Source organism: Mytilus californianus, unplaced genomic scaffold, assembly GCF_021869535.1.
Source record: "Mytilus californianus isolate M0D057914Y unplaced genomic scaffold, xbMytCali1.0.p SCAF_10, whole genome shotgun sequence".
NCBI classification, from domain to species: Eukaryota; Metazoa; Mollusca; class Bivalvia; order Mytilida; family Mytilidae; genus Mytilus; species Mytilus californianus.
Window position 1 is genome coordinate 61208567 of NW_026262582.1, and position 144179 is coordinate 61352745.

The 144179-nt window shown below is 31.4% G+C and overlaps 1 protein-coding gene across 2 annotated transcripts; it reads left to right on the plus strand.

Annotated features, from left to right (window-relative positions):
• Nucleotides 1-17407: 17407 nt before the first annotated feature.
• LOC127718327 (uncharacterized) lies at nt 17408-84879 on the plus strand. 2 transcript variants are annotated; one of them, XM_052224316.1, is made up of 3 exons: nt 17408-17746; nt 45807-45898; nt 75972-84879. In XM_052224316.1, exon 3 carries the CDS (start codon nt 76042-76044, stop codon nt 78793-78795), a length of 2754 nt encoding a protein of 917 aa, XP_052080276.1. In that variant the 5' UTR covers nt 17408-17746; nt 45807-45898; nt 75972-76041; the 3' UTR covers nt 78796-84879. The 2 variants fall into 2 exon arrangements, with proteins under 2 accessions (XP_052080276.1, XP_052080278.1); XM_052224318.1 differs by lacking the exon at nt 17408-17746 and adding an exon at nt 39333-39448.
• The last annotated feature ends 59300 nt before the right edge of the window (nt 84880-144179 follow it).

The following is a 144179-nucleotide window of genomic DNA, read 5'->3' on the forward strand; positions in this document are numbered from 1 at the left end:
ACCTCACATCATTGTTCATTCAATTACGATTTTGTTTCACTCCCATGACTAGCATGTCGTTTTTTCAACCCTAGTGATTTATTTAACTGACATGGTTTACTACCTCAACTTTTACAGATCCGTCAGTTGTCTGTAGTTTATATATATATCCCTGTGTTACGATTTGTACTAAAACTTCATACCAATTATGATTGTTGCATCAGAAGGAACAGTATAGCAGAATACAAATTCAGTTTGGCAACACAGGCAAAAACAACTCAACGATTAGTGATGCTAATCAAAAACGTTGAACGGCCAAATCAAATACGAATTTAAAGAGCATTAAAAACCGAAACACACAATCCACATCCGGGGGTAGAAAAGTAAAATACAGAAAATGAACAATCAATGACACCTCATGTCAACACATCAATGATGACTCCTGGACTAGTGGAAACAGAAGAGACTGTGCGAATGTACTCTAATCTTTATAGCCGGAAGCAATAATGTTGTTGTATCCAAAGTAGACAGCTGGATAAGGCTTGTGTATTTGATATACCTAAATGTATAAATGACCAAGTAATCAGTTAAAGCAGTAAATCCTGAATATCAGATTGACTTCTGGTAGTTCTCTTTCGTCATCAGTACTTACTAAACGCAGAGTTGACCATAACATGATCATAATCTAACATTGTTATTATTAATTCCATTCATTTACACACTCTGTCACACTATTAGCTACACTTTTGTTTTTACTTCATCACAAGACGCCTTCTACCTTTTATCGTATTAGCTTCCGCTATTGATCTTTAGCTAAGCAGACGATGATTCTCTTTCCCGCCAGCGCGAACAATGACGTCAAACATTTTGTATGAAGAAGGGAAATCGCTTTGAAATTTAATGGACTCTGCGTAAATCATCAACTGTTTACCAAATTGAGTGGTAATATCCTAAATCGTTTAACATGAAATGACGAATGACTTTTTTATTCTACCCAAAATTGTCTTATATAGATAAAATAATCCTTTTGAATTCTGTTTTACAAATTGTCAGCATCAACCCAAAGGATTATATGACTGCTTAGGTGAGTTCTTTAACAATCATTATCTTAAACACACACTTTTAAAACCATTTCTTTATCTAAGGGAACGACCATTTAAATCTAAAAGGGTTTATGGTTTTTCTCTGAAAAATAGTCTGATTCCGAATTTTGAAGAAATAATTTGATAAGCAAAAAGAAAAAAAATATCTGATTGAGAGTTTTGGCAGTTAAATTTAATGTTAAGTTCTTACAAAAATAATAATTTGATGCTAGCGTGGTACGAAAAATAAATCAGAATGAAAAAAAAAAACCCTCAAAGTTAAATGGTTGTTCCCATAAAAAAAATGAATTTAAAATTAACACGATGGTATAATCTGATTCTAATCTGAATATGAATGCCGGAGTTAAACCACTGAAGCGTGACGAATTTTTTCCAACATGTTGGTTACTCAAAAGAAAAACCGACACATTTTCTATCACTCTAACAATAACAAAATGTTCTTGAAAGTTTTTGACTCTTGTCATTCCCGTTTAATAATCGCTTGATAAATTTGAAAAAGAAACCAATAAATGGTTAATTGGATATTGAGAGTGAACAGTTGGATCCGCAGGAGTTAAATTGAAATTCAATTCGGACATTTTGACCTTATATGTTTTCGAGGATTACTGATTGTATATCATCGACAAAATTAAATTTTCATAGACAAATCATCTTCAAATACATGTAACATAATTGTGTGAAACAATTAAAATTATGTGGAAATAGGTTTGTTCGTATTCAACTTCTTTAATTTACTAAAAGTACTAAAACTGCCTTTATCTATTATTTCAGATTTTTCATTGTTTCTGTTTTTATATCAATTTAAGTTCTACGGGTTTTACCATGGATTTAACTTCATTAAAAGATGTGCAATAAGTTCAATCATTGTGTTTTGTAAAAATGTATTTTACTTAAGAGTGGAATGGACAAATGATAAATAAGTCTTTTTGTTAACAATTCTCCGTCAAAATTAATTTGCTGTTATATAATTTTGCTCCAAGTTGAGCAATGTGGTTTTTTTTAATTTGAATATCACTCAACCAGTCGAATTTCGAAAAGGTAAAAGGCACAATTATTATTAATTAATTATTATCTCCTGAACTTGTCTTACCATAACTAGCAAACCAATTTTAAGTAAAAAATCTTAAAACAACAAAGAATTTTTAAGTCATGCACAGTCTTTCAATTAATTTTCAGACTTGCATCCCAACTCCTTTGTTCTAACAGGAGTGATCTGAGTCGTATCGCCCCTACCAGATCACCCTACCTTGAGTTTCTTTGTTCTGCATGCTTTCTTTTGTTCTTTAACATTTTGGCGGGAATGTCGAACACACAATAAAATTTTGAAATATTAAGCGGAATAAAGACTAACTTTCAAAACTTCTGAAGAATAAATCCACTAACTTTCCAGTGTCTATGCGGGGAATCGAACTCAAGCCTTTAAGCCTATGAAGCCACGATTCATACCCCTACACCAGGCCGATTGGATACAAACTAGCTGTTACTTTAACATATTTAAAAATTGTATCCGGGGCTCATAAAGGGTATATACTATATAGTAATATATAAAGTATATTATAATTATTGTATGGCATTCTGAACTAGATATTATGAAGCGTAAATGTTTTCTCATATAGTCTAGAAGAGCTGGGATGTAAAATAGTTATCCCACTCGGACTTGGTGTGTCAGTGTAAGATCACCCTCCAGCCTCCGGCCGTCGGGGAAATTACTGAAACTCTTATCAAGACTTAATGTTTTGAGTTTCACACATTCTGGTTGATGTTAAGATCAAAATAACCGTTTTAGATAAAATTCATTTACTAGCGAATAATTGTCGAAATCATAAAATTGGAATTCTGGACCTTTCTTGGTCATCATTACTCCTTCCTTCATTTCTTGTTTCAACTATCTAGTATTAAAAAAAAAAACACTTCATGAATTTGCTGTGTCCGAAGCGCTTTTCTTGGTGTACATTTTTTTCAGGAACGATAAAAACTAAGCAAGTGAATTGATTCTACGTATTTATTAGACTTCAGGAGTTGTATGATAAAAATTCGTAAGGGTTCCGCGGAACCCAGTGACTCGCCTACTTTTTCTGTTAATCGCAGGCTCAACAAAAATGAGGAAGTAAATCAATAAAAATATTCCTCTTGATACTATCTTTTGATTGTAAGAAGCTTCTGTCCAAGTTTGGTAAAAATCCAGGATAGTTTATGAATCTAATAAATGTTTATTGGTGGGGAGCAAGAAGGTGAACTGTGGTTTATTTTTATCAATAGTACCGCTCAAGTCGACGCTAAGGGCCGTCTTGACCTTGTTGTGGGGTATGAATGATTCGTTCATTGTTGAAGACCCTACATCAACTGTCAAGATGAAGAACAGGAATAAAAGCCCTGTTCATTGATAATTTTCTATGTTTTCTATGTATTGTGTGCAATTTTGTCCCATGTACATTTACTCCATATCCTTTCATTTTCTATTAAAAACTTTAACTGCAGACTGAATGCAATGTTAACTGGAAGACAACAAAATTTCCTTCTAGATACTAGCATTTGATCATAAACAAGCTTCTGTCCAAGTTTGGTACAAATCCAAAATAGTATAAGAAAGTTATTAATTTAAAAATTTTAACCACAGAGTGAATGTGTTGTTTCCTGGCAGAAAATCTAAGTCCATTTAAAAGTAAAATACGGAAAAAATTGATTTATTTTTTTTACAAAATTTCCTTCTAGATACTAGCTTTTGATCATAAACAAGCTTCTGTCCAAGTTTGGTACAAATCCAAAATAGTATAAGAAAGTTATTAAAATTTTAAAAACTTTAACCACAGAGTGAATGTAATATTTCCCGGCAGAAAAACTAAGTCCATTTATAAATAAAATACGGAAAAATTGGAATATTATTTTTACAAAATTTACTTCTGGATACTATCTTATGATCATAAACAAGCTTCTGTCCAAGTTTGGTAGAAATCAGGGATAGTTTAAGAAAGTTATTAAAATTTTAAAAACTTTAACCACAGAGTGAATGTAATATTTCCCGGCAGAAAAACTAAGTCCATTTATATGTAAAATACGGAAAAAATGGAATTTTATTTTTACAAAATTTACTTCTGGATACTATCTTATGATCATAAACAAGCTTTTGTCCAAGTTTGGTAGAAATCCAGGATAGTTTAAGAAAGTTATTAAAATTTCAAAAACTTTAACCACAGAGTGAATATTTGTGGACGCCGCCGACGACGACGCCGACGGAATGTAGGATCGCTATGTCTCGCTTTTTCGACTTAAGTCGAAGGCTCGACAAAAAGGGATAAAAAAGAATAGCATAAACCACCTAAAAGTCAATTTGGCCTGAGGGAGTTAAAATCCTACTTTATTAAGGATTTCTGTTATCAACTGAAAATGGAAAAAAGAGAAAAAAAAAACAAACAAAAGTTATGAAACAAGAGGCGGACGATACTCAGGTGATAATCAAAACTCAAAAAAAAAAAAAAAAAATGACTATGGTTTCTATTTATGGGCCGAATAAAAAAATCGTTATTTTGAACTCCTATTCCGTATAATGTTAAATTCCCTTATTGTTATACATTCTGTCAGTTATGTCACCCTATTCGTTTTATTGTTATACATTCTGTCAGTTATGTCACCCTATTCGTTTATTTGTTTTATTGTTATAAAGAAAACAATCTTATTAAAATATAGATCTCTGATCCTCATACGAGACACAAGTTACGATAGATCTGAATTTTTATTAGATTATAAAAAAAAGTTCATTACAATGTGTGTACAAAGATGTAATTGTATCTGATCGAAAAAAGTCTGATTTGTATTGAGAGCCTTCTGAGTCCAAACTCTTGTAATTTTTGTTGAGCATTTTCTTTCTCTTTTTGTTGTTTCTTTGCATGTGTAGAAGTTAAATAATATGTATGAATTTGATTTTTTGAATTTTTGCCTACAGGTTCAAATTATCGAACCTAAGACGAAAAATCGCTAAAATGTTGACTTTTTGCATTAATTCTTATGTTAAGGTCTAAACTGTTGAATAAATATCCTTATCGTTTGTACATTTGAATTCATTCCCCTAAAAGATAAATGTATCCATCGCAAATTAAGTCAATTTGTGCTGCATATCTTTTATTATAGATGGTATTATTTGGTATTATAACATTGGGTTGTAAGCTCAATTTCTTAAAGTTACTTTCGGGTAACGGTAATGCAGTGCTTAATATTCAAACTTTATTTTCTTTTCTTTTTTCCTTTTTTTGATGCATTTCTTTTGTTTTATTTGTTTACATTATCATAACTCTGACGGTGTCTACTGTAGTACAACACGTTTAAATTTACTAGAGCTCATTTTATGATCACCAATCAGCACGTAAAGTTTGTGTTTTTCTTTTTCCATTGTTTCCAAAATTAGGGAAAACAATTTATATCGAGCCAAATTTCACGCTTACCTTAACACAATAAAAACACACCCAAACCGTTGATGAGTTTTTTTTTCTTCAAATTATATCTTGAGATACGTAACAAAGTATAAAATATATCTATGCTGATCAGATAATGAACATGCAATGTTATTTTTAAACGCAGAGTAAAATTTCGTATTCTGCTTCATATATACTATTGGGCCTAAAATGTAAACTTGGAATTACGAATCGACTTCTTTTTTTCATGTTCAATTGCAAGTACTTTATTATTATTTAGTTTTGTTCCTTAATACTAAAAATGTAAAATTGACTGTTTGGTCAAATCTAGAGTGTAACCTGAGAGCGTTGACGTACATAGGATACGGATGTACGTAATTGTAGGTTTTATAATTTTTATGATGACGAAAATAAAACAAAGCATCATGTAAATACACTTCATGAAATCGTCGAAATTACAAATTATACACAATTCACTCAAAAAAAATATAAGGAGAGTAGTGATAACGCCATAATTCTCGATAAAATTGATGTGTGAACTTTATTTTTGTAGATTACCACACATGCACATGCAATTTTCTATATTATAACATACTATTTATAAATTGTAGCATGGATCAGTTAAATATCTATGGCTTAATTGTTAGGGTGTGTCCCATATTGTGATAATTTTCTGATTCTTATAGGTAAACAGGCCTAAAAGGAGATTAATAATATAATATTTTGGCTTAAAAAATTTTCAATACTAAAATAGCAATTTAATATAAGGACGTATTTTATTTTTTTTTAATTTTTAATTTTTTGCATATATTTTCTTTTTTTTTCTAATAACAATTAGTCATTAAGCAAGAAAAGGTACCGTCCATTACCATCACCACCCTTTTCAGAAAACAAAATCTTCTACAAGATATGATATGATTTAGTGAGGGTTTCAAAGAAGGAATCATAAAAGGGTTCATGTGTGGTATTAAACGACCAGCATTCTTGCAATCAGTTGTTATACACCGAAGAGTAAGGCGTGCATGCAGAGAAATGGCGTGAACCGTGTAGAACCGAGGAGCGGCAAGCTTGTAGTATGGAGAAACAGAAATAGGACAGTAGACCCCTTGGGAATAAGAATATGATTGAAACGAGATTATTATGAGAATAGAGATATATGCATGTATGATGTAGATCGGTTGTGTAATTTGTACCATGTTACATCTCCCACCCACCTGTCATAACATTGTTTCGCAGGTTTTCGGACGGCATCACAGCCTCAATATTGTTCCTACTTTTAAACATCGGCATTAATGATCCAAAAAAACTAAAATTCCATCTTTTTTAATGTTCTCTAACATCCTAAAAAATAATCCTTCAAACTTTACCTTCGAAAAATTGAAAATATGGTCCTTCATTCATAAAATGTCGTCCATCACCTCGTTTTCATTCATGATATAATATATTTACACCCACCCACGACATGTATTTTATGAATGGGTGTTTTCATTGATAATAATCTGAGGCCTGCATATATTCATTCATGACCCATAATCATGAACCGTTTTTTTAAAACGATATTTTAAAAAGATGGGACACAGTTTACTGACATTTTGGACAACATTTAGCCTATTTTACTTCAATGTGAAATTTTTGTCCTGTTCGCAACATTGCAGATGAGTAAAGCGATAATGTGACAACTATAAATATTTCACACGCCCCCGCTCAAATAATACTACGATCATTGTGGAAAGGTAAAATATGGAATCATTTCTACATATGGTTGTTAAATTGTAGGTTTAATTTCAAATCCTAAAATGGTGAAAAAAGGCTTTTGAAAAAATATTCTCTGGGAATCTTTAATCATTTCTATTTTTTTAAATAAAGCAATCCAGAGAGACAAAAACCTGACAAACAATTTAGGATTATTTTATTTCATAGTGACTATTTTCTTCTTCCAAACAGATTGCCTGCATGCATATGTTCAGAGAAAAACACGGACATTTCTATAATTTCATTGACTGGCGTAGGTGCAGAAATTTTGATAACTGGGGTCAATAACTATCGCCTTATATGCAACTAAATCGAAAATGCCTAGAGTTCTCATTTACTTGTCATAGTGTTGTCTAGTCCAAATAATTATGACGTCGTGCAAGGCTGTTTTAATTTTTTTCTGTGACGCCTTCCTATCTACGTCGTAGGAAGGCGTCACAGAAAAAAATTAAAATAGCCTTGCAAGACGTCATAATTATTTGGTCTAATTGTTGTCATGTTTGCTTATTTTTTGTTTGACGGTTGAGAAATAAATAAAACAAGTAGAAAATCAACAGCAAGTTTGTTTTTGATTTATTTTTGTCGAAGGTTAAGGAATCCAAACGTAAGTTGGGTTCTAATTTTTTAAGGACTTGTGTCTGTTATTAAAAGCCATTGCTTTGTTTTGCATGTTTCTAACATGTAGTAAAGATCAGCAGCCGGTTGTACGAACGTGTCATTAGTCTAATGAGTCATTAAGTCTTCATTAGCCTAATGCATCATAAAGGCTTAATGAAGACTTAATGACCCATTAGACTAATGCCACGTTCGTACAACCGGCTGCTGTGCCTTGTAATCATCCAGATACAATAAGCTAATAACCCTGACAATTATTTGAACGAGGTCAATAACCGAGGTCAATGTAGATATTCAGCGTCAATAAACTTTACGTTCATTGAATATTGTCTTAATTGTTTTAACAGCAAATGTATATATCTTTGGTATATCCATACAATGTAAAATGTTACCAAAATTTTATTATTGTAGATTAACATGCCACACATATATTGACCATACCACCAAACCCCTCGCCAATTCCTTGCCCCTCCCAACTTTCCCGTCTTCTTTACTTTTTGTCCTAGCAGTTTTCGTTCAGCTGTATTATTTTTGTTGATATCGTTAATTTTCAACAGCAGTAAGTTTATATTGACAGCTCACATATTGTGTTTTCAATACAGCAGAAAATATTTGAAGGTTTTACTAATATAGCAACTCGAATAATTATGCGCCCTTTGGCGGCATATATCCTTTCGAGGAAATAGAGAGAATGAAGCAATCGGAGGAATATAAAGACTGACATTATTCGGGTTAATGATCTTTTAACGATTTTCAGAAAAAAATGAAAAAAAGGAAATGTACGTCAAATGCACACAATCTTTCTATCCATGGGACCAAGGAAAGGGCGTAGCGAGTCGATTTTTATAACAATTTGAAACAAAAAAAAATATATTATTTCCGATAAAAGGGATCGTACAGGTGGAATGCCCCTTCCCCCGTGAATCCACCACTGAACTCTACACTCGTATCTTTATTTTCTATTTTCAACTATGGTAGCTAAATTTAAGTTCTTAGATAAGTTTTCTGGTGATAAATGCCGCGAAATCAGTTATGATACAGAAATAACTACGTAAACACTGAAATCATAAACCCCCCGGGTTATTTAAAGGAAAGGACGGAGTAAATCGTACGCCTATTATTTATTGAAGAGCAGCAAAATATATATCATATACTATAAGCTATCAATAGTTTTGACTAATATGTGTGTAGTATTTCGACCACTTCCGCTGTCAAATGTTATATAAGTTATTTATTTGTTTTTGTATTTTTATATAGTATGATGCACTAGTAAACGCTATTACAATTGAAAGAGTCACGAATTCTGTCTCATTGACGTATATATCCCACATCTTTTAGATATATAATTGATGAAATATTACAACAACAAATCTAACGATAAATGATTGTTCTTTTTATATATGTTTGTTCTTGTCTTTATATTTTTGCTGTTGTCATGTTTTATAATTGCATTGTATTGGTACCAATAAAGAGGCCCCTCATGGGGGTGTCCAAGTAATCACATAATCACAATTTATTTGCCAATATAATCACATAATCATTAATTATTTTTTTAAACACGATAATCAAATAATCAAAAATACAGTCCTCGATTATCAAGTAATTAAATAATCATGAAATATTTGGTCTGGTAATCAAATAATCACTATAAAAATGGCCAAGTAATCACATAATCAAAAACCCCACGAGGAGGCTCTATAATTGCATTGTATTGGTACCAATAAAAGTTCCGATGATTTTTAGCAAGTTCCTGTTTGTTTTATTGTAAAATAATTGTTTACAAAACTTTGAATTTTTCGAAATACTGAGGATCTTCTATTCCAGGAATATATTACCTTACCTGTACTTGGAAGAACCTTTCGGAATTTTGAATCTTCAACAGTGGCGCAGCACCAGTGTAGCATTGTAAGCATGTGCTTAGAAATGATTTTAAAAAACTTTTTTTTTCAATAAGAATTTTATCATAATCGTTCAGCTTCTGGGGGGCTACCGCTCCCTGTCCCCGATCCCCTGCTTACAGTATATTTTCCAGCGGCTACGCCACTGCTCAATGCTCTCTAACTTCGTACTTTATTTAGCCTTCTTACTTTTTTATTCGAGCGTCATTGATGAGTCTTTTGAAGACGAAACACGCGTTTGGAGTACAAAATGTAAAGCCTGGTATCTATGTTTATTTGAATTATGTCCCTTGAACTACGAAAATATAAGTTCAAACGAATATAATCATATAATTGTATGTGAAGAATATAGGAACATAAGGAAGGCTTAATATGATCCTCGGGTCATGATATTTTCAGACGCTTTTCCCTTTATAGCCCATATAAGCACCCCCCCCCCCTCCCTTCCTCAGTGTAAAAAAAACTGAAATATACCGTAACAGTTAGCAACAGTGGTTTACGACTTTTTATTGTTATGTTTTCTTACAAGAGGCAACTATATAGATAAACAGCAATATGGCGTGTACGCCAAAGAGACAGCAACCCATTACATACACAAATATATCCAATTACAACATTTACAGGAACAGCACTTAACTCTATAAAGTAAAAGATACCAAACACAAGTACAACACAAAGTTAAAAAACAATAAATAATAAAACCAAACAAATAATAAACAATATTGTATCGTATAAAAGAATGCTCGCAATTAATTAAAGCTTTATCAAAGTACTGGAGCTGCTGATATAAAAGCATGATGTCTTGCATTGTAATATCAGCTGCTGTACTTCCTAGAAGACTCCTTACTGTAATGTCATCTAAAATATTGGATAACAAGATCTGGAATAATGCCCAGGATCTAGCCGTTATTGACCAACAGTATAACTATAACTTTATTTATACGTATTTTAAGCTAAAGAGATCAAATTTAAGGACAATTCTTTGAATTGTTAGGTTTGTAAATAGTAAAAACGTTATATCAATAGCAGGATGCGCCAGAATTATCACTTTTATTAATTAACGGCAGGTCGAACCATATTTCTATTTTTTATGTTAGACCAAATTACTGTATTCCCGCCATATGTTTATGTGGCTGTCGAAGATCAGGAACTTTACCTGTGGTTATCTTTGTTATGTGGACCTAAATATGCACGAACTATTTGCCACTGGACGTTAGTCAACCAACAATCAATATTTTGTTATATCATGTTTTGTCATAAGATTTTTTTGTATTGAATAACTAGTATTCATAATCTTTTATATTTGTTTTCAAAACTTCCGAACTCGGACGATTTAGACCATGATTGTACGCATGATTACTGGCGAATAGCCTATACGTATAAAAACATAAGAAGATGTGGTATGATTGCCAATGAGACAACTCTCTACAAGAGACCAAAATGACACAGACAATAACAACTATAGATCACCGTACAGCCTTCAATAATGAGTAAAGCCCATACCGCATAGTCAGCTATAAAAGTCCAGAAATAGAATAGAAATGACAAATGTAAAACAATTCAAACGAGAAAACTAACGGCCTAATTTATATACAAAATAATGAACGAAAAACAAATAGGATATAGTCTTGTATATATACTTGGGGGGGGGGGGGGGGGGGGGGGGGGGGGGGGCTGTCTCATTCGCCCATATGTTCTTTTTAGTTTGTATCAATAAAAATTGTACTGCGTCTTTCATTAATAAAGATAAAACGCAGTTCTTCTCAAAAGATATAAAAAAAAGTAAAAGAACAAAATGGAATTCTGCAAAAATGTATGTCCAATTTCCCCTGTATACACATTAAGTCAAAACAGAAAACATTGAAAAATTACTGGAATTTGTATTAAGAAGTCAAGATAATATAACATAATGAATAAAGGCATTTTAGTTTTCTTATGAAAGAAAATAAATGCTAGCATTACCTACATAATATAAGTTCCAAACCGAAGTAATATTCTGTAATACTGTTTCCTCTGTAATAAATATTACAGTATTTGTTCCTGATCGAATAAAGATTATAGAATATGTGTTCCAACAGGAACAGATATTATGAAATTGTTCATGACAAAGTTTCCAGTGGAACTTCTAATGTGCCGAGATTTGGAGTCATCTTTGTTACAACCCGAAAATACACAACAAAGCTGCGATACAGAAAAGTTATTAAATATATTTTAGTAAATATTGAAAGTCAGTAAATTTTTGTAAAGATTGAAAGTCTTTTATTTAATTAACATTTTAATAAAATAAAGCATAGGCCGTATATTGACCCTGTCTCGTTTTATGTTTAATGTGTGCGCTTGCGTTTCCTCATTGGTTGGTAAGTTTTTCAGTCATGACTACACGACACGAATAAAAAATTGACCTTCCCATCCCTTTACTTATATAGATCTAGAGTTATGCAGATCAATAGGTATATTTAAACACAAACAAGGTAAATACATTTTAATAGACCATACAGACATTTGATCGTGGTTAACCAAATGGTCTACCCGGATATCGTTAATCTAAAGATCACTTGAGCGTGACGGTTTGATTTACGATAACGACTCCACCCACACTTTTGTTTAATCAGACGAATATTGAATACACAAGAGCAGACCCATTATATAAAACAAACACTGTATAATGTTCACAGACCAAACAAGTGGAATAACCGGATACGGGGCGGACCAAATTAGTCTGAGATCCGTGTAATAGTAGAACACGCACTAGAATGACTTTATTAAAACGTGCTTCCGTTTATAACATTCCGACATAGCTCATATTTTGTGTTAACAAGACCCATGTACATTCAAAATTTGAATCCGGGACGTTACCTGGAAAAAGAAGAAGAAGAAACGTTACTTGACTAGAAGTAGCTTTAATGGCTTCGCATGTATAGCCGTTCTGGGGGAGAGGGCGGAGGGCGCCATTTTTTTTTTCAAAGTATTTTGACTCTTTGCATTTCCAACTTTTTCTCAATAGCTTGCGACACCGTTTCACTAGGACATGCATATACAATTTTCAAACGTAGTTATATTTGACTAACCGGTGCATTTTCAAGCTTTGTCGTCCCCTCGACCCGACTGTCATTACATGCATTTATGTCATTTGGCCCTGAATTTTTTTTATGACAATGCGAGATTACAGCTTCCTTAATAACCATTGTGTTGCGACAATAGCAATAATTTTATCAACATGTAATTACAAATTTTATATACTGGTTGGTCTTGTTGATCTTTTTGACTTGATAATTCGACACTCCAATTCAAAGCAGACATAGATAAGTTTTTATATCTGATTGAGCAATGTATAGGTTTGAATCCTAACGTGTGCTATTTTTTCATTTCTTTATATCTTTACTTTTGATATTTATTTTTTATTTTTTTTTCTTTGGGGGGGGGGGGGGTCAGAGATTTCATAGAACACAAGTTTCATACCTTATTTCAAGAGAAATCAAAGGTTTCATACTACTATTAATTTAGCGTTAAATATTTTTTCATCAGTATTGTTAGGTAAATGCTAACTCAAGGCAAGTCATGACAGTGTTTGTGCAAGAAATCGAGCTACAAATAGCAAAAATTATCAACCACAAATCGAAGACATAACAGACAAAACCATGCATAGCGAAAAGAAACACAACAAAAAGACACACTACACAGCAGACTTAAGATTGAGCAACGTAAACCCAATAAAAGACCAAAAATGTGTGATCGAAACATTAAATCCAATATTTTGATTTATTGAATTTTGAGTCTGAGTACCTGAGTACGATAATCGTACTCAAAGTTTTTATGACCGCAGTCCTGGGGCCTGATACATGCTTTAAAGGTCATAGATAGATAAAGATGACTGATTGGAAAAAAAAAGAATGGAAAATAAATTGCAATATCATAATAAAGATCAACAAAATAAATTTCAATATCAACATAACTTTATAGTCCATACTGGCGCAGCGGCGGATCCAAAAGGGGGGGGGGAGGGGTTGGAACCCTACTTTATTTTGACGATCAATGCTTTTGAATGGGTACATATGGTTGCAAAGGTTTACCTTTAAACATGTTAAAGAATATATTTTTGTTCATACTTTTAAAATTTTGGATATTACAACTTAATTGTACAAAGAGTGTAAAATTAAGATAAAACCACATTATAGGGTAATGATATATCATTTAATCCCTCAGTTCTAGGAAATGACCATGGAAGATATTAATTATGACCCTTGGTATGACTGAGGCTGATATGTATTCTCAGATTATAAGTATGTCGGCGGCTTATGAAAATTACAAAGAATTCGAGGAACTTAGGGAAACCGATTCAGTGCTGTATTAAACAAAAATAATCTTACAGGATAAAAGGTGTTGTTATTCTTTTTGACCATCTTATTGCGTTTGGAGATTATTTGCAGAAGATTGTATGCGAAAAAGATCGTTTCCGGACTTTCTGTATTGTCCGTACCGTATTGTATCCAACGGGAAGGTCTAAAAAACCAGGACAATTTTCGATACGTTTTCATCTGTAACTTTCGTTTTACTCAAATATTGTTAAAATTTAAACTGTTTGATAAAGAACAGGATAGTTACTTACATTTTTGTGAAGTTTTTGAAAATAAAAAATTTATAAGTAAAAAAAAATATGTCAGGACAAAAATGTTAAGAAAAATATGGCTGAAAATGCCGAGAAAAGTTTACAATTGAAATAATTTCTCCAAAACAACTTTCTGGCATAAAAATTTTGTACTGTTATAAAGTTTAGGGAATAATCATTTCAAAAGTTTATAATTTAATTTTTTTTTTCGTCTTTTAAAGGTAAAAAATCTGCCATGACAGTAGCCTTTTACATAAAAAATTTTGTTGAAATTCGCTCATAAATCCAAATATAAAGTTGAATATCTTCTTCAAAATGAATGTCTGGTAAGCAAATTTTTGTTCATTGGAAAGTTTAAAATATAAGCTTTATGAAAATTTACAATTTTATGGACTTTTATTTCGTTAACACAAAAACAAATCTGCTAGGACAGTAGCCTATTACGTTAAATTTCTGTATAAATTGCGGAAATAAACAACGCAACTTTTAACTATAAATGAAATAATTTCTTTAATACGATTGTCTGGTATATACTATTTTGATATTATTATAAAATTACAGACACAATCATAAAAAGAATCAAGAAATTGAATACTTTTCACTTTTAAAGTAAAAACAAATCTGCCAGGACAGTAGATTATTATGTCTTAAATTGTGAAGAAATTTGTTTCAAATCGAAATACAAAGTTCAATATCTTCTCAGAAATAATTGTCAGGAATGAAATTGTTATTTCTTTTTAACGTTTTCAGTTCTACATTCGGAAATATGAAAATCAATCTATGTATGTATATATAAATCTGTAAGTACAGTAGATTATTACTATTATTACTATTGGTGGGGTTCGTGTTGCTTAGTCTTTAGTTTTCTATGTTGTGTCACCTGTACTATTATTTGTCTGTTTGTCTTTTTATTTTTGGCCATGACGTTGTCAGTTTGTTTTCGATCTGTGAGTTTGACTGTCCCTCTGGTATCATTCGTCCCTCTTTTATTACGTGTAGATTTTAAAATTATCTTTATTTTCTATTGGTGTTAATTGTAAAGTTTGAACAATAAATTATAAGAAAATATAAAAATTTTCATTTGATAATAGGTTGATAGCTCAAAAAATCTGCCCGAACTGTCGATCTATAGCTAAATATTTGTTTGGCACGTTCCAAACTTTATGGCAAGTTTTTTCATCTGTGTATTTGTGTATTCTGTTATGTCATCCGTAAACCGAGCGTTTAGAAAATTTTATTTTCTAAATTGAATTGTTAATATCTCGAAAACGTAAGAAATAATCAAAATAAAATATTCTAAACTTTATCAACAAATTATCAGATTTTAAAGTTTTTAAAACCAGAAAGTTGTGCTCACAGAAATAAAAACTTGATGAGTTTCAAAAGCAAACAAGTTCGTAGTTTTTAAACTTTCAATATTTTCATGTCAAGTCTCCATTTTCCCCCTGATATCTTTTTTGTTTTTTCAATTTTTTAAACTATATCAGGAAAAAGTTAAGAAAAATAATTCACTCATTGGTTAAGAAATATGTTAAATAAATAAAAAGAAGTTTAAAAGGTAAGGAGGGGATCGTACCTTGTTTATTGTGAAAAAACAAGCCGTATAGTGGACTTTCCAATTTTGAGCTTATCCAGTGTGCACCTTGATCTATATTGACATCGCAACTCCATTGACAGGGTATTTTCGATACACATGAAAATTAGTAGATTTTTTCGATAGAATGACCCGGTCCACCGAGTTTTCCCAAAGTTATAACCCTTAAACTTAGATTTTTTTTTATACCTGTGCATCTTGTCATTGTCACTCCTCCGATATGGTATGCTAGATACTCGTGTGCATGTGACGATAGGATCGAGACCAACCCCTTCACCAGCAAGTAATGGTTGGAGAAACGGAGGTATGTTGACAGTTCTAGATTTTCTTGTGCCGGTGAAGTGGCAAAAGAGGCATATCTGGACGAAATGATAAGTTAAAGGGGGGAGCAGGAGTTGAGGGGAGCAAGGAAGCGGGAGTGGAGAGGAGGGAAGCGGGAATGGAGGGGAAGGGAAGCGGGAATCAAGAGGGAGGGAAGCGGAAATTGAATACCCCCTGTCCACCCCCTCTTTATTATGTAACATCAATCTGTGACTATTATACTAACGTCATTATGTCCCAGCATCAATCATGCATAACACAATGAATAAAAAGGTGTGATAAAAAGTGTGGAAATTCCTTTATAAGGGAGCTACCATTTGGTTTTTATGGGGGGCTAGGATGAAAAATTTTGTCCTACCTTTTTATTTTTCCCTCTATTCGGTCCTGCCTTTTTATTTTTCACTCTATTCGGTCCTGCCTTTTTTGTTAGTTTATCCTGACTTTTTTATTTAACTAAATTATCCTGCCTTTTTTTTGGAAATAATCTCATCCTGCCTTTTTTTTTACTAAAATCCCCTGTCCTGTCTATTTTTTTCAAATTTCATCCTAGCCCCCCCCCCATAAAAATCAAATGGTAGCTCCCTAATAGTTCAAGGATTTGTATAGATTTACTTTTACCATCTATCTTTGGATAAGATACATAAAACTTGGATTGAGCTCAGATATAAATATAATGCACCGAGAAACGTTGTCCAAGTCGACCCAACGGGTTTACACAGTTGTAAGGAGCATGTGTCGATAAAATATAATGTATCTATGATTTGGTTTAATATAAATAATAAAAATATATTCATTGATATTTATGTCACCAAAATTCAGAATCCCGACCAAGGTCGAACTTAAATTAAGTAGAAAAGCCAAATGCTGAAATAATTGATGGAACAACACTTTAAAAGACGTCATGCTATTATTATTTTTTTCGGATATATGTTTTTTAAGAATATTTACAAAGTCCCGTAGTATGTTTGACGTCAGAAAATACGCAAGTCTATCTCCTAGTTACCAGTTTTTCAATAATCAATAAAGGGAAAAACGATACAGTTCAATCTATTATGAGAAAAAATGTTACAAGAGTGTCAAACTCAGCAGAATCGTTTTTGCACGAAAGATTTAAGAAAGAAGTAATCATAAAATATGAACAGATATTTTTGTCTTATTTTTTTTACCGCTAAAATTAATCGAGTACGAAACTGTGGCTATTTACAAACTCATGTATAGAGGTTAGGAAGACCTTATTTTGCGTGGGTGGGGAACGAAATTCAAAAGTGTTGCTGTTATTTCTGTGACTTTGTTTATTATTTGAGTTTGCAATCACTTTTTCTTTGGAATTATTGGCTGACATAGGACACAATATTGAGTACGGATGATATGCGCATTACATTTGGAAAGCGACAACTCCCTACGGAATCTTTTCTCATCCTAAAAACAAGACCAGGGGGAAAGGATAGTTAGAAACAGACTAAATCTAATCAGTACGTATTTGTTTATTATTTTCCTTTGCATTTATGTATTTAATCAGTGTTGTGATGTTTTATTTTCGTATTTTTAATTGACCCATATTCTGTCGAAGCAGGTGCACGTGACCTGAAGAAAAATGCAGACGCAAAAGGTCAAGGTTAGATTGAATACACAAACTATCTGGTAAAGGGGTCATCTGAGGTCATGATCTTATGGCCAATTTTATAGGGTTTTGTAAAATGATAATAAAAAAGTAATAATATTTAAAAAAAAAATTCTATTAATAGTTTTTTTAACATATATACATTGTATTTAATTGATTAATTAATACTTTTAATGTTACATGTATATAAACATAATTAGTTTGTGACAAAAAAAATAAAAATAAGCATAATAGAGCAAAAAAATGACAATTCTATAATAAACACACGGTAAAAAAAAAATTAGACTTCTGCCCTCAGTTCTAAATGTCTAATACATAATAATAAAATTATCCAAAAAGTAAAATTGAGAAAGTGAAATTTCATTATACAGTGCCATATATACATGTACTGTAAAAATTAAATAAATTAAAAATGAAACTTTACAGTGTACGTGGTACTATGTATTTTATGTCTTTTGTATTTATGTAAGTTGTTTTTTGTTTTGTGCCAATCTGATGAGTCAAGCCATTTCCAACCGATTTATACAGTTTGTCAACTGTCCAAGCTACAGTGAAGTTTTACCATGTTTAACACTCCCAAATATGTTTAACCCTGCCACTTTCTCTTTGTTCCTGTCCAAAAAAAGTTAAGAGCCTTCAATTCAGTAGTTGTTGGTTGTCTCATTGGCAATCATAGCACATCTTCTTACTTTCATATATAATTATATTGTATTATAGTCAAGAATTTTTCTGATTCTGATGCCCTCTGAATCCAAAACCCTGTTTGTTGAACACAAAACAAGAAGTTACATTAGACTTTAACACACAGCATTGAGTATGAAACCACTCTTATACATGTAACATAAAAAAAGAAAAAGCATGTACATACATGTCACGTCACAGTGGCGGATCCAGAACTTTTTGTAAGGGGGGGGGGGGGGGGGGGTTTGCTCCAGTCGCGCTTCAGTGATTCCCTATATAATCAACCAAATTTTTCCCCCCAGGGCCCCCCCCCTGGATCCGCCTATGCGTCAGTACACATACATCATACATGTATTTTCCTTTCATGCAAGTGATATAAATATAAATACATTTAAAGAGATCAAAATGATTGATATGTATGTTAAAAATATTTACATTGTCTGTGAAACCACTCTTATACATGTTACATACATGTAAAAAAAAGAAAAAAATGTATGCATACATTTTTATACACAATGACATGGTGACTATGTACATTGTACATATACATGTACAAAAAAATGTATGTACACGTCAGTACACATGCATGTATTTTCCTTTCATGCAAGAGACATAAATATACATTTAAAGAGTTGAAATGATTGATAGGTTAAAAATATTTGCTGTATGTACATGTATTATACTGGACTACATGTTAACTTTTTCACCAATTTGATGTTATTTTCTAAGCAACGTACAGGGCACTATTCTTTCAGAATGAGATATTTTAAAGGGAAAAAAATAGAATATATACTGTACATGTACATGTATGTATGAGTTTTTTATTTTTGACATGTTAAAAGTTTGAAATAGTTTATATCACAATATAGATCAAAATAAAATGACAAACATGTTTTTTTTCAAGAAGTTCCTGTAAGGGGTTTAAGAAAAAGTTCTGTAGACATGGTAGAGCGAAACTGAATGTGCCTGATGAGGCTAAATAAAAAAAATTCTAGCGTACTGACCCATTAAATTTACGAACAACATATATAGACAATAGGAACGTGCATAGAAAATATTTATCATTTGGCAGTCTTTAATGAGAATTGATGTGGGGGAATTTAGCAGAGTTCTCAAAAAAGAGTTGGGGGGGGGGGGGGGGGGGGGGGGGGGGGTCTGAAGGTTTTGACCACCAAATGTTCAGAGGACAGACACAATTTTGTTATTTTGCAATAGAAATAATAGTAAGGACCAGCAGATTTTCTTCAAGGACCTCAATAGAAGTAAAGGTTTTCAAGAACTCTGCTTTTGTCAATAAGACAGACACCCAACAACAAAGGACCAAAATATATGTGATATTCAACATTATAGTCAACACAAGACAGGTTTCTACACAATATATGAACTGCGTCGGATAGAAATCGACCTTATGCAAATGAATATCAATACATCTGTTAACCTATTTCGGGATGAAAAATATCTACGGAAAGTCTATAACTGTTTGAAAATTGAGTTGTTGTAAGAACCCTATAAAGACCAACATTCATCTTTTATTTCATATTTGAATGTTCCAAAAGCAATCAGAGTCTTATACATGTATATGTGCACTTGCATAAGGGCAATTTCTATCCGAGGCAGCTCAGATGTTACATGTAAGTCTGAGATTATGTTGACCATTGGAACTTGTATAATGGGGTTGTGGGATTTTTAGCGTTTACCATCTAGAAAAAGCGTAAATTGCCCTTTATAACTTGTGATAAAATAAAGGAAAGGTGAAAAAGAATTGAAAAGTGACTTCAATATTTTTTCATTAAATACTATGTGATATCTTGTGAATAAAATGTTTTAACTCAAAAGAACAATACATCATTGTATTCATTTGAACCAGTTGTATAGACATGACACATGTAGATGTAGTCTGGATTAGAAAATGTAAATCTTACTTTTCATAGGAGCAAATTAAATTCTTCAGGCAATTGTTTCATGTGATTTTTGTGTACCTTTGTAGGTTTTTCAGTGTATTTTTACAATTTTACATTACTGATAAGTAGTACTGCCTATTTTGTGGAATTTGTATAAAAGATGTTCATAGATGATAATTTGAAAAGTACTGAACCTTCAAATGTGAAAAGTTCCAGTCTATATGAACTTCAGAAGGACAATGATCAAGGTTGTGACCTGTCACCATGCAGGTAGTTAAAACACAAGAATATACTGGTACATAATTAATGATCAATTGAAATTTGGAGTTGGCATTGATATAAAAACCCACCCTTACCTGTTCAATAACTGTTATCAATGAAAAAATGAAAGTGTTAAAGTCAATTACTTAGTGGTAAATACCAGTAAATACCAGCAGTATTCGGATGAATAAAGGGGGTGGTATTTGCCACCAAACCATGATAATAATACATGTAATTATCACATTGATTTGTACTTTCGTTTTGCTTAGAAATGCGAAAACCAGCTTAAAGCCAAAGAACAATATGTACATCATGTACATATATTAAAATCTATATAGGAGTGTTTGCAGTCACATCTGTTTTAAAAAATTATGGTTGACTGGCGAAATTTTTTCAAATTTATTTTCATAAGTATATGTATGTCTTCTTATAACAAATTTTCACAAGTATGTCAACAACAGATGTACAATGTACCTTTTTGTTATAAACATGCATGTACATGTACTGTTGTCCATCTGTTCCCCTTTCTCCATTTTGTAACTGATACATTTAAGTATGACATGTCTGAAGGAGATTTTAACATGTTTTTTTATTCCATTCTGTTTCAACCATTTTTTAAAATAAATTGTTTGACATTTATATTTGAGTGTTGCAAAGGTGTGCAATATGTTGCCTTTTTCATATGTCTAATATTTCTGAGACAAGGATTATTCTGGTTGGCTGTTTCTGACTAGGTGACTTTTTTTTACCGAAAAATTCCCAAATCAAGTAAGAATACACCTACATGAACTTTGTTTATAAAGGACAGAAAAAATACCACCCTCCCCCCACAATTTTCAGAGACAAACATGTTACAAATGACAATGTAGCCTTTGCTGCAAGTGACCCTATAGACCATTTTTAAGATTGTTGCTATTCTGTCAAAAATTTTGGTTTCATCAAACTTTATTCATGCTAGGGGCATTGTCATTTCAAAATCCATGTTGAAAAAAATTGATTCTATATTGCACGAAATATTCAAACAAATATTCGTAAGTTCTTATAAATTTAATAATCAACACTGCAGTCGTTAGGAAATCATGTGATTCTGTACCATTGGAATAAAAATTATTTTAAAATTATCCTACAGAATGATTATCCTAAAGACTCTTGATGAACTTTAATATATATAATGGTGCAGGGATACAGGCATGTCCCTCTTTCTGGCGAATGATGGTATGGCATAATTGAGGAACTTTTCAGGTGAAGGTTTAAACTGAAACATCCCTATTGTAGACAGTTGTTATCAAAATTACAAGAATTAAATCTCAAACATTATTTTATACTGTAAATTCAGCAATTATTGTGTGCATTTATTAATGCGATTTTTTAGGAATAGACAAAAAGGTGAGACTTAAATTATTGCGATTTCAGGAAAATCTGCATACAGATATACAAGTATATGTATTGAATTCAGAATGCGAATACTTGTTATTGTGATACTCAACCAGTCACATTATTCACATTAATAAAAACCTCGCAATAATTTTGAATTTACAGTGATTTATTCAGCATAATTCATCACATGGACAATGAAAATAGATGAATAAAACCCAGTGTAAACTAAAAGTTCTGACTTTCTGTACTACAGAATAAAACCCAGTGTAAACTAAAAGTTCTGACTTTCTGTACTACAGAATAAAACCCAGTGTAAACTAAAAGTTCTGACTTAGTTCTGACTTTCTGTACTACAGAATAAAACCCAGTGTTAACTAAAAGTTCTGACTTTCTGTACTACAGAATAAAACCCAGTGTTAACTAAAAGTTCTGACTTTCTGTACTACAGAATAAAACCCAGTGTTAACTAAAAGTTCTGACTTTCTGTACTACAGAATAAAACCCAGTGTTAACTAAAAGTTCTGACTTTCTGTACTACAGAATAAAACCCAGTGTAAACTAAAAGTTCTGACTTTCTGTACTACAGAATAAAACCCAGTGTAAACTAAAAGTTCTGACTTTCTGTACTACAGAATAAAACCCAGTGTAAACTAAAAGTTCTGACTTTCTGTACTACAGAATAAAACCCAGTGTTAACTAAAAGTTCTGACTTTCTGTACTACAGAATAAAACCCAGTGTTAACTAAAAGTTCTGACTTTCTGTACTACAGAATAAAACCCAGTGTTAACTAAAAGTTCTGACTTTCTGTACTACAGAATAAAACCCAGTGTTAACTAAAAGTTCTGACTTTCTGTACTACAGAATAAAACCCAGTGTTAACTAAAAGTTCTGACTTTCTGTACTACAGAATAAAACCCAGTGTAAACTAAAAGTTCTGACTTTCTGTACTACAGAATAAAACCCAGTGTTAACTAAAAGTTCTGACTTTCAGTACTACACGTTCATTTTTTTTTGTCGCTCACTCAGGTTGTTTTTTCTTTTACTTTACCTTGGCCCTTCTTAAAAATATAACCTACCTGCAAAGCAGACACTACTAAAAAACCCACAACTTTGGCCTTATTCAGTAATTGGTAATTAGATAGTTATCTTAAAAGGCTATTTTTAAACTGTGTATACATGAACAATGAATTACATGTACTTGGAAATTATATAATTACTAGTCCAAACAGTAAATTGATGACCAGGCCTACATATTGAAAGTGCTACCTTTTGTAGTTCTTCAATATACTGAGTAAAATGTGTCCCAAATTAAAGACAAGTTTATTTGCTCAATCAATGCTTTGCTAATTGTTTAAATATTTGCATTGATTTTTTTCTTGCTGTCAGGTCTTTCAAAAGAAGGCTGTCATACATATATATTGAACTAACCAGAAATAAATAGCCATCATTTAGGTTTGATTAAATATATAGTTCAGTATATATGACTCTGACACCTTCAGGGGGAGATGAAAAGTTCTGTAAACATGGTAAAGGTGAAAATTTTCCCGACCCGTTTATTTCCTCTAATCACAGCTAAAATAACATCACCAAAAAAAAAAGGCCTTAATTTACTTTAGGGTTTGGGTTAAGTTTACTGTAAATGTTTGGCTAGAGTTTAGTTTACTGTAAAGGTAAGTTTAGAGTTTAGTTTATTGTTACAGTAAGGTCAGAGTTCAGTATATTTTATTAAGGTTTAGGTTGGAGTTCAGCTTATTGTTAAGGCTATGTTATTGTTCTGTTTTATTTTAGCATGTTTAGGGTTAAAGGTTAGGGTTCAGTGTACTGTTAAGGTTAGGTTAGAGTTCAGTATACTGTTAAGGTTATGGTTCAGTGTACTGTTAAGGTTAAGTTAGAGTTCAGTATACTGTTATGGTTAGGGTTTAGTACAAGCAGGGGCGGATCCAGCCATTTATAAAAGGGGGGTAACCCTAACCCAGGATAAAGGGGGGTCCAACTATATGTCCCCATTCAAATACATTGATCGTCAAAAAAAAAGGGGGGGGGGGGGTTCCAACCCCGGGAACCCCAACCCTGGATCCGCCACTGACTAGTATACTGTTAAGGTTAGGTTAGAGGTCAGTATACTGTTAAGGTTAGGGTTCATTTTTACTGTTAAGGTTAAAAGGTCAGAGTCAAGGTTAGGGTTTGTTTTAAAATGGTTAGGTGTGTGGTGTTCAGGTTAGGGCTAGTTTAATGTTAGGTTAGTTATATATACATGTTGCTCTAGATTTGTTACATGAATGATAGGTTTGGACCCCTACAGCATGTACAGTAATGAGGGCTGAAAAGTGGACTCGACATTTATTGAAGTTCAGAATCAAGTAGCTTAGCTCGTCAGTGTTTGCACCTTAAATATCAGATTCCGATTGTCAGTTGAGTACAAAACAGGATTTTTTCAAATATGTCACCATTTCTATATTTTGTATATGCATGTAACATTTGCCACTGTGGACATAAAGCACCCATCAATTACCAGTAAATGATCAGTGATTTTTCTCTTTTGCCAAAAGGTCATTCACCAAAAAAAAAACCAGGCTTGTTCTTAATTTGTAATATTTGATATTTGTGAAAATTGTGATAAGTTGGAATTGTAACTGCACTTTTGCATTAAGATGAGCATACAAAAAAGAAATGAAAAAAAATAGCACAAATAAATTTATTATTTAAAGGTTATATTATTCATTCTTATGAAAACTCTTTAGAATTGGGAGGTGGCATTTAAGCTTCAGAAACTTTTTTCTATAAATACAACATTAGAATTCCGAACTGAAAGAACAATTCACCGGAGACCTATTAACAGAATAACTAAAGGCGGACAAAAAGAAATCATTACACTTGGAACCAGGATAATTAACGATCAGTCAATACATTTTGTGAAATGAGGGGTATTTCTCCCTCAAATTGACGTCAATTGTAGTCAAAGGATGAACAATAACAGATTCGTAATTATTCAAATAAATTTTACGATCAGCGTCGTTGAAACAATAGGGAAATCATTTGAAATAGTCACCTCCAACAGAAGAATGATTCCAAAAATAAACTGTTTGTCTCTGAATTTAGAAATGTTACAACTATTATTAGTTTTATGAGGTTTTGACGTAGGTTCAAAAATAGCCCAGCACATTTATGGAAGATAGATATATATTTATATATACATACGATATGTATCTTATATTGAGCTTTGTTAAACCTTAACCAGTTATTATGATATAACGACAGAAAATAATCAATTTTCTTCTAATGGCTTTTGAAACAATAAGAAGATTTCATATATAGAACGTATTAACAATTTAAGGTATGTTTATTTTCATCGCTATAACGTAAATACATACACATATCAATTTCTTGGAAGTAATAAAGTTTATATAATAGATATGACAACCATTATAATGCATTACAAGTAATTATTGGGAAGGTAAGATAAAAAAAGAGGCATATAATTTTTTTTATAATCTAATTCACTATGAGATAATTATAAGAAATATTTATAAATTCTTGCAGTGGAGGGGGTTCATTATGTGTTACTTGTATGTGTTATCATCAATTAATTTTTGATTTTAACATTGGGTGTGCCTTAAGTCAACTATTATATTTATTTGTTTTGCATCAAGTCAAATTTTTAGAACCTAACAGCCATTCTGGAAGAGAAACATTATCTGTAAACTAATCATCACACACATTATTTTACACAAAAATTATTCTTGTTCAATAGGAGGCCTAGGTTACCAGTGGTTTTAGTGGTTCATCTGAGTTTGTGAGTTCCAACCTGGCATGTTGCAGGTGTGTTCGACTCCGATCTTAATTGACTAGGATTGTCAGTTTTCCTTCCTTCACCAATAAAAACTGACCACAACAATTATAGTCCATAGTGCTGAAAGTGTCCTTAAACACCAACAATCAATCAATTCATTTTGTTCAATCTCCTGAACATGCAAGAAATATTTGCCACTGGACGTTAAGGAACCAACAATCAATCATTTTGTTCAATAGGTTTTGTTATCAGGCAGATGACACATTGCTATTTTTCCTTTTTCGTTTATTGTAATTTGTTTAGTGATAAATCAGGCCATTGGTTTTCTTGTTTGAATTGTTTCACATTTTCTTATTTCTTGGCCTTTTATAGCTGACTATATGGTATGTTTTTTTAATCATCAATGAAATTTATGGCCATACAGTGACCTATAATTGCTTGCATGTATATCTATGTCATTTGAACTTGGGTGGATAGTTGTCTCTTTCATTCAGACATTCATGGGAGGTTGGCACCTTCAAACTAGTTTAACCCAGCCACATTCTGTATGTGCCTGTCCCAAGTCCCATAAATTAGGCTGTTAGTTTTCTCGTTTGAATTGTTTTACATTTGTCATTTAAAGCCTTTTATAGCTGACTATGCGGTATGGGCTTTGCTCATTGTTGAAGGCCGTACGGTAACCTATAGTTGTTAATTTCTGTGTCATTTGGTCTTTTGTGGAGAGTTGACTCTCATTGGCAATCATACCACATCTTCTTAATTTTTATGCTTGACATGTTCAAATCTTCTCTTAAGGATGTTCGCTCCTCTTGTTTTTGAATTTTAGCCAGATATTCGGAATCCTCTGGTTTTATATCCATGAAGTGCCATTAAAAATTTTGACGGCAAACCCCTACTTTTCTTTTCATAATTTTATTACATATATAGTTTAAAAAGCCATATTTGAAAATCTTATAAAGTCCTTGTTATTTTTTCATAGTTTTATAAAGAAAAAAGGTGCCAATGTTAAATGTATGAAAAATCTAGAGAGAATCACTTTCCGCCAAATTTTCAATGGCATATATCTCGAAAACAATCACATGAACCCTTCATTTTTCTCCCTGCCTTTTTAGTTCCTTCATTCTTATACTTTCAATTTATAACAGTCTTTAAAAAGTTTGTTATTTTGAAACAGAATAGCGAACATCCTTAAGCTTACTTCCAATCTCCTGCTTTTCAAAAATTATTTTTTGATATAATAATTATTTTTTTGGTTTGTTTTTGAAATGATACTTCAAAAACATGATTATAGCAAACAGAACCAAAACCAAGAAAAAGACAACTTTGGCCTTGAGTATATATTAATTCTATACATGATATATAAAGAGTAAGTACATGTAACTTACTGTATGTATGTATAATGTTGCTCCACCCTTATTTAAGGATGTTCTCTCCTCTTGTTTTTGAATTTTTGCCAGATATTCGAAATTCTCTGGTTTTATCCATCTAGTACCCATTAAAAATTTTGACCATTAAGCCCTACTTTTCTTTTCATAATTTTATTACATATAGTTTCAAAAGCCATATTAGAAAATCTTATAAAATCCTTATATTTTTTCATAGCTTTTGAAAGAAAAAAGCTGCCAATGTTAACTGTATGAAAAATCTAGAGAGAATCATTTCCCGCCAAATCTTCAATGGCTTATAATCTCAAAAACAATCACATGGACCCATAATTTTTTTCTTCTTTTTTACTTCCATTATTTATATTTATATACCATCAATTTATAACATTATTCTAAAAAGCTTGTTATTTTTAATTAGAGTAGCAAACATCCTTAAGTCATACTCAGTGCATATATTGTAACATTGAAATTAAAATTGTTCAAGTATGAAGATGTTTAAAAGAAGATATTATGATGCACTTTTTGCACTATAATTTCTGAAAATTTCTCTTCCATCAGGAAGAAAGCTTGAACACCTTTATATCAATGTCCAAACTTCAAAGTAAATTTATGGGTCAATGATGACAGTACAGACTGACTAGTACTGTTATTTGTCAAAGACTTATGTCATTGTTGAAAGTAGTTCTTATGGTAAGTTGATTAATGAGGAAAATTAGGAAAATGTGCCGGATTTTCAATTTACAGATTTTTTTAGTGTTTTTATCATGCATGTAATGAATGCTTGATCCTTGACCATATAAATAGTCTAACCTGAGATAAAGGTCAGCTCTATTACTTTTTCCTATCCCTTTTTAGTAATACATATATATACATGTAACATACTATTTTGAACCTCAATTTAAAGACCTTGTAAGGTCAGTTTTCTCTGTCTCATTGGTCATCATGCTTTGCCACAGTCACACCAGCACTCAGGGCTTGTAAAATTACTATCAGACCTGTAAGAATTTCTACTACAGACCAATAGAATTTATACCAAATTTTTCAAAATGTTAGCATTGCATTATATTGGGCCTGTTACAAAATGTACCTACAAAAGTTTACCTTGATTTTTACTGACTAAAATTTTATACTTTAAAATACAGGTTGACTGTCTGATGACTGTATGTTTAATTTTACATTTGTTTTAGAGAATTTAGTGTTGATGGTCAGATCTTGAATACTGGGTTAAATTTCTTCAGATAAATTCTATACTTGGAGTGACCTAGACCATGACATTTTGTATCAATAGGCATTTGCAATTATCTGTTATTGAAAGTTTAGTTAGACTGTATGTTGACCTCTTCATGTTGACCTCTACATGTAGATGTGACCATGTCTTTTGGTTTTTTGAGTAATTGGGTTGCTGTCCATATCCATTTGATTCATACACACATTATCTTAATCTTCTGTTCAGAGCAGAAAAACATACATGTTAATGTTAGAATTTAAAGGCATCTTTGGAATCTTAGAAGCTAAAAGAATCTTATTTTATTATTTGCGAATAAGCACTATACACCCACATGTGGGCAGAGGGTGGACTTGGATGAGTAGTTTCTTTCAAAACAAATTTCCTACACTTAGCAACATTCCATTATTTTTCTGTAAACATCCCTCACTTTATTTTATGTCTTACTTCTACTGCAGAAATAGTTATGCTGGAAAACATAATTAAATTGCCACAAGAAAAACCACGAAATGGGACTCGTCAATAATGATGTGATGTATGTTTATATGTTACCGTTATTGTAACAATCCTGTAGCGGGAAAAAGTTCGCTTCAATCTTAAAACCACATCGTATTGTGGTCTGTTGTATTGATTCCTTATTCCATTGACGTAATAACGTAACTAGATTATAGATATTCGATTAAATTGTATGTAGTAATATTCATTGTGCGATAAAAGTACATACTGTGTTTATTATTTCTAGTAGGTTAATGTTGATTCGCATTGGATTTTTCAATTGGGAAAAATCAGTGCAAGGAAAATATTGTGGTTGAAAGTCCTTATCAATTATTGTACTAGCTGGTTAAGCAAGCGGTATGCGATTAAGGCTTAGCTTTGACACCAGTGGGTCATTGAACTCCTTTCTTGTACTATCTAGAGAGAAATATGGTATAAAAGCTTGACTTTTGACCCAAGGAAGTCATGAACCTTATTTCAAATTAGTGAGAGATACAGAAATTAAGGTTTCACATAGGGATAAAAGTGAAATATATAGAAAAATGAAAGACTTCTACCTTTTTTGGTTTTTAGATCAGCTTTTCAACATTTTTAATTAAATATTGGCTTTTCAAATATTTAGGCCTGGAGCATCACTGAAGAGACAAAAACTTCTACCTTTTTTTGTTTTTTCGATCAGCTTTTCCACATTTTTAATTAAATATTGGCCTTTCAAATATTTAGGCCTGGAGCGTCACTGAATCACTGAAGAGACAATTGAATCCATATTCATGCACCTTTAATTTGACCCTTAGCTGTAGATGGGTTGCATCTGGTTATCAGTTATTAAAAAGAAAAGAATGTCAAGATTGAAAAGTTAAACAAAGGAGCCACCAGAAAAAAACCAATGTTGTCTGGTTTGGCCCACAGAAATCATTCTTATGTCGGTAAAATGATGATGATGTTTTTTAAATATATGACATGAAATCAAACAGACCTAGAAAATTTTTAGTGATGAGATTGCACATACAAACAATTACATGTAGCTGTAGCTAAACATTTCCATTCATCTAATAATGGTCAATAAACTCTGGGTTGAAACTGTTAATAACCTAGGAATTAATATGGGGAAAAAATGTGATTGTGGCGAGCAAATAATTGATGTCTTTGGGGTCACACAGTATATAATTACAAAGCTGAAATAATATATGTATATCAGAATGTAGAAGTTAAATTACAAGGATTGCTTGGAAAGTATAGTTTTTCCACATTTGATTATTGTTTATTGGACTATAACATCTTTATTATAATTTAGAATTTCATTTACTTACCTTTAAGGGTTTACTCCAGATGACATATATACAATTGAAACCATGCATTGAACAAACAATAAAACAAGACTTATAAAAAATATAAGCAACATCTCTGCAGAATGATTAGGTATATATTACAAAATAAATCACAGCATAGATAATTTTTTTTATCAGAAACATTACTTCTAAAAATAGAAGTTTTCTCTGTAAAATGCAAAGTGAATAATTTAAAAGGAAATTACAAGGGGTCAATATAAAAAGAGAAAAAAGAATTTTCCAATATTTGTTTTAAATGAAATAGAAGATGACTCCAAATTCTTTTTCACCTGTACCAAAAATGAAACACTACATCTAGAATTTGTAAAACATAATTTGATATCAGTTTTCAGAATTAGATAGTTAAGATAAAAAAAAACCATCAAAATATCAATTTGTCTAAAGTTATGCAGTTTGTTGCTCCATTTATTTAATAAAGACCAAAGTACTGTGAAAAGAGGACTCAATAGACTATTTCTGTAAAGTTTACATTTACAAATCTAAGTAATTACATAGATTTGTTGTGAACTATACACATGATACAGTTAAGGTCTAAATAAAAGCTTGTATATTTCATTCTATTTGTATTTAATTCTCTTAATTAATCATTGTATGCCAATCTAAACTTAAGCATGTTAAGGTTAGGTATTTGAAAGTAACCAAACCCTTCAAACAAATGTGTTGATGCCAAGTACCTTAGAAAGTAGTGGTTCATATGTTTTCCAGGCTGTGTGTCTGTTTGTCCATTCATCTGTCCCATTTCTGGTTAAAGGTATAGTTTACTTGATGAAGTTCTGGTCACATCATTTTGATACATAAAGAGTAAACATGTTCTTTATTATGTAAAAGTTATACAACATGAATTGGGTTTTTACCAAGAATTCAGAGTAAACTGACCCCCAAGGGTGACTGGGGATTAGAAGTATTCAGGTCACCATTGGTCTTCCTCCGACTGGCAGTAAAACCCTTGCTAAAGTGGGGCATCCGTTTGGCTGTGCGGGATGTACAAATTTGCAGCCACGTTTGGTCAGAATGGGGATGTTAAATCCGATGCCTCGTGTAAAGAGAGTGCCACGCTCTTTGCACGTTAAGAACCCTTGCAACAACTCTTTGAGGGGTCCGTAGGTGACTTGTTGCAAGGCTAAATTTCTGTCCCTATCCAATATACCCTCATTTCCCGTGGATGTCTAAATTTCTCCGGCCTTAATTCCTGACGCCTCTAACCTACCTATTGTATTTATTGTTAATTTGTTCTCGTCCTGAATATGCATGAAATATTTGCCACTGGACGGTAAGCAACCAACAATCAATCAATCAATCAATCAGAGTAAACTGAACATGGAAATGGGATAGTGATGTATCAGGTTTTAAGTTTTTAGGGTCACATCAACTTGAAAAACTTAATACACATGTTCATTATGATATGAACTGTTAAAAATAAATGCAAAATTACAGTTGTGTCCCATATTTAGGGTTGACTGAACATGGGCATATGATAATGCCAACAGGGGCTCTAAGGGCATGACGTCAACTATAGACACACATTCAGATTCCTCTTCCAGTATTTGCCTTATAATTACAGAGTGCTTGCAAATTTTTTTTCCACTGGTGGTCCTTGAAGAAAATCTGCTGGTCCTTGCTGTTAAATTGCTATTGTAAAATACCAATACTTTGTAGTCCTTTGCAAAATTTTGGTGGTAAGAACCTTCAGCCACCCTTTTGCAGGAACTCTGCAGTTAATATTGTTTTTCTGACTTTTTTGTACTACAAAGAATGTTTACCTGTTGTGTGATATTGATTCACAGATGTTCTGTTTAAGCTGCTGAGAAATCATTTTATTTTGAGGCCACAACAGTTAATTAACATCTCTTATTCTATTTATACAACAATAGTGTAGTTTGTTTTTCTTTGTCTTACAATTTTTCCCTTGGTATTTTCTACCGCTTATTTACCTGAATGTTGATATCTTTTAAATCCATTTTGAATTAACAAACCAAGATAGAAGTTTGAGGGAATCCCTTGAACTCCAAAATAAGCAAGGCCTTGTAGATGTCTGACCTTCTATGCATGCACTAAACAGTGTATATAATCTGACGTACTTTGTCCAGACTTTGTTTTATATGTCACAATAGGGAATGGGACACAGTCGGTACATTTACAAATCAGATGACTTTTTTCCCCCCGCGTCACCGGAGGGGGTATTAAGTGTAACCCTTGTCAGTCTTTACGTCCCAAAATTGGTTTTTGTTCTTGCCTCAATCAAATGTTATGAAACATGCTTATTACCATATCACGCAGATCAAATTTGAATTAGGATGGCGTCACTTTTACCGTTCTGGAGGTATGCCCCTTAATTATATATGGAAAAATTGCTGAAATTTTCGTTTCCGTTCTCTAACTTTAGTTTGCTTCAACCAAATATTTTGAAACTTATACACAATGCTTCTCACCACAAAACTCAGATCAAGTTCGAAGTTCGGTGGTGTCACTTTCACTGTTCTTGAGTTATGCCTCTTTATAACTTTATATGCAAGCTGGACACATTCTTCATTTATTTTGTATCTTATTATATTATCTTTAATAGACAGCTAAAAGATGTCTTTTCTGAGTTGAAATACAGACAAATTGTATCGGTCAACCAATTGCTGATGGTGTTTGAACAAATTGAAAAAGGCTGAACAAACACTTTTTCCATTTTAGAGTTGTGTCCCTTTCTATTATACATAATGTAACTAAATAAATCAATAAAAATGAAATAGCTATACATGCAGCTTGACAGATTCAAAAGTCTGTCATAACTCCTCACAATTTCAAGATATTATAGTTATTTTTGGCAGTTTGTGTCTAGCCTCACCACATTGCCAATACAGTATTTTTTATCAAAATTTTGGGTGTATAAATTGCCTCATCATTTGTGAAACATCAATATATTTTCAAGTAAGATGTAAACCACCTCATCGCAAAATCTTACAAAAAATAAAGTTTTTTCTCATATGTATATGAAAATTTGGAATAAAAAGAAATATTTAATATAAATATTTATTCCTGCTGTTTTGCCATGCCAAGTCCTCTACTTTTTCTGATCTAAATGGACAAACTTTTAATACATGGTTTACAAATAGTAAATGTTACATGCATTTTTACAAGGTTGCACTGAGTTATATAAAAATGAACAAAATTGTACTGAATCACTTAAAAAAAATTGACAATTTTGCACTCAGTAACTAAGAAAATTGACAGAAACTTGCACAAAGTTCTGTGACATAAAAATATGACATGTTGGTCATTTTTTAGTTAGTTTTCAGGTACCTGCAAATAAAGAATACCTTATAACAACTGAATAATTTACCTCATGGTTTTTCCATGGATACGAATGACACTTTTCATGTAAATATTTTTGTGGTACTTGCATGCGCTCAATATTTAAACAAATATGTGAGAAAATTTTCAATTTTTTTCATTTTTTGTAAAAAAATTGGAATTTTGCTATCTTTCGACCATTAAATCTCCAAGAATGTTAATAATATAACTAAGACCTTATAGTTTAAACTTTGCACATACATTTATTCACTATACAATCTTATCTTGAGTGATGATCAACTGGTCTTGTTTTACTTTATTTTCTTAGGTAGAGGAATTTGTAAAGGCCCCTTACTGCACCTCCATCTTTGAAGAAGCTGACACTGATCCTAAAAATATGAGGATTAATTGGCAGGGTCTTTGATGTAAGTCTGTTTTTTGTGGGTTACTCTGTATTTTAAAATAGTGGGTGACTGTATTTTAAGATTGTGGGTGACTGTATTTTAAGATTGTGGGTGACTGTATTTTTAGATTGTGGGTGACTGTATTTTGAAATAGTGGGTGACTGTATTATAAGATTGTGGGTGTCCGTATTTTAAAATAGTGGGTGACTGTACAGTATTTTAAAATAGTGGGTGTCTGTATTTTAAGATTGTGGGTGACTGTATTTTAAGATTGTGGGTGACTGTATTTTAAGATTGTTGGTGACTGTATTTTAAAATAGTGGGTGACTGTATTTTAAGATTGTAGGTGACTGTATTTTAAAATAGTGGGTGACTGTATTTTAAGATTGTGGGTGTCTGTATTTTAAAATAGTGGGTGACTGTATTTTAAGATTGTGGGTGACTGTTTTTTTTTAGATTGTTGGTGACTGTAGTATAGTATATCAGTCGATGGATATTAAAACAACCTTATGAGTAATTGAAATTTGTGATACATGTACCTGATGCTACATATTGGTATCTAAGGTCATACATGTATTATTTTACATAAAAATCAATATACATGTCATGTATGTACAAATTGAAGTTTATCCTCAACTACAAATGTAGTCAGAAAAGAAAAATTCAAGCGTCATTTCACCTTGACATCACTTTTAATGTCCCTCCTACAAAATAAAGGATGTAATATTGTTGTTTACATCTTGGTCTCAATTGTTCTCTGGTGGTCATTATTATAGTTGTCTCATTGGCAATCATACCACATCTCCTTATTTTTATATTCTTTAGGACTTTGATTATTTTTCTATGAGGAAGGTACAAAAATACTCACTGAAAAAAGATTCTCTTAGTTTTAAAATGATAAGCATCTGATATAGAGCTATTATAATAAGTTGCTTAAAGTTGTGGGTGGTTTAAACCACTGATCCCCTATTAAGGTTAATACTTGTGAAAATAGATTTAAGGACGTTTGCCCTTCTTGTTTTTGAATTTCTGCCAGATTTTCGGAATCCTCTGGTTTTATCCATAAAGTGCCATTACAAAATTTACCCGCAAACCCCTACTTTTCTTTTCATAATTTTATTACATATAGTTTCAAAAGCCATGTTTGAAAATCTTATAAAATTCTTGTTATTTTTTCATAGTTTTTGAAAGAAAAAAGGTGCCAATGTTAAATGTATGAAAAATCTGGAGAGAATCACTTCCCATCAAATTTTCAATGGCTTATATCTCGAAAGAGAGCTCATGGACCCTTCATTTTTTTCTGCTTTTTTAGTTCCTTTATTTATGTACTATCAATTTATAACAGTGTTTTAAAAAGCTTGTTATTTTGAAACAGAGAAGCGAACATCCTTAAGAATTTGATACTCTCTGTCTTTTGCAGAACTTTATTAAATACAAAAAGAAGGTAATATTTATAAAATAATCCTTCATACATGTAATCTTATCATAGTTCCTATGCACTTGAATGAAATATGAGATTTTATAATTTAAAAAAATGGGTATGAAAATATTGTCTTACAAATGTTAATGTTAGTGGTTATATTTAATTAAACTAGGGTTGTTTTAAAGTTTAAAATCAATAGGTCAGATTACAGTGATGTTATGTAGTATAAGTTTTTAAGGCATTAAAAAGACATAGTTTAGTTCAACAGTACTGATGTTTTAAAATCTTTTTAAGTCATATTATAGTACTTGAATGTCAAGGAGACTGTAACATTGTGACTGTAATGGTCAGAGTTAAGTAACCATATGATCATAAATCCCAATGAACCGAAGCTGTAATGGTGATTATTAAAGAATTGTTTTATGTTTATTATCAAGTTACCAAGTTCTTATTTTTTTAATGTTAGTCATGATTTTATTTAAAATGAATAAAATTTGAAATCCACAACATATATTTGTAAATAAAAAAACTTTGGCTTAATAGACATTATATAATAGATATTATAGATATCGCATAATGATATCTCATTTTATTTTTCATGTGTATTTTTGTGTCTAAAGGATGTACTAAAAATGAGTAAAAAAAAAATTTTCAATTTGATATTTCTATATGTAGCTAATAGAATACTTTTTTTTTTACACATCTTTCTTTCCTTGTTTATAAAATTTCTGCTATGACGTAGTAACACAAAATATTTTGAGCTTACAATTAAATTTGTCTTGGCCCCTTTTTATCCGTAAAAGCCCTCATCTATTTTTCGCTCAATATATAATAGAGGAGTTAAAATTAATCAATTCCACCTCCCCCTACTCCCACCCCTCCTTTCTCATATTTGTTTTTTCAAACTAAGCCACTACAGAGAGTCATCAATCTCTTTACATACAATGTCTAATTAATCTGGATCACACACGGTATTACGTAGGTGTTAGAATTAATTAGAAAGTATACCTTATTACACCTGTCACAAAACAAGGTTAATTTCAGGTAAGTCAGTGGACAGGTGTGTGTTAAATCTGCATTGATGTGAAGGTAAGGATCGCTAAACATTTTTGTTTGATAAGCAAATCTCTATTTTCCCAATTTTTGTTTGAAAGTATTCATGTTTAGGCTTCTATGAGAGTTATCTCCCCCTAAAAAGATCTTCTTTGTTTGGTCATATACAGTCAACTCTAGTCTTCTCAAAGTTGAGTTGATCGTACTGACATGAATAATTTGAGATAACAAGAATATTGAGATATCAGGGGCATTTAATACAATGAAATCTCTCAATTGGGACAGACAATTAATACTTTGAGATACTTTTTTTGTGTAATAGCAATTTATAAATGCAAGAGTAAGAAATAACAAGATCGAGTCAGCTGTTCATATACATTATTTTTAAAATTTGCATAAAATTTATCTGAATGAATTTCTGTTATTTGATCATGAGAATACTATAACACAGCTTTTATGGAAAAATAAACAATATTGTTGGTCACTGACAAAACATTTCCCCGTTAAAAGGGCTTATGATGTCCATGATGGTTTAAAAATATAGTTTCATCCTCTCTCAGAACTGGCTAAATTGAAGGAGTATATATGTTACATGAATAAAAGGAGATGTTGGATATTTTTCAATGAGACAACAACCCAATAACAAGAAGAAAACTCATTAAGAGGTCAAGTTCAGAGGTTTCAAAGGTTTTTGGACCACAGTGGTCTTTTGGTCCAGTAATTGTCTAAGCATTACTGACCATTAAGCATTTTAGCAATCTTTATATAATGAGTTTTACAAAATTCTTACATCTACACAGCAGGTTAATTGGTCCAGTAATGGAGGATATTTTACTGGACCAAACCATTTATTACTGGACATTGCCACATATCTGATGGACCTTTAAAATGACTGCAAGTTGATATAATAAACTTAATTTACTATAAGATGTACTTTTTGGTCTTGTTTTCAACCATCAATGTCTGCATGTTACAGCTGCATTTTTGATCTTGCACTGATTTATATCTTCCCTTTACTAATTGTATTGCTTGTGTTGAGTGATTTAATGTGAAGAAGTCTGATTGCTGGTAATTTGAGGTGATAAATACTTCAAATTAAAGCATCATTTAAACATGGGGTTCATCTGCACTGGGTTTAAGGTGTACATCAACTAAAATTGTTATGATCCGAAAAACCGTTATATAATTTATTTGGTCCTATGTCAGAAAATAGAATTCAGAGGGCACTGATCCAGGGTTTTCTAAGATGAGGGGTCACATACTTCATTGAATGATCAGTGACCACAGTTTATTTTCCTTCAAAAATTTTAAAATGACAAGCAAAAGAAAAATACTTACCTGATTTATTGCATTATAAGGGGACCTTTAAATATGGCTAACAAAGTCATATTTTGTGTTCATTTTAACAATATAATGTAAATAGAAATCAGTTCGCCCTTCTGATCAGCAGCAAATATTTCAAGCAGATTGTCTGGATGAATTTTATAACAGAGAATACTTTAATTATTATATTGATGCAATAGGAAGTGAAAATCTAATTAGCTAAGCTATTTTCTAGTTTCGTGCATGATACCAACACGCAAATCTTTTGTTTACATCCTTGTTGGCAACGTACTCTATGCATGATAAAAAAACAAACAACTTCATCTTTTATTAAAAGATTCCTTATCAGTGTCCTGATTGATGTAGTGTAAACAGCCACCCACGAAAACAATATTTCCACTATTCAATAAGAGGTCAATATCTAGTCCATAAGATAATTAACTATTTGCCTCTTCAGCAGTGTACTGTTACATGTGTAAACATCAGAATAATTGAATTCTATACTCTGTATCCAAAATTGTGTATCAGAGATTAGTATGCATTACAAAGCACTTAGAATGCTAAGGCCTCATTGCAGACAAGTTTGTTTTTTTTTTTAAATATTTTTATCAAATGGCACTTGAAATAAATTACTTATGGAAAAACAACTGTTATTAATAGGAGTAATATCTATCTAGGATTTTACTGATTTGTTAAAAATATAGGATCACATTGATTTTTTTGTGATTTTTTTTTTACCATACCAACAGTTTTCTACGAAAAGTAAAAAAAAACTACACTAAGCAACAGAAGCTGCAGATGAGCAAATGAAACTCAGAGTTATTAAAAAAAATTGAAGTCATTCAATATGTCAATATTTCTTATATTTAACTGTACTACACATTGTTACGTATAGCCTTTAAAACTTTTGGTAAAACATCTTCGGAAATTTGTCCGAGGTTATCATTGCCTCTGCATACAATTTCTGTTGTTCAGTATATCAAAACACAATTTTGGTGTTCAGTATATCAAAACACAAATTTGGTGTTCAGTATATCAAAACACAATTTTGGTGGCAGTGGTGCAGATGTAATGTTGTTCAGTATATGTTCATCTGTGGCAGATGTATAAGTGTTTAGCAGTTCAGAATATTTAGTACAATTTTGGTGTTTGTAGTTTTATTATTTTTGCTGTTCATGCATTGTTGTTCATTTTATCAAAAAATATATCAAAACAACATTTGGTGGCAGATGTGGTGTTGTTCAATACATGTTCAGCTGTGGCAGATATATAAGTGTTTTGCTTTTCAGTATATTTAATACAATTTTGGTAAATATGGTGTATGTTTTCTGTTGTTCAGTATATATAGTATAATTGTGGGCGGCAATGTTGTAGGTTATGCTCCGTTAATCAACATAATCTTGGCCAACTATCAAAATATGTATACTTTAAATAAACAATACCAATGACCAGGTAAACCGCAGGTAACTCTGAAGGTTTTTTTAAATCATTAAAAAACTTAAGTGGTTTTTCCGAGTAGGTCATATTTCTGTTTAAAACTTTCTGATCAGGAAGACATGTGATTTGATGATCAGTTATCTGATTGCTATTTTTTTAACTTGTTGAGGTAAGAAGCCAATTACTTATATTACAGTTTTGAGGTCATTAAGGATGTAAATACATAGGAGTGGTAAATCATTGAGGTTTTCAAGGCCTCTGTTTTATTGAAAAAGAAGGAACTTTTTATATTGAGTTTCTATTTTTGCCATGTCTGTCATTCTTTAGTTCCTGGAAGACATTGGGGTCATGAAGGGTTATCTTATCCTTTTAGTGCCAAAAAACTTTTGGAACATACACAATTTTCATAGGAATTGAGTGAATATGTTCAGATATTTGCATATCAAGCAATCCCACTCTTTCTTTAAGTGATGTGCTTTTTGTAATCTTAATTGTCAGTCATGGTAGGGGTCACTAGGCTTAGCAAGTGTATGTGGGTGGAACCAACAGACGGTTTGTTTGTGAAAGCTCAGAGTCAGTCTCAGGTCAATTATGAAATTGATATTACAATGTCATTTCTATTAATAAATTCTTGATTTATCTGATTTTAAGGACTGAATAAAAGTGTACTTATAATTTTGTGGTATTCTATCATTTTCTCAACAGTTACACTTTGAAGTGATCACTTGACTTAGAAATTATAACTCCATTTTGTTTGGACTCTTGAGATCACATTCATGTTGTAATGAATTTGCTGTGTCATTATAGGCCAATGTAACCTTATTGATTTCCTCATTTCTTTGATTTTCTTATATACACTAAGTTTTATTATATATAAAGTCTGTAATAAGAAAAATTATTTCATTCCACATCCTGTAGAAAACTTTTTGCCTACTTTCTTATTAAGATTTCATGTTAATATCTCATATCTAATAGTTTAAGGGGCCTCATTGACAGAGTGGTCTAAGTAGTTAAACTACTGTATCACTAGGTGCATTCGATTCCAATCTTTTTTATTGACTAAGAATGTCAGTTTTTTGATGAGGGTCAGTAGTTCTCCCTGGGAACTCCGACTTCCTCCACAATAAAAACTAACTGCTACGAAATAGCCAATAGTGCTGAATGTAGAATTAAACACCAATCAATCAATCAATCAATCTAATAGTTTAAAATTGGAACTTTAGTAACCCACACAGAAAGTGTCTGATGTACTCCAGTTTCAGATTTTTCATGTTTCTAAAGATGATGTTTTGTGTGGCTTTTGGAAATACTGAAGAACCTTAGGTTTTCTATATGAATTTATCAATACTAAGGCCATCAATAATATTCTATATTTTCATCTTAAGACTTCATTTTAAAGTGGTTTTTTTTGTCCTTTCAAAAAACTTCATTTTCCCTTATAGATAATCAATGTAATTTAAATGTCCCTGATTTATCAATTGTTATATATCTCAAAAAAAGATGATCAGTACCTGATTTTGTGTCTCACAGAAAGGAACACTTTTTTTTTAAAAATCATTGAAAAAGAACTGCCATTTTTAGCCCCTCTTTTATAAATTTATAATTTTAACCTTCTGAGGTTCAAGCAAAATCTAGTTAAGATCCATGTTAGATTTCTTCACAATTAACTGTCGAAAGATTCATGATTATTTACAGAGCTTGCTGTCCATTTTGGAGAGTGTATAATAATGACCTTGATATCAATTTTTTTGAACTTTTGCCTTTGAATTATATTCTAACAGTTTCCCAGCATGTCAGTTTATTCATGAAGAAATTTTACGTACGTAATATGCCGGAAGATGAACCACAAAAAGTCAGAAGAAGACAAAATACGAATGATGTTTAGTTGACATTAATAAGAAAATAGCAAAAGGCTAAGAAAACATCCCCTGTCACATGACCTTTAAGATTTGACCTTAGCCTTAAAGGCCATAATGTTTTCATTTGAAGATATTCATGTATGATGCTGGGCCTGGCATTATACCTTTATTATTTTGTCATTTTCTTTAATGGTTTCACTCTTACATTCCAAAACAATGGCCTTTTATGATTATTTAGTCCTTGAATATTGTTGACTGTCTTTTCACTTTATAACTGCATAGTCAGCAAGGTTAAGGACCATTAGGCATGTTGTATACAGTCTTATTTGAAAGGCAAATAGGATGAATTAATCATACCATTATTAATTAAACCCTTTTGACCCAATGTTTGTTATTGTAGCTGTTATAACAATATGCCTTAGACACTACTACAACTAGAGGATATATATAGATATAACAAGGAGATGTGGTATGATTGCTAATGAGACAACTATATTTCCACCAAAGTTCAAATGAAGTGGATGTAAGCAATTATATGCAACTGTACGGCCTTCAACAATGAGAAAAACCCATACTGTATAGTAATTTTAGCTATATAAGGACCTGAAATGAAAAACATGAAACAATTCAATTTAGAAAGAAAACTAACGACGTTAGTTTATAACAACACAATTTACGAAAAAACAAATATGACAGACATGAACCAATGCCAACTATTGAACTACAGTCTCCTGACTTGGGACAAGCACTTAAGGAATGTGGAAAGATATAGATATAAATATAGTTCAGGGAATTTTAGGTAAAGAGTCTTTTTTTATTACCTACATACATTTGAATTTGGTAGATATAGATAATTTTTCTTTTAAATTAAATTCATCAATAGGGCTCTTTGATGTTTAAAATTATTGAAAAATTTTGATCATTTCAATAAGACTGGCATTTCAATTAAGTTTTGTGAACTTTCAGAATTTGACCCTCCGACTAAAACAAATACAAAGGGAAAATTGGTAAAATTATCTTTCTGAATTTGCAGCCATAATCTTAAAATTTACCATCAAATGAATCTGCCTCTATGATTATCATACAATGATTAAATGATAATCTTTGTTATCATATAATTAAATTAAACTGTTTGCCACAAAAACATGTATATATATATATATATATATGTCAATGCAATATAGATTAAACATGAATCATGTTAATGTAATCAAAAAATATATATTTATAAAAACATTAAAAATTACTAAGCTGCTTCTTTCCTCAGGTCTCAATGTCACTGTTTAAAAAAAAATAGCAGATTTATGAGTTTCACATGTTGATGAAGGGTTTAATAATTTAATCACTTTTAGGTCTTTTGAAATGACATAAGTTCATCTTCTAATTCTAACTTTTTAAATTTTAGATAGATCTAAGGCCACTCTTAACAAATTCTTTGTTTGATGGTTCGGTAGGTAGGAAGGTAGGGATTTTATTATTTTTTTTGCCAACAACATTAGCTCATTATTTTTTAGACAAAAAACCAAGTAAAGGCATAAAAAAAAAAACTAAAAATATTTTTTTCGGGTAAACTGCTTTTGAGGTGGATAGGTAGGCTACATAAAACAATTTTATTTTTATTTTTGGCCTACTCTTAAGTGTTAGTTCACATTGTACAATGCTGTTTAGTAACATTCTTACAAGGCAAATGATTAGTACAACTTTATTAATTGTACAACATTATATTTCATGTTGACACATTGTTTTTTGTCAGTATTACAATGATAGATGACAGGTTATTTTTATACCTATCGTAAAGACACTTGACAAGGCGTAAAAAAAAAAAACGACAGTGACTGTATGTGTAAAGTACGACCAGTCTCGTTAAATTGACAATATGGCGTTCTAGTATCATGGTGTTTTGTTTTACATAGTTTAATTTTGGCTGGATTATTTTCTTGGAAAAAGTCTGGAATAATTTTTTCTTGGTAATCATGATTGATGCGTCAAATGGTAAATTAATTTTTTTCTTTTGAATTTTAATCATTTTCTTTAAAAGAAGCATATTAGCAACTATAGATATATGTTGTAATAGCTATTATTTAGGTAAGAAATTAATCTTTGAATTGCTTTATGATTTTTTGGGAAAAAAATAGATGCATAAATTAAACTCATTTTTGTATTCAGCATTTTAGTTATAAAAGTATTGTATTTGAAATTTTTTTTGTAAGCAGCTATTTCTTAAAAGGATCAAGCAAAAATGTAGCGGTATTGCTGAGTTTACTATTTCCAAAGTGAATGAAAGATCTTTAAACTTTGAAAATGAATTAAAACCAAAGACAATTTGTAAAGCATTGGTCCTATTTTGGATTATTTCCCTTTGCTGCTTATGTAAAGAGTTGTCTTTCTTTGTGATCTTGGGATGAATCATCAAAAAAAATAATGAAGAGTTGTTTATTTTATGAAACAAAACTTTTCACATGGAAACAAAAAAGGAGCTCTGAAAATTTATTATACCATTTATACTTGATTGAAATTATATTTAACTACATAAGAGAAAAATAACTATAATTTCTTTAATTAAAAAGGGGGACTTGAAGTGCTTAGGGAGCTACCATTTGATTTTTATGGGGGGGGGGGGGGGGGGGCTAGGATGAAAAATTGTGTCTTTCATTTTTTTTTAGTTGTAATCTCGGTCCTGTCTTTTTATTTTTCACTTTATTCGGTCCTGCCTTTTTTTTTATTAGTTTATCCTGACTTTTTATACATAATTTGTCATCCTGCCTTTTTTTTTTTGCCTAGTTGCTCATCCTGCCTTTTTTTTACTCAAAACTTCTGTCCTGCCTTTTTTTTTTCAAATTTCATCCTAGCCCCCATAAAAATCAAATTGTAGCTCCCTTAGTAACAAAACATAATGTCATTATTAAGTTTTCTTGTTTAAGGCTCTCAATTTTAGGAGCAAATTGGATTCATTTATAATTTATTACTGATGCAACAATTTAGTATCATTTTGATTATTTTTAGAGGAACTTCCATCATGCAAAAAAAAATTGGAAGTGATTTCTTTGTAATATAGAGCTGAATAATTGAAAAAAAACCTGAATTTATGAAATACATTATTAATGAAAATTGCTATAATTAGATAAGTTCATGAATATATCTTTTTTTAATATATGACCTCAAGGCAATTGTGTTGTATCTATAATTTTTATATTGTATTAAATTTTACTTCACTAGACATTGGTAGCATATTTCTTTATCATTAATATCTATTGTACACCAAAAACATGTTTATTAGGTATTTTTAATCGTTTAAATTAACAACAGTACTTAAAACATATATATTCTTGTTGAAGCCATTTTCATAATGTAAAAGAGAGGTGAAGGAAAATGAAGGGACATTGAAACTCATTGGTAAAAAAAAACTGACAATGCGATGGCAAAAATCGAAAAAGATCAAGAGATAAAGAACGGTTTACACAACACAACATAGAAAACCAAAGACTGAGCAACACCCACCCCATCATAAAAACCAGGTGATATCAGGTGCTCTGGAAGGGTAAATAGATCCTGCTTCACAAGTGGTCATTTCTATATTATATTGATTGTTATGGTAACTTTTGAAAAAAAATGATCCCAGACTTTTTTCTTGAAATTTTTGGAGATCAATTGTTCAACTAAGGCAGTTTGGATTTCAATGTATATAGCTAATCATTGTTTTAATAAAAAAAAATGGCTCTTCTAATAACCTGTAGAATTTCTCAACTTGTTAGAGCATTGTTTTACAGATGAATGGTTATATGGTATGATAATATAATGCATTAATGACAGTAGCTAGCTATCAGTGATGTGTACTATTATAGTGCTCTGAAAGTCATTTTCCACATTTTCCCCAAGGTCAATGTTTCTCTTAATCATCTTGCTTTGGTAGTAAACACATAGTTCAAAAATACTGTTAATTCCCCTGTTTGACTTCAATCTTGTTTGTTTGAAAATTTTATAGTAAGATTTTCCAAGTAATTTATCATGGTACTTGACTTTTATGGACACCCAGTTAAGCCTCTGAAAGTTATTTCATAAGAAATTTGAATCTGATTTATTTCAAATGTATTATAATTTTTAGCAACTTACATGTTAAAAGGGGGAGGGTTGGATACCAATCAGACCATAATTCATGTAATTCAAAGTATGGAAAGACAAATAGGGATGATGCTATTAAACACAATATCGTCTTGAATTTGCATGAAATATTTGCCACTGGAGTGACTGGACGTTAAGCAACCAACAATCAAACAATCAATTAAACACAATACAGAAAACTAAAGCTTACTTTCCTAATCTACTTGGGTTTCTGAGACGTGAACTCCTCGAAAAATCAGGATGAAGTCATGTGCTCCGGAAGGATCAGCAGTTTCTGACTGATGACAAAGGTAACAGGTGTAAAAGGCTCTGCACGCTTCAGGCCAATGGTCTGATCTCAATTTCAAACACTGTTCTTCTGAAGGAACACTCATCTATCAAGTACATTACCACACTCCCCTTTACATATTATATATCCTTGCCAGAAGTTATCTATCAAGTACATTACCCCACTCTTACTTATATAGTATATTATCATTGCCAGAAGTTAAGCATGTTCAGTTCATACTGAAAATGTCACTAATTGTTTTTTTGTACTTTTTTTTGTAGAAAATGCATTGTGCCAAAGTTAACTGTAATATGAAGATGTATTTTATGGTAGTTTTGGATAGGATATAAATCTGGATCAATAAAATTATATGGTGAGTTGTTGATTACTAATTTGTATATATATATGCCCCCCCACCCCCCCTTGCAAACTTGTTTAGGGGGGATGGGGGTGATGGTGGAAGGAAGGAGAAAACCATCTGTTTGTCTGTCCATGTGTCTAGTAAGTACAACTTCACCTTAACTGCTAGAAAAAATATAGGTGAAACTTTATGCAGTCGCAATTCTGTATAAACTGACAAATTAAAAATTTTGGCGTTACCAACAATGTACTTTTAAAAAAGATTGTCCTTCTCAATTAACAGCTTATTTTCATCAAGATGACACAAGTGTATCTGTCACATGTAAAATAAAGATTGTTTACAACACTCATTCCTGATGGAAATTAAGTAAAGCTTACCTTCCTAATCTACTTGGGTTTCTGACCATAAAAAACAGTTGTAATTTATTACCTTGTAAAAAAATGGTATAAATGAAATATACAAGATATGGAGGTGGCAATCAAAAACAATTAGTCAAAGAAGAGGGGAGCGACACTGAGGTGTTTATTTCCCAAATCCCGCTTTTTTTGTCATTTTTTTCCAGGTTCCACTGTTTTTTTTTTTCCCCTATATCCCACATCCCATAAGCATGTCACCCCCCTCAGGGAACATCAGACGACACTATGGCCCAAATGAAAAAAGACAAAAATAATCACAACTGAGTCCACAAAATAGTCCACAGAGAAAAACAAAAGATTGAGCAACAAAAACCTTACCATAAAACACTGGCAGCCCTTTTGAATTAAGTTGAATTTTCAGTCCAATTGTAGAATCCAAGACACAGAAGGATTACTATCGCAAAAGAATTTTGGTCCAATTTCCTTAAAAAGGTCAGACACAGGAATTTATAATAGATTATTAATGACATCAAAACCTATTACATGGAATCCATAAAGAATGAATATGCCATGTGGAAAGTGCATGAGAACCCAATTATTCAAAGAACATGAACAAAACAAATTTTACAAGTACATAAGTCTCATATTTTATCAAGCTCTATAAACCATTAAAAATCTCCCTGCTCGAATAAGCTGTCGTGAATTTACATACGGACTGCCTTGTCTAACTATTCATCCGAAAAAATAGAATTAATTAATCAAGACATAACCATTAATTGATAATAGAGATCAAAGCTGGTAAAGAGTTGATTTCCTCTGCTGTGAAATAGATTCTGTTAATTGGTGGCAAAATGGAAAATCATGGCAATAATCATTTCTAAGATAGGAAATATATTAAACTTTATGTATCTGACTATTTGTTTATTAATTTTTCATCATGATGGTATTGAATGTGATTGGATATTATGTTGCATATTTTGTATCATATTTTGCCATGAAATAAGGTTAAATTGCTGAAAGACCTCCCTCATTAATTAATGAAAGCTCGCTAATATCAGTGTGTAAATCAGAAATTATATGCCCCTATTGGTGTATTAAATACATTGTTATGGACTGGCTTTTGTTTAAAGTGGATCTCATTATTATGCCCCCGCCATCAGCGGAGGGGACATTGAATGTTAGTTACCCATGTACGTCTGTCCGTCCATTCATCCGTCTATCTGTATGTACGTCCCAAAATTGGTTTCTGTTCTCTAACTTTAGTTTGTCTCAACCTAATGTTATGAAACTTGCACAATGCTTATTACCACAAAATACAGATCGAATTCGAATTTGGGTGGCGTCACTTTTACCGTTCTCTAGTTATGCCCCTTTATAACATTATATGCAAGCGTGGGCATCATCTGTGTCCCATGGACACATTCTCCATTTATTGTAGATTTCATTGGTATTGATAGATTTACAAATTTAGATACTTTTAATTTTTAAGAAAATGTAAATCTCTGTCAAAACATCAACAAAAAGACAACATTTCCTCAATCCTCTAAAATTCTCTAGTTATGCCCCTTTATAACACTATATGCAAGCGGGGGCATCATTAAATTATTTATTGGTACATAACGTTAGACTCCACCTAATCGGATATCGGCTAAATGAATATAATATAGCTATATTATATAGCTATTGTAATATTATTTCAAAACGCCAAACCCTTTCCTATATAATGTTACATTTTATTGTGTATACAAAATCGGATATAAGAATATATCTGCAAATCAGATAGGAATATTTCTTGTAAATTCTGTCAAAACCATGCACAATCGGTTATTTACAATGTTTTTCTGACAGGAAATGTGCCTGGAAGTTACACAATTACAACCTCTAAATAAATAATTCAATAGTACAGGAACAATATGGTGTGGACATTATTCTCTTGGGCTATTATCATGATTCAAGAAGGGTCATGAGGAATATAGATCCAAAATGAAATTCGAGAAGGGTCAAGAGAAACATAGATCCAAAATGAGGGGAAGGGTTATGCCTGGAATACTGCTAGAAGTGATAAGCATACTGTGACCATATAAGGCCTCAATTTATAAATACCTCACTCGAGGATTATTCTAAATAAGTCTTTCATTCTTTACTAAAGTTTACAGGTATAAGAGACTCAAGTAATTATTATTGGACCTTGAGGTAAAAATCTGATGATATTTTGCTTAATTCTTAACATTTGACCAAACTTAACACCTTTAATAAATTTTGACATATTTTTAGTTTTAGCTAATATTTATATATTAGATTCATTTAGAAATACTTACATTTATTGTGTTTAATATACAAATTTATTTGTTTTGGATATATTGTAGATTACCTTTGATGATGATTTTTTCAAAACATGTAAAATTTGCAATTTTTCATTGATTTCTAGGAAATATGTAATAAAACTGACTGAAAAAGTGAAAGACTTTAAAAATAATTGTGGTGTGAAATATATCCGGGAACTTAAGTTCTTCCTCTTATTTTTGTATGTTTAACAATTTGAATAACGATCTTGACAGTTCTTTTATCTTAATATAAAAATAATTTGGTAAACTTTATTTGTTGTTTTTTTTTTTTATTTGTTCCTTTAAAGTACAAATGTTTGTGTGGTTTATGAATTTATTAATGTCTATACATTACATTTTGATTAATATCTTTCATAGAATTAAAATAAAACATGAAAAAAGAGAATGTATTTCAAGTAACAAATAACATGTATGAATGAGTCAAATTATATGTAGGCTATTTATTATTCGTCACATTTGCATGAGTATGCAAATTTTGACTAAGGGGTCTAAGATGACAAAAGATCTACAAGAAATTTTTGTGTATTAAAAATATGCAGTGCATGCCCCCTGGGGGTAGACATTACAAAATTAAGGTAGGAGAACTTGTCATTTTTTTTAGGCCGCGTAGGTGTTTTTTCATTATATTCATGTCATCTTGTACGTATGTGGTTTATGACTTGTCCAAAAATGATATATTTCCGAAATACATAAATTGACGATTATTTCAGGACAATAAACTGAGAGGAAATTATAGCAATCACCTGCGATTCTACTCTATATGTTTGTAAGGACATTAACTAACTGTAAAACTTTATTGTTAAATGTTTGGCAAACATTCTGATCAGGTGTATGATCTAATTATTACCTACAATATATATAGTTATACACCCACATTCTGAACTTCCAGTTTTTACTTTTATGTCAAGGGTAAATTAGGCCACCCTTCAAAAATTCTTTGTTTGATGTTACCTACCCATGCATTGTAGTGTTGGATAGGTAGATAGGGATTTTTAAAAAAAAATAGGGGGGGGCCAACAACATAAATTATATGTTTTAGACAAGAAAATGACATTAGAGCAGGAAAAAAATCTTTAAAAAAAAAAAATGGAAACGATTTGTATCATAAAATTTTTGGGGTAGGCTGCTTTTTAGGTGGGTAGGTCACAGGCAACATTAAACAATTTAAATTTTATTTTTGGCCTTAGGTATTATAAGTATAATACACTGATTGCAAAATTTTCTGTCTTTTTTAAAGTATTTAAAAAAAAAAAACCAACACATTGAAATTGTACAAATTTTTTTAATATTATAATACATTCAATTTACCTGCATTTAAAAAGTTCTAAAAAACATAGTCCTACTTTTTTATAGTTTTTTATTAAAGTTAATGAGTTCAGAAAAATATTGAAATGTTTTTGAAGTTTGTTAAGTACGTGTAAGATTTAAATATCAAAACTTTCTTTAGTCTATATTTTCCTTTTAAACCACCCACTTAATATCAACTATTACTAGAAATTACAAATTTTGTGAAAATTGATATTATTTTTGAAAACAAAAACTGAAATTTGTTAAATGTTTTGCATGAAAAAATGCAAGCTTCAGTGTGTACAGATGTTTACTTCAGTGCATGAAGGGCACATTATGGATTTGAAATATTATGTTAAACCTCACAAATCTATAAACATTATGTATATTACATTTATGCAAAATTGCAATATATATTAGTTCTGAGATTAATACCTCCCGTAACCAATAGTTCATCATATTTGACACCCAAAACTGTCAGTTTTTGTAGATAGATATTACAACAAAGGGGACAAAGTACTTTTTAGTGGGGGAAGAATGTAATAGTAGTGGGTGCATGTCTATTTTAGTAGGGAATCTTGGCAGACAGTCACTGGCACTCATAATGTATCTGTGGGTGTTTAATTAGTGGGGTAAATATAGGATATAGGTTGATTGAATTGTGAGGTTCAATTGGGTTGTTTATGTTTTAAAAAGTATGCATTTTCAGTATATGATTCCTCATCATTGTGAATGAATTATGGGACATTATTTATACCTGTTGTTGTATCAGTTTGGATAAGTGGTTTTGCTTGTAGGGGGTGTGTATTCAGGTAACAACTGTATATATATATTATGAAGAGTTGGTGGGATTAACTAAGGCAAACTGCAGGGGTTGAAAATAAAGTTGTTCTATGTTGAATATAAAATATATTAAAACAAACTCACCTCACCACCATTTCAGGTTTTGCCCTAAAGATCCTGACCTTTTTTCTCAGATATCAAATGAAAATTCAAAATATGTAACCGCATGTATTGTTTTGTAATATTTTCTTTAGTGAAATTAATTCTCATATTTTAAAATATTAGAATAATCTAAAAATATCATTGTCAATGATATTAATAGTAGTTAAATGAGCAAATTTAAAATAATGAAATAAATGATTTACTTGTATATATATTACAGTGAGTAATTTTTTTTATATGTTTCCTTGTACTGTGAATAATTCTAATTAATATTCCGGTCAAAGACCCTGTAGGAATGACAAAACAAATCAGTTAAGATTTGACACCAAGTGTGAATTCTTTGGTGATCTGCAACAGATGATTCAGAAAATACAAATGCAAATTCAGAAATGGTGACGTGGGAAAGACTTTTTGAATGAGACAGCAAACACACAATACAATTTGAAGAAAGAAAGAATCTTGACTGTTATTGAAGACATAATGATGGGCACTTCCAGTTTTTTTTTTTTTAATTCAATTTGGTTTCGGGTGAATTTCTCGAAAAAACTAGAACATGTAGCAACTTTGGAATTAAGAAGGGATTTATTGGAGCTCAATGTTTACTTATCCTTGTATAAACTTAATTACTCATAATAACCTATTGATTTTTATGCCCTGGTTTGATACAGAAGAAGGCATTGTTTTCCTGTCTGTACGACTGTCCGTTTGTCTGTCCCATATCAGGTTAATATTTTGGTTAAGATACATCATTATTTATCAGATAACAATTATTGTATATTTCATGGGTATAGGAAAACCACAAAAATAATTGTTCAACAAAATACTAGCTTCCTTTAGTATTGTTGTTTTAAACCAGAAACTCAAGTATCCACAAAATTAAATTTTCCTTCAATCCACAAAAATTCATGCCCTCAAAAAGTAAAAGAATAAATGGCTAACTACATGTAACATTATTTACACCAAGATGTTGTTAAATGAAAATGGATACCTTACATTTATCATGCTTTTCAATAACATATGGTCAAATTGCTGAAAGTTCCCCCTCCTTAATTATTGAAAACTATCATTCTAAATTGACAATAATATCTTGGTGTAAATTAGATACACCCATTCGGGCTAACGCCCTCAAGGTGTATCTTATACTTAATTTTCAGTCATATGTATGGGTGGGTGCTGCTTGACATGACTTCACAGTGGATTAATTGTTATTGAAACCAAAAAAATTGACACTCAACTTAAACTGTTTTCGTGAGGGATTTTTTTTGGCTAATTCCCTGATTAAGACAAAATTAAGATAAGATCATGAAAATATCCCTTGAACTGAAAGATTAGAATTGCAGATAAGAAAAAGACAAAAATAAAACCTTATGAACATGTTTTGCACTATAAATCATGAAACTTAAATTCTGCAAAAATGATAATGCTTAACTGAGTATCAAATTGTGTGAATCAAACAGTCATTTTAAGGATTACTTTTATTTGAGAATTGCTTATCTTGTAAGATCATGATCAAAATGAGGAAGACTTAAGCAAAAAGTGTTAAAACATGGAGCTGTTTGAAGCTTATATTACACTGACTGCTATTGTGGATTTTGTCATTTGACTAGCACACCAAAGTCCATTGTCCAATCAAATTAAATCTCATATTTTGTAAAAAGAGTGAATACGGAAGCTCAACATTTTTCCAGGGTTTCGTATTTTGAGCTCACCTGGCCTGAAAGACCAGTGTGATCGAGCTTTTGCCATCACTTGGTGTCTGTCGTCTGTTGCTGTCATCATTTAACCTTTAAAAAGACCATCACCTCTGAAACTGCTGGGCCAAATTTAACAAGACTTTGCCACAATCATCAATGGGGTATCTAGTTTAAATAATGTGTCCAATGACCTCACCTGTTGACAAACATGTCAGACATGGCTAAAAATAGAACATATAGGAGTAAAGTGCATTTTTTGTCCATTATCTTGAAAACCACTAAACTGATAGAGAATATCTGACAGTGAAAAAATTATCAGAATAATGAGATCTACCCAGTGTTTATTGACGTAAAAACTGTCAGGAGTTATTGCCCTTATACAACAAATTTTATTTGTCTTTTCCTAAACTTCTTCAATTAAATTTGATTTCTGCCATAATTGACTCTCCTCCAGTGAGTGACAGATCCCGCATCCTGTCCTTGTCCTGTGGAGATACCAGCCATATGTCCACACTGGGCTTGCATGGATCTCACAGTGTTTTTTCTACTATCTGTTCTGATAATTCTTACGATAACCAAGGACTTTTCTGCCTCCAAATTCTTGAAAGTGCGTATCATTACAAAAAACTTTAGGGACCCCAAAAAACCTTGAAAACAGAAAGTAAAACAGAGGAGTTTCAGATCCTTTTAAGTCAAGCATATATATGGCCCCTAGATCTGTGTTATAATCAGATTATATCCTGCTAGTTCTCAAATTCTTTGCTTTTTAATTCATTTTCAAATCAGAGTCTTGAATCAGTTTCCATTTCCCTCTCCTAAACTTATCTTCTTTTCACTCATATTTCATATTCTGTCTAATATACATTCATCTGATATTAGGAGAGTTCAGGTCTGACATTGTGAATTATTAATGTCTCTTCCCTTTCCTTATCAGCTCTTCATTAAATTTCCCTTCCTGGTAGATCTTCCAGACATCACATCTTGTCTAGTACACCTTTTAATCATGCAGAAGTTTTGACAGAGCGGATTTAAGTCCCTCTCTATCCTTGAATTAGTTTTCCAATCCCTTTTCCCTTCCCTATCAGTCTTCTTCCTGCCCTGTAATTAATACTTTATGCAGAAGTTTTGACAAAGGGGATTTATTTAAAAAGTCCTTTTGTTATCCTTACAAGGTCTTCCATTCCTTTTCCATTCCATACCACTCTTATCTTCCACTTAAATTCAACTTCCTGTCAATAAATTTCTTAATGCAAATTTTAAGTTATTGACAAAATAGATTTAAATCATAATTCATTTCACTTTCCTAGAAAAGTTTTTTGTTCCCTTTTTCATACTTATTAGTTATCCAATCGGATCATACTTCCTGTCCAGTAATTTTTCATGTAGAAGTTTTTATATAGTTGATTGTCCTTAAATGGCTGTTCTTACAAGTGCCCCATGCCCTTTCCCCCTTCTTATTAAGTTCTCTAATCAGTTTACATTTCCTGGCTAGAAATTTTTTTCATGCAAAAGATTTTGAAATTAGTGCAATAGTCCTGTCGCTGTAAGCTTACAAGTGCCCCATGCCATTTTCCCCTTCTGATAAAGTCCTTAAATCAGATCTCATTTCCTGGCCAGTAATTTTTTCATGCAAAAGTTCTGAAATAGTGGATTATAGTCCTTTCGCTGTAAGCTTACAAGTGCCCCATGATGCCCTTTCCCCTTTTCTTATTTAAAGTCTGCAAATCAGGTTACATTTCCTGGCCAGTAACTTCCATGCACTGAACCTCATCAATAAGTTGTTGACATAGTGGGGCTATGTAGATCTAATTAAGTATTAAAGAAGATTGATTTTTCCATTTACTGACTGCCTTAAAAATAGAAAGTAGGCCATGCAAAGATCAATACATGTGTTATGTCTTTTGTGTTGGTGACTCACACCTTTATACATTTGTAAAAACATAAATGCATTTATGCAAACATATCCTTACTAATTACAACGTACCTGTCTTTTATATAGAACACATAAATAGTATCCAGATTTTGAATTGAGAAAAGTACACATATTATTTATATACATATATATATATATATATATATATATCTATCTTTTATATAACGAACAGAGAAAATTATTATGGGATAAAGTAAACAGTTTTTGTAATAATTTTAAAGAATTACCCAAGGATAAAAAATATTTCTGGCTGTTCACAAATGAGCATTTACCAACTCTTATGTGCCTAGGCAATTATATAATTAAGTGTTTAGAAATAAGATCCAGGTGGATACAAAATATATAAAATAATATTTAATTATTATGAAATTATTGTTATAGTTATGTAAGACACATGATGTGTTAGGCTCTGATCCTGTCCATAATATGATAGTATTATATTAGGATCTAGTTTTTCTTTTTTCCAATCATATTGTGCTTAATATTGTTGTAAATGATGCCCTTTATGGGTTCTTGATTAGATTAATAAAATTCTTATCTTAAAAAAATTCTTATCTTATCTATCATGTCTATCATGTATATTCACAGCTGAGTTAGTTTTTCAGAAATTAATTTGATTTCAGTTTCCTTAAGCTGCTTGAAGTTATTAGACTTTGTTAAACTAGAGGAAAATTAACTTCAGTTTAAGCTGTTTTTTCAGCTATTTTTTTTATTCTAAAGCATTACCTTTTGTAATGGTCATTTTGATTGGATAATGCCAAAACTTTCAGGACATCAATTCCCAGATTGGTATTCTGAAATTGTGTGGCCATGAGCAGACTTTGTGGAACTAATTTTAAATTTTCAATCAGTTGCATTATAATGTTTGAGATTACAGTATTAAATTTGAAGTTTTGCATGCTTGCATCAATTTTGATTTGGAGGTCCCACATATTTGTTTAGAATTTCAAAATTATCACTTATTGGCAGGAAAGACTTCTCTTAATAAATGTTTACCACAAGCTAGAGTATGAAACATGCTTTTGTTTTAAAGTTTTGGCCTTTTTTGCCTTTGTGCTTAGTAAGCGTATAATGTTTCTTATTTTAAGCTGCTTTTAGAGTAATTAAATGAAACATGCTTTTGTTTTAAAGTTTTGGCCTTTTTTGCCTTTGTGCTGTAAGTTAGCGTAATGTTTCTAATTTTAAGGTACTTTTAGAGTAATTACATGTATTTAATTAGAACTCGTACAAGCTTCTTATTCTGATAGATTGGGAATCAATGAGATTCAAATATGCTTAGGATTACTAAGCTAGAGTTAGTGTTCTGGAAAGTAAATTTGGAGCAGTTTTAGTATTACTAGTCTAGACTACATGTTTTATAACTGAAACAGATTTTGGACAAGGTCAAGTTTCTCTGTAAATTGAATTGTATGGTGTCATCAAACATTTTTTCAAGTTAATTATTCGTTTGTCAACGTGGGTTGGTATGATTTATTTATGTAGTTGTAACAAGTTTGATACAGGACCTTTCTAAGAATAGAGATTACAAGATATCAAAATTTGTCCTGAAAAATTAAAATATTAGAACATAAGACACACTGAAAACAAGCTGTGAACTCAATTTAGGGCTACATAATATTAATTAAGATTCCTGCTCCATTAATGGTAATCTTTAAGTTGCTTACGTCAAGTAATTTAACTAGTAATATTTCATATTTGCTGCTTTATATATATATCAATTAATTGATCTAACTAAGTGCTTAAATGAGGAAGTTCAGCTGTTGCAGCACCATTTTATCTTACCTTTTATGTACCAGACGAGTTGAAGATAAAAAGTCTCCTTCTGGCCAGTGACATACATATTTTATTCAGGGGAAAGCTTGCTGGCCTTATTGGTCAGTTAATTTTAATCATCTATGTTATTGAAACTCTGGGCAAGTGTAATTTCATTGAGAGCATTAGCCAGTTTAAGGATGTTCGCTCCTCTTGTTTTTGAATTTTTGCCAGATATTCGGAATCCTTTGGTTTTATCCATGTAGTGCCATTAAAAAATTTTCCCCACTAACCCCTACTTTTCTTTTCATAATTTTATTACATATAGTTTAAAAATCCATATTTGAAAATCCTATTAAAATCCTTGTTATTTTTTCGTATTTTTTAAAAGAAAAAGGGTGCCAATGTTAAATGTTATGTATGAAAAATCTAGAGAAAATTATTTCCCGCCAAATTTTCAATGGCTTATATCTCGAAAACTAGCACACTTCATTTTTTTCTGCTTTTTTAGTTCCTTTATTTATATACTATCCATCTATAACAGTCTATTAAACAGCTTGTTATTTTAAAACAGAATAGCGAACATCCTTAAGAAAGATTTATTGATTGATTGTTGGTGTTTAAAGCCACTTTCAGCACTCTTGGCTATATTGTTGTGACCAGGTTCAATTGTCGGAAGAAGCCAGAGTGGCAAGAGAAAACCAGGAACTTCACAGGAAAACGGGCAATCTTAGTCAATCAGGATCAGTGTTGAAAACACCTGCCAATTGAACGGGGTTCAAACTCACAACCTTGAGCATGTGGAGTGTTAAACTACTGAAATAGCTTCCCCCCCTTGTCCTGTTGTGCATACCAACTTATTTATACCTCTGCATTCAGAAAGTATTAAACAGTCTTCTTTTCCATATAGCCATAATGTTTTATGTTTTTAATGTTTGTTGCTGTAACTGAAGAAGCAAGACTAATGCTTTTATGTTTGTAAATCCCTTATTAAGTTTTCAGCCTACTATTGATTTTAATTCTTATAAAGGTTCAGCACTAAATTGCCTTTGGATCCTTGCTCTGATTCTCCAAGTGAGCTCAATTTATATAATTTGCTGTGATTGCGATAAGGAAGTAATAACCACATGGAGGTGACGGACGATTTGAAAGATGTATGTCAACTTTCTTGTTTATTATCACCTCACCAATATGGCAATAGATATTAAATACAGCTTATGTACAATTTACAAATATCATTAAGTTCATCTTAGGGTAATAAATCGGAAATATGACATATAAATTGATTTGGTGTCCTTATATAATGACTGAACATTATATGTCTTCTGGTTTTATTGGTGTTTTATTGGTTAACTTAGAATTTGTTGTAGAAGGGGGAGACTATAATAAGGATTTTATTTTGTGGACATAAATTTTATTCAACAAAATTGAAACCATCACATTAACATTATGTTATAACCTCTTAAATTCTTGAAAGACAAAAACAAAAAGAGTTTTAATTTTTTTTAAATTTAAAAAAAAAAAAAAGAAGAGAAACAAAAATGTTTAAGAATAGTACGAATATAGGGAGTAACCATTTAACTTCAAGGTGGGTGAGGTGGGGGGGGGGGGGGGGGGTGTATGGTTTTTTGTCCTGAGTCATAAATTTTTTTTCGTACAAAGCGCGAACATTTTTAAAAAAAATTTTCAATGCTATCAATGAAATTATTTTTTTCAAAATTTAACACTATAAGTTATGGGGAAAATCTGGATTCAGAATACTTTTGTCATCTGCTTGACCACACTATTTTTTTTCATCAAATTGAGGATCAGAATATTTTTTTAGGAAATAACCATAACCTTGAAGTTAAATGGTTGTTCCCTTACTGGAAAGGGTTCTGCTGTTGGTGAAAATTTCATACAACATCGACCAGAATTAAGGTTTTTAAGGCAAGTAAAATGATTTTATGTATAGAATTATGATAAATTGTAAATATTGTCTAATGAATTCAATTGGCATGTAGTTTTAAAGTGATTTACATAAAATGATTTTTTTTTTTTTTTTTTTAACTATGATACATGAAGTTTCTTGTAACTGTTTAACCTTTGTACATTATGTAGTCCACATGAATATACATGTAGTGAATGATTTATTAGAAACTAATGCGTTATTTACAAGATTTTTCTTTTATTTGATACACGTAATTACCCCCACACCTATCATTCATCATGTGACTGTATACGCCTACTTTTTATGACTTATCTAAGTACCAAATTTTTATGAATGCATGCAGATAAAAGGGCATATAAATGCAAATTAAAAAAAAATGAAAATTTTTATTATTCAGGATGTTTGGTAAATCATTATGTAAATCCAACATGATTTTTATAGACTTTTACACTATTAACAACGAAACAGTCATGAATTTTTTAATTCATCTTCCCTTGAATGATTTTGTAAACCCAAAAAAAAAGAAAAGAAAAAAAGATTATAGTGTTTATAATGGTTTCTTTTTTTGAGCATCTAAATGTTAGAACTGTCAGTGCCTGACGAAAGCAAATTTGATTTGATCACTCAGTAAATATGAATAAGGCAGATATTGTGTTTAACACTACAATTCAATGTAATGAGACAGCAAACCAACAAAAATAACCAATACCTCTAGAGGGCAACATACAGTCTTCCACCTTAAACAGGGGTCCATACTATATTTTAAACTCTTAGTTGTCCTACGTCTATACAAGTTGCTAGACAAAGTGACAGATTCCCCCATCAAAACTAAGTTCTCCAAATAACCAAAAAAACATGAAGATATCACGAGACAAGTTACCTTAGAGTATTGAGATTCAGGGCATTTTACATGCACATGAATTTCTAGCAACAGTGAGGTTAAACTTGACTCAATTTATGCATTGAAAGGAATTGAAGTTTGATAATGACCTTGACATATGACCTTGTATCTTTTCTGATGACCATATGGCATATTGTTGTTGAGCATTCAATTGTAACAACACAAAACAAAACCTTGAAAACCAACCTTGAACACTTTAAGTATGTCAAAATTCCTTTTTTTTTGGTCCACATAGGATTACCAATTACATAATACAAGTTGACATCAGACAGACATTTTGGATCACATTGTTTACCATAAATTTGACAGAGTCAGTCTGCATGCATAAATTAATTAATTGCATATTAGAAAAATGCTGAAAGATTTTTACCTTCAATCCAAATCATTTTATTACATGCAGCAAACATTTATAAGACTACAATGTGAATCGGAGAAAATTTCTAGTGTGAGCCTATTGTTATTGTTTAAGATACATGCAGTCAAACAACAGGATAAGACCTTGTCCATTTGGGTGTTGACCTCAGCTTTAGGGCACAGTAATGGACATAAAGCAAGAGACTTTAACTGTGTCCATTTAATGTTCATACCCCATGCAGGCAGTGATATTCATTCAGGGCATCTTCTAATCCTGGTCAAACTTTGTTGGAATGAAATTTTCTTTAAATTATGAATGAAAGGAGATTTGGGAACTAACCTTCAATATGACAACCCAAAAAACCTGAATTCTCCTCTTTTTTAATGAATGAACTACACACTGAACACATTTTGTAACTAAAAGACGCCTAGAGGCCTTGAACATTCATTCCGTAGCAACAAACAGACGTTCACAACAACAAGTCAGAAAGATGATATTGCTGTCAGTATTGCTGAAACCTAGCTCATATCGTCATGGATGATTATTACATGTATGATATTATCTGTCACATCAGCAAAAATGTCCATTCTAATATGACGTTCTTCAAACGCTTTGAGTACACACCCGTGGTAAAATATGAATATATTTATATGTCAGCTGATCTTTAACGTCATTGATTGTTTGGGCTGTTTCAATCTTACTCCCATGTCATTTAATTGCTTTCTATGAAAGAGTTACTCGAGGTCAGACGGTGTAAATGACGTAAGAAAATAAGCATTCTACGGGAAAATGCACGAAATGTGAAACTGGAAGTCGTGAAAACATGAAAACATAAACTAATGATGATAAGAATTTGTTGATATCCAATTGTCCTAAATAAAAGTAAGATAATCAATTTATTTCATCCAAATCTGTTTTAGAATGTTATTGTAAATCGTTAAAGCATGTCACCACGTCAGTTTTCTTCGTCTTTTAAGTCAATATATATAGTTTGTTCAATTACGGGAACATTTCCTTTCACCTAGAGTGCTTCCATCCAAAAGAATTGCTGGGTTTGTCCTATTAAAATAGAAATAATTCATGGGGGCTTGAATTTATATTGATTTTACCATGGGTTGGCCCTTTATGGTGATATTTTACTCCTTGCTATCGCTCGTCGTAAAATATTTAGCAAAAAGGGCCAACCCATGGTAAAATCACGATAAATTCAAGCCCCCATGCATGAATTATTTCTTAAATATAAAATAATTTTATCAGACCATTTATGCTTTATTTGTATTTTATTCCATATATACCCTCAACTTATTGAAGGGTTTCATTTAAATATTAATCGTTAACCAATGGAAAATCAAAAGAACAAATAGATTTCACTACTAGGTGACCTTGACCTTATTGGCAACCTTCTTCCTGGTTGAGAAAAATCAATAGACTTATCTCCCCTTGAGTTTTCAGTGTAATGGTACGTACCTTTGGGGATTTGTCATGAAATTGATTATTTGGTAAATGTGATAAAGATAATATACTTTTCTCAAGAATTAATTAAAAGAAAGTCTGAAAATTTTTAATTTTTTGTGGTTTTTTGCATACTAGCTTTAGGTTTGTGTAGTTCATATTAGTAGTGATCATTAATACAATTTTATATATAATCTGAATTTATTATCAGTTATTGCAATCGGTTAAGTACAATTGTCCTTATTTAGCATACATCTATAAATTTACATCTTGTTTAAGGCCAAAATTCAAAGAGAAATAGTTGTGTTTACATTAGGGAGTCCTTGTAAACCTTCCTATTTCTATTTCTCAAAATGTCTAGAAATTCTCAGAGCAGAGTGAAAGATCTTATTTTAATTAGATTGCCTTTTGTTCTCGTTCATTCTGAAGTGGTGTTAAAAAACCATAAAATAATCAGTCAATATTTTTTTGGGAACAATCAACTTCTGATAGAGTTATCTCCCATTGGTATTTCAGTGCTAAAGCTCTTAAATATGAAATATTATTAAACAGAAAATGGTATCTATTACCTACATGCATAATAACACTTACTAAATCTTCTGGAATTGTGCTAGTTGTCTCCCCTGCTTAACATTTATTTGAGGTTTTAAAGGGAAGAAAGAATTTTAGTGGTGCAATGAACAGCAAACAAGTTATCATTTCTTCTGATGTAACAGAATTTTTTAATTTTTGCAATTTTTTGTATGAATGGTAATTTTACTATGAACTTCTGACCTTCCAGAGCACCTGAGGTCAAACCCCATTTTTCATGGTGCTCAATAGTGTTTTTGTATGGACTGCAGCAATGTCTGCTGTTTGTGTCTTCTTCAACTTTTCTCATTGTAACTTCTCTAGATCTGTTTTTCTCTCTGAATTTCAATTTCTTGATTTTCCCTTATTTTATCTTCTCTCACAGTTGATATTTATTCACTAATGACTTCTTATGATTATTCATGATTCCAACCCCACTCGGAACCCCAAAAACATAAATTGTCCTATTTTCAACTTTCACTTTGAAGTCTTTCACCTGTATAGAGCCCCACCACAATAAATTTCTGTGAGTAGGTGGGGAGCTTCCACAAAGTAATATATAATGTTGTGATTCTATTTTTGTGTTGTCTGATATGTAGTAGTAATAGAGTAAACAAAAACTGTAAAGAAATCAATAAGTTGTAGTGTATTGCACTGGAGAAATGTACATCATGTAAACAATGAAACATACAATTTCTTACATGACACAGGTAAGGCTTTAACATGTTGATTGTTAATTAATAATTAAGAAGAGGTGTCTGATAAGAATTAATATAGTTGTTGTTTTGCATACTAAGGTCATTTTTTGGGGTGGGTGAAAACTATGATTACTTTCTGTTTTGAAATGGGGTCAGTCAGGTCATTGGGGATGTTATAATTGTGTCAAATGAAAAACAAATTGATTTCCGCTTTTTGAGAGGCTAAAAAGTGGATATTTACTTAAAAGCACATGTCAACTACTAATTTAACAGAATCAACAATACTTACTTTTTCAGAGTGTGTATAATGATTTAAACTAATTAGATTAAAAAAAGTTGAGAAAACACAAGGGGCCAACAGAAAAAGTCCAGTTAAAACAGACAATAGCACAGCCACAAAAAAAAAACTACCAAAAGACCACCACATAAAACTAAAGATTGAGCAACACATTTAACCCAACCAACAACTGGAGGTGAACCTGTGTGCTCGGGAGCGGTCAGTATAGTTTCTGCTTCACTAATATGTTGCTGTCTTTAAATCAGGTTTAACACATCTCTTTTGTATAAATATTTGAGAATAATTTGTTATAATTGGTTTAAATTGGGGACAGTTTCCTAGAGGTATACATGGGTATCATAAAATAAGATATAATAGGTATTTAGTAAAATGAATTCAGATAATTAATACTGCTCTGAGACAGAAAGAAGGTAATCATGATCTTATACTTAACGGTATTTAATTTTTTTGTCCTTTGGTAAACTGAATTTAAGATCCCTAAAATTGATGCTTTTTGGAATGGCTAATAATAGTCACTGAGTTCTTTTTATGAAGGGCCTTGGTGGCCCAGTGGTCTTGAAGTAGTCCAACTACTGTATTATTAGCTGTCAACACTCAAGGTTGTGAGATCAAACCTGCATGTGGCAGAGATCCGCTAGACTCCAATCTTAATTGAGTAGGATTGTCAGTTTTCCTACTGAAGGTCTATGGTTCTATCCGGTCTTCTGTCTTCCTCCACTAATTAAAACTGAGTGCCACGAAAGTGGCATTAAACACCAATCAATCAATCAATCTATTTATGAAATTGAAATGATTTTTGGAGACAAATTGGTATTGAAAAGAAAAATCACCATTAAATTTCCATTTTTGCACTTAAATATTTCTGTATGTAATCCACATGAGATTTCTGTATGTAATCCACATGAGATTTCTGTTTGTAATCCACATGAGATTTCTGTATGTAACCCACATGAGATTTCTGTATGTAACCCACATGAAATTTCTGTATGTAACCAACATGAGATTTCAAGCAGCATTTGAATTGTGGTAATATATACCTAGTTATATTTTTCTGAGACATAAAAAAGGTTACTTTTTTTTTAAAACTTGTTAGACTAAAATGATAAAGACTTGAAGGTGTCACAAATTCTATTTTTTTTTATACATGTCAGTTATGTTTTTCGTTCTTTTATGACAAAATATTTTCAGTCTCTGAAGGCCTAAATTTTGTTCTTAACAGATATACTCATTTCTTTGATTTCTTTATGTGATAGTATTATTCTAGTCATAAGTATTGATCTTTAAGATGTTTTATCGTTCACATTTACCATGAAATGAAATTTTAATCCAATGAAATTCTGAAAGGATCGAGATTCAGTTAAGAATTGCTCTTTACGATGTTGAGGGATCAATGTACAGTGAATCGTCAGTGAATGCTGGTGATTAAATGAAGGTGATGATTATAATTGTAACAATCTTCTTTACATAATAATGTGGATTCATTTATTTTGGCGGGTACCAATTTTCGTTAATTGAGGAAAAATTGTATTTTCGTGGATATTTTGATTTCTTGGTTTTGCTGAAGTCTGCATACATAATGCCTACAGAAAATTTGTACTTTTTCAAATATTGAAATTCGTGGTTCACCTACACCCACAAAATGCACGAAAATTGGTATCCCACTTATAATGATTAATCCAGTATATTTTACCTTTGGAATACACATTAAGAGAGATTTCAGGGTGAATCACTATGAGTCTATCACCCGCATTCACTATGAAAAATTTACACCAAGGGTTTGACTGATCACACTAGACAATACGTTTTAGTTGAAGACCTCAGATTTAAGAGATCACAAATAAAAGTATATTGACTTAATGATAAGTTTTAAAATGTATTTAAAAAATAAATATTGGATTCCTGCAGAAGCTTATGTATTTCTTATTCTCTGCTTTTGAGTCACTGATAATATTGTTAATAAACATTTAAAATGGACTTTTAAAGAAGGTCTAATTAAATAGGCCAATTTTTATTATTTTAACTACTTTTAACAAGGACAATCTCAATTTTCAGAAAATCCATCATTTTGGCATAGATCTGTCGTGGTCCTTAAGGGAAGGAATGCTAACTGAAAGAGTTACTCCCCTACTTCATGTTATATAAATTAAGGAGATTTGGTATGAAATTGCTAATATGTGACAACTATCCATCAGACACCAAATGACTGTAGATATAAGCAACTTTTTATTGGTTGCAGTATGGCCTCAGACAATATTCAAAACCCAAATCGCATAGCAAGCGTAACAAAAGGCGCCAACATTACAAAATTATTCAAATGAGAAATCTGGAGAGTGTTACTCAGTTCTCATGCCTAAGTTGACTATTGCAAATTCAGAAATTTGTTGATGTTTTAATTGTGACAATATAAGTCTTTGTCAAAAAAACACTTGTATTTTAGATTTTGTGTATGTAGTATTTTCTGAAATTAAATGATTCAAATCTAAGCATTTTGTCCTTGTTTAACAATTACTATATAATAAATGCACATAAACATTTCATGATTTACAATATTTATCTTTTATGAGAAGCGTATAAAATCAGTTTGACATTTAAGATTAATTAAATGAAACAAATCTGCAGAACTTTTTTTCCACCAGTTAAAACAACTTTAAAATAAATGATGCCAGAGGGAATAAACAGATTATCTTTTGCGACTGTGTAATAGTTAATTTGTTGTTTGTGCCATGACAGTGGTGTGGGAGGGAGATCGTTGACTTTATGACTGAACTGTCATTAGTATTATTAAAATTTGTAATATACATTCATCAGATAGATCGTGCTCCACTTTTGAAAGAAATCCATTCTGAAGTCCATTATCTGATATTGTGTAATACAGACCAAGGAGTGTGTTTGTACTTTTAGGAATTGACATTCTTCAAGGTTAGATTGAATAAGTTTCTTTCCTGGCATTTTTTTTTTACAAATGTTTTTTTTTTTTTTTTTTTTCAATTAAGTTCAATCTTATTTGGAGCATCTGATAAAAAATTCAGGATAATTCTTAAATCATTTGATTTTAACATGAAAATAAGTTGTCAAGTGTATAGTTTTCTTTTGTAAATCATAAATTGAATAATTAAATGTCAGTGGTATTTTAGAAAAGTGTAAGACACTTAAGCTGCGAAACCGTAACTCTTAGTGGTCCTAAGTTATGTTTTCTGATTTGTGGGGACCAATTATTAGAGCTACAGATTATTTTATATATTTATGGTCCACAAATTGTCAAAAAATATCATAAGGACCTAAGAGCTACGGTGCAGCAGCTAGTAAGACACGTGCATGATCTCGGTAAAAAAAATTTCTTCAGTTTTACGTTTTATTTAATCAACATAATTTTGAAATTGCTTAAGTAATGAGTATTTTTTGGGATGTTTTTTTTTTTTTTTTTCAAATATATATACTGGTATATGTCTTCTTGATTTTATGTCTCTCTTATGAATGATTATATTTTTTACCCCCTGATCATTAGTTGGTTTTGAGTTTTTATGCCCCACCTACCATAGTAGAGGGGCATTATGTTTTTCGGTCTGTTTGTTCGTTCGTCCGTTCGTTCATCCATCCGTCTGTCCCGCTTCAGGTTAAGTTTTTGGTGAAGGTGATTTTTGATAAAGTTGAAGTCCAATCAACTTGAAACTAATAGTACACATGTTCCCTATGATATGATCTTTATAATTTTAATGCCAAATTAGAGTTTTGACCCCAATTTCATTGTCCACTGAACATAAAAAATGATAGTGTGAGTGGGGCATCCGTGTACTATGGACACATTCTTGTTATATTTTTTTTTAGGTATTGTTTTGTGGACTGTCATTAAAAGGTTTACGTGTTTTTCCCTTCCTTACCTTATGAATCCCCTGAAGTTACATTATTGTCAAGTACAGTGTGATATTAATGTCTTGAGGGGGACGACACACTTTTGGGAGGTGGGATATAGGGGTAAAAAAAGTGGGGATGTGGGATCTGGGAAAAAAGTGGGAAGTGGGTAAAAATTATAAAAAAAAAAAACAGTAAAAAATGTGTCACCATGGTCTCTCTCTGTCTTCATTGAGGCTTGTAGAAAAAAATTGTTTCTTACCTTTAAAATGCAATATTGGGAAAAGGGAGATAACTCAATGTCAATTCGCCATTCTACATATTAAAATTATTTATCATTTGAAGGCTATTTTATAAAAGTCATGGAAAAAGTTTTTGACCACAGACCATGATGAGATATGTCATTTCCACTCACCATTTAAAGTACATTAAACCTTTAATTCTCTGATGGCACAGTTTTGTGTGCACTTTTGAGATTTGAGTAGAATATTTTAACAATAAATATTGAATGCCTATTGATTCAGACAAGACTTAAGTGGAAATTCAATTTCTACATTCTAATCCTTGAAGTGTTTTAAGACATGATTAAATGAAGCATATAATCAAGTTTAAAACTGTCAGAGATTGTTATTAAATTCTATGTCAAACTAAAAGTAAAGTCAGACAAACAGTAGATTTTATGATTGAGCAATTTGTAGTGATTTTCCTATTGGGAATGTTCCATCGAGGCCAGACATAAAATGAATAAATTGATCTCAATTCTAAGCTCTATAATGACAAAGAACAAACAGACATTTTTCGTTATTTGCAGAATTGGGTACCCATTGAAATATTTTTGTATCACCTAAAAGAGTGAACAGTTCTTAAGTTCTTTAACATGTTTATAATCAAATTGCTGGAAAGTGTAACCTTCTAAACAAGTTTGTGCTTCAGACACTCAAATGTCAGTTTGGATCACCTGGTTTCACATGCCAGTAACACATGGATATCATATGATCAACATATTTTTGCTAGAAAAAAAAATGTATTAAATATGGGATTTTAACACAAAAATTGTATGTCGAATCTTTACCAAAAGAAATAAGAAGATGTGGTATGAGTGCCAATGAGACAACTCTCCATCCAAGTCACAATGTGTAAAAAGTAAACAAGTATAGGTCAATTACTAAGGCCTTCAACACGGAGCCTTGGCTCACCGAACAGCAAGCTATAAAAGGCCCCAAAATGACTAGTGTTAAACAATTCAAACAGGAAAATGCAGCAGTTTAAATGTTTTAACAGGCGCCAACCTTCACCCTAACCTGAAACAGTAGTGTAACATTACAACAAAGAAAGACACATATAAAATATCAACTGAAATGGTTTAACTCGATCAAAAAGACATATTAACAAAAACAAAAAACAAAAACAAGTCAGGAATGTAATAACAGTATTGGTTGTATATGGCAGTATCTTAATGTATTTATATTTCTTCATGTGTTCTTTGAGAATTTGGTTAAAATGGCAGATCTTTTATTTATTCACAAATTTTATAGACTTGTGACAATTTAGAGCTTGACCTATTGTTTAGAATGTTGACACATCTATTGTTGGAAAGCTTTTCTCCTCTAACATGTCTGTTGGTTATTTTTGCCATTGGGTTGTTTTGTTGTGAAGGTCAACCAAAATCTCCTTTGATTTATATATCTATAAGTCAGATATCTTGACCATTTGTTATTGTTTTATTAATTTTCTAGAAACAAAGCAAGGGAAGTGCAATTAACTATAAAATGCCACTTTTAAAAAAAAATATATGGTCCTTTTTATATCCTTATCAATAAATGTGTTCTTTTAATTGCTATAGATTCTATCACCTTTTCCAAAAGAAAAATATTTTTTAGCATTTTTCACTTGTCAATAGACATTTCATATAACCGACTTTTGACTCCGGAATATATAATTTTTACATTTGATGTGACCTTGAGAGGTCATACCGGTGTTCTGTTGCCGCAGAAATTTCTGCACACGTCCCTTGCGCTTTTGACTGATAACCAAATGTATTTCGTATCAATACGCGGATAATATCGAGTGCAAAGTAACATTCCTTATTGCTTGTTATAAATTCATTTCTTCAATGAATACTCATGAAAATATTTTTTAAGAACATAAATAAATTAAATGAAAATGTTTTGTTGTGAGAAATATATATATATAAGTAAAAAAATCATTAATATCTATGCACACATACTGAAAAATTGTGTTTGCGGATGAATATGTCATTTATATCATGTGTATTGAATAATTTTAAGGTGTACATATCTGTCTGGCAGGTATCATATTACCGCCTGTCATTTATTCATCATCCAACATAACTTGTGGTCATCCGATGTTCAGTACTTCAGTACTTTGATTCAACTGGCTACTTCCTTCGTTGTTTAGACATTCTGGTACTCGGTCAAGTAAGAAGTAAAATCAAGCTTACAATCAGTGTGATTTTAGGGAAATATTAACTTTTTTCTGATATTTTTGTCATGTAAAGAAAACATAAAACAAATATTATTTTGAACAAATTACATGATTTTACTTCTTTTAGTTGATCTTTCTTGACCGAGTACCATTCCTGGAAGATATGATTATTATCAGAATTTATATTTTTTTTACATCATCATGATCATGAGGGTAACAATAGCAAAAAGAATAAACAAACTTTTTTTTTAATGTTTGCCTTTTATAAAACCAATATTGAATATATATGGCATTTCAGGTATGCAAAAAGTCAATGAAAATTGCTCTACATTAATAAATATATTTTTTTATTAAAAAATAAATTATGTATTAACAAAATCTATAATAACATTTTATATATAAACATTAAAGAGGTTGACATTCCTGTATACCAAAAACTGTGAAAAAACAATATATATATTAAAGTACAAAGTATATTTGAAAGATTTTTTAAGGGAAAACAATAATATTAATAATATATATATACAACATATTCCTGTATATCATAAACTGTGGAAAAAAAAATTAAAGTACAATATAAAAATAAGGAGATGAGGTATGATTGCCAATGAGACAACTATCCACCAAAGTTCAAATAAAGTGTATTTAAGCAATTATAAGCAACCGTTCGGCCTTCAACAATGAGAAAAACCCATACCATATAGTCGGCTTTAAAAGGCCCTGACATGAAAAATATGAAACAATTCAATTGAAAAGGTAACGGCCTAATTTATATAACAAAACAATTAATGAAAAACAAATATGACAGACATGAACCAATGACAATGTATATTTGAAATATTTTTAGGTAAATAAAACAATAATAATTAAACAACTGTGAAAAAAATTAGAGTACGAATGTATATTTGAAAGATTTTATAAGGAAAAACAATAAGGAAAGTGATGTACATTTCCTGCTTAACAAAGCTGACATAGATATGAATAGTGACCTCTATTATAGATGTGAATATTGACCTATTTTACTAAGAAATTAATCCATTTATTATTCTATATAAAAATCTGCTGAATTTGCATATAAAGGAGATATGAGATAAATGTCAGTGTGACAGCAACCTAAAACTGAAAAAAACTTAAAGGACTTCTAGAGGTCAATATAAAGAGAATAGCAAAGATTATTATCCGCCATTTGCAATCCAGACTTTAACCTCATGTCAGAGAATAAAAAAAAAATGAATTTCAAAGCTAAATTATTTGTCTAGAATTTAAAAAGGATTAAAAAAAAAAGCATATATACATGCACACTGTTTACAATGCCGTATGGGTTTTGCTCATTGTTGAAGGCTGTACGGTGACCTATAGTTGTTAACTGCTATGTCATTTGGTCTCAGGTTGAATCAGTTGTCTCAATGGCAATCATACCACATCTTCTTATTTTTATATTAGTGGCATATGTTACTTCATGTAACTCCTAAAATACCCATTTTTATATGTCAACTCTAGTACAGGCAGGCATTGTGGAAAATCAAACATAATTGTACAAATTTAAGTAAATAAATTAGGTCAAATGATTCGTTTCTCACGTCTTCTCCTTTATTTCCTTTATTCTGTAAAGTTTGAAAATAAGAAGATTGTATTAGTTCCCTTTGACATCTTCCTTTTTGTCATATCTATAATTTAGCATCAAACTCGTTTAAATGTTCTAGTCTCACTGTAATTTTGTATTCTTAGAAAATCGTAATACAAATCAAATAGGAAGGAACAAATTGATTGCTCCCAAGTGGCATAAAGTTTATATATTTTTAGAGTAGAATGTGAATAGCTGTTTTCTATTTGACGCAATTTATGCAATTCTAAACTGCAGATTAGACATTTAAGACTGTGTCATATTTTGAATATTATTACAATTTATGTTTTGGCTCTCTCATTTTTATGGAATTAGGTGTTGATGCATATAAATATGGGAGATTCTGTTTTAGGGGAGGATCATTGACATCCTTTGCGGGGATGAGGGGGTGCATATTTTTTTTGGACGAACACATATTTTTTTACTTAAAATAAATAATAAAAAAAAATATTATAGAAACCTTGAACAAGAATTTTTTTTAAACTTTCTGACAAATATTATTTTTTCCCTAGTTAACAATGGAAATAAATTATTTTTTAACACTTTTTACAACAAACAAAAAAATCATAAAGGAAAGTGAAAAAAATTTTAATTTCGTTTCCATTGAAAATTAGGAAAATAAATAAATGGTACAGGATTGCATTTTAAATATACATCTAAAAAGTTGAACCCATTATTATTATTTATTATTTCTACTTTAAATGTCTCCCACTCATCCAAAGGAATGTGATCTGTACTTAAATAAGGTTAAGGAGTACCAGTTATATCATGTTTGTAAGATGATTAATATTGTCATCATTTATTGTTTATAAGGGGGGCCCTTCAAGGGAGGCTAAGATGATGTATGAGAGATGGGGACTTCTTGAAGGGAAATTTTCTTATATGTTTTATTGAAGATGAAGTAATTAAATAGAAGCATAATTTTTTTTTTCTTTTTTTTCTTTTTTTTTATAGATATTTTGAAATCGAAACTGGCTTGTTTTTTTTTGGGCTTATATCAATCATGACTATTATAATTCTTTTTTTATCGCCAAATTTTCAAATAGAATTTTACCAGAGGATTGAACTTTAATTATTACTAATTTTTCAGGAGATTGACTTCTATTTGAGTATAATGAGGCAAATTAATTCAAACTTTAAAGTAAGGTAAACAGAAAGTTCATCTTTAAGGGTTTTTTGCTGGCTCTTGAACATTTGTATTAGGTTATGGATTTTCAAGTGTTTTGACCTCGAGCATTTCAGACACAGAAAAGACATTTATTTTAGGAATATGCAGAAAGTGAATTACTTAGTTGTACTTAACTTCAACTTCAGTACTGTTGATGAAAATTGGGTTGCATTATACATTTTGAGGAGACAGTTTTTTTTTTATTAACTTAATTAACAAGGAACTTAAATAAATAAACAATAAACTCAAAAAGACTATGATGTTTGGATTAAGAATTTTAAACTTTGCAAAAAAAAATGCACCACTTTCATGTCAAATCTAAAAAATATTTGTTCATGTCAACCGTTTACATAATTTACAGAAATATTCTAAACAAATTTTAGTATTATTACCTATGTCAGTAATTTTAATCAAATCATAGTTTGCTTTGATGATTTCCAGGAGGAACTTAAGGGCATAAGATACAGTTACAGGGAAGGTAATGACGTTATCAACATTATATTTTATTTTTCATGACGTCAAACTGTGACATATTGGGAAAAAATGTATTTTTCAACTGATTTAATCATAAGCTTGAAAACGAGTTCATGAACTCTTTTTCAAAATCAATTTTGGCTTGATTATATGTGAAGGTTATTTGTTCCAATTTTTATGATCAAATCATCAATGAATTTAAAAAAAAAAACTGATTAATATACAGCAAAAAATGGCAGTTTTTTTTTTCTAAGATTATAAAAATTTAATAAAAATTAATTATTTCCATTAATAATTGGTACACAAACTATTAGGGCATACTTATGTAAAGTACAAAATTACTCTTGTGTTTATCTTTTGAAACAAAAAAGTTAGTTTAATAATAATGTGTGTCCAAAGGATAGAACTTTCCAAGAAACTGAAATGTTCAGTAAATGTCAAAAATGTTGACCCCATTTATCTCTAAAAGTAGCACATTAAGGTATACTTTTATTACCTATCAGAATTGATTAGGTGAAAAATAGCTTGTATGCAAATTTTCATTAAAAATCACTTTTGGATCAAATAAAATTGAGAATGGAAATGGGGAATGTGTCAAAGAGACAACAACCCGACCATAGAGCTGAAAACAGCCCAAGGCCACCAAATTGGTCTTCAACACAACGAGAAAATCACAAGGAGGTGGGCTTCAGCTGGCCCCTAAACAAAAATGTGTACTAGTTCAGGGAAAATGGATGTCACACTAAACTCTGAAACATATAAATGAACTAAAATTAAAAAAACATACAAGACTTAAGCAAAGGCCAGAGGCTGTGTACCTTATGCCCTTCAGTGGTTTTAAAATGAAATTTGACAGTTCGTCTTGTTTTGTTTCCTAAAATGCTACTAACCTGCATCTTAAACTTGAATCATTATAGATAGATTGTATGCAAATATTCATAAAAAATAATTGTGGAATAAAAACGGTTTCCATTAAGTGGTTGTAAAACAAATTTTAACAGTTAGTCTTGCTTGGTTCCCTAAAATGCTATATACTTGCTCCTTAAATTTGAATCATAAATAGCTTGTATGCAAATAGTCATAAAAAAAATCCTTTGTGGGTCAAAACTATCAGACTGTACTGTATGCCCTTAAGTGGTTTTAAATCAAAATTTAACAGTTAGTCTTATTTTGTTTCCTTAAATACTTATATACCTGTTCCTAATAAATTTGAATCATGAAATTAGCATGTATGCAAATATTCATAAATAAAACCCACTGTTTGTCAAATCTGTATCAGACTGTAGTGTGCCCTTAAGTGCTTTTAAAAACAAAATTTAACAGTCTGTCTTGTTTTCTTCCCTAAAATGCTATATACTTGCACATTAAATTTAAATCATAAATAGCTTGTATGCAAATTTTCATAAAAAAAACACTGTGTGTCAAAACTGTTTCAGGCTGTCAACAGTATGCCCTTAAGTTATTTTATAACAAATTTTAACAGTTTGTCTTGTTTTGTTCCCTAAAATGCTATATACTTGCACATTAAATTTAAATCATAAATAGCTTGTATGCAAATTTTCATTAAAAAAACATGGTGTGTCAAAACTGTATCAGACTGTACAGTATAGGCCCTTAAGTTATTTTATAACAAATTTTAACAGTTTGTCTTGTTTTGTTCCCTAAAATGCTATATACTTGCTCCTTAATTTGAATCATAAATAGCTTGTATGCAAATTTTCATAAAAAAACACTGTGTGTCAAAACTGTATCAGACTGTACAGTAGGCCCTTAAGTTATTTTATAACAAATTTTAACAGTTTGTCTTGTTTTTTCCCTAAAATGCTATATACTTGCTCCTTAATTTGAATCATAAATAGCTTGTAGGCAAATTTTCCTGAAAAAAAGAGAAATACTGTGGGTCAGAACTGTATCAGTGTACTCTATGCCCTTAAGTCATGTAAGTGGTTTAACAGTTTTTCTTGCTTTGTTGCTTTGTTCCCTAAAATGCACCTTAAATTTGAATCATGGAAAGTTCAACATCTGCTGTTGACGTTTGCAGGTGATATTTTATACAATATTTTACATTTGATGAATTAAAAAAATTTAAGGATAAAATATCACAATTTAATATCAATATTCTTATTATCACCTATCTCAGTATTTTTAATCAAATCATATATATATGGCATGGCTTTGTTGTTCCAAGAATGTCACCATAAATACCAATAAATAACTGGAAATACTGGAAAATACTGGTCAATTCTGGTCAATTCTGGTCAATTGAAATTTTGATAAGACATTACTATACCTAACGAGTTCTAACCTGATCAAATACTGGGTAAATTGACAGAAAGTCACTAAATTGCTTAATTAGTAATTAGTAATTATTCATGTTAATAATTACTAAAATATTCAATCTACCAATATTTGCCAGGATCAAGGATCCTTGCCAGGATTGACTACTTGAGGAGTATTGACTGAAACGGTAAATACCAGTAAATACCACAGGTATATACCAGGGGCGGTATTTATTGCTCATGCAACCTTGGTCTTATAAAAATAACTAGACTTGGTATGATTCCCAAATATGAGACAACTCTCCACCAGAGACCAGGTTTTGGAATATATAATCAACCAGATTGAGTGTTTCTGAGAGTGCCCCATTCCAAGCATTGTTAGAAATTACTTGGCTTATTTTGTGGGCAGATTGATGCTGTCAGTCTTAGGCTAAAAAATCTCTTTCATTGCCCCCTTAGTGTCCTTTTTAGCTAATCTTTAACTCTCATTTAAACATAATATCTTTGATGACATTAAATATTTGATGTCAAGTGAGGCAGTAGAAAGTAATATTTTGACGTCAGTTGCTAACAGTGGTGCTAATAGGGAAATAATTACCATAGATTTTCTTTTCTAGTTTTGTTCTCCCACTTTGAAAGTTTTAATTATGACTATAGCTTTCCTATGATGCTTCACACAAAAATTTCAATCTGAGTGACGTACATTTTAATAATATTTGACAGTTTGGGTTATTTGTTTTCTGAAATAGTTTTATCAATGCCCTCCTTAGAGTTGAGTTAGCAGTAATTAACTTCCAGGGTCTTTTTCAAATCCCTTTCCTACAGAGTAATTTAATTTTGAAACTTAAGTTGGGAGTGTAAAATTATAAATACACACTCCCTCCCCAAAATATTTGCCTCTTTATGACGTGAAATAATTAAAAATATGTTTATTATTTACTTGTAAAAGAAAGGGTGAATTCTAATAAAGATCCTGTTCCCATGCTTTGACAGTTGTGATTTATTAAAGTTTATACCCATGGAAGAAATAAGGAATACACAGTAACATTTGGTAAACTGTGAATTTAGGGAGCTCCCTTAGCCGACTAAAAGGTGCAGAATTATTTGCTTGCATTTATTTTTACAATTGTTGAACAAAGGACAAAAATTTGCGTGAAAAATTGAATAAACAGTGCTGGTGGATTCATTAATTTTAAGTAGATTGCAGAAAAATTGTATTTTCGTGGATATTTGATTTTGTGGTTTTGCCAAAGTCTGCATATAAGCCTTACAAAAAGCGTACTTCATTGAACATTGAAATTAGTCGTTCACCTATACCTACGAAATCCACGAATATTGGTATCCCACAAATCCACAGTATATGAGTTTTGACTGGTTTTGTGTAGAATCATGCAGTTCAACATGCTTTTTACATAATACAATCATATAAATTATTGCAGTTTAAACTAGTTTTTTTCAATAGAATCTGGCAGTCCAAAATAGCTATTAAATGAATTATTAAGTACCGGTGCATTGCAGCTTGAGCTGTGGTTTTTTCCTGGAAGAATCTTGCAGTTCAAATTGATATTTGGATAGTTACTGTGGCAGCAGGTTTTTACAAGATTCTTTGCATTCACAGTATTGATATAGCGTAAATTCATTTTTAATTTTGTGTCAATAATCATTGAAAATGTTAATATAGATTTAATAGTGCTAACAAATTTTCATTGTATTTTTTTTTTTTATTACAGATTTGATTGAACATAGCACTGAAAGTTACTCAAATTTACAAAGATGAAAAATCGATGAAAAAAAGACACCATGAGAAGTCTTAATGATGGTGATATGACGATTACAAATCCTCTCCCTCCTCAGAATTTGAACACTAACATGATTGGGCAATTGGGTACAAATGTTGGGGAGGAGCCAAGGAGAATACTCGTCAAACAGGAAGCTGTGGATGAGGAGGATGGCTCAGTCAATAAAAGGAGATTTTTACGTCCTGAGGTTCCAGATTTACCGAAGCAACATAGTGATCCATGTGGTCGTGTGTCAAAAGAAGGGAAATATGAATCTGATTCAGAAAAGTTCTTTGCATATAATAGAAATTATGAATATGATAGAGCTTTTAGGGAACAAAGATCTGTTGTAGAAAGGTATAATGTTGAAACTCTTCAGTACCAAAGTTCATTTGAGCATCGATCTGTTATACGAATGCCTTATAATCAAAGTGCACCTAACCTTTTATATGATAAACAAGAGGATTCGGAAATGACCGGAAACTTATTTACACCTACGACATTCAGAGATTCTGGATATCTTGGCAATTATCACCTTGCTAAACAAAAAGAGGCAAAACAATCATATTTATCAGTTTCTCCAAGAAGTTTAGGAAGAGAAGCATTTAGATCAGCTCGTCTTCCTAAAAGTGATGATAGCATAACATCAAAAGGCCATTCCGATTTTAGTGGATCAGAAGACGGTTACAGTAGTCGAGAACCATCGCCATATTCAAAGGACATCAGGTCACCATCTCCGCACATCACAAAAACTTCATCAACGGAGAGTAATGAGATTAAAAAAATTCACCAAATTACAAGCATTGTGATAACTAGTGATGATGATGTTGTGACAACAGTTAAAAGTGATATTGACACTATGACGGGCCACGAGGAAGGAACGGAGGGGTTGTTGTCCTATAAACGGGCATTATTTCCAGGAAATTTCAAGAAAAATCTTCAACATCGATACTTTAGTAGTCAGAAACGAAGTGGCTCTTCATCATCAGACGCTTCAAGTTTTGATAAGGCAGAATCTGCTCGTTCTCTTTCAAACTCACCCTCTCAGGAACGTAGTTTTGAGGAATTACCAAGCCATTCACCAAGTAAGTCAAAATCTTTAGACACTGAATCCACATCCACTAACACAACAGAGGAGAGTGATGTTTTTATGGAGTCTGCATCAAAAGTTCAAGCACAAAAACGTTCACCTCAAGGTTCTCCAGACTTTTCACAGATGTCATTCACACAGCAAGGGCATCCTCCTACTCAAAATTATTTTGGGTCGGAACTTTCACAGAATAAAGAACAAGTACATCTTGTTCCTAGTCATCCTTCTCAGAAATATTTTGGGTCGGAAATGGTGATAGGGACTAAAGAACAGGAAATTTATGGACCTCAAAACACAAAACCACAATTTCCTTATCTACATCACCATTCACCAGGATTTCCGTCACCACATTTCCTGTCGTCTGCAAACCCATCACCATTGTGCTCTGTTCCAGAAGGAGGCCATATTTTCAACTTCAATATGTCAAACCCATTTGAGGGTTTTCATTCAGATGCAGAGATTCCTTCACCTAGTCCTGGCATGTCACCTGGGATTCATTTTGCATTTCCACCTAGAGCAATGATGCTAAACTCCATGTCAGAACTGAATCGATTGGCAGTTTCTCCACGAGGAATTTATCCTAGTCAGCCCATCAGTATGCCGTTATCTCAGATACCGTCCAGTCACCCAATTTTAGAACAAAATCGTGATCAGCGTAGAACTTTGTCTGACTCCGATGCTTACATATGTCCTGTGTGTAATCAAGTGTTCCCTTCATACGATAACTTAGCAAAACACATGGCAAAACACTTACCGACAGAAACTGTTCGACAAGGGGACAATAACAAAGTACACTATTGTAAAGTTTGCAATAGATCTTTTTCTCGTAGCGACATGTTGACTCGCCACATGAGACTGCACACAGGCATTAAACCATATGAATGCAGTGACTGTGGACAAGTCTTTAGTCGAAGTGATCATTTAAATACACATAAACGTACTCATACTGGTGAAAAGCCGTATCGATGTCCTCAGTGTCCGTATGCGGCTTGCAGACGTGACATGATCACCCGTCATATGAGAACACATTATAAAAGATCGGCAAAGCGGGGAAAGTTTCTGTCAGTACCAGAGAGAGAAGGAGATTTACGAAAGAGTTCGGTATCAAGTACAGATACTACAGATTCACAAGATGTATCTGGACGAACATATTCACAATCCAGTGTGGAAAGTGTGGATTATGACTCAAGTGGATCTAGGTCCTGCTCCATATCAAGAGGTGACAGTGGTGAAAGGATGCTGTTTCCTTTATCGCGTGGAGACAGTGGTGAGACGGAAAACAGAGCAGCAAGGCCATGGTCAAGTACAGAAAGTGCCGTGTTTGAAGATTCTAGTACTGATGGACGATCAGCCAAACTACATTCTATTCAGCGTACTTCAGCAATTCATCGAGACATACCTATACAACGTGACACCCTTAAAGACCCATTTCTTGGGTACAGAAAAATGAGAAACTGGTCTACGACAAGTTTTGAAAGTGTTGATTCAGAAGACTGTAGATCTCTTAAAGATTCCTTTGCAGAAGACACAATATTTGAAGCAGGAGGGGACTCTGTTACCATGACAACATCAAATGTACAAATGGTATCTAGACAGAATGAGAAATGGGAAGGACCATTAATAGGGGTGGAGAACTTACAAGAAAAATGTTCTATAAGTTCTGGGAGTAAAACAGTAGAAGATTGATAATTAGTTTATTAGGATTTTAAATTGTTCATTTTTGCTGATCTTTTCAAAGAAGTTACAAAAGGTGTTGCCTCTTATTAGCAAGTTAAACAGACATTAAATAAGGAAATGACCTTTGCTGACACATTTTTCTGCATATTTGCATTTATAAAAAGATATTTATTTATAAGATAAGTGTTTAACTTAAGTAGACTTAAGTGTAAAAGGCTGTACTTTGACCTATAATGGTTTACTTTTACAAATTGTGACTTGGATGGAGAGTTGTCTCACTGGCACTAATACCACATCTTCTTATATCTATTTATCCTTATTTTTTGTACTTTTTCCTCAGAAATTAGTAGGACTTTTCCCCCTCAACACAACAGTTTGTTTGAACTTTGAAAAGATCAGTAAAATTAGCGGTAGAACAAATTTTATACTTTTTCTAAAAGTCTCAGAAAATGACGCATTCCTTTATTATATCAACACAAAGAATTGATATTTTTTAATTAAGAATTTTTTATATTTGTTGTTATATTTTATATTGTCCATCATTATTCTCATGTTGTTATTATCACTCAACTGTATGTTAACGGGTATTAGCCACACCTACTTACATGTGACTTATCTTAAATATAAGGCATCTGTAAGACAGACCAGTCTATAAAAAAGAAATTCCCCTATAAATTTTTTTTTGCTCAAAAAGAAAAAAAAAATCCTTTCACATTGAAAAGAATTTTTAAAATGTCATGAATGATAAATTTAGTTTAATTCAGGGAACCTATTTTCATAACAAGGATGATCTAAGACCAAGATTTAAAAAAAATTAAATTAGAGGAACAATTTTACTCTTGACAAGTGCGGTGGTGGCTTGTATTTCTTTTCATACGGTAGTGATAAATAATTGTCACGTTAGATTAAGGTGGGCTCTGATATTTGTTTGAAGGAAGATTCTATATTACAAGATTGCACAATATTATGATTATAACTGTATTTGGATTTTTTTTCTTCGTTTGATTCATTGAGAAACATCTTTACAATTCCTTGTGTCGTTTTAAGTTAAAGTTTACTGCAGCTCAAACAAGAGAAGTGAGCTTGTTTTGAATATTTCTGTAATATTAGCCACTGAAACTATCAGTCATTCAAACTATCCAGGAATCTTAGGGGGACTTTTTATGAAATAACAGCTGATTAACCTACTAATGTTTGAAGTTTATCCATGCTTTTCGGATAAAAGATTACAGCAGATTATATATATATACCGATTTTGAACAAGAATATTGAATTATCTTCCCCTTTACTTAATTTACATATCAGGATGAATGCAACAACTTAGAAAAGAAATATCAGGGTCAAACCTTAATTAATGATGACAATTTTATCAAAATGCATTTTGTATTTTATTAAGACTGTGGGTTGATAGTGTTGAATTGATTATGTTATTTTTATTTGCATATATATAGCTGGAGTATTTTTTCTCGAATTAACCTATGTGGTTTCTACAATTTTGATCAAAGAATGTGATTTTTTTTTTAGAAATAGAAGTGAAAGTAGAAATATAACATCTTATATGATATTAAAAATTATTTCAAATATTATAAAAAGTTTGAAAATCACTGATTAGCAGAAAAGAGCGCAACACATGGTTAAGGCCTAAATGAAAATTCTAATGTTTGGGGTTTCCTTTCTTACTATTTTTTTATGCCTTAAAAAAAATTATTTCAACTTTTGGTAATCAGTAATGATGACAAATTGCTGGTTGTCCCAGATACTCCAGGAACAAAATTGATAAAAAGAAATTAAATATTTCTTCAGGAGGAAACCCTTATCACATATAATTTTTAATTTGGCCTAAATATTACTTAAGGTGCATATATGAATGTAAAAATACTGGTTTTTGAATTAATTGATAGATTTCTTGTTTTATTTTCTAGTTTAAAAGATAAAGGAAAGTTATTTGATGTGAAATGATAAAGTAAAAATGCATTTTGCACATTCATCTTAGTTCTTGTTGTTAGTCTGAATTTTGGAACAGTGAGCTTATCTTGAAATCTTCTCTTACTTTTCATGTGAATTTAAAGAAGATTACATTATTTGATGACCCTATTAGTTTTACTAGATTTTCTTGATTTTTCTGATAATGATTAGATTGTCTATCGTAGAAACTGGGAAAAAAATACTTTGAAAACAGTTTTGAATTAATGAAAGGAAAAAGTTGTGAAATGTAAGATGAAAATTTGACCGATTTGCATTTTTTATTTCTAAATTCAGACATTTACATCAAGAATTTTTTCATATTTGTTTCATATCACAACATCGTTGTGTTTTAATCAGTATTATGATAGTAGATATTATTTTATACAAGTGCTATTTATATGTTTAAAAAATTGTAATTTGAACAGTTTTTATGTTCAAAGGAAGTGAAATTGAATTAAGGGGAGTTAACTTGAATTTACAAGGGGAATAACTCTTGTTAACAAAAATTCCAATTTTTTGTAGTAAATTTTTTAAATTATTTATTAGTAGTCGAGAGAGATCTTTTAAAGAAGATATGTACATTTATTAAGTAATTACTAAATGGATAACCTGATAGATATGTATATTCCAAAGAAAACTTTCTATATTTCCATGAAAGCATGTAACAAAACACATCTTTTGAACATCTGAACAGTTTAAATTACAAATAAGAGTGGTTCCTTAGTTTGCTTTACAAAGAGTACATAATTACCTTTATCTATGATAGTGTTGAATTATGTCCCTTTATTTCTAATTATAATCCAGTTATTTTTATGGGTTTTTTACAATGTATTTATAGAAACAGATCCCAGACATAATGTTTTGAATTATTATGTTTCGTGATTAATTTGGAGTATGCCACTTTTGATATTTTAAGGCCATATAATGGATTCTTAGATTCAATTGTATCTTTTATAAGATTTAGGGAAATTAGTAATCTCTCAATTTCTTTTCAGTTGCTTGTTCTCGGTAATACAATTCAATACTTTTCACCAAAAAGTTTAGAAATTCTTTTTTACAATGCAACTATCTCTTAAAAAATCACGATTGGTGAGGATGAAAATCTAGGAGATAAAGTTATCTGGCCTTAAAAATGGAACCCTTCGAGTTTTGATCTGGATAGTATCTTTATTTCAAGTGCCTTAGTATTGACCCATTTCAACGACACATTTTTGTTTTTATTTTTCGTTTCACTGTACAAAGGGAGATAATCCAGTTTATTTATGGTAGAAATTTTAGATAGAACATGTTTGTAAATAAGAAATACTTAATCATACTGTTGTGAAATCAAAATATCAAAAAAGCAAAAGCCTGTCATGTTGTGTGAGTGTTATATGAAGAAATATGCTTAATTCTTAGCAAAGAATATACACAGAATATCAAATCATATCAATTCAGTTTTGTTTTTCTTACTGATTAAACAGCTTTAAGATTTTTGGCAGGGGTCATCAAAGGTCATTTAAAGGTGGTGCTCCTACATCTTTGAAATTTTAAAAACCACCATGTGATTTCCTAGTTTAAAATGAATTGAAAATTTGTATTGTTCGAAAAGACCAAAATCATGAAAATCGTGACAAAAATATACACTTTGTTGACGTAAATTAAATATTATTGTCAATTATACAAGTCATTGACACAGACAAATTATTCTAAACATGTCAATTTAATTCTTAAAAATAAGATAATTTGAACAGTTCATGATTTCTGTGGGCAAAAAATAACATTCTGTTTGTATTTACAAATAATCACACATGGGCAATTATTGAAGGCATTTATTATAAGTGCTAAGTGCTCAATAACTTGTTTGTAAAGTTTCCCGGTGAATATATAACGTATTTATGCAGTGTATAGGTTTATTTTTGATGATTGAAAAAAGAGTGAAATGAACAATTGTAAACAAACAATTTTTTAAGCCATTTTTGTAAAAAAATTTACACAGTATTAGATTGATCTTGAAAGTTTTGAATTAAGATATATTTGATTAATGTTTTTAGCTTTGATATGAAAAGGAGCAAAAAATCAAACAACTAACATACAGTTATCTATCTTCAATTTCTTAGGTGGCATTTATTGTATTTATCATTCCAAAGTTCAGAGGTCAGTTGTAAATTGTTTTAATGTCGTAAGGGACCCATGAAAACTCTTTGAAATCATGTGCAATTTTGTGATATGTATATGTAAGAGCCTTATCATGTTTGGTACATATAATGTACATTTGTTTTCATCATTTCACATTCAGACATTGTAATTACCTCCCCTTATTCAGACAGTAGTTACCTCCCTTTTGTGTTTTCCTTTTTATTCAAACAACAAATATCAGTCTATCCAAAGTTATTTATACTTTAAATACACATCAATATTAGAATGTTTTTATCAGCTTTAAAACATTAAAAGTTTGCATTATAATTTAGAATACATGTTTTGTATTTAAATTTTGCTATTAATGAAAATATGTATGGTTTTTTTCCCATTATTCTGTGAGATTTTTCTAGCATTCTGATTTTAGAATACAACATATATGTTTTAATTATTTTAATATCTTATGACACCTTAAACTAATCAATGATTACATTTGTTGCCAGATTGTCATAGATTTTACAGCTAATTCTCTTATGAAGATCAATGTTTTCAATAAAGGATGCTGTCAGAGTTGTGACAACTAGGTACCCCTGTAAGAGGCCATGCAAATGTTTGTCATAGATTTTACTGCCAATACACCTAATCGCTATTTATTCCATTCCGGATAAGTTCTAAAATTACACAACTTTTTCATCAAGTTGAAGCTATCTGTGGCCCTGTTTAAACAATGCACCATGCATGATACTTTTTAATGAGATCTGTTTAAAACATTGTAAATACTTCAAACAAAATATTTTTTGACTATAATTTGAGTTTCGAAAAAGTGGATCATAATCTATCAAAGTTTCGTATTGATTGCTTTCTTAATTTTTCCCTCCCTCAGCTCGTTACTGGTGACCTTTGTTGTTTACCTGTTCAAGGCCTGTTGACCCAAACAGGAAGTTGTCTAAATGACTGTTTTTCCGGATTGGACTAAATAGCAATAAGGTGTATTCTTTTCTAGATCAGATTTTTAACAGTGACATTATCACTAATTTAGTTAGAATTCAAATACAAACCAGATATTCATTAAGTTTATTATTTCAATGCTAGATGAAATTTTCAAATATAAACACTCTTAGTTAAATGGTCAGATTTGCTCTAAACTATAGAGTTCATTAATGCAATTTATTATATAAACTCAACCATAAATGAGACAGCAACTGAGAAATAAGATGAATAGAATTTATTATCAAACTATATTATTAATTCCTGTAGAAAGAAAGAACTATTAGCACAAAATTTCAAAAAAATATTGCTAGTTGAAAATTCAGGTAGAAAAGAGTCTTACATGTAACTTATTAAAAGAATACTATACATTTAGACACTTTCAAGGTAGTAGGCAATCATGATCAGTGTATATCAGTTGAAACACATTCAATTGTGTAATCATGATCAGTGTACGTCGATTGAAACTGATTCAATTGTGTTAAAGGTTTCCCCGTAGTTATTTATTAGAGCTATTTTCCTAATGCTTGTAGTTTAAAGGTTTGGTTGGCTTGCTTGCTTGCTTTGTTTGTATAAATGTTTGCTGAAGCATTGTAATTAAGATTGACATCTGCAATCAATAGATAGGCGGGGTTCAGTTTGTAAACATTATACTCTGCATTATATTTAACATCCAATAATATTGTAAGTATAATGTATACAAGCTGAAGCCCCACCTATCTATTGATTGCAGATGTCAATCTTAATTACAATGCTTGAGCAAACATTTATACTAACAAAGAAAGCAAGCCAACCAAACCGTTAAACTACAAGCATTAGGAAAATAGCTCTAAAACTTTCTCTGGAATTTGTATTGGTTACAACTGATAACATTGAGCATGTCTGTGTAATATCTTACAATGATCTATTTTCTACAAAACTGTAAATTTTAAAATAATTACAAGCATTTATTATTGCAATTTTGACAGGACCAATCACAATTCCAGACTAATTATTGGGATTTAAAAAAAAAAGAGCTACAAACAGATATAAGTATCAGATATCAGAATGCGAGTTCTTATTATTGGGATACTCACCCAGTCCCATTATTCGCATTAATAAAAACCTCACTATAATTTCTGAATTTACAGTATTGAAAAGGAATATACCAATACAGATTATGCTAATGTTTGTGACACATTGGTTATCTTAAGCTCTATGAACAAAGAAAAGTTGCTGTACAATGTTTTATTTTGTTATTTTTTTTCTAATTTTGTAGAAAGTTCGAGGGACAGTGCAATGTCATCTTTTCATTTGCCTAAATCAGGGTAGACAACTCATGTTTATTGTGCAAAGCACAAACTATCTTGAGCAAAACATCTGTCATCTGTTTACCAAGTCTAATAATGTAAGAGACTAAAATACATTTCACTCTTTCCTGCTCTTATTCTGCAAACAGTCCTTAACTGAACCATTATTTTAAAATCCCTTGGAATAATTTGATGCAGCTGTTTTTTTTTTCATATTGTAAGTACTGACTAACTTTTTCCTGGGATTTATTGCAAGGATTTTTTCTGAGTAAAAAATTAATGAAAATATAACTCAAATAAGTAAAACTTAGATCTACCTTCACATAAATACATAATATTTTTAGAAAATCGTGAAAATAAATCGTTGCTTAGTCATGTTAGTGGTCTAGAAAGGGCTAAATGCTATATAAAGTATCCTGGAAAATAATGTTGTTTACAATTTCTACCCATACCATTTGTTGATATTTAAGAACAGGATATAAATGAAGACTCTTGACATTAACTTCAAGAATGACATTTTATTTTTTAACAAATGGTAATTGGCACAGTCATTATTGTTGCTTTAAAAAGCAATGTTAAATAAGTGTTAAATATTTTGTTTTATTGCCATCTTGGTTAAACTGAGACAGATGTTTTGTTCAGGATGAGAATTACATTTCATTTGTTGACATTTTAAAAATCATTATATTATCGATTGTTTTTACAAATTTTTATTCAGTTTTATATTGTGTGACATATTTTTAGCAGATTTGAGCAAACTTATAGATCAGTTTGTAAGTGGAGTGTCTAATATAGAAAGCTTTATTTTTTGTGTTATTTTAGAAACCTTATTTTAACCAGAATTTATTGTGTAAAATCAAAATAAGATTTGTTCACTATAGAAAATACTTGCAAATACTTAGTTCAATTTTTTTTTTATTTCATGCTTGTTTTTTTTAAAATGATTTGATAAAACTATCAATTTATAAGTCAATGATAAAGTGTTTTAATGATGATCAAGAAACAATAAGAAAATCAAGTACTAGTTGTCTCCAGTGCAGAATAAAATACTTTTACACCAAATAAAAAAGAAAGGGGTTCAAATTAATCTTGGTCGTGAGGTCCGCACCCTGCCTCTTTTGGAAGGGGGCTTTTCATTTTTGAAATACAAAAGTTAAGGATCTTTCAATCTTTACACCCATGCTTGAACCTTTGACGTTCTTAAGAACCTTTTATTTAAATATTCCAATAGTTCAGAACCTTTCTTTATATATAGCGAAAATAATGAAAGCATAAAAGAAGGATAATGAAAGCATAAATTTCCATAATGAGGAATTTTTTATAACATCTACGTGTTGAAAAAAAAGTTGCCAACTAGTATTGACATTCTAAGTTTCAAATATTACTCAAACTGTTTTACTAACTGGACAAGACTTAGATTTTGATTCAATACAAATAAGATGACCATTAGTATGAACTTTCATTTCTGTCCGTACTTATCATATCGTCATAAAACAACTTTTTAAATTGTGTTTAAAAAATGTTTGATAATGATTAAGTTTTCTTTCTAAATAATTCAAAATGTCAAGTTATTCAAGTTGATACAGTTGCATTTTAATTAGAAAATGAGTAATCATATCATATTCATGTTTGATAAAGGGTATATAAATTAGTAAGCTATTTAAAAATATATCAAAAATATCACAAGATCTTACTTGCTTATAATGAAAAGAAGTAAACTTGTAGAAGTAATACATCAAAAGCAAAAATATACAGTCAATTCAAATTGAATTTAAATATTATAAAAATGCAGTGAAGTCTGTCAAATTGGACATTGAAGAAGAAAATATCTGTTGTGAAAACATTTTATATATCTGTTTTCATATAGCAGTTTGATCATAATGCCATACATATTGTTTTTTAGAGTGGTCCAATTCAACAAGTACATTAGTAAACCGACAGGTTTCACTGTAAATGCAGTGGTTGTATCGTTGAAAAAAACTAAATTTAGGGTTGTGAACTTAAGTAGATTTTTTCTTGATAAAGTGCATACTTTTATCTTTCAAAAATTCATATACAAGTATAGATTTTTCTGTGACTTGGTGAAGTCAGTGATATAATTAAACCAGGTTTTATGTCTTGGAAGAAGTTGGTATTCTAGAGCGTATTTTTCCTTCTTGTTTAAAAATACATTTTCTGATCACAGATGGACACATGTGGTGACCATTTTAATGTAGGTTCCACATGATTTTACAGAAAATCTGGCAGTCAATTTAGATGCTTATCTTGAATTAGACAGTGAACTTCAAATGGTATTTTTAAGCACAGGGTAAAAAATAGACCTCTAAGAGTCAACTTCGGATTGTTATACTGTTGTTACATTGTTGAATTTTTAAACTTCATTGTCCTGAAATACATTTTTTAAGACATTTTGATTTTCATACTAACTTGCATTGGAGACAATTTCATCATTACATGGAGTATTCTCCCTTGCTATTATTCCTTTGAAATTAATATATGTATTATAAGTTATAAAGGATATTCTTTCTTGTGAAATTGTTCTTAAAGATCAAAGCTATGATAAGCTTTAATAACCATATGAAAAATATATTTCACATTACATACGCTATTTTCCCATTTTCAACTTCCTTTTAAGGTCAAAAGTCATCATTATTTTTATATCTGTTTGGCTTTTGCATTTATAATGTGTATGGCTGTTATTTATTATCATTTTTGGCTATATTTTGTTACTATTACCCAGGTGGTATATAAAAATACCACCTTATGTTTTGTTATCGTCATTTTGTTTTGTTTTCATTGTTTCCCACTGTGCTCAGTGGTATCTATGGTTACCTCAACGATATGTCAATGGCCATAAATATGTCATAAAAGTGGAAAAAATGAGCTTTAAAAAACATATGTTGTTGTTTATACTCCAATTATATTTTCATCAGCATCCCACTTTTGCCATCCAACATTTGACGAAATTAAGCAGTCTAATCTATTGAAAGATGCCAACCAATAGACAACTTCATTACAGTATAAAGTTATGACTACATACCCCACATTTCCACCTTATTTGTAATGATATTAATGTGTTTTATGTGTAAAGTTTAACACACTTTAGGTATATATAAAAACAAGCACCAAGAGGTCACCATACTATCTTTAACAATGAGCATATACCTACCGTAAAGTAAGCTACAAAAGGCCTGACATGCAAATCATTTTGAATAATTCAATAGAAAAAACCAATGGCATGATCATAAAATAATAAAGACAAAAAACATGACAAACAGCAACTAACAACAAACACTGCATTACAGGCTCTTGACTTTTAGACGGGCACATGCAAACAGTGACAATGTTAAATATACATGTATAAATTGGACATTAACCCTCCCATAACCAGGTACAGAGGAACAGCACAACAAATATCAAACTAAAAATCAGTTGTCTCTTCTTCAACGGGAAATCGGAAGAAGACCACTGAAAACGAGATAATTGTACTACCGACGGAAGGTTCATATGAATGATCGTATGAGCAAAAAGAGGAAAAACGGCGAAAAGACAAACAATACACAAAACACAACGTAGGATCAACAAGTTCACGTGGATCATATCTAAATTTACGGGCTCTATAAACAACATTAACGTAAATTTTAGCATGGGATATCCCGATTCTAATAAGATTTCTACGGGAACAACCAAACATTCAAACCATATATTTGCATCTACAGAATAGACTACTTTCCAGTTCTGAGTTACGTCGGCTGACCCGAAAATTAACTGCCAATGAAATGTTGAATTATTTCAAACATTAAGGATTTTCTACTCCCTGACATAGATAGCATAACCTATATTTTGGCACAGTTTTTGGAATTATTGAATTTTAGTGCCCATCAACTTTGTTGTTAGTCCCCTACCGACGAAGTCGAAGGGGACTTTAGGTTTGCACTCTGTCCGTCTGTCGTTCTTGAAGATATTGATTTGATATTTGGTATATAGTTTTATCATGACAAGTTATAGATCAAGTTCAAATTTTGTTCCGGTCTGATGATTTAATCCAGAGTTATGGTCCATAACTCTGGATTAAATATCTAATGTTAGAGTACTATGTTAAACCATATTTCTGTACAAAGAGAGATAACTATTTTTTTAAAAGACATTCTTTGTTCAATTATTTGAAGAATTTTGTGGCAGGTTTGTTAGTTATTTAGTATAAACTAATTTTCTGAATGCTATATATATAAAAAAATATGAAGAGAAATCCTTTAATTAGATAATAATCTATTTTTATTATGTATATATTTCAATTCATTACATTGTGTAGATAAAAGTTGTTGACAATTTATAGATAGTTAAAAATCTATATTAATTTGTGACAAATGAAAGAAAAAATATTTGGAACTATTAATTATATTTGATTATAATTTGAAAATAGATATACACTGTATTACATCATATCTAATTTTAGAGAACTATTAATCATATCTAATGTTTTTTCATCATGCTTATACGATATTGATTGATAATTAGTATATAGTTTTATCATGACAAGTTACAGATCAAGTTCAAATTTTTGTTTCGGTCTAATAATTTTGTGCAGAGTTATGGTCCTTGGACTTGAAATTTCACTCATACAATCAGTTTTTCACACTGTTTTTAGTCATGCTTGAAGATATTGACATGATATTTACTTTTTGTTTACACCATGGCAAGTTATATAACAAGTTAGCATTTTGTTCCAGTATAATGAATTTTTACCCGGTAGGGGACTATGTATTGCCATGCAATACTCTCAGAATGCTTGTTGTTTTAGCCTTTTAACTATTTGTATTTGAGCGCTGCTGTTGAGTCTTATGTATACAAAGGCGACTCTTGCGTACCAAGTTATAACATTGGTATCTTTGAGGAATTTATTCATATCTGGTTCCTTTTCTTGGTATTGACACAGATGGGCGATTTGAAACTTGAATATATGACAAACTAGACGATTTCAACTTACCCTTTGTCAATTTCCAATTTCCTAGCAATAACATATCCTTTGCCCCTTCGTATGGTATTTACATGTCTCAATTGATACGTTCAGCTCGTGCATGTCCCATAACATATCCTTTATATACAGGGTTGTGCTCATGGACTATTAGTCACCGATGGTATCATCAGCCTAGTAGTTAGTGCTTCATAACTGGCATGATTTATACATACATTTCCAAAATTGTCAGTTGATAAATTTAGAAATAATTAAGAAATTACGATGCCCTAAGATGGATTTGGCTTTTATTTTTAGGTCTCCTTTGGTCATATAGCTCTACACATGGTTTGGGTCTTATTAATCCTTGGCTCTCAAATATTTGGTTTTGAGCATATCTGATGGAAGATAAATTCAGAAAAGCGCTTCGACGACTACAATTAATAAAGTGTTGTTTTCAATTGTTATAGCACAGGATCGATACCGCTGTTTGGGGATTATTAGTCCTCAAGGCTATCATCAGTTTAGTAGTTAGTGCTTCGTAATTGGCATGATTTTTAACATACGTTTCCAGAGTTGGCAGTTGATAAATGTAGAAATTACTTACAAGCGAAGGTTTCGACTTCCTTCAGGCAACGTTGACCTTAGATAGATTTGGCTATTATTTTTAGGTCTCCTTTGGTCATATAGCTCTATACATGGTTTGGGTCTTATTAATCCTTGGCTTTCAACTCTCTGGTTTTGAGCGTTCCTTATGAAGGTAAATCCAGAAAAGCCTTTCGGACGCATACAATTAAGAACTATTTTCAATTTTTAAAGCACTGGGGCGATACTGCTGCTGGTGGACTATTAATCCCCGAGGGTATCACCAGCTCAGTTATTAGTGCTTCGTTACTGTCATAATTTATAACATACCTTTCCAAAATTGTCACTGGATAATTGTTATGGTCAAAGTGGCAGTTAATCATAATAAAAAAAAATATGTAAAATAAAATACCATGTAAACTTGTAACATGGAATGTTTTGCAATTCAGATGTTTAATATATGTTTTATAGAAATAACGAAATGTGGATTGATTGCCAATGAGATAACTATCCACCAAAGTTCAGATGAAGTGGATGTAAGCAATTATAAGCAACCGTACGGCCTTCAAGAATGAGAAAAACCCATTCCGTATAGTCAGCTATAAAAGGCCCCGACATGAAAAATATGAAACATTCAATTGAGAAAATTAATGGCCTAATTAATAAAAAAAAACAAAACAAATATGACAGACATGAACCAACGACAACCACTTTGTTGCTAACGATCATTCTCAATAGATGTACAGTTCGAGAGCATCAGTTGGAAGTACCTGTGGTTGATTGTTGTTGCTAGTTTGTGCTGTGCAATTGAGTCTACACTGCCTATAAGCCTACATTTCTCGTTATTATTTTTATGACCCCGCCGTAGCTGAGGGGGCTTTAAGTCTTTCCCTTGTACGTCCGTCCGTACGTCCATCCGTATGTCCCAAAATTTGTTTCCATTCTCCAACTTTAGATTGCCTCAACCAAATGTTATGAAACTTATACACAATGCTTATTACCACTAAACACAGATCAAATTTGAATTTTGGTGGCGTCACTTGTACCGTTCTAGAGTTATGCCCCTTTACAAATGGAAAAAATTGCTGAATTTTTTGTTTCCGTTCTCTAACTTAAGTTTGCCTCAACCAAATATTATGAAACTTATACACACTGCTTATTACCACTAAACACAGATCAAGTTTGAATTTTGGTGGCGTCACTTTTACCGTTCTAGAGTTATGCCCCTTTACAAATGGAAAATTGCTGAATTTTTCGTTTACGTTCTCTAACTTTAGTTTGCCTCAACCAAATGTTATGAAACTTATACACAATGCTTATTACTACAAAACACTGATCAAGTATGAATTTTGGTGGCCTCACTTTTACTGTTCTAGAGTTATGCCCCTTTACAAATGGAAAAATTGCTGAATTTTTCGTTTCCATTCTCAAACTTTAGTTGGCCTCAAACAAATGTTATGAAACTTATGTGCAATGCTTATTACCATAAAACACAGATCTAGTTTGAATTTTGGTGGCCTCACTTTTATTGTTCTAGAGTTATGCCCCTTTTACAAATGGAAAAATTGCCAAATCCTCGTTTTTATTTTCTTACTTAAGTTTGCCTCTACAAAATGTTATGAAACTTATACACAATGCTTATTACCACAAAACTCAGATCCAGTACAAAGGGTAGTGTCAGTTTTACCGTTCTTGAGTTATGTTCCTTTATAAGGTTATATGCAAGCGGGGGCATCATCTGTGTCCCATGGACTCATTCCTCATTATTTTTTTTATGATTTACTCCCACTTTAATCATAGGGTTTAACGAGGTAGAGCCAGGTTATGGGACAAAGTCACTCGCATATTTCTACAGTTTTCAATACATTCCTAGCTATTTATTAACCTTAACAGCATTTCTTTTGGTAAAAAGTCCGGTTCAGGTGCACTTATGTAATTATAGGCAATGCAATTTCAATTAGGAATTCCTATTACGGCTAAAACTGTGCCTCTTTTACGATGAAAGTTCGTGAAAAATTATATCCTAGAATGGAAAGTACATTTCTATTTTTTTTTCAAAGGTTTAAACATAGGGCTGTGCGGCAAATTTTACCATTTATATGCTTCGAACTTCTAAGAGTTTAAAATTATACTAAAATTATGTACTACCCAACTCTTCACTTTGGGTTTTCCTCAGAATTCAATTTGGCCTCTATCCATGAGTATTTATACTGGTAAAATTCCCAAGGTGTGTCTCTATTAGATGAAACATAAAGATGATATCTGAGAACCAGTAGGTAAACAAAACAAAATATCTATGAATATTATATATATTTCCCCCAAAAGAGGCGTGGTTTGTGAAACAGCTGTGTTTACAAAGTGCAACCTTCAGCAACAGTTATGTATATCAATATATTTTTTAATTATACATTTCTTAAAGACTTCATATGTAAAAATAGATTTGCATTTTTGTTTACGAATTACGAATTCAAAATGTCAACTCTTCTATAATGTATTCTCAATTCTTTTGGATTGATCATAATGTGTTTTTGAATACAATGTAGGTTAAATGGTCTCCCACATGTATTTTTTATTGCTGCGTTCAAAGGTAATTGGTGGGCTTACCAAACTGTTTAAAATATTCAAAGCATTGAATGTTTTGTACCTCACACACAGATGAACAATCTCATTCTATGGCTTTTATACACACAAGGACAGCTGTTTTAATTGAAGTCTAATAGATGCAATTATGAATCTTTGGTGAGTAGTTTCATACCTACCGGAATTAGCAAACTAAATTTTATATATATATATATATAAATACGGGGAACTATTTAAAATTCACCTTTTTTGCCGGTATGGACCAACAATGCAACCGAGAAGCGTCATATATTTGACATAATTTGTATTTGTATTATGTATACTGTATGTCTATGGTAAATCATAGGTAAATTCCGAAACAAAACATATGTATTTTTATTTATTTTGGTGATTTGCATTTAAATATGTTTTATTAATCTATTTGAAATAGCTAACAACCAGAGAGTAATGCCTAATCACTTGATATAACTTATCAACATATTTTATCGTAGTAAAAGGACGGATGTCACATGTGGAGCGGGATCTGCCTACCATTACGGAGCACTTGAGATTACTTACGGTTTATGGTGGGGTTCGTGTTTCTCAGTATTAGTTTTCTATGTTGTGTTTTGTGTACTGTTGTTTGTTTTTTTTTTTCTGGTTTTTTGTTTGTTTTGTTTTTTGCCATGACGTTGTCAGTTCTTTTTCGACTTATGAGTTTGAATGTTCCTTTGGTATCTTTCACCTCTCTTCTCTTATCTATTCTGGTTGGAAGTCATGATGAGCTCTTGTTATTATTTGGAGTCAGTTGTCGCTTGTCCATCGTTGTGTCTGGTTACTTGAAACATATACTAGACAGACAGAAACCAAACAGCAACAATCATTAGGAATGCAAGATCTACAATAAAAGTGACACCCTTCACTCATTACACGAACTATTGTACTTGGATAATGATTTTAACAAATTCCATCAAAATCTGTAATGAAAACACATAAACTGTAGGCTGCACAAGATACCAGCAATACAATATCTAAAATAAAGTCACATGAACTAAACTTTTGATGGACTATTTATTAGAGTAATTAGTCTTAAATAACATTTTTTACATATCTTTTCATATTTTTGTTTCCAAGATCTTCCCCCTTTTGACACAACTGATACAATTTAAACCAAACTTGACATGAATTATCCCTAGTGTGCTGATAGTGTACTTTAGTATTCTATCAACCAACGCGACACAAAAGAGAGGCGAAAGATACAAAAGGAACATTCAAACTCATATAAGTCGAAAAGGAACTGACAATGCCATGGCAATAAAAGAAAAAAGACCGCAACACAAAGAACAGTACACAAAACACAACATAGGGAACTGTTTATATAAGGACAAAAAGACCTGGTATAATTGTCAATGACACAACTATTAACCAGAGTTCGAATGGAGTGGATGTAAACAATTACAGGCTACCGTACGTTCACTCTATTCGATGGAAACTATTATATAAAATAATTATTCATACTACATTCAAAACGTAAAGTTGATTACTTGTTGGAATAAGTCTTGCTGGCTTAAAAGATGATCAACGGATGCCACAAGTGACATTTTACCACTTAGTGTCTACGTCATACTTATAATCCGCAGTATTTGAATGAAAATATATTCCGTCAAATTTTTACCTGACATGTATCAATTATACCAAGAATTGTCATGGTTTGTAATTGACACAGAAGGACAACTTCCATCTTTGATCTATGACAAACGTGGCAATTTTAGTTTTCCTACGGTCAACTTCCAATTTCGAGTAGAAACATACCATCTGTCCAATCTTTTGGGGTTTATATATCATTTATTCATATGTTCATTTGCAGGGTTTGGCCCAGCAAAAAAACTGCCCCACCTGGGTTAATAGGAGGAAGGAGTGACGTTGTCACTACAGACGTTCTAAGATCACCATCAATAATTGGTTGATCGTTACGACGCGTCTACATCTAAACTTTTCGTCGGAAAATGCCAGTACCAAATTAGTAATATGACAGTTGTTTTTCTCTCGTTCCTTTGATGGTAATGTTTGATTTTGTAAGATTGTATTTATCACTCTATCGTTTCAATAACGATTCGACAACTTCGTAAGAATGATATTTATAAAAATGATTGCTAATGACACAACTCTTCAGCAAATACCAAAAATATGACGTAAAAGGTTAGCAACTATAGGTCATCGTACGGCCTTCAATAATGAGCAAACCCCATACCCCATAGCAAGATATAAAAGACCCTTAAATGAAAAACGTAAAACAATTAAAACGAGAACACTAACGACCCGATTTATGTTCAAAACAATAAACGAAAAAACATATGACACCACTGAATTACAGGCTCCTGACTTGGGACAGGCACATACAGAATATAGCTGGACCAAACATGTTTGCTGGCGCGCTAAACCCCTCTCCTAACCTGGGACAGTGGTGTAACAGCATAAGAAAAACCTTTAAAAATCAGTTGAAAAGGGATTAACTCATCAGTTTGACACAAAACACAAAAACAATAAACAAAAACACAGAATACGCAAAGTTCAGATTTGAGAGTTCTCGCAGTTACTGAAAGCTAGTTCAAAGCCAATAAATGAAGGCAACAGTAGTATACCCTGTTCAAAAGTCATAATTCGATTAAGCAAAAACAAATCCGGGTAACAAACAAAAACCGAGGGAAACACATCAACTATAAGATGAAAACAACGGAACAACAAAAGCAAACGCCAACATACATAGAAACGGACTGTCTGATAACAACTGCCATATTCCTATATGATTGGTACAGGACATTTTAAGAAACAATGGTGGGTTACAACTAATTAGAAAACTATGTATCTATGACTAAAATATCAGTCGGTACACATCCAACATCCAATGGATTTAGAGACGTCATTAACAGGCAGAGAAAAACATGACCCTGTGCAAAATGTAGGTATGAACAGATTGTAGTACCGTGAATATAACAATAATATTTAGTTGGATTTTAATTTGTTTCTAACGAAATCGACATTTCATCCGATAAACCAATATTCAAAGATCTAATAACAGTTAAACTATTATGAAGACATTTGTTTTCTTTCAAATTAAATTTTGAAAATCATATTCAAGTTATTACGTTTCTTTGTTGATTTATCTGTCAGTTAGACACAACAACATAGTTTATCGATGTTCAAGACTCATAAAACTCACAAAAACTTTGGAATGGCATGCACCCCTAACATAATGCTTTCTACCAGTTTGACTCTTTCTGTATAATTCAATGAATTGTTCGAGTGTCAGTTATTAAGTCACAATGATGTTAACGGAACATTACTCATTTGTGTGTTACTACTGTGTATATATTGAGAAATAAAGATGACAATAAATAAAGATAGAAATATATCATTCATGATGTTTCAAGATCTAAATTAAAGATGTGACAAGGCTATTTTTTATCAATGCTTGAATAAACATTCATGCATAAAAAATCTATAATTTATCTGATTAGCCTACCAATAACAGTAACATGTTTTATTCATATAGTTTCATAAAACGTTTTTAGTGATACACATGCGCGCAACACGTGTTTGTCGAATAACCTTCATCAAGTACACCGCAAAATATTGTTTTGGAAACCCCGAACATATTAAATATGGAGAGTACAAAACCAAATGGGCCTTATCAGAAATGGAAACAGTATCTGATATCTATTTTGCAGGATTCACTGGCAACCTAACCTTTCACCGAGAATATGTTTCATAAAAGTCAGCTTATACAAATAGAAAAAACAAAGCTTGTTATTTTAAGATGATAGTATTGTTATTTACAGAGTTCAGTGTTGATCGTAGCTTTTTTATAGCATCTGTTAAATTTATTACCAACTATTAGACTATGTAAGATTGACATATTGTATAGACACCTGCCTATAGTTCAAGACTATATGTTGCCCTTTAGATGTCATTAGGTTATTTGTGTCTGAAGGATGTTGTCCTTCTGGTGTATACCCGACATTTCATTTATTGTTTTTCAGTTACAATGACTTGAATTGTTATTTTCCATAATCATACTTGCTGATATATTTTATCATGATCATATTAATGATAAAATTCGCTCGGTAAAGTAATTTCCTAATTCTTATATTTTCTTTGCATATAATTTTGTTCAGTATTTATTTTTCTTGACTTTGTCAATTCATATAACGTTCCTCCCTTTATTAAACAAGAATAAAATACATGTATAGATAATTTAAAAGATCAGTGTTTTTACAATACAATATTTCATCTCCAGTGTTATGTTGCACTCTTTTCAGGATATCGATGATTTACAAACTACATTGTTATTGATAATCGAAATGTATCATGTAAACCATTCTTTTTTCACAACAATCCTTATCAATTCTGACCAATGATTTAATTGTATTTTCACTTATTATTGCAATTAATAACATTCTCTGATGAAGCAAAAGTAATTAATAAAACGAAAATCCCCGTAGCCTTATATCTATGTAACACTCAGAAACGTGTCCATCCCCCGAAATGTGTCCAATCCCCAAAACGTGTCCATATGACGTCATTTAACTCAAAAGGACGCCAAAAAGTGTTCTTTTTAAAGACGCTCAATCATATCTATATTTGTTTCTGAACCGCGTAAAATGTGTCCACCTGTATAAAAAAATTGTTTGTTATCACAAATGGATTTGAGAAAAAATTCCAGTCGCACTTTATTAAGAGTATTTTATCTATAGATCTTAAATTCAATTTAGAACTGATAAAAAATATGTTCCTCCATTAATTCTTAATATTTTAATACATACACACATTTAATATCATAAAGACAATCATTGTGAAACATTTTTAAAACTTATACTGTCTGAAAACATCAAATTTACAAATCATACTAAACTTTGTGCCAAACCGTTCGACTTCGTGCGTAGAAAGTTATAACTGTTTGTGTCGTCCGACTTACAGCATTGATTGCTGTGTAGAAGTTGAAACACCACCACCTACCTTTCTTACTGCATCAGATGCGCATCTCGACAATAAATGTATCTTCAGTGATGCTCGAGACCAAACTATCAGTCTATATTAGGGCACACGAATTGCCTCAATTGATTTCAATTGTACAAAAAAAAAAGTATGAGGGTCTGGATGGGGTTTATAAAATAGAAAATAATGGGCCTAAACAATAAAGAAAAAGAGAAAAACGGACCAAAATACAAAGAAAAGAGAATAATGGGGCGCCAGAATATAAAGAATAGTTAATGGCCAAAAAAATTAAAAGAATAAGAAAATGGAATTAAAAATTTAAGAAAACAGACGTGAAGAACGCCCGTCCATGTATTATTGATGCTTCATGTACAATATTTTATCTTTTTTCAATTTCTATATTCGTCATCAATATGGATGAACTATTTGTAACTGTGAATAACATTAAGATTTTCGTTGGATTTCTTTTTTTTTTTTTTTGAGTCCTCAATTTGTAATTTTGTTATCATCTTTCAGAGTATGACACTTCTGACTACATCTTTAATTTAACGAGGTCACTATATTTGATTTTTTCCTTTAAACTCAGTAACTGTTTATATTTCCGGGAATTGTGCCCAAAATGCTTTTGCATTCATGTCATTGAATAGTGGTTTTCATATATTTTTTTTTTGTATTTCGACCCCAGCAGAGACCCGACATCCTCATTGAATTTGCCGTAGATGTTACTGTCGCCACAGAGGGCATATTAACGCTAAAAGTTTTGAGACGTTATGGCGTCTTAAAGTTGTCACGTTTCGGCGGATAACAATTGTCAGACACGTTTGGGCGGGGTAAAACAGAAGCGTGAGAGCGAAGTTAATAGTTGAACACATTTGGGGGATGTGAAATTGGACACGTTTGGACTATTTGTGATTTTAAGACACGTTGGACATTCCAAGCCTTTGTTAAAAATCAATTTCAATGAGACAATTTTATTATTTGTAATGGCATTTGCGGTAGAATTTGTTTTTGTAATTTACTCTGTAAGAACCAAGACATTTAAAATTGTATATCATACTCATCTTTGAAAGATTTAAATGGCTTATATTCATTACATAAACGTGGCTTATGTGTATTTATTAGTTAAATGATAACAAAACGCAATGACAATCATGTACAATAACAAATATAACAAGAGCTATAAAAACAATACTAAATTAGCCATAGCAACTCTTTATAGGGATATACTTAATAAATGATTCAATTAAGGATGTTCGCTTCTCTGTTTCGAAATAACAAGCTTTTTAAAAGACTGCTATGAATTGATAGTTAATATATAACGGAACTTAAAAAGCAGAAACAAATGAAGGGTCCCGGTCCCTGTCCTTGTTTTCGAGAAATAAGCCATTGAACATTTGTCGGAATTTTTTTTAATGGCATTACATGGATAAAACCGTAGGACTCCGAAAATCTGACAAAAATTCAAAAAAAAAAACGAACATCCTTAGGGAGTCGTTTAAGAAAAAAGTATGAAATGTGTGCTACTGTCAATATTGCTGTTCTTTTTAAACCACAATATCATCTGTAGTTTTATTCCCAACTTTCGAAACTGGATTGTGAAAATATGTACGTATAGATATATCTTTTGATGCGGTCGTATCAGTACTGGACACTGAACTCTTTCGCACATCTTCTTCTCCTTCCGGTACTGAAAGAATATTTCCCCGCGTTGCTGAACTTTTGTAATGTGTTCTCATATGACGTGTGATCATATCCCGTCTGCAAGCAGTATATGTACATAGATTACATCGATATGGCTTTTCACCTGTATGGGTGCGTTCATGTGTTTTTAGGTGATCACTACGACTAAATTGTTGTCCACAATCACTGCATTCATACGGTTTGATTCCACTGTGCAGTCTCATGTGGCGAGTCAACATGTCGCTTCGAGAAAAAGACCTGTTGCAAACTGAACAATAGTGCCCTTTATAGTTGTTGTCACCATGTGGCACAGTTTCTGTTGTTATATGTTTTGCCATGTGTTTTGCTAAGCTATCATATGAAAAGAACACTTGATTACACACTGTACACGAGTAAGCATCAGAGTCGGACAATGTTCTACGCTGGGGATGATGTTGTTCTGATACTGAGTGCCTCGGTATCTTAGGTAAACGCATATTGAAGGACTGACTAGGATCCATTCCTCGTGAAGAAACGGCCAATTGATTCATTTCTGACATTGAATTGTGCATTATTGCACTCGGTGGAAATGAGAAATTAATTCCTGGAGACATCCCGGGGTAAGCTGCTGAGGATACTTTTGGATCAAAATTAAAACCCTCAAATGGCATATCAAAGTTGAAAATATTACATGCCTTTGGAATCGGGCGCAATGGTGATGAATTTGCAAGGGACATGAAAACCGGCGATGGAAAACCTGGCAAATGCTGATGTAGAAGTTGCTGTTTTGTATTTTGAGATTGATGAATGACCTGTTCCTTAGCCCCGATCGTCATTTCCGACCTAAAATATTTCTGAGAAGGATGACCGATAAGGTCATGTACTAGTTCTCTATTGTGTGGAAGTTCCAATCCATATCTTTTAGTAGGGGAATGCTCTTGCTGTATGCATGAAATCTGTGAAAAGTCAAGAGAACCTTGTGCTGGCCTTTTTTGTGCATGCACTTTTGCTGCCAAATCAATAATTACATCACTGTCATCTTCCGTATTTTTGGTTATTGATTCAATTTCTAAAGAATTGAACCTACTTGGTGAATGCCTTGGTAAATCCTTCAAACCAAGTTCCTGAGAAGGCGAATTTGATTGAGAACCTCCAGCATCCACTTGTTTCTGACTACAATAACGATGTCGAAGATTTTTTTTGAAATTTCCTGGAAACGATTCCTGTTTGTAGGACAATAATCCCTCTGCGCGTTCCTCTTGGACTGCCGTTGTAACATCATCATCATCATAACTTGTTATGACAATGCTCGTTATTTGGTGAATTTTGTTTCTCTCCATACACTCTGTTGATTATTTTTTTGTGATTTAAGGAAATGATTATCCTTTTAATGTGGTGATTGATCTCTACTACTGACACTTTCTCCTTATCAGGCAAAATCTGAGTGGTCTTCTAAAATTAGACTTCTAGGAAGACGTGCTGCTATAAATGCTTTTCTTCACAAACTTTTGTGAGAAACTGACAAATCTGTTGTCCAGCTTCTTTTTATTTAGCTAGGTGATAATTGATTGCTCAGGCAACCAACATCTCTGAAAGTCAAGGTGTAAATTGGTTTCAAGGCATATCCAGATCTTCTTTTCTAATGACGTCTTTTCTGCTTTCGATTTTCATCTTTATCAATTTTAGAAATTTACAGCTATTCTTAATGAAACCCGATTTAAAAATGTTAGAACTATTTAATCTGCAATATATTTTCATATAGTATAAACATAAGCTATAAATACAACAGAAACAAAAAACGGAAAAGCCTGGTGAATAAATGCAACAGTAGTATACCGCTGTTCAAAAGTCATAAATCGATTGAGAGAAAACAAATCCGGGTTACTAACTAAACTGAAGAGTTTTTATAGATTCTGTGATATTACAACGAAATGCCAAAAGCAACGATGGTTCCTACAATGCTACACCATTTTTTGTTATAATATAGCAATATAGAATAGAAAACTTTAAGATCTAACACAAGTCAATACCTGAGGTGGTCCTGACTTGGAACAGAGACATGATAACTGGTATTTTACGCGGATACATGCAATTGAGATCTCAACCATATCCCTCTTTATCTCGATCAGTAGACTATAAACAGATACACACTTAACACAATTAAAACCTTGTCAGGGAAAGCAATTAACACTTGGTACACAAGATGATAAAACACAAATCTGAACAAAATATAGTAGCCAATATTTGACTATATCAAAGAATTCTCTCAAATAGTTAAGGCAAGTTTAAAGTGATTGACCCACTGTTATGAAATGCTACCAACCTTCACACAAATATCGGTTGATGTACTATGTAGAATTTCTCATTTACAGAAAGATGACTTTTTTTGGCAATCCAAAAACACACTGTTATATAATTTAAATGCTGAAAAAAATAACAACAAAAGAAACATTAATCTTTAGCTTAAAATAATAAATTTACAGGACGTTTGTTCAAAAGTGTATTCAGAACTATTAGCAGTGTTGTGCAACATAAAGAGCCAGAAGAACTCAGAAACATTGCAGAATAAATAAAAACTAAAACGCAAACATCTGTCAGGTAAGTTTGGCTTCTAAGTTTCAAATCGTTACTATTTAGATAAGTCAATTGATTTGCTTAGGTTAATAATGTACTTGTGCAATGGGTGATTAATTGATTGATTGATGTTTAACGCCACCTTCAACAATATTGCACTATTTCGTAGTGGTCAGTTTTTATTGGTGGAGGAAGCCGGTGTGCCCGGAGAGAACTTCTTCAGTAGGAAAACTGACAATCCAAGTCAATTAAGATTGGAGTCAAGCGCACCTGCCACGTGCAGGATTCGAACCCGCAACCTCAGTGTTGACAGGCTAGTTATACAGTAATTGGAATGTTTTGACCACTCGGCCACCAATGCCCCTCGTGCAATGGATGATGGTCAGACTAAACCTTCAGCAATGGAATATTGTCCAGAAGCAATAACAATCTTTAGATAGCCATAAAATGTTTTGGTGACTTGATATTCATTAATTATCCTTTTAAGAAAGGTTAATAAGTCAATATTATTATGTCTATGGCGCTGACAGAAATTGTACCCCTTTTATGAGAAATTGTGAAAATAAAAAACAACAGTATACCAACAGACCAACAGACAAGCAACAGTTCACAAAATCATGATTGAATATAAGTTTTGGAGGGACTGTTTAACAAAAATACAGTGCCTCTCATCCTGTTGTAGACAGTTGTTGAATTAAGATTGAATTGGTAAACGGATAGATTTATTCCTAGACTGTCACAAGTTATATATAAAATATACTTGTACCCTTTAACACAAACGTGATCCCCTTTTAACTTTTTTTAAACTTTCCAAAAGTTAATTGGATATTTAACATATTATTCCCTTTCCTCTTTTTTGTACCTTTGACAATACTTATAGAAACTGATAATTAGAAGCGATGAATTAAGATTGAATTGATAAATGGGAAGATTTATTCCTAGAATGTCACAAGTTAAATACAAAATGTATTTTAAAAACACAGGTGATCCCCTTTTGAATTGTTTTAAACTTCCCTAGTGCTAAATTGATATTGAACATTTTATTCTCTTTCTTCTTTTTTTATACCTTTGACAATACAGGGATGATACCAGGACCAAAATTAAAAAAGACATGTTATAATCTATTTATCACACATCCTATAAATGCTTACCCCCGCCATATTCTGTATATGCCTGTTCTAAGTCAGGAGCCTGTTATTCAGTGTTTGTCGTTTGTTGCTGTATATCATATTTGTATTTCGTTCTTTGTTTTTTTTAACATTAATTATTCCGTTGGTTTCTCGTTTGAATTGTTATAGCTAACTATGCGGTATAGGTTTTGCTCATTGTTGAAGGCCGTACGGTGATCTGTAATTGTTAAGTTCTATGTCATGTGGTCTCTGGTGGAGAGTTGACTCATTGGTAATTATACCACATCTTCTTATTTTTATATTAAAAAGTAAAAAGAATTGTAGTATTCCCTCTGGCAAGATTATACATTTTTTTCCCTCAACTGAAATAATCTCATTATGACGAAGCTCGCAAACAGTTCAAAACTATTGTCCTTGAACATTATAATGTTTATGTCAGATTTTCGTTTAGTATTTGTGTTTTTATTGCCTTAACAAATTCTGCTGTCATTTTAATCGTCGTTCCTCGTCCGTCATTATTGTTCGGATCGCGTATGAATTCATTATAAACAGGGGAATATATGACTAGGGCAAATCTGCGGTTATTGCGTATGCAAAACTCAATGTTTTCGTAACAAATATGTGATAAAAACATTTTTTCTTAACCTTTTTCATCCTGAAATGTAATTATAAAGTTTAGTTAAAACACCAGAACCACTAGTACTTACAATAAGGATATTTATTTTGAGTGCAGAAACATTTATTAAATGATATTCAAATACATTCACAATTTTTGAAAATCTTATTTTCCATGGTCTTTTTTGTGTTATGTCTCAGAATAATTGCTAAAATTGCAGTTTCACCATAACTTTGTATCATTATTAAATATTTTAAAAGGTAATTAATATAGATTGTTGATTTTGATAATACACCGATTTTTGTCAACGTTTTATATATCAAAATGTATAAATATTTGTGTCATAGCGCATTCCTGACTGTAGATCACATTGTACTGAGTATTCTTTATATATATATAGCTTGTGGATAAAAACAAATTCCAATAGAGGTCGTTTATTGCTATCAGTCATATTTGTTTTGTAATTTGTTGTTGTAGTGGTAACCAGTTTGCTGATTTTCGATTTTTTATTGTTTCACATTTGATATGACATACTGGACCCTTTGATTGGTCAGTACTAGGAACAATCCGAGTAAGACATCTGGAGAGCCAAGTACACTTGTATGAATGATGTGTTCCCATATCGCCTTCAATACACCTTATCGCTATTTGTCCGCCATTACTGGACATCACAAAGGTTCCCGTAAAATTTTGACGTCACAATAGAAAATGTCTGACGCCACAAAAGAAAAGTCATTGTTGAATGACGTCAATAGTTCAAGTGACGCAAATTCTCATGTCAAGTGTCGCAGAATACCAAATAGCGATAAGGTCTATTTATGTTTAAATAAAATGTGTAAAATGTATTAAGGGGAGATAAACCGTTTACTAAGCCGTGCAAGGAATTGTAATACATTGTAATAGGATTTTTTTTTTAAAGAGGGAGGAGAAGATACTAACATTAAGTGGAAGAAAACAAACATCACCTTGACCAAATTGAAAACTTACGAAAGGCAAACAAGTACAGTATCACTTCTAAATTAGCAGTACAAAACATAAAAAAGCTTACATTTTTATATAATCAAACGGCAATGCAGACATGATAAGTGTTTCTCGTTTCTCGTTTTTTATATAGATTAGACCGTTGGTTTTCCCGTTTGAATGGTTTTACACTAGTAATTTTTTGGGGTCCTTTATAGCTTACTGTTCGGTGTGAGCCAATGCTCCGTGTTGAAGACCGTACTGTGACCTATAATGGTTTACTTTTATAAATTTTTACTTGGATGGAGAGTTGTCTCATTGGCACTCATACCACATCTTCTTATATCTATATATGATAGCCGTTATTATGCTGTTAAGTTTTATTTTTCGACGAGTTCAAATTTATTTGTACTGTTGCTATTGTTTGACTTATGGGTTTTAATATCCCTTTGGTATCTTTCGACTCTCTTTTAAAATTCAAATGATTTTTTCAGAATATTATCTGATTTGGTATATTCCTGATTGATTTATGTATTTGAACACCGTTCAAAGAATACTTATTTTACAATAATCTCATCAAAAGTAAAAACGAATATTGAAGCTGAGGAAACATATCTTTGTTGATAAAAACCAATGCAGAAAATCATTTACAGGCTATATATTGCTAAACGTATTGAAATTTTTCACTTATGATATCACATGATATCACTTACTATGACTTATCGCCGACTTCTACTTCGAATTGGGAATACGACGGGTACAACTATTGTTATCCGCCTTCTAATTCGTAGCACCAGTGATCAACCTTGCTTTTGATTGGTTTCGTTATTTTTGTGTATTCTTTTGTAGACTTGTTTTTGTCATCTTGGTGTTTTTGAACATAGTATTGTCTGTGTTTTCATTTGACTGGTGGATTTTGAATGTCCTCTTGGTATCTATTGCGTCTTATAGATTCAAAATGTTTCGACAATCCTTAACCAGTATCACATCCACAATTGTATAAATATTGGTGTACCCTTTACAACGAACTAGACCACATTTTAAAAGTATGTACTTGAAAAGTGATAATTATTTTTTTTTCAAAATATGATCGTTCTGTCACAAGTTATATATAAGATATAATTATTTCCTTTTAAACAAATGTGATTCCATTTTAAATAGTGTTGAACTTCCGAAGTGTTAATTTGATATTTAACATATCATTCCTCTTTTCTAAAATAACAATACTTATAGAAACTGATAATTAGAAGCGATGAATTAAGCTTGAAATAATAAATGGACAGATTTATTCCTAGACTGTCACAAGTTATATATAGAATATACTTGTGTCCTTAAAACAAACGTGATCCCCTTTGGAATTGTTTTAAACTTCCCAAATTTTAAATTGATATTTAACATTTTATTCTCTTTCCTCTTTTTATTTTATACTTTTGACAATACTTATAGAAACTGATAATTAGATAAACCTTGAATTAAGATTGAATTGATAAATGGACGGATTTATTCCTGGACTGTCACAAGTTATATATAAAATATACTTGTGCCCTTTAAAACAAACGTGATACCCTTTTGAATTGTCTTAAACTTTAAACTTCACAAGTGTTAAATTGGTATTCAACATTTTATTCCCTTGACAATACTTATAGAAACTGATAGTTATGTAAACCTTGAATTAAGATTGAAGTGATAAATGGACAGATTTATTCAAAGACTGTCACAAGTCATATTTTAGATATAATTGTACCGTTTGAAACAGACGTGATCCCCTTTTATATGGCGTTAAACTTTTGAAATTTTAAATAATATATGACATATTATTCCTCTATTTGTATACTGTTATTAATACTTATAAAATCTGATAATTAAATAAGCGTTTAATTAAGGTTGCATTGAAAAATGGATAGATTTATTTCAAGACTGTCACTGTTTATATATAAGATATAATTGTACTCTTAAAGGCAAACGTGACCCCCTTTTAAATTGTTTTAAACTTCCCAAGTGTTAATTTGATGTCTAACATATTATTAATAACTGATAATTAAATAAGCGTTGAACTATATAAAATTCAATTTATGAATGGACACATTTATTCCAAGACTGATTTTGAGGTTATGAGTGCTTCTGCTTTGCGTTAATTTTGGAATGTTGATTAATTGACAATTAGGTGTATTTTTTTTAGCATGCTTTAAATATTAAATGAAAAGGCCAATGAGGCCTATTTGGTTATAATCAATCGCTGCGAATATTAAATATAAAAATATTGTGATTATTCATTTCATTTATAGATGATGGCAAAAGTAAACAATTTTGATATTGACCTATTGATTTTTATTAAAAAGTAATTGTTTTCAGTATGAATGACAAAACAAAAAAAACAAAAAAAAAATTTCCCGTTTGCTTGTAATTCAGTGAAAACAGAATCACAGTTTTTAATTCTATTCGTAACAGAATATTTACACGAGTAAGAGAAAACACATTGCATGGAATAAACTTTTATGTTTAGAGCTAATTTCCTAATGTTTGTAGAGTAAGACTTTGGTTGACTAGCTTGCTTTGTTTGTATAAACGTTTGCTCAAGCATTGTAATTAAAAATGACATCTGCAATCAATATACATAGGCAGCGTTAAACCTGTTTACATTATACTTGAATTTGATTGGATGTTATCTTGGAGGTTAGGAACACCCAATTGTGTATGCCTATTTATAATGTTTGCAGATGTCAATTTTAATTCAATACTTATGCAAATGTTTATACAAACTAAGCAAGCAAGCCAACCAAAGTCTTCCTCTACATGCATCAGGAAATTCGCTCTAACTCTTTTCATCCTGAAATGTATCTATAGGTTGCAACTCTGTAAATATAGACAATGCAATTTCCCATAGGAACTCCCTTTACGGCAAAAACTGTACAACTTTTACTATGAAGTTTCGTAAAAAATTATATTCTAGAATGAAAAACTCATATGCACTACTATTTTTTTCAAAGGTCAAAATATAGGGCTGTGCGGCATATTTTCAACATTTATATGCCCCGAACTTCTAAGAGTTTAAACTTATACTAAAATTCTGTACTACCCCTCCCTTCACTTTTGGTCTTCCATTGATTTCAATTTGACCGCTATGCATGTGTATATTTACTGGTAACATTCCCACGTTATGTCTCTACGAGATCATATCTGGGAACCAAAACAAAATATCTATGAATATTATTTATCTCCCCAAAAAAGCTCTATTTACAAAGTGCAACCTATAATGTTAAGTTAAATTTTCCAAAACACTCACAATATGGATATTTTCTTTAGTTCAGAAATAATAATTAAAAATAATATTCTTATAAATACGATATTTGTGAAAATTCTGGTTCCCACATACTTTTTTATATGTAATGTCTCAGAATAATTGCTAACATTGCAGTTTCCCCATCAAGTTTATAATTATTTATATTTTAAAGCCAATTAATACAGATTTTTGTTTTTAAATTTAAAGTCTTTATGTTAATATATCATGTACATTGGATATGTAAAGATTGATTTTTTTCTTTTTCTCCTACGGTATTTTGAGTTCTCATACAAATAAAGGGATAATGAAGTTAATAACGACGGGTGCCACATGTGGATCAGGATCTGTTTACCCTTCCGGAGCGGCTGAGATTATCACCAGTTTTGGCCGGGTTCGTGTTGCTCAGTCTTTAGTTTTCTATGTTGTGTTTTGTGTACTGTTGTTTGTCTGTTTGTCTTATTTTTTTTTAGCCACGGCGGTGTCAGTTTATTTTCAACTTATTAGTTTGAATGCCCCTTTGGTATTTTTCGCCTCTCCTAATAAGTTTGCAAATGAAATGGAGTCGTTGGTCGCTATCAGACATATTTGTTTTTTGTTTGGTGTTAATTAATATGTGTCATATTGTCAGTCATGCCATATATGCTTTATACTTCAATGAATTCGATTTTTAAATGACAGTCTCAGTGAGTATGTATAAAGCTACGGTTATTTACAGATAAAGGGAGTGGAATTGTTTCTGTCTAGCACCCTAACCTAATACGTTTTATTTAAAGGATGAGAAATCTACAACCAATTAGATTCATGGCTGCAGGCAGGCACATACATATGTGGCAGAATCAAACGATTGCAGAGATTAATGGCTTCCCTCCTTATATCCATATCAGAGGAAGGACTTAACCTTTAGCTTGAATTGCAAGATACTAAAGTAGAAAATTGATTGACTGAAGTTAAAAGCAACTACAAGAAATAAAAAATTCGCATATAAAAAATACATTATTTTACAGTGTCAGGTTTGCAGTTCTCGAATGCTAATACAAACATGACAAAGTTAAAATGTGTTATCAGGGAAACACTGCCAAATTTTTTTAACTGGTACTTTGAGTTTTCAGGAATGGGATTTTTGAGCACCATCAAAATTAAATAAATTCATAGAGAATGAATTAGATGTTGTAGTAGTCCAATTAAATGTTTCCTTACCAGGAACAATCGCAGTAACACATTTGAAGAGCCAAGTACAATTGTATTAATGGTGTCTTCCCGTGTGGCCTTTAACTAATTTTCCAAATGAAATGTGTAAAAAGTATTAAGAAGAGACGAACAGTTTACTAAGCCGAGCAAGGAATTGTACTAGATCGCCATGGGATTTTCTTTTCCAAAAAAAAGAGGGAGGAGAAGGGACTAACATTTAGTGTAGGAAAACAGACATCACCTTGAACCTTGACCAACAGGAAAAATTACGAATGACAAACAAACACTTTAAAAGAATTAGCAATACGAATCATATCATAAATAAGCTTACATTTTTTTATGTTCAAACGGCAATGCAGACATGAAATCCGTCATTACTGCTGTTAAGTTTTATTTTTCGACGAGTTCAAATATATTTGTACCATTGCTATTTTGATAGTAGCAGCTTTATATTTAGCACATCGATATTCTTCCTTTAAAAAATAACCAATGTCAATATATAGTATATGACCATATCTCGAGATACTTTTTGGTTTTTATCTTATTTGTACCATTGCAATTTTGATAGTAGCAGCTTTATATATAGCACATCGATATTCTTCATTTGAGAAATAACCAAATATCAATATATAGTATATGACCATATCTCAAGATAATTTTTGATTTTTATCTTTTTTTATAACACGTTAACATGGTATTCATTTCATTTAGTACGAAATTAAGACCATAGTTCAGAGTATTAACTAATCCAACTTTAATTCTAAGATGTAGAATAAAAAATGCTTTGGGGAAATGGAAAGCTGAAATGGAAAATAGAACAGAAAAATTTCGTCTTTAATTTACTTATTTTGAAGGAATAGAAGAAAATAATAATACAATTATAAATCATAAAAAGAAAAGTAGATATCTTATTAATATTTCAATACTATTTTGAAATGAAACAAATCAATGTATGACGATGACATGCCATTTACATATGATTTAGTGAACATTCCCTTTATGGCTATTATTTCTGGCATAAGGGATCAACAAGGTTGTAAAAATTATCCCCATCATATGATCGAAGAATAGGACTTCAGCAGATAAATCGACTATTATCGACAATAATAACTGGTTTTACAGATATAATTTTCAAGTAATGCCTCTCATGTAAATACAGAGTAACCATACATTGTCTCCGAATACAACCTTAAAAGAGAGGCGAAAGATACCAAAGGGATATTCAAACTCATAAGTCGATATTAAATTGACAACACCATTACTAAAAAAGAAAAAGACAAACAGACAAACAATAGTACACTAAACACAACATAGAAAACTAAAGACTGAGCAGCACGAACCAAAAACTGGATTAACAGAGTGACAGAAGTGACAGTTACCAGTTAATCATTCAGTTTGAGCAAAAGTGTGATTATTTTAGGTCCATTTGAAATTTAGCTCATAACGTGTCTGCGTGTTTATAAATCCTTGGCTTTCAAATGTTTTAGGTTTGAGAATTCCTTATCTATGTTATTAATTTGATTATTAGATACATAAATGATATATCAAAATTTGCATTACCTTGACCCCTAGCCTAAATAAGCTTACATTTTTACATATTCTAACGGCAATACAGACATGTATGCTAGATACACTTACTGGAAATGTGAAGATATGATTGGAGCTTTAAATTTTCTCCTGGACAACATATATGTACGTTTCGGCGATAAAGTGTATCGACAGGTAGTAGGTATTCCTATGGGCACTAACTGCGCCCCTTTAATAGCAGATTTATTCCTGTATTGCGAAGAATCTCAGTTCATGACCAAACTCAGTAAAGACACGTCATTGTTACATTTGGTTGGTAAATTCAACAATACCTTCCATTATCTAGATGATATTTTTTTCGTTAAATAATCTAGAGTTCTCTAAATATACTACCGAAATTTACCCAAAAGCACTTACTTTAACTAAATCTAACATAAACATGATAAACAGCAGTAGATGTCCTTTTCTAGATTTGGTCATTTCAATCTCTAAAGGAAAACTCCATACTAAAATTTACGACAAAAGAGACGACTTTTCATTCCCTATTGTTAATTTTTCCTTTTTTAGACGGCGATGTTACTTTGGCTCCATCATACGGTGTTTATATATCCCAACTCGTTCGTTATGCCCGTGTGTGTAGTTACATATATACAAAGTTTTGATTAGTAAATTTGGCTGTACCTGTAGAAAACTGATTAAAAACGGTATTTCACATCCTAAATTTTACGGTAATATTGTGCTTAAAGCGCGGAAATCACTATGTGATCCGTGTAAACTCATCGAACCTTTAAACAAACTTATTAGTAAAGGTTATCTTACCAATGTTGTAATTAGATCTTTGGATATAGTTTACATTGGCACTAATATCGATTTTGTCATCAGCAATTTAAAAGATAACTAAATTTGTATTCTTTTCAAACGGGATGTATAAAGACACACCCACGTTCATTTTGATCTATAAAGAGGTTAACTTCTAACTATCCTACTTCCTGTCGATACATTTATTTTTGGCATTGCACAATCATGTCTTCTTTGACTGTCCATGACGTTAAAATACTAAATCCCTGGGATGTGTTTTAGTTGATTTTAGTCTCTGATGCATGATTTTTTATTATTAATTGTTTTTGGCTTTCAACTAGCTGTCAGTAACTGCGAGTACTCTCAAATCGTACTTTCTTGTTTATGTGACCTGTTGTTACTAATTGTAATGCTTTTTTTGTTATTTAATGTTATTCAGGGTTATATCTGGTCTATATACCAGCTTTGATGAGTGTTTGGTATTACTATAAATTTTCACTTCTTCGTACTATGAACATCAAAATTATTTATTTTGTAAAAATATTTCCTTTCTCCATTTTAACTGATATCGTATACCTAACAACAAAATTATTTTCATTTACCTGTGTTTTAAGTAATTGCAAATGGCTGATATTTTTGTTCAAACATATTGTTTTTCTTAAATTGTTTAACATTTCACAGCGGTATAACATGTTACTTTAATTATTCTTCCCTAAGTTCATTTATTTTGTATTTACATTGTATCATAGATCAAATTTATTTTTTCAGTGTATGTTCACTGGTGTTAATATGTCTTTTGATTGAGTTAAACCATTTCAATCGATATTTTATAGTGTGTCTTTCTATGTTGTGATGCTACACTATTGTTTCAGATAAGGGTGAAGGTTTGGTACCATTAAAACGTTAAAACCCGCTACAATTGTTTGCACCTGTCCTAAGTCAGGAATCTGATGTTCAGTAGTTGTCGTTTGTTGATGTGGTTCATAAGTGTTTCTCGTTTCTCTTTTTTTTATATAGATTAGACCGTTGGTTTTCCCGTTTGAATGGTTTTACACTAGTAATTTTTGGGGCCCTTTATAGCTTGCTGTTCGGTGTGAGCCAAGGCTCCGTGTTTAAGACCTTACTTTGACCTATACTGGTTTACTTTTATAAATTTTGACTCGGATGGAGAGTTGTCTCATTGGCACTCATACCACATCTTCTTATATCTATATGATGGCCTGCATTATTGCACTTAAGATTTATTTTTCGATAAGTTCAAATTTACTTTTACTATTGCTAATTTCTAAATAAGCTTACATTTTTACATATTCAAACAACAATACAGACATGCTGGCCTGCAATACAGTTTTTAAGTTATATTTTTCGACAAGTACTAATTTATTTGTACTTTTGCTATTTTGATATTCCTAAATTCTATAGTTAATTTCTTTTAACACTTAGCATAAACCGCTACTGATAAAGGTTTCATTTAAAAAATAACCAAATGTCAATATATAGCATCTAACCATATCTAGAGATAATATGTATTCTTATCCTTTTTTTGTCGAGGTGTTAACACAGTCTTCGCTTCATTTAGCAAGATATCAAGACCAAATTTCAGATTATTAACACTTCCCACTTTAATTTTAAGATTTAGAGTAATTTATTTTTTTCATTGGTGAAATAGAAAGTTCAAATGGAAAATAGATGAGAAAAATTCCATCTTTAACTTACTCTATTGAAACGGAATACAAAATAATAATTATATAAAAAAAACATGAAAAGTAGACTTGTATGATATTTCCCGCATGAGAGATGAACATGGTTCTATAAATTATCCCCGACATTAAAATTCAGGAAATTAACAGATATTATGGTTAACATCAATTTCAAGTGGCTCTAAAAATACGATTTTCATGTAAATACAAAATAACCTTACATTGTCTCGGAATATAACCTAGAATTATCCTGGAATGACAGATGCCGGTTAATCATGCAAAATGATTGGTTATATGATCGCATATACCCTGTGAACAGAAAAGAAGATCAAAAAGTGCTGAAATCAGGTATGGAATACTATATTTGGTTATACCCTTTTTACTGCAACGGTCAAAACAAAAAGTCTAGATGACAATTGTGCATTTTATTAGATCCTTTTGAAATATAGCTCATAGCCTGTCTGCGTGTCTGTGTATTTATAAATCATTGGATTTCAAATGTTTAGGTTGGAACGTTCTTTATCAATGTAATTGATATGGTTATTAAATACATAAATGATATTTCAAAATTTGTATAACCTTGACCCCTTGTCCAAAAAAGGCTTACAGTTTTACATATTCAAACGGCAATACAGATATGATGGCCTGCATTATTGCACTTCAGTTTTATTTTTCGACAAGTTCAAATTTATATTTACTATTGCTAATTTCATATTCATAAATAATAAAATCAGTTTATTTAACACATCCCACTTTAATTTTGAGATCTAGAGTAAATTGTATTGTTGGTGAAATAAGAATTTTAAATGGAAAATAGAAGAGAAAAATTCCAGCTTAAACTTACTTTATCGAAACGGAATAAAAGAAAACAATATTATAAAAATTAATAATAAAATGAAGAGTTAACATTAGTTGATATTTCAATACTATTTTGAAATGAATCAAATCAATTTATGACGAAGACCTGACATTTAGTAAATTTCCCTTTACGTCTGCTATGTCCGACATGAGAGATCAACATGGTTATAAAAAAATTCCCTGCAATGTGAGCAAGAACAGGAAATTAGCAAATAATACGGCTAACGTCAACATCAAATGTCTTTAAATATACTGTTTTCCATATAAGCCGCTCATGTAAATACAGAATAATCAAACATTATCTCGGATTATAAACCAAAATTATCATAGAGTGACAGATCCCGATTAATCATGCAATTTGATTGGATGTATGAGCGCATCTACCCTTAGAATAGAAACTAAGAAGTACTGAAATCAGGTATGCTATACAATATAAAAATATCTCCTTTTACTGCAACGCTCAAGACAAAATAGTTTAGATGAAAATTTGGAATATAGCTCATAGTGTGTGCGTATTTATAAATCCTTGGCTTTCAAATGTTAAGGTTTGAGCGATCGTTATCAATGTAATTGATGTGATTATTTGATACATAAATGATATTTCAAAATTAATATAACCTTGCCCCTTGTCCAAATAATCTTACATTTTGACACACTCAAACGGGAATACAGACATGATGGCCTGCGTTACCGCTGCTAAGTTATATTTTTTTTTCGACAAGTTCAAATCTATTTGTACTATTGCTATTTTGATATTCATAAATTGTGATGCGTCGGATAGAAATCGACCTTATGCAAATGAATATCAATATATCTGTTAACCTTTTTCGGGTTGAAAAAAATTCTATGGAAAGTCTGTAACTGTTTGAAAATTGAGCTTTTATAAGAAAATCTACAAAACAGACCAAATTTATCTTTTATTTCGTATTTGAATGTTCTAAAATCAATCAAAGTCTTAAATATGTACATGTATACATGCACTTGCATAAGGTCGATTTCTATCCAACGCAGCTCAATTATATGGTCAATTTATTTTAGCCGCTTGATATTTACTACTACTAATTATGCTTTCATTTTAGAAATAACTAAATGTCAACATATAGCATATAACCATATCTGGAAATATAAGATATTCTTATCTTTTTTTTTTGTAATGTTTTGTACGGTTTTTGCTTCATTTAGCATGATATTCAGACAATAGTTCAGATTATAAGCAAATCCCACTCCAATTTAAAGATTTAGAGTAAAAATGTTTTGGTGAAGTCGAAAGTTCAAATGGAAAATAAAACAGAAAAATTCGGGCTTTAACTTACTTTGTTGTAAGGGAATACAAGAAAATTATATTACAAAAACAAATCATATAATGAAAAGTAGATATTTTGGTGATATTTTAATACTAATTTAAATTGAAACAAATCAATATACGACGATAACATGCCATTAAGTGAAAATTCCCTTTACCTCTGCTATTTCCGGCACAAGGGATCAACAAGGTTGTAAAAATTATCCCCACCATGTAAGCGAAAACTGAAAAATTAGCAGATAAATCTACTATTAACGTCAATATTAACTGGTTTTAAAAATACGATTTTCAACTTACAAGTGTATGCCTTGCATATAAATTCTGAATGACCATACATTGTGTCCGAATATAACCTTATCTTATACTGGAGTGACCTATCCCGCCTTATCATGCAATTTGTATGATTATATGAGTGCATAAACCTTGTGACCAGAAATGAAGATCAGCATCATAATATAGGCTGAAATTAGGCATGCAATACATTATATAAGTATATCCTTTTTACTGTAACGCTCAAAACAAACTATGTTAGATGAAAATTGTGATTTTTTTTAGGTCCTTTTCTAACATAGCTCCAAGCGTTTTTACGAATTGAGAAATTTATGGCCGTCTAATGTGTAGGTTTGATGGGTTTTCTTATGAAGGTTATTAAGAAAAGCTCTTCGGACGCACGAAATTTATCAAATTTTTTGTCAATATGTTTTCAGCATGAAGCGGACGATGTGAAAATTCGTCGAAAGTATATTCCTACAAGAATACAATTACCCTTCCAGAGCACCGGTTATAAACCTCGGTGTTGGAAGGGCTCGTTTTGCCAATCATTCGTTTTATATCGTGCTATGTAGACTGTTAGTGTTTTCATCGATTTCGGTTTTTTGTTTTGCAATGATTTTATTTGGCTCTTCAACCTTCGACCTTCGTATTTTGTTTTTTCTTTTGAAATTTTGCGCCTTTTATCTATGTAATGTTCCAAATAAAAGTCTCATGAAACATGCTATCTACGTCAACAACAAGGCTTTATACGTAATGTTTTTGTCCATGACTACGCCGGGGTCTAATTAGTATTGAATAAGCTCATTACATTTACCTCACTGCAGGCTGCACATGACAAAATTCCTACTCCTTTGATGTTATCATTGCAACCATGTGGTATTGCAGTACCTAGATCCCTTATCCAGAAATGTTCTCTATCTTTTCGGAAAGGAGTACTTAGTATAGTGCTATTGGTGTGGTGATAAATTTTCTCGATGATGCGTACTTTCGTAGATAAAAAAGGATCATGGTCCGGTTGATTAAAATGGGTTAAAAGAAGCCTAAATTGCGGATCTTTATTATCACACCGGTGTGTTGATCCATCCTTTTACGCTATGTTTGTCGAGTTGCACCATAATAAAGTATCCCACACAAAGTACAAACCAGAGGCTCAAAAGATTTTGTATAATAAGTTTTTCCTGTTAAGTTACTTGTGAAATCTAGAGAGGTGATTGATATATTACATGTCTTACATGTGCTCCTCTTTCCTTTCTTATGTTTACAAGTAGAAATGATTGGAGTTGCTTCACTAGTAGCGGATGTCTTTAAACAGTCGAAAATATTAACGGTAAATGATTTAAAGTTTTGAAAAGTATCTGAATTTTTAAAGTATTAATTACATGAGTCAAATCAGGGGTATCCCGTGGGTTGTTCCATGGAACACACAAATCAAATGCTACATTGGTCCGTGTAACAGAAGGCAATTAATAAAGATTGTTGTTTTTTTTTTAAATTAAAGAATATGTTTACATAGATCATGTATATTAGATAAACAAAGATTGATTATTGTATTTAGAGTTCTTATACCGGGATTATGACATTAACAGGTTTTCAATTTATATGGAATCAAATGTAGTGTTGCATTTTTGAAATGCCTCTCTCTGATACACTATAAGTCAGAAACTGGTTTTGTGATAATGCACCAGTTATATGAACGTTTCATCAATTAAATTGTATAAACGGCTGCGTCATAGTGAACAATAGTCATAACTGAAGCACATGTATAACTGACGATTTTTTTATATATATATGTGGAAAAAAACTGTTATCAAGCAGAGATGGTCGGCCACATTTTATTTCGTTTATTGTTGTTGTATCAATCAGGTCACTGATTTTCTCTTTCTTATTGTTTCACACTTGATATGACATACTGGGCACAACGTAGTCTTTTTTATGGCTTACTATACGGTATCGGTTTTGTTCATTGATGAAGGCAGGACGGCGACCTGTAATTGTTTGCATACTATTCCTTTGGCGTTTATGAATAGTTGCCTCGTTGGTTATTATACTATATCTCCTTTCCTGTATAGTGAATTCATTTCACTTTGGTCTGTAAAATGACAGTAGCATTGTGTATATTTCCAAAATACTGTTTTTTACAGAGAAAGGGAGGCAACTCCAATTTACTACTTTTAGGTGTATTCTTTATATCATGCACTTTAACACAATACGTTATATATAATTCTCTATACATGATATTATGTAAGAGTAATCGATAACCACCGATCAAATTCATGACCGCGGGCAAGCACATACACTTGTGCCAGAATTATATGATTGCAGAGATAAACGATCCTTTTCTAACAATCAGTGGAAGGACTAAATATTTAGTTTGAATGGCAAAGTAGATAATAAAGAAGAAACATTGATTGATTCAAGTTTGACAGTTGCTAAGAACATTAACTACAAGAAATAGAAAATTCACATATTGAAAATGGTTTTTTTTACGGTGTAAAAGAAAGTTTTGCAGTGAACATAAAGATAAAATGTGTCATGAGGGAAACACTGCTAAAGATTTTCCACTGATGATACTTTGAGATTTCAGGAATTGTCTTTTGAACACCATCAAAATCAAATAAAACTTTGAAATGCGTATACATAAAGATTAAATAAGTTGTTGTATTAGTCCATTGTCTATTCGATACGTTTGCTTTGTTTTTTTGTGTTTCATGTCCTATACAAGGAGTGATTGGAGTAACGCATCTGGAGAGCCAAGTACACTTGTATGACTGGTGTGTTCCCATGTCGCCTTTAATTAATTTTCCAAATGAAATGTGTAAAAAGTATTTATTTAAGACAGTTTAATTTTCGACAAATACATATTTATTTGTAGTATTGCTATTTTGATATTCATAAATTCAATAGTAAATCTATATTTGCTAATTTATATTTACCACTACTGATAAAGACTTCATTTTAAAAGTAACCAGATGTCAACATATAGTTTATAACCATATCTGGAGATATTTTTTATTTTTATTTTTTTTTTGTAATGTGTTAACACGGTCGTCGTTTCCTTTAGCAAGAAATTGAGATTAAATTTCACTCTGTCAACAAATCCCAGTTTGATTTTAAGATCTGGAGTAGTTTTGTTTTTCTGTAAAAATAAAAGTTCAAATGGAAAATAAAAAATAAAATATCCAGCTTTAAAGTCATTTGAAACGAGTTTCCTGTAATTATTATTTAATTGAAATTGTTGAACCAATGCATGAATGTATATTAAGCTAAAATGCATGTTTATTTACATTAATTACGAATCCATAACGTATTACCGACAAATATTATTTCATTCAGTGATTGTTGATTGCAAGTTAATTATCTTTCGAGTTTGTTGTCGACGTTTACCGGATCGTGACATTGATTAACAACAGAGAATATGTGGAGCACATGAAAAATAAGTGAATTTCTACAGCCAAAAAAATTTGTTTTTATGTTTTCCACACGTTCCTATTTTGTGAATTTTACTTTTTCTAAACAGTTGTAAAATGATTTGATGTATTTAATTTGTTCTTTAAAAATTAGTTCTCACTATTAACCTTCCAGTGTACGTTTGCTTAAATTCTTTTATTACAGTTTTCCGGCCGCTCTTGCTCTGTGTGGCGACCGAAGTTCTAACGAGAGGTCTCGTAGTTAATATCACTGAATACGGGAAAGTATCGGCGAATTAGAGTACGGGAGGACAATAATTCAATAGCAGTTCATTTATGAAGATTTTGATAATATAAAGGATTTTCTTTTACACGAAAGTTCACATACACTTGTTTTAAAGTAAAACTTAGCCATTCAAGTATACAAGACATATTCGGCTTCCTTTTTAGATTTGAAGTTTCATGTGACTTTTACTAACTCTACATGCTCTAATAAAAGGAAAAACAAGAAAATAATAATAAAAATGATTGCGTGTATCAATGCATGTATTTTCTCTAAATCGTGAAAGTTGTGAAATGTTCTGTTCAAATTAATGATATCCTTTGATTCTATTTTAACTGAAATACAAGCAAACTGGAAATCTTTTTTGCTTTATTTATATCATTGATACCGAAAGCAATAACAGATAAGCGAGAGATACCAAAGGGATATTCAAACTCATAAGTCGCAAAAAAACTGACATTGTTATGGTATAAAGAGAAAAACGACGAAGTTCACGTTCACTTGTTTTAAAGTTAAAATGTACATTCAAGTATATAAGACATATTCAACTTTTATTTTAGATTTGGAGTTTCATGTGACTTTTACTATCTTTTAATTAAAAGGAAAAACAAAACAAGAAAATCATAATAAAAATGATTATATATATCACTGGATGTTTTTTTTTCTTAATCGTGTCAGCTGTGACATGTTATGTTACAAGTATCATTTGAACCTATTTTAACTGAAATACAAGCAAACTGGAAATCTTTTTGTTTGATTTGTGTCATTGATACTGAAAAAAATAAAAGAGAAGCGAGAGATACCAAAGGGATATTCAAACTCATAAGTTGCAGAAAAACTGACAATGATATGGCAAAAACTGAAAAACGACAAATAGACAAATAGGAGCACTCTAAAGACAACATAGAAAACTAAAGACTGAGAAACACGAACACCACCAAGCACCGAGGGTTATCTCAGCTAGGTGCTTCGGATTTAGTAACTGGTCAATTAAAGTCGGACGGTTAAGATCGAGAGAAAGAACGTACGTCGTATCCATATGTTTGCTTCATGAAATTGAATAAGAAATATATGTTCATAGGTTAAAAAGAAAAAAACCAAATCATAGTGTTATGAACCATTTTTTATGGGGGTTATGTAGACGAAGCATGATTTTGGCAGTTGCATAATCATACTAGGAAAGAGATGAAAAAATTATTTGCAAAATATCTTTTATGAAATTGTTTTGACATGACGAAATGTCCATCATTTATATTTAATGCATATCAAAACTATCAGTCAATATGCCAATATCAAAATTGTATACTTTTCCCATCATCTCAAAATGAAATCAATAATCAAAATATTTGGATATTTATTATTTGCGGAGATTAGTGACAATTAAATAGGCCTTTTCGTTTAGTATTCACAGTATGCCACAAATACACATAATGTTCAATGAATCAACATTCAAAAACTAATGCAAAGCAGATGAACCTATATCCTCAAAATCAGTTTATTTATCAATTCAATCTTAAATCAACGCTTTTCTAATTATCAGTTACTATAAGTATTATAAACGGTATAAAAAATAGAGGAATAATATTTTATGGATCAAATTTATACTTGGGAAGTTTAAAATAATTTAAAAGGGGATCACGTTTGTTTTAAAGTGTACATTTATATCTTATATATAACTTGTGACAGGACAGTATTATTTTGTAAAAAACAAATTATCACTTGTAAGGTACAATCTAAATTTTAAAGGAGGTCTAATATATAAAGGGCACACCGATACTTATACAATCGTAAATGTGCTTTCAGTCAAGGATTGTCGAAACAGTTTGAATCCATAAAGAGCAGGAGACACTAAGTCACTGACCTAGAAAGCCTTATTTGTGACGTAGATAGTATGTTCCACGAGTCTTTTATTTTTGTTATGTTAAGTAGATAAGAGGCGCAAAATATCCCAGGGAGACTCAAAATCAGAAGGTGGAAGTGTGAAGAGCCTAATAAAGTCATTGCCAAATAAAACCGAAACCGACGAAAACAGAAACACTCCCAAGTGGTTAAAGGACATTTTATTATGTATCTATTTCTATCTTTTAATTTTTATTAAAATCATATTTCGGTTTTGTTTTTTGTTTGTTTGTTTGTTCTATTCATGTATTGTTTCTTGTATGAATTTATGTATACCTTAAACATTGTATGTTTAATTATTATGTTTCCTTCTCTGAACCTTTGTTTACTCATTATAGATAATAAAGTATCTACCTATCTACAAAGCACTATATAAAAGAATGATTTGCAAAACGAACCCCATCAACACCGCTGTATCCGGTGCTCTGGAAGGGTAAGCTAGTTCTTGTAGGAATACAGGTTTGTGGAATTTTGACATCGTCCGCTTTATGCTAAAAACATAAAAATTAAAATCACAAAAATACTGAACTCCGAGGAAAATTAAAAACGGAAAGTCCCTAATCAAACGGCAAAATCAAAAGCTCAAACACATTAAACGAATGGACAATAACTGTCATATTCCTGACTTGGTACAGGCATTTTCTTATGTAGAAAATGGTGGATTTAACCTGGTTTTAAAGCTAGCTAAACCTCTCACTTGTATGACAGTCGCATAAAATTCCATTATATTGACAACGATGTGTGAACAAAATAAACAGACATAATAGGTAAAAATGTCAAAAATAGGGGTACAGCAGTCAACATTGTGTTATAATCTTAATCACTATAAAAACAAACAAATATGTAACAAAGAACCACTAAAAGGCATATAGACAAGCACATTAGCAAAAATGAAAGACAAGAATACAAAAAATTACCATGGCACAATAACACAATGACGGGATGTATAAGTACAGAGCCACGTCATATGTAACAAAGAAACACAAAAAGGATATAGACAAAGCATATTAGCAAAAATCAAAAGACAAGAATACAAAAATTATCATAGAACAATAACACAATGACGGGATGCATTAGTACAGAGCCACGTCAAATGGATATCACCAAAAACAGACTAAACAGTAAAAGTAATATTAATAAAGACAAATAAAAGAATACTATAACACGCTATTAAGATAATAAACAACGTCAGTACCCAGAATCTATACTTCAAGACCATCGTGTATTATTTGTTAAGTTGATACGGAATATTTATCAACAAGGTCTTGGTAACTTCCGATGAACTTTTCTAGAAAAAGGACGAGACGTTCTTTGACATACCCCTGGTTCATCAACTTTCTGCTGGTGACGTTTTTCAAAGTCTGAGAAGGAGCTGCAAGCTCTTGAATACCGAATAAGTTGGGAAATGTATATCCCATATTCAGGTGAAGTTGGTATACTGCTACTAAGGTGGGGGAAATTGTTAATTTCAAAATCAAAATCGTCTCGTTTGTCATAGATTCTAGTACTGAGATGACCGTGTATGTCAAATTCGAGATATAAGTCTGAAAATGAGGCGGAGGAAGCCGTGTCTGTTGTTTCTTTAATTTCTAGTTCTGGGGGATATATTAATGGAACCCAATCAGAAAAGTTTAGATTGTTAATGGAAAGAACATCATCAATATATCTCACTTAATACATTTCTTGCGTCCGAAGAGCTTTTCAAAAACTATCAAACCTAAACATTTATACGCCAAGGATTTATGAATACGTAGAAACGATAGGAGCTATATTTCAAAAAAAGAACCTAATAAAATTCACAGTTTTAATCTTAAATATTTTGTTTTGAGCGTTGCAGTAAAAAAAATATGTTTATATAGCGTATCGCCTACCTGATTTCAGCACTAATTAAAATGTTGAAATTTATTTCTGTTCACAGGGTATATGTGCTCAACCAATCAAATTGCATGATTTTTTGATAAAACAAAAAAGATTTCCCGTTTCTTTGTAGTTATGTTAAAATAGAATCATATCTCTTTATTTGTAACAGAACATTCCACAAATTACACGGTTAAGAAAAAATACACGCTTTGAAAAACAAAAAACATTTATTCTTAACTATTTTCATCCTGAAATGTAGCTATAATGTTAAGATGAAACATCCGAAACATTTACAATAAGGATATTTATTTTTGTTATAATAAATGATATTTGAATACATACTATATTGCTGAAAATTCTATTTTTCATGGTATTTTTGTGTTATATCTAAGATTTATTGCTCAAATTGTAGTTTCTCCATAACTTTTTTATCATTATTAAATATATTTAAAGGCAATTAATAAAGACTGTTGTTGTTATAAAAAAAAGTATATGTAAACATGTTCTTGAATAAACATTTTTTACTATTAATCTTCCAGTGTTCGTTTGTTTACTTTTTGTCATCACGGTTTTCCCCTCGCACTTGCTCTGTGTGGCGACCGAAGTTCTAACGAGAGGTCTCGTAGTTGATGTCACTGCATACGGAAAAGTATCGGCAAATTAGAGTACGGGAGGACAATAATTCAATAGCAGTTCATTTATGAAGATTTTGATAATATAATGGATTTTCTGTTACAAGAAATTTCACATACACTTGTTTTAAAGTAAAACTTAGCCATTCAAGTATATAAGACATATTCGGCTTCCTTTTTAGATTTGAAGCTTCATGTGACCTTTACTAACTCTACATGCTCTTAAAAAAGGAAATACACGAAAATAATAATAAAAATGATTACGTGTATCAATGCATGTATTTTCTCTAAATCGTGAAAGTTGTGAAATGTTCTGTTACAAATTAATAATATCCTTTGATTCTATTTTAACTGAAATACAAGCAAACTGGAAATCTTTTTTGCTTTATTTATGTCATTGATACCGAAAACAATAACAGACAAGCGAAAGATACCAAAGGGATATTCAAACTCATAAGTCGCAAAAAACTGACAATGTTATGATTTAAAGAGAAAAAAGACGAAAATACAAATAAAAGCATACAAAACACAACATTGAAAACCAAAGACTGAGAAACACGAACCCCACCAAACACCGAAGGTGATCTCAGCTAGGTGCTTCGGATTTAGTGACTGGTCAATTAAAGTCGAACGGGTAAGATCGTGAGAAAGTACGTACGTCGTATCCATCTGTTTGCTTCATGAACTTAATTATTAAATATATGTTCACAGGTTAAAAAGACAAAACCAAATCACCCACTATGAACGATTTCTAATGAGGGTTATGTAGACGAAGCATGAGTATGGCAGTTGAATAATCATACTAGGAAAAAGATGAAAACAAGATATACAAAATATTTTTATGGAATTGTTTTGATATGATGAATTGTCCATCATTTATATTAAATGCATATCAAAACTATCAGTCAATGTGCCAATATCGAAATTGTATACTTTTCCCATCATCTCAAAAGGTATCAATAGTCAAAATATTTGAAAATTTATCAGTTGCGGAGACTAGTAACAATCAAATAGGCCTTTTCATTTAATATTAACAGTTTGCCACAGAATACATCTAGTTTTCACCGAAACAGCATTAAAAAACTAATGCAAAGCAGATGCAGCTATATCCTCAAAATCAATTTGTTTATCAACTCAATCTTAAATCAACGCTTTTCTGATTATCACTTACTATATGTATTATCAACGTATTAAAAAATAACGCAATAATATGTTATATTACAAATTAACACTTGGAAAGTTTAAAACAATCTATAAGGGGATCACGTTTCATTTAAAGGGTACATTTATATCTTGTGAAAGTCTTGGAATAAATCTGTCCATTTATCAATTCAATCTTAATTCAAGGCTTATTTTATTATCAGTTTCTATAAGTATTGTCAAAGGTAAAAAAAAAAAGAGGAAAGGGAACAAAAAGTTAAATATCAAATTAACACTTGGGAAGTTTAAAACAATTTTAAAGGGGATCACGTTTGTTTGAAAGGGTACATTTATATCATATATATGTAGTAAATGGACGGTAATATTTTGTAAAAATCAAATTATCCCTTGTAAGGTACAAACTAGATTTCAAAGGAGGTCTAGTATGTTAAAAAGGGCACACTGATACTGATATAATTGCGAATGTGCTTTCAGTCAAGGATTATCGAAACAGTTGTAATCCCTAAAGGGCAGGAGATACTAAGTCAATGACCGTAGAAAGCCTTATTTGTGACGTAGATACTATGTTTCACGAGGCTTTTATTTGTGATGTTAAGAAGATACTAGGCGTACTATATCGCAGGGAGACTCAAAATCCGAAGATGAAAGTGTGAAGAGCCCAATATAATCATTGCCAAAAACAAAAAAAAACAACCGAAACTGACGAAAAAACAAACAGTCCCAAGTGGTTAAGGGACATTTTATTATGTATCTATTGCTATCTTTTAATTATAATTAGAAATATATTTCTGTTTTTTGTTTTGTTTTTGTTTTTGTTTTTGTTTTCTATTTATTTATTGTTTTTTGTATGGATTTACTCTATGTATACCTTAAACATTGTATGTTTAATTATTATGTTTCCTTTTCTGTACTTTTGTTTATTCATTTTAGAGAATAGCGTATCTACCTATATTTAAAGCACTGTATAAAACGAATGATTGGCGAGACGAAGCTATGAACACCGCGGTTGATTTTAAGTGCTCTGGAATAAAACAATAAAGATTTCCCGTTTGCTTATAGTTAGGTTAAAATAGAATCAAACATATCTCTTTATGTGTAACAGAACATTCCACAAATTACACGATTAAGAAAAATACACGCTTTGAAACAAACATTTATTCTTAACCATTTTCATCTTGAAATGTAGATATAATGTTAAGTTAAAAAATCCGAAACGCTTACAATAAGGATATTGATTTTTGTATATAAAAATTCATTAAATGATATTTAAAAACATACAATAGTTGTCAAAATTCTATTTTCCATTGTATTTTGTGTGTTATGTCTAATATTAATATCTCAAATTGCAGTTTCCCAATAATATCATTAGCAAATATATTTAAAGAGTAAAATAACAAAAATACCAAACTCCAAAGAAAATTCAAAACGGAAAGTCTCTTCAAAGAGAGGTGAAAGATTCAAAAGGGACATCAAATTCGTAAGTCGAAAATAAACTGACAACGCCATGGCTGAAAAAGAAAAAAGACCAACAGACAAGCATAAGTACACAAAACGCAACAAAGAAAACTAACGACTGAGCAGCACGAACACCACCAAAAATTGGGGGTGAACTCAGGTATTCTGGAAGAGTAAACAGATCCTACTCCACATGTGGCACCCGTCGTGTTGCATATTTTAGTACAAACCAGGTAATAAGATTAATTTGGTAGGTCACATTCGGGGAAAAGGGGACCGGATTGTAGTTACGACATTTGGAACATATCCGCTATCATCTGTGAAACGGATATTCCATAACGGTCAGTCAACTGGTGATGGCGTCCGTAAAATTTACGAAGGGATGATTTCAACTTCACCACTTGGAACTCTTGGTGTAGTTGCTTTCTTATGAGCAGCAACCATCTATCAAGGAAATCATGATAGGATATACAAGCTCTGGAATATCGTATCAACTGGGAGATATAAACTCCGTATGCAGGATCTGCTTAACAAATGGCAAAATCAAAAGCTCAAGCACAGCAAACGAATGGAAAACAACTGTCATATTCCTGACTTGGTACAGGCATTTTATTATCAAGAAAATGGCGCATTAAACCTAGTTTTAAAGCTAGCTAAACCTTTTATTTGTATGAAAGTCGCGCAAATTTCCATTATATTGACAACAATAAGTGAGCAAAATAAACAGACATAATAGGTAAAAATGTAAAAAATTGGGCTACAGCAGTCAACATTGCGTTATAGTCTTAATCACTATAAAACAAACAACTATGTCAACAAGGAAAAACAAAATGGCATGTAGACACTCTATAGACAAAGCGCATATGAAAAAATGTAAGACAAGAATACAAAAAAGTTACCTTGTCACAATAACACAATGGCGGGATGTATAAGTTCGGAGCCACGCCAAAAGGATATTACCAAAAATAGACTAAACACTAAAGGTTTAAAATATGCAAAGACAAATAAAAAGAACACTGAAACGCGAAATTTATGATACATGTAATAATTATTTCAAAATCAAAATCGTCTTGTTTGTCATAGATTCTTGTACTGAGATGACCGCTTATGTCAAATTCGAGTTATAAGTTATAAATATGTCAGAGGAAGCCGTATCTGTTGTTTCTTTAATTTCTAGTTCTGTATGATATATTAATGGAACCCAATCGAAAATGTTTTGTTTGTTAATGGAAAGAACGTCATCGATGTATCGGAATGTGAAATTAAATGATCTGGCTTCTTTAATCTTCTTGTTTTTGACAAGTGTCTGAAGGAACTCCGACTCATATGAAAATAAGAAGAGGTCGGCAAGGAGAGGCAAGGAGAGGCGCACAGTTTGTTCCCATAGGAATGCCGACAATTTGTTGAAAAAGTCTACCTCTATCGAATATGTTGTCCATAAGAAACTCCAGCATACTGATCACTTGTTTCTCGATGGAGCATGTTTTCGTTTTTGTTTAATATTAACAAAATATGTCGAATAGTATCCCAAAGCAATAAGTTTATAGCGTTTGCTACCATTTTTATATTGAACATCATTGTGCATTATTTCTTTTAGGTGATTTTTCAATTTGACAAGGGGAATGGTGGCATAAAGGGATGAAAAGTGAAGGGTTTTGATAGCATTAATTTCAGAGAAAGATCGAGATTTAAAATTATCCAGAACTTTTATAGAGGTTTTTTTAGAATCCACACATGGGTAATACAACTACACGAGTAAACTGTTTCACAGTATTTCTGAAGACCTCCTTTCACTGTGGACAGAATTTTTGTCAGTCTAATGGACAATCCCTTTGTAGAACATGCAGATGAGCCGGCAATGTACCGTTGTTTGTTTGGAATTTTGGGAAGCTTAGGTATCCAATACAAACAAGGTAAGTCCTCAGATTTGCTGTTCAATGTAATGTTCACTGAAGCTAAGAAGGACTTATGATTCGCCAAAATCTCATACTTGTCAAATGAAATGTGTTTGTGTGTGGGATTACCTGAGTGCTATTTTTTCCTAATTCTTTTACAAGACACTCGTAGTAGTACGATTTATATACAAACACAATATTAATTGAAGCTTTGTCCGCAGGAACAACAACATATTTATCGTGAAGAGATGATAGACATTTCAAAGCTTCTTTGTCTCTGAATACGGACTTTGGTTGATCATTTACACAGTTTTTCAACTTTTTGATTCGACGTTTTATTAGACACCTGATAGCTTCAACCCATTCTGACAAAGTGTCCAGTTCTTCTCGTTCAGCCAATGCTCTGGTATACTCCTGAATGGAATCCATAATTATTTTGAACTTATGGTTCCAATTGATGTGTTGGTGTTCTCTGAATCATTATATATTACCTTTCAGAGATGTGCATGTTGAATTATGTTAAGATCCCCAATAATGACATGGCCAGAGGTGCTATAAATATAGGGCGAGTTGGAATAGTCACATGTCAGATTTTTTTTTTAGGTATTCTTCTAAATCAAGGTCCTGCAATGCTTGCTTATAGCTAAATACTTTAGGTGCAATGGTTCTGGTGTAACTGTAGGATACAATAAGAATAGACTGATTTTGAAAATAAAGTTGAATTTTATATGTTATCTCTTTGCAATGAAGAACGTAACGTTGCTGATGTTGATACCATCGACTCCTTTATGAGAAAAATGAACTGGAAGGAATTTCCTATTTTACGTAATGGTTACGATCTTACTGGTTTAAAAGACAAATTATACTGACATGCTGTATTTTGGAGAAAATGTATTTATGCAGCCCTTATCAAGTGCATAATCTCTCAAACATTTTAGAAAATTAACAGGCAGTGAAAAAAGAATAGTTCTAATGTAATGTAACCCTAGCGGATGATGAAGATGCGAAAGAAGGTCAACACAGCTTACAAAAGGCGATCTAGATTTTGAAGACTTTTTACATTGGGTCGATGGTAATGTTTTTGTCCATGACTACGCCGGGTCTAGTAAGTATTGAATAAGCTCATTACATTTACCTCACTGCAGGCTCCTAGTCCTTTGATGTTATCATTGCAACCATGTGGCATTGCAGTACCTAGATCCCTTATCCAGAAATATTTTCTATCTTTTCGGAAAGGAGTACTGAGTATAGTGATATTGGTGTGGTGATAAATTTTCTCGATGATGCGTACTTTCGTAGATAAAGAAGGATCATGGTCCGGTTGATTAAAATGGGTTAAAAGAAGCCTTAATTGCGGATCTTTATTATCAGACCGGTGTGTTGATCCACCTTTTTACACTAAGTCGGTCGAGTTGCACCAACATAAAGTATCCCACACAAAGTACAAACCAGGGGCTCAAAAGATTTTGTATAATAAGTTTTTCCTGTTAAGTTACTAGTGAAATCTAGAGAGGTGATTGATATATTACATGTCTTACATGTGCTCCTCTTTCCTTTCTTAGGTTTACAAGTAGAAATGATTGGAGTTGCTTCACTTGTAGTGGATGTCTTTAAACAGTCGAAAATATAAACGGTAAAAGATTTAAAGTTTTGAAAAGTATCTGAATTTTTAAAGTATTAATTACATGAGTCAAATCAGGGGTATCCCGTGGGTTGTTCCGTGGAACACACAAATCAAATGCTACATTGGTCCGTGTAGCAGAAGGCAATTAATAAAGATTGTTGTTTTTTTTTGTTGTTTTTTAAAATTAAAGAATATGTTTACATAGATCATGTATATTAGATAGGAAAAGATTGATTATTGTATTCAGAGTTGTTCTTATACCGGGATTATGACATTAATAGGTTTGCAATTGGTATGGAATCAAATGTAGTGTTGTATTTTTGAAATGCCTCTGTCTGATACACTGTAATTCAGAAACTGGTCTTGTGATGATGCACCAGTTATATGAACGTTTCATAAATCAAATTATATAAACGGCTGCATCATAGTAAACAATAGTCATAACTGAAGCACAAGTATAACTGACGATTTTTATATATATATATGTGGAAAATAACTGTTATCGAGCGGAGATGGTCGGCCACATTTTTTTCGTTTATTGTTGCTGTATAAATCAGGTCACTGATTTTCTCTTTCTAATTGTGTCACACTTGATATGACATACTGGGCACAACATAGTCTTTTTTATGGCTTACTATACGGTATCGGTTTTGTTCATTGATGAAGGCCTGACGGCGACCTGTAATTGTTTGCATACTATTCGTTTGGCGTTTATGAATAGTTGCCTCATTGGTTATTAAACTATATCTCCTTGCCTGTATAGTGAATTCATTTGACTTTGGTCTGTAAAGGACAGTAGCATTGTGTATATTTCCAAAATACTGTTTTTTTACAGAGAAAGGGAGGCAACTCTAATTTACTACTTTTAGTGGTATCTTTTATGTCATGCACTTTAACACAATACGTTATATATAATTCTCTATATATGACATTATGTAAGAGTAATCGATAACCACCGATCAAATTCATGACCGCAGGCAAGCACATACACTTGTGACAGAATTATATGATTGCAGAGATAACCTTAACGATCCTTTTCTAACAATCAGTGGAAGGACTAAATATTTAGTTTGAAAGGCAAAGTAAATATAAAAGAAGAAACATTGATTGTTCAAGTTTGGCAGTTTCTAAGAACATTAACTACAAGAAATAGAAAATTCTTATATTCAAAATGGTTTTTTTTACGGTGTAAAAAAAAGTTTTGCAGTTCATGAAAATAAACATCAAGATAAAATGTGTCATGAGGGAAACATTGCTAAAGATTTTCCACTGATGATACTTTGAGATTTCAGGAATTGTCTTTTGAGCACCATCAAAATCAAATAAAACTTTGAAATGCGTATACATAAAGATTAAATAAGTTGTTGTATTAGTCCATTGTCTATTCGATACGTTTGCTTTGTTTTTTTGTGTTTCATGTCCCATACAAGGAGTGATTGGAGTAACACATCTGGAGAGCCAAGTACACTTGTATGACTGGTGTGTTCCCATGTCGCCTTGAATTAATTATCCAAACGAAATGTGTAAAAAGTATTTATTTTAGACAAAAACGCATTTATTTGTAGTATTGCTATTTTGATATTCATAACTTCAATAGTTAATCTATATTTGCTACTTTATATTTATCACTACTGATAAAGACTTCATTTTAATAATAACCAGATGTCAACATATAGTTTATAACCATATCTGGAGATATTTTTTCTTTCTTTCTTTTTTTTGTAATGTGTTAACACGGTCGTCGTTTCCTTTAGCAAGAAATTGAGATTATATTTCACTCTGTCAATACATCATCCCACTTTAATTTTAAGATCTGGAGTAATTTTATTTTTTGTAAAAATAAAAGTTCAAATGGAAAATAAAAAAGAAAATATCCAGCTTTAAAGTCATTTGAAACGAGTTTCATGTAATTATTATTTAATCGAAATTGTTGAACCAATGCATGAATATATACCAAGCTAAAATGCACGTTTATTTACATTAATTACGAATCTATAACGTATTACCGACAAATGTTATTTCATTCAGTGATTGTTGATTGCAAGCTAATTATCTTTCATGTTTGCTGCCGACGTTTACCGGATCGTGACATTAATTAACAACAGAGAGCATGTGGAGCACATGAAAAATAAGTGAATGTCTATAGCCAAAAAAAATTGTTTTTATGTTTTCCACACTTTGCTATTTTGTGAATTAATTTTACTTTTTCTAAACAGTTTTAAAATGATTTGGTGTATTTAATTTGTTCTTTAAAAATCAGTTGTCACTATTAACCTTCCAGTGTACGTTTGCTTACATTCTTTCATTACAGTTTTCCGGTCGCTCTTGCTCTGTGCGGCGACTGAAGTTCTAACGAGAGGCCTCGTTGTTGATGTCACTGCATACGGAAAAATCAGCGAATTAGAGTACGGGAGGACAATAATTCAATAGCAGTTCATTTATGAAGATTTTGATGATATAAATGATTTCCTTCTACAAGAAAGTTCCAGTTAACTTGTGTTTAACTTAAAATGTACATTCAAGTATAAAAGACATATTCAACTTCTATTTTAGATTTGAAGTTTCATGTGACTTTTACTATCTTTTAATTAAAAAGATTAAAAAAACAAGAAAATCGAAAATCATAATAAAAATGATTATATGTATCACTGCATGTTTTTTCTCTTAATCGTGTAAGCTGTGACATGTTCTGTTACAAGTATCCTTTCAACCTATTTTAACTGAATGCTAGCAAACTGGAAATCTTTTTGTTTGATTTGTGTCATTGATACTGAAAAAAATAAAAGAGAAGCGAGAGATACCAAAGGGATATTCAAACTCATAAGTTGCAAAAAAACTGACAATGATATGGCAAAAAGCGAAAAACGACGAAGAGACAAAAAAGAGCACTCTAAAGACAACATAGAAAACTAAAGACTGAGAAACACGAGCACCACCAAGCACCGAGGGTTATCTCAGCTAGGTGCTTCGGATTTAGTAACTGGTCAATTAAAGTCGGACGGTTAAGATCGAGAGAAAGAACGTAAGTCGTATCCATATGTTTGCTTCATGAACTTGAATAAGAAATATATGTTCATAGATTAAAAAGAAAAAACCAAATCATAGTGTTATGAACCATTTTTATGGGTGTTATGTAAACGAAGCATGATTTTGGCAGTTGCATAATCATACTAGGAAAGAGATGAAAAAATTATTTGCAAAATATCTTTTATGAAATTGTTTTGACATGACGAAATGTCCATCATTTATATTTAATGCATATCAAAACTATCAGTCAATATGCCAATATCGAAATTTTATACTTTTCCCATCATCTCAAATTGAAATCAATAATCAAAATATTTGGATATTTGTTATTTGCGGAGATTAGTGACAATCACAAAAAGGCCTTTTCATTTAGTATTCACAGTATGTCACAAATACACCTAATGTTCAATGAATCAACATTCAAAAACTAATGCAAAGCAGATGAACCTATATCCTCAAAATCAGTTTATTTATCAATTCAATCTTAAATCAACGCTTTTCTAATTATCAGTTACTAAAAGTATTATCAACGGTATAAAAAATAGAGGAATAATATTTTATGGATCAAATTTACACTTGGGAAGTTTGAAACAATTTAAAAGGGTACATTTATATCTTATATATAACTTGTGACAGGACAGTATTATTTTGTAAAAACAAATTATCACTTGTAAGGTACAATCTAGATTTTAAAGGAGGTCTAATATGTAAAGGGCACACCGATACTTATACAATCGTAAATGTGCTTTCAGTCAAAGATTTTCGAAACAGTTTGAATCCATAAAGAATAGGAGACATTAAGTCACTGACCGTAGAAAGCCTTATTTGTGACGTAGATAGTATGTTCCACGAGTCTTTTATTTTTGTTACGTTAAGTAGATAAGAGGCGCAAAATATCCCAGGGAGACTCAAAATCCGAAGGTGGAAGTGTGAAGAGCCTAATAAAATCATTGCCAAATAAAACCGAAACTGACGAAAACACAAACACTCCCAAGTGGTTAAAGGACATTTTATTATGTATCTATTTCTATCTTTTAATTTTTATTAAAATCATATTTCGGTTTTGTTTTTTGTTTGTTTGTTTGTTCTATTCATGTATTGTTTTTTGTATGAATTTATGTATACCTTAAACATTGTATGTTTAATTATTATGTTTCCTTCTCTGAACCTTTGTTTACTCATTATAGATAATAAAGTATCTACCTATCTACAAAGCACTATATAAAAGAATGATTTGCAAAACGAACCCCATCAACACCGCTGTATCAGGTGCTCTGGAATTATAAGCTAGTTCTTGTAGGAATACAGGTTTGTGCAATTTTCACATCGTCCGCTTTATGCTAAAAACATAAAAATTAAAATCACAAAAATACTGACCTCCGAGGAAAATTAAAAACGGAAAGTCCCTAATCAAATGGCAAAATCAAAAGCTCAAACACATCAAACGAATGGACAATAACTGTCATATTCCTGACTTGGTACAGGCATTTTCTTATGTATAAAATGGTGGATTAAACCTGGTTTTAAAGCTAGCTAAACCTCTCACTTGTATGACAGTCGCATAAAATTCCATTATATTGACAACGATGTGTGAACAAAATAAACAGACATAATAGGTAAAAATGTCAAAAATAGGGGTACAGCAGTCAACATTGTGTTATAATCTTAATCACTATAAAAGCAAACAAATATGTAACAAAGAAGCACAAAAAGGCATATAGACAAAGCACATTAGCAAAAATGAAAAACAAGAATACAAAAAATTACCATGGCACAATAACACAATGACGGGATGTATAAGTACAGAACCACGTCATATGTAACAAAGAAACACAAAAAGGATATAGACAAAGCATATTAGCAAAAATCGAAAATTATCATAGAACAATAACACAATGACGGGATGCATAAGTACAGAGCCACGTCAAATGGATATCACCCAAAACAGACTAAACAGTAAAAGTAATATTCAAAAAGACAAATAAAAGAATACTATAACACGCTATTAAGAAAATAAACAACGTCAGTACCCAGAATCTATACTTCAAGACCATCGTGTATTATTTGTGAAGTTGATACGGAATATTTATCAACAAGGTCTTGGTAACTTCCGATGAACTTTTTTTAGAAAAAGGACGAGATGTTCTTTGACATACCCCTGGTTCATCAACTTTCTGCTGGTGACGTTTTACAAAGTCTGAGAAGGAGCTGCAAGCTCTTGAATACCGAATAAGTTGGGAAATGTATATCCAATATGCAGGTGAAGTTGGTATACTGCTACTAAGGTGGGGGAAATTGATAATTTCAAAATCAAAATCGTCTCGTTTGTCATAGATTCTGGTACTGAGATGACCGTGTATGTCAAATTCGAAGTATAAGTCTAAAAATGAGGCGGAGGAAGCCGTGTCTGTTGTTTCTTAAATTTCTAGTTCTAGGGGATATATTAATGGAACCCAATCAGAAAAGTTTAGATTGTTAATGGAAAGAACATCATCAATATATCTCACTAAATCTCGGTCTATTTCTGAAATTAATTCTCACAAAACTTTTGATTTTTTAACCCTGTATACCAACATTCCCCATGTGAAATTATAAAATTGTTTTGAATAAACATTGAACGACAAAATTTCTTCTTATGTGACGTTTACATTTTCTGACGTCAAACACGCGAAGCAATGAATGTGGTTTTTAATTTGATAGATGCTTTTGTGCTTTTTTGTAAATAATTGTTTGTTTTGATATTGTAACACAGTGATGACTGCTGTACCCATATTTTGACTATTTTATTTATTATGTCTGTTTTGTTCACGCATCGTTGTAAATATAACGGAATTTGATGAGACTGTCGTACAAGTGAGAGGTTTAGCGCTATAAAACCAGATTCAATCCACCATTTTCTACATTTGAAAATGCCTGTACCAAGTCAGGAATATGACAGTTGTTGTCTATTCGTTTGATGTGTTTTGTCATTTGATTTGGCAATGTGATTAGGGACTTTCCGATTGAATTTTCCTCGGAGTTCAGTATTTTTGTAATTTTACTTTTTAATACATTTCTTGCGTCCGAAGAGCTTTTCTTACTTACCTTTATAAAACAAAAACGTTCAAACCTAAACATTTATTAGCCAAGGATTTATAAATACGTAGAAACGATAGGAGCTATATTCCAAAAAGAACCTACTAAAATTCACAGTTTTAATCTAAAATATTTTGTTTTGAGCGTTGTAATAAAAAAGATATGTTTATATTGTGTATCGCCAACCTGATTTCAGCGCTAATTACAATGCTGATAATTTTTTCTGTTCACAGAGTATATGTTCTCATATAACCAATCAAATTGCATGATTTTTTGATAAAACAAAAACGATTTCCCGTTTACTGATAGTTATGTTAAAATAGAATCAAAGCATATTTCTTTATTTGTAACAGAACATTTCACAAATTACACGATACAAAAAAATACACGCTTTGACATGAAACTAGTCTTGAGATAATGCACCGATTATTTTAACCTTTTAAAAATTAAATTGTATAATTGGTTGTGTCATAGTGAACAACATTCATAACTGAAGCTCATGTATAACTGACGGTTCTTTGTATATAATCGGAAAACTGTAATCCAGTGAAGTTGTTTGGTTGCTATCGGCCACATTTGTTTTCGTAAATTGTTGTAGTTTAAATCAGGTTTCTGATTTTTCTTTCTTATTTTTTCACATTTGATATGACATACTGGGATTTGTATAGCTTATTATACAGTATCGATTGTGTTCGTTGATGAAGGCCGGACGGCGACCTGTAATTGTTTACATACTTATTGGTTATCATGCTTTATCTCCTTATCTTTATAGTGAATATATTTGACTTTGGTTTGTAAATGACAGTATCATTGAACATGTTGAATTTATTTTCAAAATACGGTTATTTACATAGAAAGGGAGGCAACTCAAATTTACTTCTTTTAGTGGTATTGTTTCTGTCATGTTCTTTATCACAATACGTTATATATACTTCTCTATATATGATATAATGTAAGAGGATTCGTTTATAACCGATCAGATGAATGGCAGCGAGCAAGCACATACAATTGTGGCAGAATTAAACGACCACAGAGCTTCCATCCTTTTATTACAATCAGTGGAAGGACTATACCTTTAGTTTGAGAGGCAAAGTAGATAATAAAGAAGAAAAATTGATTGATTCATGCTTGACAGTAACTCCGAACATCAAATAGAAGAAAAAGAAAATTCACATATTGAAAATGTTTTATTTTACAGTGTAAAATAAAATGTAGTGTAAAATAAAATGTTGCCGTTCATGAAGGTTTACACAAAGTTAGAATGTGTAAACAGGAAAACGTTGCCCAAATTTTTCAACTACATATACTTTGAGATTTCAGGTACTGGCTTTTGAACACCATCAAAGTCAAATAAGTCTTAGTCTTGCATTAGTCAATTGTCTATTTGATTCTTTTGATTCGTTTTTCGTGATTCATTTCCCCTACTACATGTACTAGGAACGATTGGAGTAACACATCTTTAGACCCAAGTACACTTGTACGAATGCTGTGTTTCCATGTCATGTCGCCTTTAATTCATTTTCCACATAAATATGCGTAAAAAGTAATTATGTAAGACACATTTATTTCGACAAGTACAACTTGTTTGTGGTATTGGTAGTTAATCTATATAAGCAGCTTGATATTTACCACTACAATGTCTACATATCTGGAGAAAATTATTATTTTTATCTTTTTTTTTTGTAACGTGTTAACACGTTCTTCGCTTCATTTAGCAAGAAAATGAGACTAAAGTTAATATTGTTAACACATCCGACTTTAATTTTGAGATCTAAAGTAAAAAATAATCTATGTGAAATAAAATGTTTAAATCGAAAATAGTAGAGAACAATTCCAGCTTTAACTTTCTCTATTGAATGGGAATAAAAAATAGTAATATCAAAATGAATAATGCATTCTATTTTGAAATACGTAAACTATCTTCCAATCGTCAGCAAATACTTAAACTACCTTCCGTCATCAGCAATTACTTAAACTCTTGTTTGTAACGTAGATAGTTTGTGTCTATATTATTTTATTGATGACGTTACGTCGATAGGAGGTGGAAAATATCAATGGGAGAATCAAAATCGAAAGTATAAGGTCGAAGAGAGCCCAATAAAAAATGATTGTCAAAACAAACCGAAAAAAAAACCACGAAGATCAAACAACAGTCTACAAAGCACTTAATAAGAACGAACGACAAGGTTAAAAAAAGTCCAAGTAAAATTCCCAATTTTCACCAAAAATATTTAGTTTTGAGCGAAGGATTTATATACATATATAGAATTGCATAGCTGATTTCAGCCTTAATTAGCATGCTGATCTTTTTTTTTTGTCACAAAGTACATGCACTCATATAACCAATCAAATTGCATGATTAGCTGGGATCTGTCACTCCAGTATGATATAACGTTATATTCCGAGACAATATATGGTTATTCTGTATTTACATGAGTCTCAGAAGCATTACTTGAAAATCGTATATTTAAAACCAGTTATATCTGCTTATTTTCTACATGGCGGGATAATTTTTACAGCCTTAGGGAATGTTCACTAAATAGTATGTCATCATAAATAGAGTAAGGCTCCGTGTTGAAGACCGTACTGTGACCTATAATGGTTTACTTTTATAAATTTTGACTTGGATGGAGAGTTGTCTCATTGGCACTCATACCACATCTTCTTATATCTATTGTTTAGTTTCAAAATGGTATTGAAAGATCAACAAAATGTTTACTTTTCATTTTGTTAATTTTATTTTTTATTATTATTTTCTTTAATTCCCTTTCAAAAGAGTAAGTTAAAGCTGGAATTTCCATTTGATCTTTTATTTCACCAACAAACTAGTTTCTCTAGATCTTAAGATTAAAGTTGGATGTGTTAATAATCTGAACTTTTGTTCTTAATTTCTTGCTAAATGGAGCAAAGACCGCCGTGTTCACACATTACAAATAGACGAAGAAAGAAATTATTCACATATATGGTTATATACTATAAATATTTTGACATTTAGTTATTTTTTAAATGAAGACTTTATCAGTATTGGTAAGTATAAAGCTGCTAAAATAAATCAACTATAGGGTTTATTAATATCAAAATAGCAATAATACAAATAAATACGAACCTGTCGAAAAATAAAACCTTACAACAATAATGAAGGCCATCACGTCAGCATTGCCGTTTGAATATGTAAAAATGTAAGCTTACTGGGACAAGGGGTCAAGGTAATACAAATTTTAAAATATCATTAGTGTACTAGTCTCTAATAATCACATCAATTACATTGATAATGTCTCTAGATCTTAAGATTAAAGTGGGAAGTGTTAATAATCTGAACTTTGGATTGAATTTCTTACTAAATGGAGCGAAGACCGTGTTCACACATTACAGAATAAGATGAAAAAAGAAATTGTTCACAGATGTGGTTATATACTATAATCATGTTGACATTTAGTTATTTTTAACATGAAGACTTTATCAGTATTAGTAAGTATCAAGCTACTAAAATAAATCAACTATAGAATTTATTAATATCAAAATAGCAATAGTACAAATAAATTTGAACTTGTCGAAAAATAAAACCTAACAGCAATAATGAAGGCCATCACGTCAGGATGCCACTTTGAATATGTACAAGTGTAAGCTTACTGGGATAAGGGGTCAAGGTACTTTAGTAATACAAATGTTGAAATATCATTAGTGTATAAGTGTCTAATATTCACATCAATTGCATCAATGAATAATGTACCTAAACATTTGAAAGCCAAGGATTTATGATTACGCAGACACATGCTGAATGAGCCAAATTGCTGTAAAAAGGGTACACTAATTACCATGCTGATCTTCATTCCCGTTCACATGGTATATGCGCTCGAATAGCTAATCAAATTGCATGATAATCCAGAATATTTCACTCCAGTATAAGATAAGGTTATATTTTGATTCAATGTATAAATATTCAGTATTTACTTGAGACGCACAACTTGAAAATCATATCTTTAAACCCAATTAATACTGACGTTAATAGTAGATTCATGTACTAATTTTCCTATTCTTCGCTTACATGGTGGGGATAATTTTTACAATCTTGTTGATTCCTCATGCCGAAAATAGCAGTCGTATAATGAAATTCCCTAAATGGCAGGTTATTGTCATAAATTGATTTGTTTCATTTCAAAATAGAATGCATTATTCATTTTGATATTACTATTTTTTATTCCCATTCAATAGAGAAAGTTAAAGCTGGAATTGTTCTCTACTATTTTCGATTTAAACATTTTATTTCACATAGATTATTTTTTACTTTAGATCTCAAAATTAAAGTCGGATGTGTTAACAATATTAACTTTTTTTCGGCTCCTATCTCTATGTAACGTCATAAATAAAGGTAACTATCTGCGTCAAAAACAAGGTTGTTTACGGTCAGAGACTGTTTATCAGAAATGTTTATAAAGTCAATGCAATCCGCATACGCAAATCGTATGGCTGAATCATCAGAATTAATCAACTGGTATCTACGTCACGACTTTTGTAGTGAATGAAATTTAATGCCGTCAAAGTTTTTTCCTGACATCTTTTCTATGACAGATGAGTCCTTTGTAGACGAAACGCGCAGCTTACGTACTTAAAATATAAACTTGGTATCTGTGATGAGTTGTTATAGGAACCTTTCAAAATATACACATGATGTGTCTTTAAAACACTTCATGAGGGAAATATTTGAGTAGGGATTAAATACAAATATATAATTCCACAGTTTTCACAACATAATCAGTGTTTACATTTTACTTTTGAATATGAAAAAGACAACTTATATTGAAATTTACGGCTGATATAATTTAAATGGGGCATTTAGATGTATGTTTATAGATAAATATCTAAAGAATAATTAGAAATATGACAAATCAAACGGTTAAGCTCACCCACAAACCATGGTGTGGGCATTACGTATTCTGGTATGGGAGTCCGTTTGGTCTTTCGTCTTGTATCAGGTCAAATAGTTTGGTTAAGGAAATCTGTGTTTAAAATACTAATTGATCCTGCTTTTAGATATAACAACTGGTTTCAACGAATCACTGAAACACGAAAGGAAAAAGTTTGAGATGGTGTAAAGTAGACAAATACGCATATTCTTGTATTAAATTTGAAAATTATAACCAGGAAATTTTATTTTCTCAATAAAACAACAAAAGCAATACATAGATTATTTCATTAATGATTCTTAAAAACAAAAACAGTAATGAATAATCAACAGAAGAATTTTTCTTTAATTATTAACGTTATCACTTTTAGCATAATTATATGTACATTTCTTTTGTTCAAAATATAATATCAACATGAAGGGGCATGACTCTTGGTATCATACTGGAACATTGAGCAGATGTGAACACAATATGCACATTATTGTTTTATGTTTGGTCTAATTTCGTATGCTTTTTTTTAACAGATCTTAATCGCACGCTAGATCCGGCCGTGTTGTTTATTTTGATACGAGTGAACATATGTCACATGAATGATGTAAACGTTTTTCTTTAGCAGACAATTCAGTCGATTAAGACTAGATAATACCAAAATTACCGTTTTAAACTGGACTCTGGCTACAAGTGAGTGTTCCTGTTTATCACACAATTAAGCATAACTGATATTTGGTCGAGAATTTATCGCCATTTTAAGCAGGGAAATTTATACTGATGAAGGACATTAACATTGGCTTATAAATATTAACTATTTAATATTCTCTTAATAAAGATATACAGTTGACTGAATCATTCAAAGTACCAGCAATTTATCTGATTTGTTTATCCAATTACATTATACTGATGGGTAATATGGCTTAACAACCTGTATGATTTGACTTTCTTGTGTACAACACGTCGTCCTTGTGTTAATAACACACATAATATAATTTTCAATAGCAGAATATTAGATGGGCTTTTTGCTTAGTGTAGTTGTAACTTTAACCTTAGCAAATTCACATCATTTTGTTATGGACTGGAAATACACAAAATGCTATGATCAGATTACCGTATCGGGTTTTTTTTCGCGTCGGCTTTTTTTCGCGATTTCATGACGAAATAGGCAGGTTAAATTTTCACTGTGTATAATTTTCGCTGAATGGGAAAATGCACGCGAAAATATAACTTTATCGCATTGTCAAAGATGTAAACAACACAAACTTGATTGAATGACAGATAATCGATCACAAATAAATACAAGTGATACAAACGCAAATACACAATTTGGAGAACTTTTAAGGAACGTAAATAACACACTTAGGGGCATGCTAAAATTGAAGGTTTTGATCATTACAGATATACAAATGTCCGTGTAAAAGTGACTTATTTTTATTTTTTTTTTCACATTAAATGCCTTTTGTTTGGGTTATGACACTAATCAATATAATAGGTCGTCACTAATTAACATATGATTGCTGAGTTGTCAAAATGTGTGACACGTATGTTGAGCCAATTTAAGTATTGTGAAAACAGAAATTTTAATTCAGAATACTCATTCTTGTGAACTGTCGAACAACGCAAATGACTTAATATTTGACAGTATAATTTATAAAACTTTCAAATTTTTATAAATCTAAGAATATGCAGGAAAATTTACGCGTGGTCAAATTTTCGCGTTTCTTTAGTTACCGCGAACAAAGCGAAAATTAAACACACGAGAAAAAAAACGATATACGGTATAAGAAACGAAATGTTATACATTAATTGTTCAAAGTTTTAAGTACCTTGTACACCAGATGATCGCCCCACCGATAAATGGTTTGAAAGGTCACATTTCCGAAGTTTTTATAGTACATTAATTCGTTAATATAGATACAAAGGGTTAAATAAAACGAATGTTTTAACATTTTACTTTTCGCCGACGGCGCGGAACGAATGTGCTATCAATAAGCCTCATACATTTGCCCTAACACTTTGTATCTGACGAACAACTTCAGTAAATGGCACTTGTAACTCAAACAAGCTGGGATTAACACGAAACACCTATACAAAGTACAACAAAAGCCATCAACAGGAACCAAAACATGACTATAAAGGCTGAACAAATTTCTCTGGACTAGCTGTTAACAGATAGGTTTGACCAATGCAAATCACACTTTCCAATTGTTTTGCGTCAGAGACAATTATTTAAATGTATCTTTATCAAAACGTTCAAAATCAAAATCATTGGAAAGCTTTGGATGTATAAAGACCAAAAATTAGTAAACCAATATGCATTTTTTTTGTCCCAAACCGTTTGATAAATATATATATTTCTGAAAATTTAAAATCTCGGTCATTCTCTGAAATAAATAATATCAAACCCTTCGATGTTTGCACCCTTTTCACCATTAAGGCAAAAACGTGTTTTAGCGAATATTGATAAGCCAGGGTTTTATAAAGGAATATTTCGTCACTTTTTTTAAAGTTCATCTGGAAGTACCAAAATTTATAGATAAATTTGCAATGTCTACTTCACAAATAATACATGATGGTTTTGAGTTATAGATTATAGGTGCTGGAGTTGTGTTCTATTTATTTATTTAATTTTTTTCTCTAATTTGTCTTTGTGCTTTTATATATGTTCCTTTTGGTTATATGACTCTTGACGTGAATCGGTATTTGTGCATCAAACTATCAAGTTTTTTGCTTTGAGCGTTCCTGGTGCAGGTGCGTACCGGGGTGAGATTGGAACGCCAGAGGTTTTTACAGTGTTGTTTTTATTTGTTTACCTTTGTATTTATATTTTACTAAATGTTAACTTTATCATGCCTAGTGTAT

Coding starts and splice junctions, on each gene's coding strand:
- LOC127718327 (XM_052224316.1), top strand. CDS start 76,042: ATGAGAAGTCTTAATGATGGTGATATGACGATTACAAATCCTCTCCCT.